This window comes from Symphalangus syndactylus, chromosome X, assembly GCF_028878055.3.
Source record: "Symphalangus syndactylus isolate Jambi chromosome X, NHGRI_mSymSyn1-v2.1_pri, whole genome shotgun sequence".
NCBI classification, from domain to species: Eukaryota; Metazoa; Chordata; class Mammalia; order Primates; family Hylobatidae; genus Symphalangus; species Symphalangus syndactylus.
Window position 1 is genome coordinate 134,998,273 of NC_072447.2, and position 144,179 is coordinate 135,142,451.

The 144,179-nt window shown below is 38.3% G+C and overlaps 2 protein-coding genes and 1 pseudogene across 8 annotated transcripts; 1 reads left to right on the forward strand and 2 right to left on the reverse strand.

The window, feature by feature from the left end:
• Positions 1–14,228: 14,228 nt before the first annotated feature.
• Positions 14,229–66,937, forward strand: STK26 (serine/threonine kinase 26). 6 transcript variants are annotated; one of them, XM_055267818.2, is made up of 12 exons: positions 14,229–14,840; positions 14,939–15,089; positions 45,288–45,518; positions 54,424–54,480; positions 59,214–59,322; positions 59,413–59,570; positions 60,464–60,649; positions 62,073–62,221; positions 63,272–63,365; positions 63,812–63,874; positions 63,956–64,092; positions 65,134–66,937. In XM_055267818.2, the coding sequence occupies exons 2-12, from the start codon at positions 15,048–15,050 to the stop codon at positions 65,156–65,158; spliced, it is 1,251 nt and encodes a 416-aa protein (XP_055123793.1). In that variant the 5' UTR covers positions 14,229–14,840; positions 14,939–15,047; the 3' UTR covers positions 65,159–66,937. The 6 variants fall into 6 exon arrangements, with proteins under 6 accessions (XP_055123793.1, XP_063491342.1, XP_063491341.1 ...); XM_063635272.1 differs by lacking the exon at positions 63,812–63,874 and having other exon boundaries at positions 14,653–14,840; positions 63,965–64,092; XM_063635271.1 differs by lacking the exon at positions 54,424–54,480 and having other exon boundaries at positions 14,653–14,840.
• A 1,052-nt stretch (positions 66,938–67,989) lies between these two features.
• On the reverse strand, positions 67,990–118,591 carry FRMD7 (FERM domain containing 7). Of its 2 annotated transcripts, none has more exons than XM_055268819.2 (12): positions 118,359–118,591; positions 91,242–91,346; positions 90,094–90,136; positions 88,106–88,139; positions 84,888–84,985; positions 76,724–76,838; positions 76,385–76,532; positions 75,312–75,407; positions 73,174–73,337; positions 71,185–71,253; positions 70,993–71,068; positions 67,990–69,957 (listed from the first exon to the last, which is right to left on the reverse strand). In XM_055268819.2, the coding sequence occupies exons 1-12, from the start codon at positions 118,413–118,415 to the stop codon at positions 68,863–68,865; spliced, it is 2,100 nt and encodes a 699-aa protein (XP_055124794.1). In that variant the 5' UTR covers positions 118,416–118,591; the 3' UTR covers positions 67,990–68,862. The 2 variants fall into 2 exon arrangements, with proteins under 2 accessions (XP_055124794.1, XP_055124793.1); XM_055268818.2 differs by having other exon boundaries at positions 88,106–88,184.
• A 1,958-nt stretch (positions 118,592–120,549) lies between these two features.
• LOC129475409 (acylglycerol kinase, mitochondrial-like) lies at positions 120,550–121,840 on the reverse strand (annotated as a pseudogene).
• Between the last annotated feature and the right edge of the window lie 22,339 nt (positions 121,841–144,179).

Here is a 144,179-nt window from a genome sequence, read left to right on the forward strand (position 1 = left end):
CTTTGAGCAACACCAGATGAGTCTACCCTTGGGTTTCTTGAGGACTGAAGCCACTATGTGAGTTTTACATGGGGATTCTCTTTTAAGCTAATCTCCTATTTTCCTGACATGAAATGTATTTTCTCTGAAATGTAATTTCTTAAAGAAATATAGCCATGAAGTAACCCCAGATAAATGCCAACTAGATGATAGATGCCAAAGGGAAAATCCTCTACCTGCTTTCTTTGTGGCAATTCATTCTTCAGCAAATCATTTTTCTGAAAGATCCCATTTCTACAGAGTACAAAGCTTGCTTTAAATAGGCTTCTGTGGAATTTAGGCTATCAATTAAAACAGATTCAAGCAGAGCATAAATTACAACCATCTTGAGATACCCACAAAGAATTCATGTACCATTCCCCAACTTATGTCAGAATTAAAAAGAAAAAACCACACTTGGCCAAATTTCTGGTCCACCCAGCCCAGAATTTTTATAGGGGGACACAGAAACATGTTGGCAATAGGAGTGGAGAGGGTGTGGTTGTCCTCCTTAATGACAACCTCAAAGGGTAAAGACATTTTGGTAAGATAGCTTGATTGTATCTTCTACAAATCTAGTCTGACTCCTTTTTGAATATCTTTACAGATTGACTTCTACTGTTGCTTGAGTTGGTGAGTTCTGTAGCTTTTACTGCCTACTGTATAAATCTCACTTCCTTTTGTTTGTCTTGAATTGGACTCTTTTGAGTTTAAAGGTCTGTGCTGAGCTCTAGCCAGTAAATAGCTTTGATCACTATTTACTCCATACATACCCTTCACGATGCTTTTATAATGAGGAAAATAGTGGGACTTACCTCGTAGGGTTGATAGGTACTGAAGGAGGCAATGCATGTAAAGTGCTCAGACCTGTGCTGGGCTCAGAGGGAGTTCTACATAAGTGATCATTATTTTCAGCCCTAGCATCAGTATTCACTTTGGCCATTGCCTCTATCTTCATCTCTTTGGTTTAATGAATGCTAATACTTTGAGTCTGTTTCTGTACAGCTCCTTCTCATTCTTTCATTTTTGCTGCCCATCTCTATGCCTGCTTGAGCTCCACTTTGTCTTTCTTGATTTGTGACCCCTTGAATTAAACACTATGTTCCAGATTTTAATCTTTTTTTCAAACATAGGACATGTCATATTATTTCTAGCCTACTTTCTACTTACGCACAGAGTTTTGTAGGTCTTTCTGGCCAAAATGGCACAGTAAGGTGAAATTGTTCCAGAAATAACCTACAACTCCTAGATTCACTTTCTGGAGCCATAAGTAACAACAGATCTAATGATTTGTATTGTGCAGCTACTTTACTTAGTCTGCAAATGTTTTATCTTACTAAGATAACTCATTATTTCTTTTTCCTCACTTCCCCTATTTTGAGAGATTGTCTTGCCACTTATCCTATGTCAGCTTGGCATCTCACTACTGAGAAGACCTTACTTAGTGCCAGGTACAAACACAGAAATGCCATTGTGTATTCCTTAGTGTACACCACTTCAACAAGCCTGGGCCCATGGTAATCTTAGTGCTGACACTGCTCCATCCGGAGAAGCACCCACTTTTTCCTATCTTCCAATTCATTCCGTGAGTTAGCTTGCTTTCCATGAAAAAATGTTTCCCCCAATCCACAGGGAGTCATTGAATGACAACAAAAAAGTCAACAATATGAAAGCTTGTCAAGGGCTTTTTAAAAAGTCTTTGTAGAACTTAAACAAATTTACAAGAAAAAATCAAACAACCCCATCAAAAAGTGGGCAAAGGATATGAACAGACACTTTTCAAAAGAAGACATTTATGCAGCCAAAAGACACATGAAAAAAGGCTCATCATTACTGGCCATCAGAGAAATGCAAATCAAAACCACAGTGAGATACCATCTCATACCAGTTAGAATGGCAATCATTAAAAAGTTAGGAAAAAACAGGTGCTGGAGAGGAGGTGGAGAAATAGGAACACTTTTACACTGTTGGTGGGACTGTAAACTAGTTCAACCATTGTGGAAGACAGTGTGGCGATTCCTCAAGGATCTAGAACTAGAAATACCATTTGACCCAGCCATCCTATTACTGGGTATATACCCAAAGGATTATAAATCATGCTGCTACAAAGACACATGCACACGTATGTTTATTGCAGCACTATTCACAATAGCAAAGACTTGGAACCAACCCAAATGTCCATCAATGATAGAGTGGATTAAGAAAATGTGGCACATATACACCATGGAATACTATGCAGCCATAAAAAAGGATGAGTTCATGTCCTTTGTAGGGACATGGATGAAGCTGAAACCATCATTCTGAGCAAACCATCACAAGGAAAGAAAACCAAACACCGCATGTTCTCACTCATAGGTGGCAATTGAACAATGAGAACACTTGGACACAGGGTGGGGAATGTCACACACCGGGGCCTGTCATGGGGTGGGGGTAGTGAGGAGGGATAGCATTAGGAGATATACCTAATGTAAATGACGAGTTAATGGGTGCAGCACACCAACATGACACATGTATACATATGTAACAAACCTGCATGTTGTGCACATGTACCCTAGAACTCGAAGTATAATAAAAAAAAGAGACCACGGTGAAACCCCAACTCTACTAAAAATACAAAAAAAAAATTAGCCGGGCATGGTGGTGGGCGCCAGTAGTCCCAGCTACTGGCAGAGGCTGAGGCAGGAGAATGGCGTGAACCCGTGAGGCGGAGCTTACAGTGAGCAAACATTGTGCCACTGCACTCCAGCCTGGGCGACAGAGTGAGGCTCCGTCTCAAAGAAAAAAAAAAAGAAAAAAAAAAAGAAAAAAAGTATTTGTAAATTGTATTCTTTGGTTCCTCCCTGTCCATATGTTATTTACACTCTTGAGAAGTGCTAATAGATTAGTCAGACATGATTTTCCCTCATGGAAACCCTCCTGCCTTCCTTCCAAAAGGTCATGTTTGACTGTGACTCTAGATTTATTATTTGGCTATAAAGCAGTGGTTCCAACATTCCCAGATTTTGCTTTTTAAGAATTGTTTTTTCATGGAAACACTAAATGTCAGTGCTGGCCCAATTCCCTTCATTTTACAATAAGAAAACTGAGGCCCAGAAAGGCATCTGCCAAATTTGTTTTTCTTACTAGTTTTTTAACAATTTGAGTAAAATTCTCATTCTGCATCATGCTGAAATGTTTGGGCATATGTTTTCTTGGATGTCTCAAATGGAGTGTATTTTTCTTAGCATGGAATACACAATAGATATCATTTATGGAAGGAAAAATGATTCCAAGAACCTAGTTTTTGAATAAAAAATAGGCTTGTTACATTTAGCTTTATTGTCATAGGCTTTACCTCAGATATTTGCTTTTGTTTTTATTACTCTTAACAATTCTACCCCCAAAACATACCTACTTTCTTGTTATTGTTAAAATCACATTGCCAAGCTTATATAGTGTTTACAATATGCCAAGCATTGTTTAAGCACTCTATGTAGATCCTCATTTAAAGTTCAAAAGTAGGCAATATGATGACTGAAGATAAGGAAGTGGATAACTTTGGGCTGGGGGAAGTAGTGACTGAATGGGAGCATCAAGATGACTTCTGGGGTACAAGTTTCTTTTTCTTGATCTAGGTGATAAATACATGAATGTGTTCACTGTGAAAATTCATTGGGCTCTTGGACACTTATGATTTGTACATTTTCTACAGGTATCTCATGCTTTGATCAAAGTTTAAAGAGAAAAATAAAGCTCATTTAAGCCCTTAAATCAATTTGATTAGGTAGTTCCTTTTATTATTCTCTTTGACAGGTAAGGAAAGGGAGGTATAGAGAAGTTAAGCACCTTGCTGATGATCACAGAGCTAGTATGTGGACAAAACTAGGATTTGAACCTAAGTAGTCTGGATCCAGAGTCCATGTTTTTCACATGTACACTATAGATCACCTCTCAGAATTGATTTTTTTCTGTAGCAAAGTTATTTGCCTGCTAATCTTATGATGACTTTGTATTTGGTCCTAACTGCATTTACTTCTGTATCTCCCCTCATTATACATCACCACCCCTTGCTTCAATGAACTTGCACACACATACGTACTTAGAAAAGTAAGCAAAATGCCTTAATTACATAATTTGCTTGCCCTTGGCATCTATTTTTATGTCTCTCTGTGTCCCTCAAAGATGTCTATGGTGAATTTCCCCATGAAACTAAATTATATAAATATCAACCTGAAAGTCTAAGAACATTCTCAGTGTTTTTTTAAAGGCACCATGAAAAATGTGTCCTACTAATCTCTAAGAGCACAAACAACACTGTAGTCTTCTGTTCTAACCCAAACATTTTAGGGATTCAGAAAATCACAGGAGGAAAACATTTTAGGCTCTCTGGATTCCAATTGACTTTACCCCTGATTGTTGTGTAACTTTTGGACAAGCCAGAATGCTTTAGTAAATAATGGTTAGATTTTCGGAGACTCATGAGTGTTGCTCATGAATTGTGAGTAGTGGAGGCTCAGGGGAAGGAGCAAATAGACAGAGGAAAGGAACTACCACTATTTGTGAAGTGTCAAGTTTGTACCAGACATCATATTAGAGTGGTTTATATTCATTAACTCATTTAATCCTTACCATCACCATTTGGAGTAGGTAATAATAATTCCCATTTTGCACATGAAGAAAATGAGCCTCAAACATCAAGGTTACACAGCTCGTAAGGTCTGTCTGGCTCTGAAACCCATGTTTTTCCCCATTAAATTGCAGTATCTTTCAAAAAGTAGATGTCATGTTGCCTGTTTTAGAGAAAAACGAAAAGAGAAGACAGCATGAGGAAAACTATGTTCTTCTTTTAAAAAGCTCTTATTGAATGAAAGCTTTATAAACAACATGTAGCTCTTTATAAACAACATGTAGCTGCTTTGCAATAATAGGAAAAGGTGTTTTGAAAGACAGCACTGATCAGTTAATTCCACTCATGACAATGGGTCATTACAGTGAATCATACTTTTTCTTTAATCTCTCTCCTTGGAAAGCACTGAAGGCAAAGTTGATTCAAAACTATTATAGATCTCATCACTTTTAGAACAAACAATTCACTACAAATATTGTGACCAAATGATATTGACAATTAGAGTAAATTAAAATAAATTCAAAGTTATTATAGACCTATGATCCTGCCATGAGGCTTAACTGTTAGTTGTGATTTAAAAATAAAAAATACTCCAAATATAGATAATGAAGCACTCAACTCTACATTCCTTTTTTTTTTTTTTTTTTTTTTTGAGACAGAGTCTCGCCCTATCACCCAGGCTGGAGTGCAGTGGTGTGATCTCAGCTCAATGCAAATGCTGCCTCTTGGGTTCAAGCAATTCTCCTGCCTCAGCCTCCCAAGTAGCTGGGATTACAAATGTGCACTGCGATGCCCAAATAATTTTTGTATTTTTAGTAGAGATGTGGTTTCACCATGTTGCCCAGGCTGGTCTTGAACTCCTGACCTAAAGTGATCCGCCCTCCTTGGCCTCTCAAAGTGCTAGGTTAACAGGCATGAGCCACTGCCCTTGGCCTCTGCCCTCCATTTCTTATAATCAATATAGGCATAGGGGTTAGAGGCCACACTCTCTGGGTTCATATTCTGGCTTCACCCCTGAATAACTTTGTTACTTTGGCCTGTAGGATTGTCACATTTAGCAAATAAAAATACAGGGCGGCCACTTATATCTGAATTTTAGATATAATTTTAAAGTATAAATATGTCTCCTGCTGAATCATTCATTTATCTAAAATTCAAATTTAACTGGCATTCTGTATTTTATCTGGCAACTCTACCTTGGACGAGTTATTTAATCTTTCTGTGCGTCAGTTTCCTCATCTCTAAAATGGAAATGATAGGATGATAGTGGTACCTAGCTCATGAAGTTGTAGTGAGAATTAAATGGGAATATATGTAAATTGCAACCATGCCTGACCCACAGTAATAACTATATACACGATACCTATTATAATTAACTAATTCCTCTATTTGAATTAATTCAAGTTTGGCTTGGGCTTCTGCTTTGAAAAAGAATTACTTTATATCTCATATGCTACGTGCAGAACCAAAGTAGAGAAGTGATACTGAAGCATTTTGCTAGGTATACTCACTTTCCATACCTTACAATTTTACTAGGAAACATATTCAATAACCCTGCATTTTACAACCCAGACACAGTTTCTCCTGCTATTGTTCATATAAATGACCTTTCCATACAGCAATAACCTTTTAATGCTTTTAGAGTCTGGAAAAAATAGGAAAATGTATATTTTTAAAATCTATATTTCATGAACTAAATCCATCCTTCACAACATAGTAAGCACCCATTTCTCTATATTTGCATAGCAAGAATCTGTATATTGTCAGATGCTAAAGTTACATTAAAATTTAAGAGCTGGTACATTTCAGTTTCTTGTAACACTTGAGAAAAACCCAAACACATAATAAAATGCAGTGAACAAAACATTTAAAATATAATTTATTTGTATCTGCTTTCATGATCTCATACTGTAAATGTCTACCACTATTTTCACAATTTATATGGAAAGCATGATTTATCTATGTTAATTTCAAGTTGGCATTTAGCCATTTGAATGCTTACCTTCACACATGGTAAACTATAAGAATGTGTGAAGTTTCATAAAAGGTCAATAGCACAGAAAGAATGGAAGAACCAGAACAGTATGAATGATTTCAAAAAATTGGAGGAATATTAACTAAAGTTGCTATGCACTTTCACAGCAGGCAAATATCATGGTTTTGCCAGTAATCTGTGCTTTAGATTGCAATAAATTGTTCCTGTTTTTCTTTCCATTGTAGAAGACACTAACTTGGCTTCGTGAAACCAGGCATGCATGTCATCTCCCACCTCATTTTCTTTTGAGTGTAGGAAGGGAAATATAATACAAACTGTTCTGGTGCACAATAATCTATTTTACAGTTGCAAGCAAGAAAACCATACCAGAAAAGCTGGCAACGTAATATTCAGATTTCTTCACATCATTTCTGTTCTTTACTCCATTCTTTTCTTTACTGTCATTATCGTGCATTCAAAGGGAAATCTATGTATGCAGGAACACAGCGGAAATATTTAGTAACACGATCTCACAGACATAAGGTTAACAATCATTACTTTGAAGGAAACAGTAGGCTTTCTGCAGATAGATGTGATGCCAGTAAACACAGGACACATTTCACTGGCCCAAAACATAGGACAATTATTTAAGAAGTGGTTTTCTAAATGGGAAGTGAACAGTTCCAACTTGGTTTCTATTTTTTATGTCCTTTATTGACACCTTGACATGAGGTTACAAAGGATTTCTCTCTGCAGTCCTCAAATCTATATTTGCAATCTGACCTCTTGCTATTTTCAACTGCCTTTTGGATATCTTCACTTAGAGGCTGTACAGGCACTGCGGACTCGGTGTACCCAAACTGAATTCCTTATCTTTTCCCCAATCCTGGTTCCCCTTCTACATTCTCTGGTGAAGTTCCAGGCATTAACATTTATCCAGTTCCCTAAGCTAGATGTCGCTGCTGTTTTAAACCTCTCCCTCTGGTGCTGTCCACATCCAATCAATTGGATGCTGTTGAGTCCAACCATAATTTGTTTCTGGAATCTATTCCTTCCTCTTCATTCTCACAGCCATTAATTTAGTTCAGTCCCTCTTCTGTACTTTTACAATGGCCTCCTAATGGTCTCTTAATAGGTCCCTCTGCTTCCAGTCTCTCCCATATCCAATCTATCCTTTATGTGCTAAGCAGAGCTTTATTTTGAAAAAACAAATCTGGATCAAATTCCTTTCTTCCTTAAAAACCCCAAAAGACTACTAAGAGCCTCAGGGATCAAGTATAAACTCTTCAGAATGCCATACAAGGCTTGTAGTCTGCCCCTAATGGATCCTTCCAGCCTCACTGTTAGGACAACTCATGTACTCTGTGTTTCTGCCTGTAAAATCAAATCAAACTATCAGCTAGTTCTAGAGGTTCTTAACCAAGAGTACACAACATAATCACCTGGGGAGTTTTTTAAAAATAAAATACAAGTTCCTTTTGTCTACCTTGGATGGACAAATTCAGAACTGGATAAACGAATTGCAATAACTGTATTTTAACCAGGTCATCAGGTGATGGGGAAATACACAGGCCTGGTTTAGGCATTTGTTTATGCTGTTCCTTCTGCCTAGAATGGCTTCTTTTCTCCATCCCCTATCCTCAATTCTCTACTTGGCTATCTCCTACTCATTTTTCAAGGTTTAGCTCAATATCACCTCCTCTAGGAAGCCTTCCAGGATCTACAGAGGTAAAATGAATTGCTCTCTGGTGCCTGTTGCTGTAGTAATAGACTGCTATTATTATCATTTATTGCTGTGAATGCTCCTCGTTTTTTTGTGGCATTCTCCTCTGGGAAAGCAAACTCCTTGCATTTCTTTATATTCCAAGCACTTAGCACAGAGCAAGAAATATGTGAGAAAAAAAAAGAAGAAGAAGGGAGGAGAAAGTAAGGGAAGAGAAAGTAAGGGAAATAAGGAAAGGTGGTGTGGCCTAGGTTGGACCTGGGGCCAAAGTGAAAGTATAAAAAACATTCTATTTGTCAGCAAAAAATCCTATTATAGTTTACAGTTGGACCCTTGTGGTGAGCCTCATGATATAACATACTGAATGTTAACTAATCTTAAAATATTGATGTGGCCCAGGAAAAAAAAAGAGGATGGCAGCTTTGCTTGTTTACAATGTTGAGTTTCTGCCCCCATTAGAAACTTCTGGCAGTCCCTGATAACATTCCTGCAAGGGGTGCCTGTTATTCCCTTACTCTGTTCACGTTCTGTCAAGTACTGCAGTAACAAAACCATGGAAGTTTTTACCACAGGGTGACAGAGCCTCAGCTAAGCAAGTTGAAGAGTGGTAATTTTACAAAACTGCCTTTCTTAGAGGTCCTAGCAACTTCCTTTTCCTCGGTGTGAGCTGATGGCAAAGTCACTTCCTATTTGGTCTCAACTGCCAGTTTTTTCCTGTTTTTAACTGCCACCTTTGACTAGAACTGTTTTCTTGAGAAGTCTACAAATGAAAGAACAAGTGGTCAATTCAATACATTTTAAAAGGTCAACTCAGAGGGGAAAATATCACTCAAATGGGTTGTTTAGCATCATGACACATGAAAGGCTCTCCTGTGACTAAAAACTGCACCTTGGAGAGCACAAGAGAACTTACCTGACCTCATTACAAAGGGCCCAGGCTTCCAAAGAATCTCTCCCAAGAAACTCCCCAGTCTCCTCAGGTACCCATATGGCAAAATAAACTACCATTATAGGATGGCTAGTACAGTGGTTCTTTCAGCATTGAAGAGACTGTGAGTGAGCCCATGCATGTTTCTGAGGGCCTTCACCTTAGGTCCAAGGCATCTAAAGGTCAACAGTCTGATTCTGTAAGTGAGAGTTTAGGCAGGGGAGCAAAACTGGAATCAGGAAGGGAGCTCCTCCATCTTTTGACTCCTGCCTCTGCATGCAAATGAATGTACAGGCCATCTTACCTCTCTTAGGTCTGTAACCAATTGGTAAAGGCCAGAAGTTATGAGCTTGATGCTTTTGGTACCTAAATGCAAACATTTCAAGCAAGTAAGCATATATGTAAAGAAATGTTATAAGCAGGAAATTGCTTAAATGGCATCTGCTTCCACCCACCTCCTCTGTTGTTCTATTCCCCTCAGCAGCATCAGGAGGTAAAGCTAGAGAGAATATTCAGCAGAGATGTCTTGTATAGTATAGTTTCCATTATATATAATACTATGATAGTATATTGTGCAAGCCACAAAAGGTGGAAGGTTATTCAGGAGAATTCGGAAGTCACACAGTTTTAATGTTTAAGGTTTAATGTTCCTTGACCAAGGTCTGATTCAATAGGTTTCTCCTTGGGATGCTATGCTGGAACAATAGCAACGATACATACGACATCTGCAAGAACTATCATAACATGGTTTCCAACTTGATGCCCAATGAGAGTAAACAGTAAATTTGAGGTATCATCTATGCTTTTATTAAAATAAAAAATGGCCCTTGAATGTTGTACTTCCAAGTATCAGTAGACTCCACAGCCTGAATCAAAATATTCCCATCACTGGATGGTGAGCTTCTAGAATTACCCAGATAATTTTCTTTAGTTTCAAATACTCAGGTAAGTATATCAATTTGCCATTATATTTCATACATATATACATTTTATCCATTTCATCATAGTCACTAGGCTCAAAATGTGTAAGTCCAAAATGTGAAATCCTACCTTTAAATTCTGTAAAGTAGAATAAGAGGTCAAATTTATCATGATGAGTTAACATATTTGAAGGCTAGGTAATGCCTGGTATATTAGAACATGCTCAGTAATTAATTTTTTAAAAAAATCATTAATTTTTACTTAAAGTTATTTTCTGTTCAACATTATTTTTCATTAAGTTGTATTCACTTTTAGGGGACAGATGATCTATGGTTCATTACAGAGGTAAAATAAGAATACTGCTTTGTTTCTATTACCCACTTGATGTGGCCCAATATCTTATGAGTATTTTCTTTATTTGGTCCCAGCCACAACACTGAGCTAAAATCTTCAGAGAACAATGATTTTCAAGGCTGTTTCTCGGTTAGTAGCTCCTAATGCAAAAAGTGTGGAGCATGGTTTCTCAAACCTTATCATTATTGACATTGTTGACTGAATAGTTCTTTCTTGTGGGGACTGCCCTGTGCGTTGTAAGATGTTTAACAGCATCCCTGGCCTCCACTCTCTAGATGCCAGTAGCACCTACCTGCCTATTTGTGATACCCAGAAATGTTCTCCAGGAGGCATAATTGCTCCTAGTTGAAAAACATGCCCTTATTTCACTGTCGCCTATATTAAAGTTTGGCCATTTCCATCTACCTACACTTTAGCTAAGAACCAGTCAATTCAGTAAATATTTGTAAACACGGGTAAAGTTAAATATTTAATACAGGTTGAGCATCCCTAATGTGAAAATCTGAAATCTAAAATGCTCCAAAATCGGAAACTTTTTGAGTGCTGACATGATGTCACAACTAGAAAATTCCACACCTGACACCTTTGCTTTCTGATGGTTCAATGTATACCAACTTTGTTTCATGTACAAATTTAAAATATTATATAAAACTATCATCAGGCTATGTATATAAAGTGTATCTGAAGCATAAATGAATTTAATGTTCAGACTTGTGTCCCATACCCAAGATATTATGTACATGCAATTATTCCAAACTCCAAAAACATCAAAAATCTGAAGCACTTCTCGTCCTAAGCATTTTGGATAAGGGATACTCAACCTGAATGGAGGGTATGACAAATGTCAGGAAATTGAAACCAGGTGCCAAATTTAAATTATTAAGTTTTGAGGCCTCAAGAACACTGTCTAACTTGAAATTCACTAACCTTACCTAATCTGTGTATAATGTTACTCAAAACCTTACCTAATCTGTGTATAATCTTATTTTATTTATATGGTTATTAAGTATTCACAGCCATTCAGGTCACATCAATCAAGCAGGTACCAAATCCTATCTGAGGTGCTATGTTACACTCTACATGTGACCAAAAAGCATAAGTTGCGTCTCTCCTCAAGAAACGTTTTCCATTAAACTATGGGAATACACTGTAATGTATTATCAGACTCTGGGCTTTTTTTTTTTTTTTTTTTTTTTTTTTTTTTGAGATAGAGTCTTGCTCTGTGGCCCAGGGTGGAGTACAGTGGCGTGATCTCAGCTCACTGCAACTTCTGCCTCCCAGGTTCAAGCAATTCTCCTGCCTCAGCTTCCAGAGTAGCTGGGATTACAGGCACACACCACCATGCCCAGCTAATTTTTGTATTTTTAGTAGAGATGGGGTTTCACCATGTTGGCCAGGCTGGTCTCAAACTCCTGACCTCAGGTAACCTGCCCGCCTCGGCCTCCCAAAGTGCTGGGAACAGGGGTGAGCCACCATGCCTGGCCTGGGCTGACAATTTGAAGCAAAATATTTAAGTTTCCTTTGTGTGTGTGTGTAACAAAAGCATACTTGAATTTCTTATTTTATTTAAGAATTTGAGAAATAATGCAGTTCAAAGTGGAAAAAAAGTTTCTAATGCTCATAAAATTTGTATTGTTTTCAAATGTTGACAACTTCACGAGATTTAATTTATAGATACACACACACACACAGGAAAAATCATTTAAAAGCCCACAAGCAATCCCATGTAAAAACTCAAGTGATCTCTATCAATTATAACAACAACTGATGCTTTATTTAATAGCAGTAAACCTAAATAAAGGCTAAAAAGCTCACTAAGATCTCAAATGCAATGTCTTTCAGGAAATGTCTCAATATTCCAGGTCTCAGCATTAAGCTTTTATTCTTCCACATAGTTACATAACTCTGGCCCAGAATGATGTCAGAGAAAGTCATTTCTCTGATATGCTTAATTTACTTATCTATCAAAATTATACAACTGGCTCATAAGTAGTTGTGAAATTAAACTAGCAGGAAAGAATTTTGGAGACTAAATAATGAAAGATGTAACACATGATAAACTGAACAATTTAAATGTTCAGTAAGGGCAATGCCTAGGGGTTTAACCTGACATCAACAAAATATATAGTGTATACATTATGCACCTAGTAACCTCAGTGGAGAATTCAAAAGAAGTTCATTCATTCGTTCAACAATTATTTATTGAGGGCCTACTATGTGCCATGAACCTAGTCTCTGGGGATACAGCAATGGACAAAATGTATAAAAAGCTTGCCCTCAGAGTCCTGCCATCCTACCTGAATCATTCTCATGTAAGAGAGGCTGGATCTCTGGCCTCAAGGACCTAATATGGGCAGACAAAACAAATGAAATATATGAAATAAGAAGAAAGAACTACAGCGTGAGCGCTGCTGACATTGGAGGAGTTTGAAGGAGGGCTTGGAGCAACTAGGAAGGGTCAATGGAGGTGAGATTTGAGACAGGTCTTAAATGATGGAGCTTGATTCAGACCCTTGCAACTTAAAAGTGTGATCTAAACATCATCACCATGTGAGAGCTTGTTAGCATTGCAGAATCTTGGGCCCAGTCCAGACTTGGGAGATCAAAATCTGCGCTTTTGAGGGAGCAAAAGAACCCTCGGATTTCTATGGTCATTAAAAGTTTAGGTGGCACTGCAGGTTTCCGGTCAGGCTGGCAATGTTGTGAGTTGGGTTGGTGGGAAATCGAGACTAGATTGGAGCCTACTATTGGGTTAGAAATAGTGAAGGGCTGGACTTGGGGAACTAGGAGTAAGGAAAACGCAATTGTATCCTTTATCATCATTAAACACAAACAGAAACCATAGAGAAAGTAGTAAGTTTATCACCAGCCAGGGGGACCTGCGTCTGAATTCCCAGCTGTACCACTTCTTAATTGCGTGACATTTGGGTCAAATTATTTAACCTGGTTGAGCCTTTTTCATCTGTAAAATAAGGGGAAATCAATAAGACTCCAGAAGGCCCTTGTACAGGTTCAGTAAGGTATTAATAACACATAGAAAGCACTTAGCAGTCCCTGGCACAATGAAAATGACATCCATTAATAATAACGATATTGATAAGAATCATATACTATTCTCTGAAAAAGATTTAAAAGGAAGAAGAGAAACTACCTTTTACCACTAGAGGCCCCCCACCGTGTGATGCGTAGAGACCCACAACAAATTTCAAGGTAAGGAACTTCATCTTCATTTTAAACTGGCACTCGACTATTACGTTTTTGAAGTAATTAACCCCTTACGTGTTCCCAAAGGTGCCTTCATAATGAAATTCCTGTTGCTATTATTACCAGTGTTACTGTCGCTACTGTTAGAGTACTCTCAAAAGAGCCTGTCTCCCTCCTGGAGTGGAACTTAAAATGGGGCGGAGGCAGGGAGTTACCAAAACCACTGCAGTGTATGCTGAATTCAATAACCTGTACTGCTAACGATCCAATCTCATTTCCCAAGCCTCTACTATCCTCATTAATTTTTCTGCCGATATACCATCTGTTTTCCAATTTCCCTCTGCCTTACACGTGCAGAACTTGTGGTAGAGAGAAGCCCTAGTTTGGCCGTTCTGCAAGTGATAGTCCAAGAGGTAGGGGGAACCTTAAGTTGAAGTCACCTGAAGCATGTTTGGGGTCAGGGAACTCGGAAAGCAAGAGTGTGGCCACAGACCTGCACAGGGGCGCAGCCTCCAGCTGAGGAGACCAGATGGCGGGAAAAAGCGGGGGTCCACCGACTCCGCGGCTATCTCTGATCCTATCCTTAGCCAGGCCAGGGAGCCAAGAAAGACTTCCAACACTCCCCAAGTTTCAGCTCAAGTCGTCTCCGAGGCTGCATGTGCCCCAGCCTCGCACGCCTCCCTGCAACGTGGCCGCATCTGGGACGCCCTCATACCCTCAGGGTTTCCCAAACTCTTTCCAGGCCCAGCCGTGTCCCAGGTCTCCGGGTCCCTGGGTTCTCCTCTCCGCGTGCCGGGAGAGTCTCCAGCTTCTCAGACTCCAGTAACCCCAGCCAAACCCCTTCGCTGCCTGGAGCCTTGGCTCCCGCGACACCGCCCGGCTGCGGGGCGGGGGCAGGGCCAACGGCGGAACCGCCCCCAACCGCCTCCCAGGCCAGGCGAGCAGGCGGGTAGCTGGGGCGCCTCCACCTCCTCTTCCTAAAGCGGCGAGGCGCAGAGGAGCGGCATCACTCTAGCCCAGGTCCCAGCCACCACCACTCACAGCGCTCGGCGTTCAGGAAGAGGAGCAGCAGCGGAGGCGGCTGCTTCAGCGGCGGGCGGGCGCCAGAAAGGTAGACTGAGTCCCAGGGAGCTGCGCCGCTAACAGCCCACCTCCTAGCCCCGGGCTACGCGCCGCCAGCCCAGTAACCCCACTTTTGTGTCCTTCCAGGCCCCTATCGAAAAGCCTGGGAGGGCCGCCGAACTACCCCCGGAGGAGGAGCCAGTCCGAACCCAAGGCGCCACCGCCGCAGAAGCGGAGCGAGGCAGCATTCGCCTCCATGGCCCACTCGCCGGTGGCTGTCCAAGTGCCTGGGATGCAGGTGAGGAAGCGCAGGCCGACCCCGCCGCCCACGTGACTGCTTGGGAGCCCGGTGCGCCCTCGGTGCTGGGCACCGGCGACAAGGGACGGCCCCAGGGCTCCCCTGAGGGCAGGGCCGGTCACTATGGCCAGGTGACCTGGGAGTAGGGCTCGAGGTGTTTCCTGGTGTGTAGGCTAGGTAGTGCTCTTCGCTGGGAAGGCGAGGCGGGACTGGAGCGCGCAACTAGGTGGAGATTGAGGGCGGTTGGGGGGTGTAAAAATAGGCCAGAGCCACAGACACCTGCGCCTGCTGAGCTTGGCACGGTTGGGGATGGGGGGGGGCGGAACTTAACCTGGGAGAGATGGAAGTGCCTTGGAATTTGTGGGGTATAACACGAGTAGTGAGTGCCCTGCACCCCCCACCCCAAACACACACTCAAGTTGGGGCGGGGCAACACCAGGGGTGGCGGCGGCGGCGGCTTGAATTGGGCTCTTCCTGTGTGCGTAGGGCTAAGAGAGAGGTGACCTCTTTCTCCCTTTCGGTACTGCTGCTTAAGGGCAAAATTGTAGCTTGCTCCCCGACCTAGCCCAGCCCATAGTGTGGCGTGAGAAATGCTGGTTCTGTTCAGAGTCGCTGAGGTGATGACTTCTCAGCCCCCTCCGTGCCTTTCCCACAAGATGACTGTTACATGTGGTTAAAGGAAGCTTTTTGTCTTGGACAAGGGACTACTGCATGGGACCCAACTTGTTACTCGAAGTCTACCCAGCCCAACCCCCTCCCATTATATTTTCATTTTATTAAAGGTAAGCTATGTCAGAAAACTTTTTATGCTGTTATGTTTTTAAATCGGTGCACTTTACGCTATCTGCTAAATGTTATCCAAATCTACTAACTTTTTAAAGCATTCATGTTCTATTTTTTTTTCCTTTGCTAAATGGCCCAAACAACCCATTTAGAGGCTAAAACCACTGAAGCCTCAGTCCCTCATGATCTAAAATGTAAAAACAAACTTTTTTGAAGTTCAAAAATAAAATGTTTAGTAGTAAATAGCTTATATTTCTAGTAGAAATCAGAGAGCTGTAGACTGGGGCCTCGATTTACTTATTGATGCATGGAGTTCTTTCTTTTTTTTTTTTTTCAGTGTTCTCATTTTATGAATGGCCACAAAAGTGATTTTTAAATTCTTTCCCAAAATGGGATTATTTGTGCACCTAGAACTCTTGGTGTGTCCTAAACACCAGACATTTCAGCTGCATTTAGGGCAAGTCTGGGTTGAGTCTCAGGAAGTTAGTGTATGTTAAATAAAGAGAGAGAGAGAAAGGGAAATAGGAAATAGTAGGGCTTAAAAAAAAAGATTAATCCACTCAAGCCTTGCAAAATGCCTTAAACTTTCTTCCTTTCAGGCGGCCTCCCCCCTCTTTCCCTCCCTCTTTTCCCCACGCACCCTGCCCCACACCCCATTCATTCAGTTCTGCCTTTGATTGTATCAAGGGAATTCATAGTTCGCAATACTAAGTACAGTTTTGCTGTTTGATCTGGGAAAAAGTGACATTTTCTCACTGTGCTCTTCTTTCCATTCTGTGGAGAGTAAAACGATGCACATGTGAAGTTTGTCTCTGAGGGTCTCCATGCTTCTCGCTCCATTGTGTGCGCGAGCCTGCGTGCGTGCGTCAGCAGAGTGAGTGCCTCCCGTTCAAGTTTGTGATTCTGGGGAACTCTGTGTGCTGAGAGGAAAATGGTTTCTGATCTTTATTTTATTTGTCTTGACCTTATTGAATGTATATGGTTTAGGAACTGCTTGCTGTTTAGTATTTCTGATTGTTCCCTGCTTTGTTTAATTATCTGAGTTGCCTATCTCTTGAATTTTTAAATCTTAATTAATGTGGATTCAAATGTGAATCACATACTTGAAGTTACAAATTCTGCCTTTCACTGTGCCCTCTGAGTTGTGATTACTTTGTCCCACCTAATTTGAATAGGGCAAACATCTCAACGTTAGCAAAGAAGAGAGGAATCTTTTTTTTTTTTTTTTGGTCATTCTCTTCATCTTAATGAAATGATAAATTCTTAACTTCTTATTTCCATTTTATTTCTAATATAGTTCTTAAGCACTTTGTGCAGCACACAGTTTTTTCCATAGTTGAAATTGTACAATACCTTAATAATAAATTTGATAGCATGCAGTGTGACTCTTGAACCTAGACTATTTTTATTATTGTTATGTAGCAAAATATTGCAGATGAGATGCAGAAATCTATCGTGAGCTTGTAAAATTCTCCTAGAGTTTTATGAAGGTGTTAGGAGCAACTTTTAGGCCTTTAGAAAACTTGAGTTAGCCATGTGTTCTTGAAATTACTGTATAGCGTTTCCACAAATCAGGGTGAGGTAGCCGACCAGCCTATAACTTTTTAACAGTTTATTTTAGAGAATTATGAAGATTGATGGGAAAAATGATTTTTCCAGAAATACAAACAAAATTACTTTATCCACAATTATTTTCTCCCTCTGAGGAGAGACGTGAAGTAGAAGCCCAGCTACCTGTTCTATCACTTAAGATTTCCAGCATTCCTGACTTTCAAACAAAGAAATTGCTGTTGCCACTAGTTTAAAATAGAAAGGAAACTTGGAGTGAAGAAAGAAAACCCAGAATTTTGTCCAGTTCAAACTCTTCCTTATGAATTAGTTATTTAAACTCATATTGTTGATATTTCTTAATATTGTGGTAATGAACATTTTTTGCCATATTACACCAAATGTTGAGGGTATGAATATTTTTGTACTTAATTTGTGCTTACTTCTTTAGTGTGTAACTAGAGGAATTTTCCATACTAGTAGCTGAACTCTTGAAAATATTTAAAGTACAACTTAAAAAAAAACCAATAAACCTGTTTCTTTCCGCTCAAATATTTACTCTTTAATGATTCAAACCCTGTTTTCTTTGAAGTTTTCAGTTATAAATAATACTTAAGTTTAAGATATTTCCCCTTAGAACCTACAATAGTATTTTTGAGGACAAGTTTTCATTTAGAATATTGTTGATTGTTAAATCTTTCGTAAGATGTAGGTGGAAGAATAAGATTCTTTATACTGTGCCTCTTGTTAAAGAACTTTTAAAGCTTCCGCCAAAGAACTTTAAAATTAGCCTTCATGTATCTTTAAATATGACCAAGGTGGTACAGTTTAAATCTAGTTGTCATTTGAGATGAGAAGTAGAAATGAAGTTTAACGATGAATGACCACTTTATTGAAGACTTTTATCTAAGTGGTGGGAAACACTGCCCGACATTGGTGAACATAATCGCTGGGTTCTGGGAAGCATACTGACGTATATTACATGTTCTACCCTTAAAGATCTTAAAATCTGGTTGAGTTGTTAAAACTAGCACATGAAATATCAAATAATGCAAAATTTGTGAACTCACTGTAAGTATAATAGAAGTTTCTGACTGGAAGTGTTGAAGGCTTCCAGAAAGTAAGCTGACCCCAAAGTCTTATTAGGATGCACACTGAGCAGGGCATTTCCAAGCAAGGAAAAATCTCCAGCAGAGGTAGACAGACTAGGATTTTTCGACTTTACAATGGTACTCACACAACCATTCTGTTTTTCACTTTCCATACAGTATTCAGTAAATAACATGAGATAGTCAACACTTTGTTATAAATAGGCTTTGCGTTAGATGATTTTGCTTAACTGTAGGCTACTGTAAATGTTGTGAACACGTTTAAGGTAGGCTAAGCTATGATGTTCGGTAGGTTAGGTGTACTGTATTAAATGCCTTTTCAACTTACAATATTTTCAACTTATGATAGGTTTATTGGGACATAACCACATTTTAAGTCAAGGAGCATATGTATACAATATAGATAAGGAAAAGTGCACTGCATTTGTGAGCGCATGCACACACACACACAATCTTTGAGAACAGGATAAAGTCGTTTGGACTGTCATAGAGAATTCCTCTAGAAAAATGATACACGATAAGGTCGGAAGACTGGATTGAGTACAGATCATGATTGTCCTTAAATGCCAGGGAAGGATTTTGGCCTTTGAACTAGCCATTAAACATTTCTGAGTAACGGAGACTCAATGTACCAAGTTATATATCTGAAGAGAAATCTCAAAATTGGATGAATGAATCAACTGGAGGATTGAGAGAGGGAAGGCAGTTTGATCTACAGAGGCTATTTCTTCTTCTTTTTTTTTTTGTGAGACAGGGTCTCACTCTGTCACCAAGACTGTAGTGCAGTGGCGCTATCACAGCTGACCGCAGCCGCCACCTCCTGGGTTCAAGCAATCCACCCATCTCAGCCTCCAGAGTAGCTAGAACCACAGGTGCACGCCACCATGCCTGGCTAATTTTTATTTTTTTGTTTGTTTGTTTGTTTGTTTGTTTTGTGGAGACAATGTTTAGCAGTTGTCCAGGCTGGTTTCCAACTCCTGGACTCAAGCAATCCATCCACACTGGCCTCCCAAGGTGCTAGGATTACAGACGTGAGCTACTGCGCCTGGCTACAGAGGCTATTTCAATGGGTCAGTCATAGTTATACAGATGCAATGGGCCTTCCATGGACAGGTTCCCTTCCATATGTTTAGTACTATGAAGAAAAAATTAATTACCAGGCTTAATAATTAGCTAGTTTCAGAAGGAAAAGTTAAAGACTGTGGTGTTGAATATGAGGGAACTGGGAGACTTATGACACATCTGAAAGAAATTGGAATGTAATGGGGAAGAGCCAGATCTGGTAGGAAGTTAAGGATTTCTGTTCTAGACTTGTGAATTTTGTGGTAACAATGGGATGACAAAGTACATATGTCCAATAAGTATTGAAGATGTAGAACTGAAGCTTTGGTCATTCATCAGATATTTACTGAGCATCTACTCTATGCCGGGCACTTCACTTGAAAATGAAGGACTAGAGACATCAAGGAGGGAGAGGTTCATAATGCCAGAAAGAATATGTGGAAGTGAGGGCCCTCATGAGACAGGACACATAGGTTATAAGAAAAGTAAGGGTGACTTTAAGGTATATGAAAGGATGAGAACATGTGTCAAGTTAGAGAGAGAGTTAACTGGGGTGGGGGATGGGGGGATTCTTTATTTAACAGTCATTGAGAAACCTACATTGGAGAAAGGATTCAGGTTGGTACCAGAGTCCAGTATGTGGAGTTCTTACCTCCCTTACACCTCCCTAAGGGGATAATCAGATTTGCAATTTGAGGTTGAAAGCATTGCTTTGCGTTGGTGAACCCGAATTATTGTCCTTGTTATTGAGTAGTTAATGCAAAGGTGTTGAATGTGCTAATGATAATGGCAGAAGACCAGCTGGAACAAAATTATCAAAGACTGTTAGCTGAGAGAAGGCGGGGGTAGTTAGAACTTTTGACACTAGGGGAGTAGGGACTGTAGGGAGAATAAACAGGAATTGGGTATGATAGGACATGTGCCTTCAACAGTAATCAGAGTTTAGAAATGGCACTTGAGTACAAAGGTCCATCATCATGTACTTCTCTTGCTGGAGTCACAGCAAATGAGAGAATATAATTTAGCTGGTACTTAGGAACCATTGAACATTGTGATACGGTATTTTTTATTCTGCTTTTCATATTCAGTGACCTTGAGCAAATCATCTACAAAATGGGGAATAATAAAAGCTGCATTTCCTTTGCCTCAATGAGAGGTTATTAGGATGAATTAACTATCATCGGTGGAGTTGGAGCGCCTTTGTAAAAGGTATTATGATGTATGGGGGCAGTTCATCCTGCAAAACAATGCTTGGCTAATCACATGAAAACACTGTCATTATCTCATCTCTCTCCTGCTTGATAACCCACATTTTTCTTTTGAAACCCAATCACCACCCCACACCACCCCAATGAGACCCAAAGCCCTCTGCTCAGCTTTCCATACTTTCTGTTATATGGCTCCTCTCTGTAGATCTATACTTAGTTCTCACTACATCCCAACAAGAAATCCCTTTAATTCTACCATGCCAGTCACAGTTCAATAATCAGTGATTGGCCAAATTCTACCTGATTTTCAAGGTCCTCTATCTTACCTTCTTCGTGAACTCTTTCTGAATGCCCCAGGCTGTAGAAATCTCTTCTATTTCCAAGCACCTATTCTGTCTATTGTCAGTAATAAACAGTCTTGTCCTTAATATATATACTGCCTTAGATTTTCTCTAATTATATATGTTATACTTGCTTCCCAAATGAGGTTGTACATTTCTTGCAGGCAGGGACCATGTATTTCACTTTTCTTTATACCATTAGGTATGAATTATATGTAAAATCTTGGCTAATCACTATACTTTACAGTGGACGTTTCTAGCTGTTTAAAATTCTGTTTCTTTAAAAATATTGTACAATGCTTGAACTCTGTACACCTTAAAGACTAATTTATATGTGTACAATGTAGACTCTCTATACTTATTTAAATGATTTTCATGTATTATGTGTAATATGCCTAACAAAACATTCTTGTAACTAATCATCTGCCCACACACACTGAAGCCCTCATTCTCTTGTCTTCCACAGACTTTGAGAGAAAAATGAGCTTCATTGCTTTCTTGGTAACCATGGCTGATTTCAGACAAATTTGTTTCTCCCCTCATCTCTTCTCCTTTTCTCCTTCCTTCTACTTGTACTTTCCCATGACTCTTCAGGGTCCTCTCACTGGTGATTTGGACCTATCTACCTCTTGTTTCTTCCCTCTGCCCTCCTACTCCCCAAAAAACAAACATAAATAAAAAACTGTTTTACTTTCTTGTCTGAACTGTCACATTAGAAAGAATCTGATAATTTCACTCACACTAAGATGTTTTTTATTAATGGCTCAGTGCTTTACTTCTCCATGGATATTCACATTTTACAGAGAATTATGCCTTAAGAAATGGAAATCTAATAGTAGAATTTCAGACATCTTGAAAGCAGTTTTTGACTGAGTTCTGTGTTCTGAAAGAGTGGTGGTTTTACTGGTTTTATTTGTTGCTAGAAAAATGGTGTTAGGTGAACAAAAAATAATAGTATTATTAGCTATAGTACAACAAACTCCTTTTCATTTCTTGTAATTAAGACTCGAAGAATTTCCACCACGGGTACATGTAAAACAATGTCTCTGAAGGAATGGCAGAATGTAACTCATTTAAAAAAAATCAATTAAATACACAGAACTAAAATTTTGACCCCTTCTTTTTTCCTTTTATTTTAGTTGACATGTAATAATTATACATATCTATGGGATACAGAGTAATATTTTTTTTTTGAGACAGGGTGTCACTCTGTCACCTAGGCTGGAGTGCAGTGGCACAATCACAGTTTACTGCAGCCTCAACCTCCCAGGCTCAGGTGATCCTCCCACCTCATCCTCCTGAGTATCTGGGACTACAGGCGGTCGCCACCATGCCTGGCTAATTTTTGTATTTTTTTGTAAATTTGGGGTTTTACCATGTTGCCTAGGCTGGTCTTGAACTCCTGGGCCCAAGCAATCCACCATGCTTGGTCTCCCAAAGTGCTGGATTACAGGCATGAGCCATTGTGCCCGACCGAGAGTAATATTTCAATATACGTATATGATGTGTAATGATCAAATCAGGGTAATTAACATATCTATCACCTCAAACATTTATCATTTTTTTGTGCTGTGAACATTCCAAATCCTCCCTTCTAGCTTTCTGAAAATATACAATAAATTATGGTTAACCATATTCACCCTACAGTACTGCAGATAGAATTTGCTCCTATCTAGCTGTAGTTTTGTGTTAGTTCACCAATCTGTGCACATTTTCCCCTCCTGCTTCCCTTCTCAGCCTCTAATACTCACAATTCTACTATCTATTTTCTCATATGAGTGAGAACATGCAGTATTTGTCTTTCTGTGCCTGGCTTAATATAATGTCCTCCAGTTCCGTTCATGTTGCTGTGAATAACAGGATCTCATCCCTTTTTACAGCTGAATAGTACTGTCTTGTGTATACATACTACATTTTCTTTATCTGTTCTTAACCCTATCTTCTGTGCATTTCTCACTTGGTCATTCGCCATTTTAGACTAAAGTGTTAGATGGCAGGAAGCACATCTTTGAATTAATGTTTGTAGAAATCAAGTATTTATTGAAGATATTAACTAATTTCTCTCAATACTCCTATAACATAGAGTGATTCTGTAGGAAAATGCCTTCAAATTTGGATTTAAACATAAAACTAAGGGCACATTGACAGCCAACTCTACCCATGATCCCCTTTGTTGTCACTCCCTAAAACCACATATGACTTAGGAAAATCACCTGACGTGAACATTCAGAGAAACCAGAAAACCTATATATGGAACATATCCTGTCCTCCATTCCTGCCTGCCTCTCCCCACCACCCCTCACTAGTATATACCTTGCTGGGGATAGAGCTACAGGATGCATCTAAAAACTCCCCCTCAGGCTTTTCTGGACTTGTTCCAGCCTTCCCCTGACGGCAGCTTGCTGGCCTTTCTTTTCCTCCATTTATCATAGCATCGTGGATGAGAATGATTTGTGTCTCAAAATATCAGGTTAACCGTTGGTATGTCTTACCTTTGGATAGTCTGGCAAAATTAGAACAAAACTGTGGTTCATACTTCCTCGGCCCCAGAGTAAACAAAATTGTAGATTGCTTAGATGAAAGAGTTGAAAATAGTCTATCTTTTTTATATGTTCACTTTCTCTTTTTTGGTCAAGCATCTTAAAAAATGTGCCATTGAGGAAATCGAAGCCATTGTGTTTTTGTATTTTTCTCATGAAAAATGTTTACAGAAAAAGTTTTCAACCTTTCTTTGTGATCCTTGTAACAGAGATTGTGTGTTGTCAGCAGTGTTTTAAATTTTTCCCTCTCCTTCTATTAGCTCTTAAAGAAAAAGTGGGGAAAAGAAATCTGTACAAGTACAACCCTATTAACTTAAAATACAAAGGACTGAAATGCATTGAGTTCAAATCAACCATCAATGGGGTTTTTTTTTCAATTTGTTTATTATGAAACAATAGGGTGTCTAGCCAAAGAATTAACAGTTGCTTTGAATTATGGAAAAAGCTTCCCAGTATCAACTTAATGAAGTTTTACTGAATTTGAAATCCATAGCACACTAGATGTGTTAGGAAATTTCTAAGCATGCTAGTGAATTACTCTACCAGGTTTCAATAGTGCCTGGTAACACAATCCTAGGAGTGAATTTTTGGCAGGTGGAGGAAATACTTCAAGAACATCTAGAAGCATCCAGATTTTTCTTTGAAAATGCATTTTGGAGTTGCTCTGTTAGTCCCTTTTTAACCCTTCTTCCCACCCCCAGCTTTCCACTAAACCATTTGCTTTGGGACGTATCACTTTACAATATGTTATATTAAGCTAGGTTTGACTGCTTGATGCACTATAGTATAAATAACAGAGCAGTGGGTGGTGGGGGTGGGATGGGCAATACAGATAATCAGGTGGAGCATAAGCTGTTATTAATGCAAGACAATTTAGGGGAGCTGAGCCAATAGAAACCATAAAGTCAGAATTTCTTCCCAAAGCCTCTGCCTCATCATTATCGTTGCCCAGTAGAGCTGGGAAAGTTTCTAAACTCCCTGATCTCAATTTCCTGCTGCCTGCCTTAACTTTTAGCAGAAGCACAAAAGAAACCAATCAGCAAAGCATGCACACATACTACTAAGTATGGTGACAGAAAATAGAACTTTGACCTGTTGTGGTTAAAGAGACTAAAGTCAATGTATCTGACAGCCTCAGGGAAATACGCATATTTCAAATTTATGCTTTTTAAATGCTACTGACTCCATGGGAAGAACACTTGGCAAACTCATTAATTAGGATCCTGTTTGAGTTTCTAGTTTTAGTTCAAATCCTTTGTTTGAACTTAGTGGTGAGCCTTCTTATGTGCTTGTCAGTAAATGGTAATACATTGGACTTTACCAGCTTGGACAGTGGTGACCCAGGTTTTATGTTTTTACACACAGAATCTACGTGGTTTGATTTAAGCCAGAAAATTATTAGCAGCAAAGTTTGGAAGGCCTGCTTTGGGTAGGACAGAGTGCTTGCTGTCTATCTTTGAAATACAAAAAATATTAGAGAGTCCTTGAGCTCAAGAAGTTTATACTCTAACCAGAGTGACTAGACACCTACAAATTTCGAAATCCAACAATGCAGAACAGTAGTAATGAATCCCAAATAAGATAGAATCTGATGTAGAAGCATCCATCCCCACGAAGACTGGAGTAAGAAAGGAAACTATCATTTATAGAATACCTTTCTGCTAGGCATTCGTGTTTTGCTACTCCACTACATTGCTTCTCAGCAGGATGGCCTTCAACAGACTTTTAAAAGAGAGTAGGAGGCAAGCAGGAGAAAGGGCCCGAGGGGACACACACAGGCTCCTTGTATAAGAGAGATTTGGTGTAGGTACCTATTGGTATGAATTGTGTTAGGGCTAGACTGTAAAGGGCCTTGAATGCCAGATTGAGACATTTATTCTTTACTCAGTCCATAACAAGGAGGTTTGGGTTTTTAGTTTTTATTTTTTTAGCAATATAGTGAAATGATGAAATAACATTGTTTGTTTTGGAAGATTGCATTAGGCTGTTGGAAACCTAACTGGCTAGGCTGGGGATAAGGGAAGGCTTAATTGATAAGGGTTTAATCTAGGGCAGTGATGGTTAAACTGGAGCATGCATGGGAAGCACCTGGAGGGCTTGCGAAAACGCAGACTACTACACCTTAGCCCCAGAGTTTCTGATTGAATAGATCTGAGGTGAAGCCTGTGAATTTGCATTTCTCATGAGTTCTCAGCTGCTCTGCCAATTTGGGGAGCACTTTGAGCACCACTCAAGGATGACTTTAACAGATATTGGCGACCCCTTAAATATGAGAAGAAAGGAAACATGATGAGAGAGTAGAGTCAGAGATAAGGCTGCGTTTGGAAGAAAATTGGTACATTTTGGGGAATGTTGAATTTGAAGTGCTGGTCACATATCCAAGCAGAGGCAATCAGTAACACGTTTGTTGAAGAGAGGAGATGGATATTGGCGAATCTTATGTGAAGATAGTAGAGGAAATTGTGAGAGATGAAAACAACGAGATTTCCAGTTATCTTTCCAAGAAGCTGAACTCAATTTTGTGTTAAGTTCTTCAGCTTCCAAAATCTCATGGTCACCCATGACTTCTGTTTTCCTTAATCTAGGCAGGTTTGCAACTTAGCAAACACCCATCCTCATCATTATATAGTTATCGTTGGCCCATGTGTGCTGTTAAGTAACCTACTTCAGTTTTTATTGATTGATTTAATTTTATTATTGTTATATAATTTTACTATAATAAATTTTACAATAATTTTATTGTTTATCTTGTTATATTTATTTTTATTGTTTTGGTCTGGATAAGCCCCTTAGATGACAAATTCTTACAAATAGAACCTTTCTGTGGAATTATGTTACCATGCTCAGTATGGTTAGGTGTTTACTGTAGTAAACAGCTCATTAATGCTTTTATCTTCAAATGCAGACCCTTATTAAGAACATGAAATCTGTTTATGCTTATAGTTGCTAAAATGCAACTTGGCTAAAGTGATATAAATGGCAGTGTCTTAAATGCCAGTAAGTGGCAATATTTCCCCCACAGGTAGAGATTTTTAGACCTATTATTATGTCCCCCCCTCAAAAAAAAAAAACCAGACTTAATAGCTCTGGCTGCATACACACACACACACACACACACACACACACACACTCATTCACAATCCTGACATTTCAAAGCCAATTTGTATTTATATATGTAAATTCCTGGAAGGGAGAGGAAGTTACTTCTGAATCATTAAAGAAATATCAAACCACTTCCTAAATGGCCTTTCTGCTCTCTGAAATATTCTCTATACCTGTCAGATTCATATATTATCGTTTGCCAACAGGTACCCCGTAGGAAAGCTCTGAGTTTAGTTCAAACAAAGGATTAGAACTGAAAATAAGAGAAGCAAGTAGGGCAACACCAAACAATGTGAGCAAACTTGATTTACCTACCTCATTCACCAACTTTGGACCTAAATCACTTTTCAATTTCTAAAATGAACACGCAACCAACAAAAATGAATCCATCCTTCAGAATCAAAGATTTGCCACCAATGAGGATGTGCAAAAGCATGTGAAGAAATATTCTCTTAAAAATTTTTGGCTGGGCTCCGTGGCTCACGCCTGTAATCCCAGCAATTTGGGAGGCCAAGGTAGATGGATCACTTGAGGTCAGGAGCTCGAGACCAGTCTGGCCAACATGGTGAAACCCTGTCTCCACTGAAAATACAAAAATTAGCTGGGTGTGGTGGTGCACGCCTATAATCCCAGCTGCTCATGAGGCTGAGGGAGGAGAATCGCTTGAACCCGGGAGGCGGAGGTTGCAGTGAGCTGAGATCACACCATTGCACTCCAGTCTGGGCGACAGGGTGAGATGCTATCTCAAAATAATAATAATAATTTAAGCCATGTTTAATTATCACTAGAATCCCTAAGTGACTTGCTTCCTCTTCAGGGAGTTAAATTTATTTGGATGTAAAAATGCTGATATGTTTACCTTATACCTTACACTTCATTGTGAAGATTTGCTGGGGAAAATGATAGATAGATAAATGGATAGATGAATGAATGTATATATGCACCCTCAATGTGTATTGCACATGAAGTATATTTTACATTTGAAAATACTTTTAATCTATCTTTTAAAAATAAGGCTCAACATTTGCCTATAAAGTTTTTAATAAACTATACTAATGGTAGATACAACTATTTTTTAAAAGTAGAAAAGTGCATTGTCAAAATAAAAATGAGTAACAGGGTAGTCACTATGTTCAAGGAGCAGAAAAATATCATTTGAAAATGTCATTTAAGAAGGTCGGTGAATTAAGGGAAATCAGTGTAATTTATGTAAAAAATATGTATTCAGTAAAAATTGTGGTGTCCATGGACTTGCTAAATATTTTTATTATATGAAAATATATGGAAAATATGTAGAATTCTTTACCTCATTTAAAACCTCATTTACTGAAAGGTAAAAACGTGTGAGTATGTACCTATGTCTAAATATATAATAGTATTGTCAGGATTTTACACATGATGCACTTTTATTGTAACACATGTTGCACGTTTATTGTGGCTAGTTCTTTCTACCTTTGATATTTAAACTCTTAGTATTCCTGAAGAAATTGAACTCACAGCAGTCTATAACATACAGAGTACAGATCATGGGAAATGGCTTTTAATGAAATTCAATACCAATATTAAGCAGTTTTAGCGAATTAGGATTGAATTGAACATTATCTAGGATTATATTTATCAAGATTTTCAATTCTTTGCTCATTTTTTCCTGTAGAATAGTTTTACAGAAAATCATTGCATTAACGGAACTGCTTTTGATATATATTAATTTGTTTACCTGTTAGTAAAATCAGAGATATGTGGGCAGTAAACGAGTGACTTCTACTTCACAGAAACTTGTCATCATTGTCTAAGCTCCTATTTTGAAGCTCAAATTGTTATAAGTACTTAACACTATAGATTCTAAGGGATAGAGAATGGAAGGGACCAGGCATTGAATTCTGTTTCCGTGACAAACAAAGTCTTGTACCCGGAGAGCTGCTTTTTTTTTTTTTTTTTTGACTATTTATCTCTTCATGAAAAATGGTGACTGTCACTGAAAGATCTTTTTTACTCTGTCACAGGCTTCTCAAAGGGCACACAAAATGAAAATGTGGGATTCAACTAGTTAAATAACGAATCAATTTCGAGGTTTTAGCATAGGTGACACCTCCATGGTCGTCTTTTTGGACTGTGATTTCTGGTAATAGCAAGTGAAAAAAAACTTACCGCTGTTGCTATGGATCTTCTATCTGCTGAGGTTCAGGCATCGTTTTTGGAGGCTGCGATGTAAACCCTGCTTAGGGAAGGTAGAATTTCATAATAACAGAGGATTACTGCTGCCTCATGAGCAAACAGAAAATGTAGGTGAGGGAAAAGGTGTTGGACTCTGGAAGAACAGAAAAACAGTATTTCCAAGGAAGGGGAAATCCTTTGCTTTAAAGATTGAGAATTCTTTCTGTATTTTTTTAGAATGGGAAATTTCTCTACTTTCTGCAGAGAGGAGAAAAAGCTAACAGAAAAGGAAATTGGGGAGGTAATAGTAATTTGTTTTTTCTTGTTGCGTGTGACTTTTGTGATAAAAATGACATTTACATAATTAATTTGTTACGGCAAGAAAATGTCTAAAGAGTCTTTTTCGTTGGTAGAAAGCTTGTGAAAGATCAGGGAAAAGATCTAACGTAATGGGAATGGTGATTACAGCTGCTTTTCTATTTAAGATGTGCAATTTTGGTAGCATGTGTATTGGGCCAATACATTGTTTTTAGACTCTTGGAGTCATTTTGGGTGGCCTTTTTTTTTCCCTTGGTAGCCAGAATAAATACTTTTCATTAATAAAAAAAGATGCCAGAATATCTATCACTTGATTTTACTTGGCTAATTTGAACTGCTTTTTTGTGGGGAGCGGGGGGCTAAAGAGGAGGCTCACTTTAAAATGACTGGACTTAATATCATTGTTATTTTTCCAGTAGGTTCTGGCATTAAAGGTCTCCCTTGGGGATTGATTAAAACAGTTCTGTGGAGCATTTAAAGGCTGAGTAGCATCTCATATATACTCTAAAATAAGTTTGCCTAATGACTTTTTAGCACCACTTGATTTATGTTTTGGCTAAGAGTTCTAAATAGTAGTAGTCCAATTACTTTTTTCTAGGAATATTTACAGATACTACATACTGTATTGTTTACATTATTGACTTTTAACTTTACAGTAGTTTAAAAGGATAAATGTCTTTATGCTTAAAACAAACAAACAAACAAACAAACAAGAAAACACTGTTTTCTGCCACTGTTTTCTCTATCCTGTTCCGGGATAGAGACAGTTCTCTCCCTTTGTCCACCCACATGCCTGGGTTCTGGGTCAATCTGTATAACTAGACGTATCTTAATTTGATTACTCTGGGGTGTATTTTTGATGGTAGTACATCCTGAAATTACAATATAGGTGTGATCTTGGTTGAAAGATAAAGCACATTTTAGATATTTTTAAAAAATTTCTTTAATTGAAAAGACTATCTGTTAATTGTGAAAGAATACTCTTATTTAATATGGCCAAGTGGTTCCAGAGCTTTATACTTTATTTTTCTTTTCCTGATAGGACACTAAATCATTTCCTCCTAACTACTAGAATGAATGAAGAATGTAGTGTATGCTGTTCCACTATACTGTGAAATTGCCTGTGTGCCTTTCTGCAAATGTAAAGTAAAGGGATTGCATAGGTAATCCTTAAGCTCTAAAACTGAGTTTTGGAGTTTCTACTCAGGAGTTGGGACTAGGTTATTATTTGTAAAAGACAGCGTACACACAACATTTTATATATTGGAGGGATCAGGTACTCATTCCAGGCAAATTTTGAATTTGATGTAAATAATTTTTAACTGAAGCAATGAATGTGTAATTATGCTTTTACTGTGTGTATTTAATTTTCTGCTAAGAGGTAGTAAGGCTATAATGTTTGGCTTATGCTTTGGACAAAAGGAAAGTTCTTTGAAATTTTGAATTTTTAGGTTCTCTCTGGCAAATATTTTGATTCCCTGTATTTTTGGAAAATAATAATCATCTACCATCTTCCAGTAGTGCTTTTGGAGCTTTTTAAATTGAATGCAGCCTTTCTCAACCAGAACTCCTCATCTGAACCATAAAACAGAAAATGATTTTGAGTTACTGTCTTCTCAATTCTCTCAAGAAGGACATATATGGAAGCCCAATTCTAGATGCACCAGAGAGCAGTTAATTTTTTCATACAAGGATTCTTTAGGGTAGCAGTGGTCAAACTACATCTAAGGGCCAAATACTGTCTGTAACCTAGTCATGTGAGGCCTGCAAGCTAAAAATAATTTTTACATTTTAAAAGAGTTATTTAAAAAAGATGTGACAGAGACTCAGAGACTGTAAAGTGTACCTGACCCACAAAGCCTGAAATATTTAGTATCCGGCCCTTTACAGGAAAGGTTTGCCGATCCCTGCCTTGGGGCATTAAGCCCGACTGAGAATTGCTGATGTAAAGAAAGGAAGCATTTTATAGTACTTTCACTGAGGTTGTGGATATAGTATGACAATAGAAAAGATTTTCACTTTACTAAGGTAACTGACTTGCCTATTGGTTCCATTATTGTGATGCTTAATTCAAGAAAAGACCTCAGATCAGAGTAAATAGGCAGATATGTTTCTGTTTGCTTTTTAGAGATACACTTTAACCACGGAATTACATAGAATGTTGTATTGGTAATGACAATGAATGATAAATTACATTTATATGTTTGTGTGCAGATACATTTTAATATTTTTCTCAGTTTCTAGAGAAAGAAAATAAAAATGGGAGCATTTTATAAAGCAATATAAGGGAGGACAGGGGAGAGGCTTAATTGCTTTTATCAGTATCTAAAATTAGATGGCCACATCTATTAGAGAAGGAAAGTGAATAGGGAGTGTTAAGTGTCAGATATAATCACATTTGTTTCGTCCTTGTACTGAGTAAGTGTCTTCACCCTACAATTAACATCTCGGGTACCTTGTCTGAAGTAAGGAGAATAATACTTAATCAAAAATGCATTAAAATTATTAGATCATAGCATATGAAATAATCAGGCTTTACCAATGCCACTTGACTACTTGATTTAGTGGGGGAGGTACCATCCACCATAAAACACGTATTGGTATGTCACAATTATCAAAGGAATGAAAATGACCATCAGGCATTATTTGTAATTTGCTGCTGATTTCCTTTATCTCCATATTCAGTTAATCATGAAGTTCTTTCAGTATTTTTTTCCTGCAAAATATCAGACATCATCTCTTCTTTTGTCACACTATTCTTTTGTCATTAAGTAGACTCAAGGCTGCGTGTACACATGATGCAGTTACCTAAAACACAACCTTTATTTTTTCACTCATCTGCTGAAAGCTTTCAGCGGCTCCCTACTAGCCTGACCAGAAATTCCGAGGAAAGATGAGTCAAGCCAGGCTTCCTGAGGTGGTCAGGAAAGGCTGTACTATATAGCTGAGCTGGCTTTCAGACTGGGTGTAAATAAGGGAAAGAAAGAGGAGAAATGAAATTAACCAAGGCAAGAAATAACAAAGGGAATTCTAAGGTTGCGTTTTCCAAAATGTTTTATAAGTCCTTTTGGGGTAGGCAGTGAGGATTTGTTTGATGAATAGTACTTTCTCTCTGGTTAGGGTTGTAAAATGATAGGGTACAAATGAACTCAAGTTGTAGATCACTGATCTTTTTGGGTAGAGACTGTTGAAATCCTTTTAATTACTTAGAATTGCTCATCAAGCAATTTAAGAACTCATTAAGGAACTTTGTCATTTATCTCCATCCTGAGGTTACTTATTTGTCATTACTCCCCCAACTCCACCCCCAGCTAGAAATCACTCAGTATAAAATTAAAAAAAAAAAAAAAGCCAAGTATTTCATAAGAGTCACTTCCGGTTCTAAAATCTTACTGCTTTTTAAAGTTCCTAAACAGACTATATAGCATTTTTTTTGAGAACATGGAAATAGCTTTATGTTTGAAGTGATATTTGTTAAAAGAGTCAACTCATTAGTAGATATCTCATAATTTCAGTAGCATTTTCTCCTCTATTTGAACATTTAATTTGTGCTTTGGTAATTTCAGCAATGTCAGCACAGATCAATGGGTGTAAAAACAGGTGAATTTGTACCTCTAGAGATAGGGATTAAGATATTTACAAGTGCTATTTACAATGGGGACAATGGGGTAGGAGGGAGATAGGTTTCAGAAATCTTAGTTCGAATATTTGGGGACCTTCAAGAGGAGATTAACTCACCACAAAAAGTAGAAGAGTCTTCTAAGCTGGAATTATTTGGGAAAGTGAAAATATGACAATATTTAGTGCTTTTTCCCCAAAATGAGTGGTATTCCCTATGCAAAGGAAAGGGAATAGCAATAATAAAATTGTCAGTGAGATTGCTGAAATCTCAACCCTGTATTGTTAATGTAAGCTACTTTCTCATATATATTAACTGTATCATGGTGCACAGTATGGAGCTTTTATGCTCATTTGTAATAGTTTTTCTTAGGTTAGGTTTTCAGGTACAACTGTTTCACACATACACACACACATACTTACCATTTTACTTGGTTTTTAAGTGTATTCTTATTTATTAATGCACTGTTCCAAATCTTTTAAAGAATTAGAGTAGTAAAAACTAACAATAAGCATTTGTTTAGCCTTGCACACTTACACACACACGTAAACACAGACTTTGATGATATTTTTCACTTTGGGAAAATGAAAAGGTGATTATTGAAAAATTAGAGACCATTCTTTTGTTCAATAACCTCCTCTCTTTTTGACAAGATTAAAATCATTTGCTATTGAGGCCATCATGCCATCAGTATCATTTTCTTTTGATCATAAAATGTTAAAGCCAGCAGGACCCAAGAGATAATTTTCCCTAGTGCTACGATTCCATTGGGTAACTCTTAATAAATACTATTTGATTAAATTCATTCAGAATATATATTTGATTAAGGAGGAAAATGTTGGAGGGAAATTATTCTGCAGCCACTTTCTCATTAAGAATGAAAAGGTAAGTCTATGTAAAATTCCGCTTTTTCAATCAGTGTTAATTTTCTAAAAGAACTCATGGTGTTAATAATTTAGTGCTGTGCTTACAAGCTTCAAACCTATTGATTTTAATTGGAGTTCCACATCTAGAAGAAAGATAGGCAGTGAGCAAATCAATTTTGTTTTAATCCAATGCATTTTAATAAGTGTGCTAAAGATTCACCATAACATTACCCATGATAGTTCGATATTTGCAATAAGGGGCTGATGCCTTAGATTCTAACCAAAGGCATTTATTTCTGAAAGTACTAGAATGACATCCTTTTATTTTCCCTCTAATATGGATAGCGTAAAATGAGGCTCTCAGCATCTGTCACTTCAAAGTGCCCTGTGTGGGTTTGATTAAATAATGGCCTGAATAAATTAGGATACCTGTTTTATCATTCATATATTAACAGAGTCTTTGTCTTTCTTTCATTGTATGGCCTTTTCCCCCTTTCCAAATGAATATTTTATAGTTAGGGCTTGTTATCAATCCCAGGCCATATTTATGTAACCTCCTGTTTAGTCAGTAATAATCCCTGTAATTTTAACATTAATGCTCCTGGTTAAACCTGATACCTGGTTGAATTGTGTATTTCTATATGTGTTTAGCACAATGAAATTAAAAGAAATTTACAGCAGAGTGGTATGCAAACTGTGGCTCTTCAAGGCCTCTAATCTTTGCATTAGAGTATGAAATCATCCTGGATGCTCCAGGACATATAGTAGTCATGTGGTTCTGGTTAATAGTGATTGCAGATGTGCTTCTAGAATCAGATTTATATATACCACTGATATGCATCCTTGTGTGTGTGGCTACTACCAACTCTTCTTTGAGTATAGCTCCATATTCTTTCGAGAATTGCTGTTTTGCAACCCGAATAACTGTCTCCAGTTGAAAGAAAAAAATCTCAAAGTTGTGACTTCGCAAAGTTTTTATTATGTTAATCACATGAAAATAGGGATTGACTTAAAATTTCATACCTTTGTTAACATCCGTCAGTTTACTGAATATAGTCTCCCTTTCGCCAAAAGTCAGAAGTCAAGTTGCAAATGAAAAGATAATCACATGCCAAAGATTTCATTTTAGGAGGGTCCCCAGGTAAATACCCTGCAAACATCCAACTGCCATGGTGTATAAAGGGCCGTACTGGATACTGTGAGGATAGCTGCCACTGAGTAAGGCAGAGCCCTATCCTTAATAAGCCTGCTATTGAAAATAGAAAGTCATGGCAATGAAAGAGAATGCAAACATAGTAAAATGTGTGCTCTAATGGAGGCACAAGTAAACTCCTGTGGGAGGGCAGAAGATGAAGCAGTGGATTGGTTAATCAGGTTCCCTTAGGGGGATGAGAAGGCTTGTTTTGTTTTTAATTAAAGATGCTGCGATTTTCAGAGATGGAGAAGGAGAGCAAGGTATTGTAGACTGAGAAAATGGCATGAGTCAAAGCCTCAAAAATTTAAAAATAGAGTCATTTCCTAATGGATCACTGTATTTAAGTTTGTATGTCTAAGGTATTACCTACTGAAGCATTGGGCTTGAAATATGTTAAGATATCCCTGGAATTTTCCCTTTGGAAACTTAGTTTCACTGGATGTTCAAATTCTCTCTCTCTCTCTCTCTCTCTCTCTCTCTCTATGTGTGTGTGTGTGGAGACATATATATGTATGTTACACACATAGAGAGAGATCTATATATATATATAGAGAGAGAGAGAAACATGTATAGATCTATATAACGTCTATCTATGTAGAGAAACATATATATATGTTACTTTCTGAGTACTGCTTTATGTTCTGAGTGAATTTACTTCACAACTAGGAGAGAAAGACAAATAGAACTTTAGGTCCTGTGTGAGCTGAACTTATTAGGTCCTTATTTAGGTCCTGTATGAGCTGTATGAACCCCTTGACTTCCTCCGTGATAGTCACGTGTATATAGTGGGACATGGCCAGTGTGAAGGATGAGAAATCAGTCTGGACAATGACTCATTCTGCTGCTCTTTATCTATTCTTGGTGTCTAGGCCCACTTCATTACAGTATTAGAGTGCTGGGGCTTGAATACGGTCTACTAGTGATTTTGAATTTCTTACTGGAACAATGGCGTGGTATATAATTTTCATTTGAACTATTGTGTGCTGTTATAGGCTTGGCCACATGACCAGTACCAATGAATCCATTACCTTGTTTCAAAACTAGGGTTGGTGATTGCTAGTGATGAAGGAAGGGGAACAAAGGGACTTGGCTTCTAATACTTCACAGATTCACACAGCTTCAGAGCAGTAAGGGATTTAAAGATTGAATACACCTCTCTCCCTCATACAGATGGTGAAATCACTGATTTCTTGTAATTTTCAAGATAAGCGAAATTAAGTCAATTTTTTCCTGACCTCTCTGCTCTCTTTACCTCTGTAGTACTTATGAGAAACCAGACCTCCTTTTTCCTTTGGAATGGCTGTAAGGTCAGAGAGGAATTAGCTAAATGATGCAATGGAATTTGCATCCAGCATTTATTGTGATGATAGCCTTGACTTTTGGTTTATTGAGAGAAGAATGTGATTGTTTGCAGGATGTTTCCTTCCCTTTACCCATGGATATAATTAAAGGTTTAAGGGAACTTCAGATCCCAGAGAGTCAGTAAAAAACAAAAAACAAAAAACACAAAATTGGTTATTTCTTTTCACTTAAAAGGGCTTATATCCAAAGATGATTTACCTGGTTGAATGAAATAATCTGACGTTTCTACTTTTAATTAAAATAACAGGAATGTGAAGACCTCCATATTTGTGAAATGGAGCTAATGAAAGTGCTGCCTATTATGACTTTGGTTCTTGCTTGAGGATTTTTAAGATAAGGAAAGTTATTAAATTTATTCTCGTTCTTTCCATATTTCATTTTTCTTTGGAAAAATGTGACGTGTGGTTAAGTGACAATAGAATCAAAGAAATGTCTCATTCTTCTTTACTCCATTGTAAAATGAACTGTCTTACAAACATGTAAAGAACAGCATTCTTCGCATCCCAGAATGTATCCTGCTTGCTTGCTTGTTCTTTTCCTCTGATCTGAGCTGAGGTAAAAAGAGGAATGCAAGTTAGGAGGCAGAGGAAGCTCTTCTCCTATCCGATCCTGAGTAGGAGGAATTAAGATGAAGGAATATTATCAATTATTCTTTTGTTCTTAAAGATTAAGTAGACTCAAAATTATTAGTCAGGAGAAACTCCTCAAACTGCTGTTATTCATACGCTATGTCAAAATCTTTTGTAATAATTTTAATGAAGTTATCCTTTACTAAAATATCTCAAAGTATTTTTGCTAATGAGATGCATTTAAATATAAGAGTAATAAAATAAAGAGAAGATGAAAAAGTACTTATACATTTAATTTTATTTCTGCCTTATGAACACATTTTTCTTGCTGCTATGCACAAAATTGCTGAAAGTTTAAAGAGTTGCCTTAATAGTATGAAATAATACTGTGTGAGACCTTTGACTTTGTGCTTCACCACTGAGACCAGGGTTGGAGTGCTGTTGCCTCATTCATCTCAAAACTGCCTTTTAAGTAGGTGGGTAAAGATAAGGAGTCAACTGTGAGTTGATAAAATGCTGTCTGATGACCACAAGGAAGCCCAGGGTTGATGTAACGACATATCCCTACTACATTTCATTTATCTCATTTCATGCATGTAAAATCTGGGAATTTGACTGCTACTTTATGTTGCAAAGGCAAGTTATGATAAACTTTGAGAAAGATGTAAAAATGTGAGTATACCACAAAAATAGGTAAGCTAATAACATTTTCATTGTACACTTAGTTAAAATATTTTGAGCCCTTATAAATATGGAAATACAAATTTAAATGACTGTCCACATAAAGAAATTTAACCTCAAGCCAAATTCTTCATGTTTAATTTGAAACATATATAGACATACTTAATTTTTATCTTAGTTCTTATTCTGTCATATGCAAAATATAGTGGAGCTAAGTATTTTACTTTAGAAATATAAATCACAGGGATCTCTTAAGAATTCCATAAAATTTTATCTGATAACTTGCAGTATGAACCTGAAGTTGTGCAAAGTAAAAAATTACTCTGATAACATCACATTCTTCAAAGGTTGGAGAAAATTTTGTGGGGAGTTTATTTTATTCTTCTGATTATTAAAGTAATCTGAGCATGCATGGTCATTTGAACAATTCTAGGCCTGCATAAACCTAGCACAAAATTAACAATTGATGCTAAATGTTGGTTTTTATTCCTGGACAATTTCATCAATTTGTGGGGGTTTTTAAATGAACAGAACTGGAAACCTTAGTATTAAGAGTTACTGAAGTCTACAACAAATCACTGACAAAGCTGGAATTGGAGCTGTTGGATTCTTGACACTGGATCCTATGGGAATCATGATATGGAATGGCATCACTACTTTATCTCCTACACTCTAGAGGCTAGCCCATTCCAGTCTAGTTATTGACATGGAAAAAAAAATAGTCTGAGAAATGCCAGAAAGTCAAGATTACTTACGAATCATTTTTCTTTAAAATTGTAATATGAAATATTTGGTAGTTGTGCATACATATGGGGGCCAATCAATTGCATAGTGGTTCAACAATTATTAAAAATTATTTTTAATTTTAATAAATTTTAATAAATTTTAATAAAATTATTAAAAAATTGTATAATTTTCACCAACATCTTTCCCACCAACCCCCAACCACCAGTCTGGTTACCATTCTACTCTAGTTCTATGAGGTCAATTTTTTAGATTACACATGTGAGTGAGATAATGCAGTATTTGTCTTTCTGTGCCTAGCTTTCTTCACTTAGCATACTGTCTTGCAGGATCATCCATGTTGTTGCAAATGATTGGTAAAAGGATAGAAAATTTTAGTTAGGAGGAATAGGTTCAGAAGATATACTACACAACATGGTGATATAATTAATAATAATACGTTGTATTCTTGAAAAATACTAACAGAGTGGATGTTAAGTGTTCTCACCACAAAGATAAGAAATATAGCATGTAATGCATGTTAATTAGCTAGATTTAGTCATTTCACAATGTATATACTGTATATTTCAAAACATCTTGTTGTATATGATAAATACATACAATTTTGTCAATTTAAAAAATTAATAAAAATTATATCAGTTGAAATATAGAAAAGTCCTATTTTAAATTTTTTCAATTCTCTTAAGTTTAAATTTTTCAAATTCTTTAAGCATTGGAATAGTAGAGTAGACATTAGACAATTGTGTGATCTCTTTACGATGGAAAATAATTTTGCTTTTATAGAAAAAGGGGTTATAGTTTAAATTACAAATAAATCCTAGCTGTAGTGAAGGAACCTTAGACATAACAGTCAAGAGATCTGCGTTCAGATTTAAGCTTTGCTACTAGTTAACTACCTTTTATCTTTGAACAATTTGTAACCTCTCCAGGGTATAGTTTCCTCCCTGTAAAAATAGATTTTGGACAAGTTTGCTAAGTTCCTGTTCATCTCAAAGATTATCTAATTCTTTTAATTTCAAGAGTCTGTATCTCTTCTTAACTTCTTTAAGACTTACCATCATTTTAACATAAATGGCCTTAAATTACATAGCTTCCATTTAGTGATCCTAGCCTAGGACAAAACGGGTATACAATAAATGCTTGTTGCTGATGGTGATGATAAAGAGTTGGATTGAATGACCTATGTACATTTCCTTCCATTTCTAAAAGCCTGTGATTGAGAGAGCAGTCAATTGTATTTGGATTATATCTGGCACTTAAAAAAGATAGTGTCCCGTTTTCTCGAACTCAGCACTGGTAAGAGTTATACGGCTGTTGACATTAAAATTCTGTTTTTGTTTGTTTGTTTGTTTTGTTTTGTTTTGTTTTGAGAAAGGCTCTCACTGTGTTGCCCAGGCTGGAGTGCAGTGGTGTGATCATGGCTCACTGTAGCCTCGCCCTTCTAGGCTCAGATGGTCCTCCCACCTCAGCCTCCTGAGTAGCTGGGATCACAGGCACGTGCCACCATGCCCGGCTAATTTTTTGTATTTCTTTTTTAGTAGAGATAGGGTTTCACCCTGTTGCCCAGCCTTGTCTCGGACTCAGCTGAGCTCAAATGATCCACCTGTCTCAGCCTCCCAAAGTGCTGGGATTATAGGCATGAGCCACTGCACCTGGCCTAAATCTCCTTTTTTTTTTTTTAATGATATCTTGATTAGGAAACATTCAGCAAACATTTTAGGCAATGTTCATAAGGGCAAGTGAAAAATCTTAACACAGGCGATCATAATAGAATAGTAATTTAATTTGAGGCCCATAAACCAACTAGAGAATGACTTTTATTTATATGCTTTCTGCTTCTTAGATGACAGGAAACTGTATATACATGGAAGTAATCCAGAAAAGCATTTCATCTCTAGCCTGGGAGAACTGATTTGATTAATTTAAACAGGTAGCTAACTAGGTGTATCTCTAGTTTAGTACATTGTTAGCCTGAAGTTTTTAGTTGCTCTCTGTGATTGTCAGGGCACTTTGTATTCACTGCAAGTCACTCCTGGTGTTCCCACTTGAGGACTTCAAGGAAGTAAGAAATCTTCTTTTAAGCCTTGACATCATTAGCACATTATTTGCTCATTATTTCCTGTAACACTCCTCCTCATCAATGAGTCACTGATAGGCCTACATATAGGCCAGTCTTTGTAAATGCTGTAGCAAAAAGTTATTTTATAGCTACAGCATTCGTAGTATGGGCTTTATTAAGGTAGGAAGGCAGGTGCAAAACAATTCAACCTTACTCAGCTTGGTTCTTAGTTCTGAAAGATTCTTTTAGGACACCTGAGTTGAACCCTTCCAGGTCAAATCCTGTGAGAAATCTGCCTCCTCTTCCTTACATATATTATGTTTTCACTCTCAGTCCCAGAGTCTTACTGGGGGTCTTAGTTAGCTCGCTCAAATTCAAAGAACTAGATTCTTTACCTTGATTCTTTCCCACATTTTGCTCTCCAGGTCCCCATTCTGCGAGAACTCCAAGACTAATTCTAAATCTGTCTTCAATGTTCTTGTTTCTCCTGGCCACCAATTCCTAATGCCCCCCTCCACAAGTTGACCCATTTCCTACTACCTAGATCTAAACTTTTATCCTTCATCAATGTTGGCTGTTATCCTCAAAACTCTGTCATCAGTCACATCTTAACCTATTATAGGCCCTATCGACGATACATAGACTATATTGGGTATAAACAGTGTTTAAGAATATGTATACAAAGAGTATGGGATATGTTGCTTGTGTTTTGACAAACATTATGTTTCTAATCTTGAGTCATCCCTCGGGGTTCCAGGATACCTTCTTCTCCTGTGTATACCAAAATTGGTGCATACTCAAGTCATGCAGTCAACCCTGCGGAACCCACATATATGAAAAGTCAGCCTTCCCTATACATGGGTTTCACATTCTGGAAATATTGTATCTTTGATCTGTGTTTGGTTGAAAACAAATTCGTGTGTAAGTGAACCTATACAGTTCAAGCCCATGTAGTTCAAGGGTCACCAGTGCTAATTTTAGAGACATATCCTTAGAAGAAGTATTGTAGAATTCATTTTTAAAAATATAGGTATGTATAGTAAATGCCAAATTCCTCTTAGTTTTACTTTAATCTCCAAGTTGTCCACTTTTAATGTACAGAATTAGATGAGACCCATATGCTTGCCTGGGAAAAATAAGGATAATGGGTTTCCTGTAATCAAGGACACAAATTTCACATCCATCTGCTTAGTGGTTCCCAAGTGCTGATGTCGAGACTAGTATTCAAATGAGTACACAGGAATCATCTGGGGTGCTTTTTCAGAAGTATTGGTTGCAAAGCCCCAATCTCAGATAGGCTGAATCAGTAGTTTTGGGGTAAAGCCTAGGTATCCACATTTTAAAAGTGATATAGGTGGTAATGTATAGCCAGGATTGGAGAGCACCTAGAGAACTTGTAAGAGTTCTTTCAGCTCTCTGTTTCTGTGGTTTAAGTATCCGAGAAGCCTTCTTCTATCTGCTCCTGACTTTGCACAGGAGACAAGCAAGATATTCACCTAACATTGTTTCCTTTTGGACTTCTTCAGAGTATTTCCATACTAAATAGTTGTTGTTGTTATTGTTGTTTTAGTGGTAATGATACCTTCTGAATAAGACTTAAATTTCTAACAGTGTACTTATAGTTGAAGAGTGCAAATTCAAGTTAAATAACAGATAAAACAGGGCCAAGGAATAATCTGATTGCCCTGAGGAGGTGGATCTTTGAGGTTTTCATTTTCGTAGCCCTGTTTTGGTATGGCATGTGGAAATCGTCTGCCATTAATAAGTCAATATGAGCTTAATTTAGCAGTTCCTCCTATTTGACACTACAGAACATAGAGCTCTTTTTTTTGGGCAGCTTTGAGAAGGCAACACAAACGCAGATAGAGTAATAAATTGTGATTTTTGCAGTAGAGGTAAGGAATATTTAGAAATTTCAGTATTTTTTATTATTATACTTTAAGTTCTGGGGTACATGTGCACAACGTGCAGGTTTGTTACATAGGTATACATGTGCCATGTTGGTTTGCTGCACCCATCAACTCATCATTTATATTAGGTATTTCTGCTAATACTATCCCTCCCCAAGGTCCCACCCCCTGACAGGTCCTGGTGTATGATGTTGCCCTCCCTATTTCCATGTGTTCTCATTTTTCAACTCCCACTTATGAGTGAGAACATGCAGTGTTTGGTTTTCTCTTCTTGTGTTACTTTGCTGAGAATGATGGTTTCCAGTTTCATCCATGTCCTTGAAAAGGACATGAACTCATCCTTTTTTATGGCTGCATAGTATTCCATGGTGTATATGTGACACATTTTCTTTATCCAGTCTGTCATTGATGGGCATTTGGGTTAGAATTTCAGTATTCTTAAAAGAATATTTGATTTGGATGGAGAGGGAGCTGACTTTTCTTAGAGGTTCCAAAGAATGATGGGAATGATTAGGCAAACTAGATTCTTTATTTAGGTGGCTTTTAATTGCATTCCTTGGGATGTTTTCTATTTATTTACTTGATCTTTGCCCTTGTGATAAAAGCAGGAAGGAAACCTGTCTTAATAAAGCCTTAGGATACTTTGGTTTAAAATGATGAAGGGGGAGTTATAACTTTTGTATTATCTATCAGGGATTCAGGATTAGTAAATGGGGCAGGGGTCTCTATCCCTTAGCTAGGTAGGGAAGTGAGGTTATATTAGTGAAATCTTGTTTTCATGATTCCCTCCACTCTGAAAGTTGGTGTTTTGTAGGAGCATTGTTAGACCCAAAATAAAAGAGTAGGAAGTGCAAACATTGTGTAAATGATGGATCTTTCTCTTTTTCTGTGTCTAACTTGCTATTCCTCAATTTAAAATCTCAAACTATATCCATGGATTAGAGTTTACTTCAGTGCTTCTTTAAAATGCAAAATGTGACCTCGTTTTAAAATTTTTGATTTACATATTTGCAAGAACCCATTTATTGTAGGAAGCAAGGAATAGCCATATCCTCCCTGAGGTTGATTGTTTCAATCAAATCCTTTTAAAACACTAATTAGGAAGTTTAAGAGTTCATTTTTTTCCTTAACAACAGAAGATTCTTGTTATAAAGTTAATGAATACATACACTTCCCAGAGTGTCTTATCAGAAGATATATCCTATGTATCTTCAAATAAATTATACATTTCCAAATTTTAGAATTGTTTTATAACTGTATCAGAAAAACAGAAATACTTTTTTTCCAAAGGAAGTTATAAGGAGGTGAACCCATCACCAAACTATGTAGTAAGTATTTTTTCCACAAGGTATTACAAAGCCAAGAACCATCACCAAAAGTAGGAAGAGGTAACTGCGGGTTAGCCACTATGTATTAGTAGTCACAATGAAATACAATGTCTTGGTAAAAGAGGACACCAAGGAAATCAATAATGATGGCACTCAAGTTTTTGAGAAGGTATTATAACAAAATATGGGCATTAAAAATGCATTTGCAACCTACTGGAAGCCTAAGCTATTTTTAAAAGCCCATATGGAAAGCTCAAGATGTGTTTGTTCCATGTGGGTACTGGAGGTGGGTGGGGATACACAAGTAGCTTGCAGTCTCAGAGACTTCTATATGGAAAGCACAACTTTTAGAAATGGAAAAAAATCCAATCAGAGAGAATGGGGAAGCTTATAAGGTAAACAGGTCATGTACAAACTGTATTTTAGGCTGTGTAAAAAGAGAACTTGGTGAAATTCTTTAAAAGCAGTCATGAGTTTTGGAGTTACCTCAAAAGGTAGTGGTTTACTGGAGTAGTAGTGTGTGCATTTGGTGATCATGGTGCAATGAACTTGATAAGAGAAAAACAGTATTTTCAATGGCCTCTTTGTCTAATAAAGGAAGATAAAAGGGACATGCTAACTCCATAATTGTCTTCTGAAATTGATGATGAAGTGAAACTAGGTAAAACTGTAGTAAATGAACAGATATTCTAGGTCCAGTTAACAAATTAGACATGATAGCTCACCAGAACTTTATAGAATCCTCTTATATTTTGAAGGAACTCAAAGTTTTTGATTAATAAAGCACTTAATGTGCTTTTGGCAGGGTTGGCAATCTTGAGTTTCTACTTGATCAGCAGTATATTTTCAGCAATATGAGTTTAAGTAAGTATATAAAGTTTGTCTTGGGGTAAAATTTTAATTCAAAATTGTATATTATAAGATGCAGAATATTTCTGAATCAGGAAACAACAGTGAATTTATAAATCTAAGTCATGCCTATACATTTGTTAACCTTAAAAGCCTATGTTTATTCCAGATTTTATTGTAGTGAAGTGTTGAATTATTCTGGATCTTCACTGTGACATGAGTTGTAAAAAGTTCAATGTATTACCATTTTCTCATGATTACTAGCAATTATTACAAAGGTATAGAATCTTAGTTCAGCTATTGATGATAACATTACATATAGATAAGATTCCAACTAAAGAAAAACAAAGACCTGTAAAGCCTGGAGTCTTTTGTGGTCTGTGTTATTTAGATGGCGGTTTGGAAGTGTAGCTAAGATGATTGGGATATCCGAGTTGGAGAGAGAGGAGTGTTAAAAGGTAATATTGGCAGAATGTTAGAAACTTAAACAGTTCACCTAGCTTAGGTTAGATATTCTCCCACTGTTGCTACATTTGCATTAATGTGTAAACTGTGTATAATCAGCGGCTTTATTCCAAAAAGTGCCTGATGTTTTGGCATGCACCGGATATATTTGCTGTGTGAGAATGGTTGTGGTAGCAGGATCAGCTAAGCTCAGTTAGTGTGTATGATTCACTAGAAGATGGACTAGCTGCCTGTTTGGGATTACAATTGTTCTAACAAAGCACAAAGGAGTTTGTATGCTTTTACAAAAATTTGTTACTGGCTTATGTGATTTATTTTCCTTCATTAAAAAAATTTGATTCAAGACATTTGTGTTCTTTCTTTTTCTCTTTCCCCACTCCCTTTAGAATAACATAGCTGATCCAGAAGAACTGTTCACAAAATTAGAGCGCATTGGGAAAGGCTCATTTGGGGAAGTTTTCAAAGGAATTGATAACCGTACCCAGCAAGTCGTTGCTATTAAAATCATAGACCTTGAGGAAGCCGAAGATGAAATAGAAGACATTCAGCAAGAAATAACTGTCTTGAGTCAATGTGACAGCTCATATGTAACAAAATACTATGGGTCATATTTAAAGGTAATGTGTGTGCTGTATTATTTAAGTCATAAGGTATTTTCATTAGAAGTTTTTTAATTCTATTTTTTTGAAAGGCAATGTCTTAAATTAGGATTTGGCAGTCTATGGCCTCCAGACAGAATCCAGCTCCATTTATAGTGCCAAATAAACCGTTGTTAGATTTAGCAGCTGTATCCTGAATGCATCCCAGTACTCAGCTGCACCCCTTTTCCACACGTGAACTTTTGGTTTGATGGAGAAGCAGAAATGCAGCTGGTCCTGGAGACATCCTTTGTCAGGAAAGAGCTATCCCCCTGGGTTTCCAGACACTATTCTCAATGGTCTTGACTGTCTCAACCTCAGAATTGATGGGACATGTAAGTATGTCACTTATTTCATTGAGTTATTTACACATTTCTCTTCCCCACCAGGTTGTGAGCTCCTTCATAGCAGGGGAGTTTAGCTTAAGCAGTCCTGGTACTTACATTCCTTAGCACAGGGTATGGCACATCTTAAGCACGTGGTAAATATTTGTTAAAATGGAATTAAGTGGAATAACATCTGCCTCCCCCTCCAAATAAAAGTTGGATTTGTACTGGTTCCAGGATCATGGGATTAGCAGACACCTAAAGTTCCAGCAGATGGAGATGTTACTACATAGCAGAAAACTGGTTGGTAAAACCCAGTGGTTCTTGGGTTCCAGAGTTAGAAGTCAGGATTCGTGTCTGTTGAAATGTGAATAATAAATAGTTGAAAAAAAAAAAGCCCCCACGAACTCTAGCTTAGTTTGGAATTTGAATCACTTTAAAATTGAAATTGTTTATCCTTCATTTGAAGGATTGGAAAACTGTATTGCAGTTTTTCAAATGAAGGCTGTGCTAGATCTTTGCTATTTAGGGTTTAAAAGGAGGGAAGTGTTTGTTGTTACTGGTTGATCTATAGGCCAAAAAGAGTATATGTATAACTAATTAAGCTGTTGGCCTGTGCAAAAATTAATGCTATCATTTTATGCTCTGCTGACCAAATAAAACTTCGGATATCCATCTATACCTTTACCAAATAACCTGTCTTCAAGTTCACAGATTCTTTCTTCTGTTTGATCAGTTCTGCTATTGACACTTTATTGTATTGTTTCATTTCATTCATTGTATTTTTCAGCTTTAAAATTTCTGAGTTTTTAAAATGATTTAATCTACTTGTTAAATTTATCATTTTGTTCATTTATTGTTTTCCTGATTTCACTTGTTTCTTTGTATTTTCTCGAAGTTTGCTGAGCTTCCTTGACACAATTATTTTAAATTATTTGTCAGGCAGTTTATAAATCTCCATTTATTTGGACTCAGCTACTGGGAAACTACTGTGTTCTTTTGGTGGTGAGATGTCTCCTTGGTTTTTCATGTTTATTATTGCCTTATGTTGATTTCTCTGCAGTTGGTAGAGCAATCGCCCCTTCCAGACATTACAGGTTTCAATGTGAAAAGACCTTCTTCCTCTGTAGGACAGTGTGAGAGCAATGGCTGGGTGGGTTGCAGTGGTTCTGGCTCCAATGAGGGCATAGGAGCATAGTCCCTGTGCAGCTTCGTCACTTGAGATTAGTGTTGACAAAGATTGCAGGGATCCTCAGTGGTCAATACCTTGGGTGTCTACAACAGTGGTGAGGGCTGTTTGAGGTCTTTGGTGGCAAGAGCTGCTAGGGTCCCCCGAGTCTCTTTTTCTTCCACCAGAGAAATCATAGCTGAGTAGATCCCTTTTGGCATTGGGTCTGCTTGTGGGCCCACTTGAGGTGGCACTAGTGTCTAATGAGTGATGCCCATGGAGTGGCCACAGAACTAAGGCTTCAAGCATAGGCGTATCTGGAGGGACATGCTCTGGGGCCCAAGCCAATAGTAATACCAACATCCTAGGTACAAATACCCCCTACTGCTGCACAGAGCTACAGTGGCCCTGAGGGTGGCGTGGGGCCCAGCAGTTTGTAACATCTGAGCTGATGTCTGGAGCATAGGCACGCTCAGAGGGACCTTGTCTCCAGAGCCTGGGATGTGAGCTAGCTCACTATGGCAGTGATTGGCTCAAGTATCTGAGCTGTGGGTGGGTCCAGTGTAACCACTCAGCTGGTCTGGAGTACAGAACACAGGCTAGCTTTCAGTGGTGACTGTGTGGATGTCTGGAGCATAGGCACACTCAGAGAAACCTTGACTCCGGGGCCCTGGGGTGTGAGCTAGCTCACTGTGGCAGTGGCTCCAATGTCTGAGGTATGGTTGAGCTCAGTGAAGACACAGAATCTGGGTCTGGAGTGTAGGCACTAGTAGAGCGGCCATGACTCGGAGGTCTGGAGCTGCACCAGTTTTCAGAGTGGTGGCTTCTTTCTCCATGTGGCTCAACAATGTCTTCTTCTTGAGATGAGAGAGTTTTGTAGTCATGTATCCCTCTCTGGGGTTCCCTGGCAGAAATGGCTGTTGGCTACCTCAGTAGCAAGAGATGCCAGTGTCCTCTGCAGAGCAGGCCACTGGGGACCGTGATGGCTTCTACTGTGTAGTGATACCAATAGCCTCCACCTTTCATCTTTGTTCCTAGACATTTCCTGGCCTCTCAGGTATGCTGATGTCATCAGTGATCCTTTCTGTGGAGATATTCTTTCTTTTTTGCTCCACTGTGTTGCTGCAGATTGTTAAATAGGCCCTTGAATCCTTCCAGGGTTACTTGGGTTTGTGGATAGCTGTCTATATTTGGGGGCTTTTTATGTATATGTGGAGGGAGGGGGTGATTAAAACGGTATCTCCTCTGCCGTCCTAGTGACTTTGTCATTGCTTTCCATCTATCTGTATCTATATTAGTTAATACTGATATAGAAATTTATCACAAATTTCACTGCCTGTTTACAAAACCTGACTTATTCTAATATTGGATGTATGTGGTATGAATGCATAGTAGAATGAATCATTAAGCAGCCAAACAGCCACTATATATTACACACTGTATTAGATGCTGAAGATATAAAAGTGAACAAACTCACTACTGCTGTCAAGGCACTCACAGTCCAGTTTTGCACTGAAATGATGCCAATTTTATGATTAAAGTATGTACAAGGTATAGATGATGCACAAATAAGTAAGTAGTCACTTCTGTCCTTTTCAGGAGTGGCATGAATAAAAGGCCTCCAAAAGGAGATGATAATGCTAGTAATTTCTATCCAATTTCAGCATTTACTTCTAAGTGTTAGCTATTACTCTATTTTACTACATACGTAATTATTTGCTCCTTTGTGTGATAATTTTGCTGTCATATTTGTCCCTAAAAAGCTAATTCAGCCCATCATATTCTTTTTTAAAGATCTCATGAGTGATTATGCAGTCTCAGTAGTTTTAGGTTCTCCTCCTAATTCCCATACAATTCCTTGGTGGTACATAGCCCCAGGAATTTGTTGTCGTGTGTGTGTGTGTGTGTGTGTGTGTGTGTGTATGTGTCTGTGTGTGTCTGTGTGTGTATCATTTGCTCATTCTGGTTTACTCTTTCTGGATTGAATCCCAGTATTTCCAGACTCACTCTAGGGCAAACCTGAATCCTTGCTACTTTTAGGCACCTGTGACAAATATACTATTTTTGGTTGCTGACCTAAAATATTAAAAAGCCCTGTTTAAAATGGCTATTCCATAATATATTGAAAATTGGTACTGATATGGTTTGACCATTTTATTGGTTGCTTATTTATTCATATTCAATACTCCCATGGAAAATGAGTGACAGCTCTATCTTCTTTTCCTAAGATTTCATATAGAGTGTTTTTTAAGTAGTGCAGTAGTATACATGTACTAGTCACCCAGTATTTACTTAATCTTTAAATAATTAAAAACTAGTTTTTTGTTTGTCCCAAATTTTGATTGTAAAGTGTACTCAGACCAGCCAGTGCTACAAAACCATTGTCCAAGATAGCTTCTTAAGGGATTAAATCAAATTATTTTTATCTCCTTCCCATCATTAACTAAACTCTATGATATAAAACACTACTTTGAAGAACATGTTGCTTCGTGATAAAATTGTAGAAATATGCAGCTGGCTTATGTTGATTATTTGTGTTCTGAATCTATTTAAAGTAAATAAATGTGTGTGTATATACATATGTCTCTCTACAAGACATATGTATATACACACAGAGAAAGAAATATTCTATAATCTTACAACGTTTTCATACCATTTATTTAAATCACTTTCTTAAATTGACCAACTCATTTATTTTCCATTTATATTACAACATAGTATGACTGTGTGGGTTTGTATTTTTTTCTAAACTAAAATCACGTCAAATAGAACAGGATTCTGTTTCATGTAGTCAACATAAGTCAAGGCCACATCCTCTTTGTACCATCAGGGGACTGTGTTATCAGTCAACTTACATACTTATTGTGGCCCATTGTTCCATTTCAGGTGACATGGAGGATTTTGTGAGTCAAGTTAATTGAACAAACTGGGAAATGGGTTGTTCTTACACAGGATGTCATCCATAACTAAGACCTCACTGTAAGCTGGAGGAAAAGGTTATTACATCTGAGAGAAAATTATATGCTCTTTGAAACTGTATGCAGTTGTAGTGATTTCCTTGAGACATGCAGAAAATGTACTAGGTATTCATTTTAACTAAGCTCACTGTATAACTTCATTTTTAAAAACAAGAGTTAAAAACCAGACAAACACATCAGTATGACCACAGTTCACTGGGCAGATTTTAGTTCACTGGGCAGATTTTCCTGACAAAGTTAGTCTTTATGAAGAGTGCTAAAATAAGCAAACCCTTCCCTTCTGATCTCATAATATTGGAATAATCTTTTATAATCTTTAAATATTTTTCTAGTTCAATGTAAATCTTAAAATGACACTCAGGCATTGAATAGAATTTGAATCATGCCTTTATTTGCTGCTGAAAATTGCCTTTAGATTTCTATGTATGTTAAGGAAATATTGCCTCCCACCCACCATCACCAATATTTATGAAAAAAAAAAAAAAAAGAATTGAATGAAGTAAAATATTTCAGAATCGTCTGTATGGCTTTTTGGCCTTCTCCTTATTTTTCACTGAAACCGTATGTGCTTACAGCCAGTGTATGTATGCTCAATGCCTCTGGAATATTCTTTTATTGTTAACATTTGTTTTGGAGTTCTCTTATAAAACTTAAAGAAAATGGAGGTTGGAAAGTTTGTTCCTTCTTAAAATGTTCTTTCTCAAAATAGGAATAGCTTTAAACTTAATATAATACACCTCTAAGAAGCTCCATGTTAGATTCAATTCAACAGATGCTTATTTATTAATGCCTACTATGTGTATTCCTCTTCTTTTGCATATTGTGGTTAATCTCATCTACTTTCGTCTGACAACTTCTAAATTGATGTCTCTGGTTTCATCCTCTCTGTTCAGCCCCAGATATGTGTTTATAACTTGCTTCATATTAATAGCCTGCTTATCTGTGAGTACATCAAGTGCAATAACCCTCAAACTAGGGAGGTAGCATTTGAACTAAGTCTGGAGTATGATTTTGGTAGGGGTTGGAAGGTGCGAGTGGGGTAGGGACACAGCATTCCAAACTGGAAGAAAATGACTTAGAAGTGGTAAATTTTCTAGCCATATTCTTGGCAAGATGATCTCTACTGTCATTTCTAGTTTTATAAAATCTTATGTGCTGTATGTTTTTTTTTAATCAGGCAAAATATACTTAACACTAATTTTGCCATTTTAAGTGTACAGCTCTGTGGCATTAGCTACATTCACATTGATTTTGTGTTTCTTTGTTTGTTTTTTGGGTGTTTTTTTTGTTTTTTTTTTTTTTTTTTGCTTTTTTTTGTGACAGGGTCTCATTCTGTCTCCCAAGCTGGAGTACAGTGGCGCAGTCTTGGCCCACTGCAGCCTCCACCTCCCAGGTTCAATTGATCCTCCCACCTCAGCCTCCCGAGTAGCTGGGACTACAGGCATATGCCACCACACCCGGCTAATTTTTTGCACTTTTTGTAGAGGTGAGGTCTCCCTATGTTACCTAGACTGCTCTCAGACTCCCGGACTCAAGTGATCCTCCCACCTCGGCCTCCCAAAATACCAGGATTACAGGCGTGTCGTGCAGCCCTCACCATCACTGATTTCCAGAACAAATAAGGATTCCTTATTTTCAGATCTAGAAATTGAGTAGTTGTAATTTTAATGCTTAATGGTATATACTACTTTGTAAAGTCACATTTCAAGCTTTCTATGAACACGTTTTACTGACAGACAGTTGGCAAGTTTCTGTTTTGAATTAGTACAAACAAAAAGACACACACTGTTTTTAACTTGGAAAGCAGGGGCTTTCATTCATGCAGAACTACAAAATAGGCAGGCATGTTTTATAATATCTTTTTCTTTTAAATGTCAGGCGAATGGGAAGCTCTCTGAATTCATATGATAGAGTATAGTACTTGTTAGAAACAAACTTGTGGCAAAAGAAACAATTTTTAACCTATCCACCATTGTAAGAACCACTTTTTTCTTCTCTTGGAAAAAGTATAAAGGTATGTCAGATTCACAGATCTCAGGTTGTGAGTGCCTAGGTTCTATACACAAATACAAGTTATATGAACCTTTCCTAGAACTCCTCTTCGCTCACCAGTATTGTGGGAATTTATTTCCTCTATTTCCTAATGTAGACTTCACTGCTAACCAAGACTCTCAGCTTTCTGCTCGCAGTGCTTGCTGGTCATGTATGTCAGGACAGAGTGGATGTCAAGATTAGTGGAGGTTTGTTACATATGTATACATGTGCTATGTTGGTGTGCTGCACCCATTAACTCGTCATTTAGTATTAGGTATATCTCCTAATGCTATCCCTTCCCCCTCCCTAAAACTTAAAGTATAATTTAAAAAAAAAGTTTCAACCAAAAAAAACCAAGTTTATTGTATGTGCAGCTATGTTGTTTAATTTATATTACTGATGTACAAGAGTTTCTCTTGACTATGCACAGAAATGGAATTCCTGAGTCTTGTGAATAATAAACTTAAAAAATCCAAAAAAATAAAAAGATTAGTGGAGGAAGTGGTAGGGGAATATTGTTCCTCCATTTCTCTTACAAATTCTACATAGTGTCAGCATATGGAAAGGAGAATCATTTTGTCTTAATTAACTGAGCCCTCCCTTCGTGATCCCTAACCCTAGGCCACATCCCATTCCCCACACTACAATGTCAGTTCCACTCTGATTCTTTAACCCTCTCCCATCCCCTAAGCACTCATCATCATGTCACTGGATTCCATTCTCTGCCTTGATAAAGTCACATCCTCATGGAGATGCCTAGAAATTTTAAATTGGACTCCTGAATACCTCCCAGGGATTTTTGAGTTTGAGGGCTACTGGCAGTAGCTTGAGAATCTTCACCCCGCAGCTGGGGTTGTAAAGGTGAGAAATGTGTTTCTGGCATCCCAAGTTGAAGCACCATGCTGAATATATTTTTCCACTTGAAATATTGTTAAGATACAAATAGTAGTGAGTTTCTCTGGTACTTTTCATGCTATACTATGAATGAATACATTTGTGTGAAATTGTCTTTTGGGAGGACTACCCCAGGAACTTAGGTATTATTTTTATGGGAAAATGCTTGCTTTTAAAATTCCAAACATCTTACTTAAAAATCAACTTTTGGAACACAGTCCAGTCACTACTTCGCTGCTGCCAGTATAGTAAAGCCAACCATTCTACTTCCAGTCAGCTCTTTGGTCCCACAAAAATTCAGAGAATACCACTCATGAAATGGTAAGGAGAGAGAGGTGTCCCTTGTATTTAAGCTATAGCTAAAACAAAAAGGGTTTAATGGTTTATTCCAGTGTTTAACTGATGATACTGAATGGTATGTGTGTGTGTACACCTGTTTTAGAATTTGTATACATATATTCCTCCCAGGAGCCCCATTTCCTCTTGTTCAGCTCACAGCGAAGTTAATTCCACGTGGAGAAAGCATATATTTTTAAAGCTACACTCTCCCTTTTTCTTATCCATTTACATCAGAGGTAAAATGAACAATATTCTTTCTAGGTTCCGTGTGTGCCAAAAATGCCTTTAACCATAGCTGATAAAAGTTTGAAGTACATCAAAACAAATGAAAGCCAACAACTGAAATAAGGCAAAATATCCATTGTCCTCAGACTCAAACCCAAAATTTCTACAAGCCCTCATTTACCTCCTCATTCTTTAATGTAACTATCTTTTCTTTCCAATATCATTCAAGATAATTGTTTAAAGCTTTGTTTTTTATAAAAATTACTAAAAGTTCAACAATAACAAACAGTACTTTTATTTGTTTAGCTATATCATAGGCAAAAAGGTATGGGGGTAGTCTAAGCTCAGAATTTTAATTTGGAATGTTCTATGGAAAAAATATATTCTGGGTTCCCAAGCAACCATTTTTAAACCTACATTTTAGAATCTGTTCTTTATTTTTATTTTTTTAATTTTTAATTTTTGTGGCTACAAAGAAGGTGTAAATATTTATGGGGGTACATGAGCTATTTTGATAAAGGCATATAATGTATAATGATCACATCAGGGTACATTTACTCTTTGTGTTACAAACAGTCCAGTAATACTTTTCTACTTATTTTTAAAAGTATAATTAAATTGTTATTGACTATAGTCACCCTGTTGTGCTATCAAATACTAGATCTTACTCATTTTCTCTAACTACTTTTTGTACCCATTAACCATCACCAACTCCCCCTCCCTATTATCCTTCCCAGCCTCTGGTAACCATCCTTCTATTCTCTATCTCCAAGGGTTCAATTGTTTTAATTTTTAGCGCCCACAAATAAATGAGAACATGCAAATAGAATCTGTGCTTTAGTATGTGAGATTTAACATTTTTGCTAGTATGTTATTTTGGCTCAGGTTTGTAATTATTAAATTGTTTCATGGCTTTACAGGGGTCTAAATTATGGATAATAATGGAATACCTGGGTGGTGGTTCAGCACTGGATCTTGTAAGTATTTTAAAATAATTACACACAGATGCAAATGTGTGCATAGGCACATACCTTAATTTTTTAAATTGAAGATTAATGGCTTTTGGGTACGCTAAGTGGTTGCTTTAGTTAATATGTTCAAATTAAATTATTTTTTCATGACCACTACCTTATGTAGGTACAGATGTATTGTACATTTGAACATGTTGCTGGCATTCTAAGACTATATAAGAAATGCAAATAGCTTAATAAAATAAAGTCTCCCAAATTAGAAGGGGATGTGTGTATCCATTGCTGTCAAAGTTTGACTTTTGCAAGCTTATCCCTGAAAAAAACTGAGTTTTCTTAGATTTTTAAAACATATGTAATTGAGATAACTGTCACTAAAAGTGATTTTTATGAACTGAATGTTTGTGTCCCCCCAAAATTCATGTGTGGAAATCCTAACCCCCAATGTGATGGTATTAGGAGGTGGGGACCTTGGGACCTAATTAAGTCATGAAGGTGAGTTCTCATGAATGAAATTAGTACCCTTATAAAAGAGGCCCCAGAGAGCTCTCTGACTTTCTTTCCACCACGAGAGGGTGCAGTGAGAAGAAGGCTTTCTGGAAACCAGGAAGAGTGCCTTTACCAGACTCGAATCTGCCAGCCCCTTGATCTTGGACTTCTTTCCCAGTCTCCAGAACTGTGAGAAATAAATATTATTTAAGCCACCCAGTCTGTGGTATCCTGTTATAGCACCTGAATTGACTAAGATAGTGGTACTAGGGTTCTAAACAAGGTAGGCCTACAGATCCAGTTCTTCACAGAGTTCTCTCTGCCCCTCTATAGATTATTTGGAAATGTGATGGCATTTTGGGTTGTCACAATGACTTAGAAGTGCTCCTGCCATTTTAGTGGTCATGGATCAGAATGCTAAAATCCTGCAGTGTGCAGGAAAATTCAACCCAATGAAGATGCATTCACACACAGAATGCCTTTGAGAAACACTGGTTGTTCCCCAATTTAGTGTGATCCTATCAGTGTTGAGTTTCTTTCCCTTCCTTAAAAATCTTTATTAATATGATACTATGTTTAAAATTCAGTATGACTTATGAGAGGCAACTTAGTGTAATAGAATGACCACTGGGCTGGCCTAGGGTGTTTGAGGTTATAGGTCTGGCTCTGTGCCTGTGAACCAGGCACAAACTTCCTGGACGTAGGTGTTCTATAAAACAAAGAAGTTGCACTAAGTTATTTCTAAGTTCCCTTCCATCTTTTATATGATTTTTTTATTTGCATGTTTCTGCCTTAGAAATTATAGAGTATTCTGTTTCTAAGAAAGTGTTTTGATTAAAATAATCAAGTAATATTTTAATTCTTATTTTTTTAGGTGCAGATGAGTTTTTCTAACTGAAAGTGATTAAATATTTTTAAAAGGCTTTAACCTTGACTGCCAGTAACTCAAAGTTTCAAATAATTTTATGAACAGCAATGACTATAAGAGATTTTCTTTCCTTTAGGCAGAACCATATTTAAACCATTCTAAAGAAATGGTAATTAAACTTGATGGAGAGCCTCATCTACTACTAGGAATTCATGTCAGTTTAATCAGTTGCTGAATTTGGTAATCTTTCCTTGTGTCTAATCTAATTCTTATATCTTAAAGCCTGAGTTCGTTTTTTTTTTCTCTCCTCTCTAGTGAGAGAACACCACTGATGTTTCTTTGTGTAATAATCCTTCATGCATATGGAGTCAGGCTTCATTCTCCTCTTGAAGTTAAATGATCTCATTTCTATTTGTCTTGTCACAGAGTCGTATTATTCAATAGTTTTTTCATTAGCTCTACAAGAAGCCTCTCAATTGTTTCATGATCCTCCTTCCATTTTTCGAATATTAAGAGCCCTTTCCAAATTTATCAGTTGTCTTATCTGGTCCCTCAGGGTGCTCACCATGTCTCTTCCCCGTTTTGGAAGCACTGGCAAAGCTAGGCCACTCTGTTCAACAGGATCACTGATAGCAATGTTAAGCAGTGAACACTGGCCTAACCCCAATCAACGACCCAAATCTGTGTCCCCTAGTAGTAGTTTGGTCAGTTTTATGAAATCTCCAAGTTAAATGATTGTGAGATCTTAATCTCATCCTGCTATTCTGAACTCTACTTAATAAAACAAATAGCCATTAATAACAGTTTCAATGAATGAAAAATGTTGTTAGTACTGTATTGGTTAAGAATCAAAAGCCCTAGGTCATAAACCCAGCGCTAACAATGACTGCCTGGCAAATATTGGGCAGCCCTTTAGCCTCTTTGTGTCTTAATTTATTCACATGTTAAATGAAGAAATTGAATCAGTAATCTCTAATTTTGTGTTCTTAGCTCTAAAATTCAATAATATTGTGATTTAATTAGAAAACTCATTTAACTAGACTTTACAGGGAGAGCAGATAATGAGAAAAGGTGCTATTCCTTTTTCATGTATATTCCTGTACAAATAAATGCTATCATTTGGGGGAATCTAAGACAGGATTAGGTGTAGAGGAAGGCTCTGCTACTAAGAACAAGAGGAAATAAGAGGGATGTTTAGCGGAAAGTGTTTCTCAAATTAAACTGGTGCCTGGTACCTAACTAATGGAATAACATAAGATTACAACTTGTCATTTATGTCAACATTATACAGTGTCTACCTTGAGTCACTCCCATTCTTGAAAAACAATTTATTGTATGTGAGCAGACTTTGAGTATATTGCACATCATTTTATTGAGTTTATTATGCTCCACTTCTTTCCAAAAAGAATCGTGGTGGCTTGCAACAAAAACACATGTAATAAGATGACTAGAATAAAACATGAGCCCCAAGAAAAAAGAAACAATATGCTAACCATAAGAGAAGGCATAAAATAGCAGACTGCATTAGGGACTGGCTGGAAGTTAAAGTGTGATGAAGATCCATGAGCTCACAAATGTACAGTCTTCGAAAGAGTCAAGGTCCCTCTCCTGCATATTCTCACTTGACAACAGAGGCAAATTACACAAGGCAAGTACACTGCCCTGGGACAGAGATATTATCTGTTAGAGACATGGCAAGGTCTTCAGTTATTGGAGAAAAGTTCAAATGGAGAAGTCTCCTTGCCACAGAGTCTTTCTTCCCATCCTCCTCTAGCACCCAGTTAATTGAGATTTCACTTTTATTGAATTTTAACATGAACCTAAAATATAGCAGGTAAGCTCATGAATCTTTAGGATCCCCTTTTTGTTGTTTTTACTTAAATATTTTTAAAAACTTCTGTATTAGGCAATATACTGGCTTATTTATGTTACTTTTAGATGTCCTTCAGAATGATAGCTAGTAGGCATTACATTAATCTTGCCCAATCACTTAAAATAACCAAGGATATACCTCCTCTGGCCTTGCCAATGTCCTATGATCAGATGATACTAATTACTGATCTTAAGTAGTGTGACGTTTGTCCTTCAGTTATTTTGTAGTACCTCAGAAGTTCATTGCCAGCCATTAATAAAATAGTATGCCATTTTCACCCTTTCTGGAAGACTTTAGAAACTATTTTAATCACTACTGTTTGAATAGAAACTTTGGGGTGGAAGTTGATAGATTTGAAAGTAAATAGATAATGTTACCTGGGAAAGGGACCTATTGAATTACAGACATCCCTGGAGTATACTATATACCCAGACCACAGTTAATATTAGATGGTGAGACCAAAGTATGAGTTCTATTTTAAGCTGTTAAATTTCAACATGAAAGTGCCCTTTATTCAGCATAAATATGGCATTCATGAAAGATGAAATACACAAGGTGCCAAAGAGCTGTGGATCCCTCCCAGTGTGAGGCAGAGTGGGCAGTGTTTGATTTTCACCACCTCTTCCCTCCTTCCAGAAGCAAACAGAACTCTACCTCGGCTCTGACTTTAGATTCCCACCCTTTCCTGTAATAATATTGTACAGTCCACTGTTTGTGCTTTATGAGGTACCAGAATTTTAAAATAACCATTTATTTTAAAGAGGGATTTTCAGATATTCCATTACAAGTTCTCCTGAAACCTAATCATTGCTTTCCTTGTATTCCAGTTGGAACTATTGGCTTTGGTACAGGGATGGGGAAATAAAGGGATATGTGTTACATTTATTTGAAAAACATTATCCCTCCATGATTTAATTTTTTTACCATCATAGTCTGAATAGTTTAATTATTATATTCTTGGCTAAATTTACAATTTGAGTTTAAAAAAGGCTATTCTTTACCATATTATTAAAATACATAAATGCTGATTGATATGATCAAATAGTTGCTGTGGAAATCTTATGGATTCTCTGACCTAAAAATCAGTTTCGTGTCAATATGTAGCAACTTTTTCACAGCAATTGCCTGAATTTAAGTAGCTGATTTCTCTTTTTTTTCCATCTAAAGAAAAGATAGTTGGTTCTGTCATTATGTTAGCATATTTGTTCCATCTTTGATGTAAATATTCAGGAACCTCAGAATTTGAAGCCTAGTATATAGGTAAAAGGGCTCGTATTATCTTTCATTAAATTGAATCATTAAAAAACCTGTCCAGCCCTTTGACTGAACTCTTTTGCTTTCTTCCTTCACATTTTACATTTTTCCTTCCTTGTTTAGATATTGGTTTGATAAACAGAGCGGCATCATGTGTCTAAGTGATTTCTTCATTTCAAAGATACCAATTTTGAATTTTATGTTTCCAAACTTTTACACATGTGTGTATGTGTGTGTGTGTGTGTTTTTCCCCTTAAGCTTCGAGCTGGTCCATTTGATGAGTTCCAGATTGCTACCATGCTAAAGGAAATTTTAAAAGGTCTGGACTATCTGCATTCAGAAAAGAAAATTCACCGAGACATAAAAGGTATACAAAAGTCTAATATGAACCTGAGAAAAATAGAAGCATTCTGAGCAAGCTGAGTTTTTTTTTTTTCTTTTCTTTTTTTCCTCCTAGCTGCCAATGTCTTGCTCTCAGAACAAGGAGATGTTAAACTTGCTGATTTTGGAGTTGCTGGTCAGCTGACGGATACACAGATTAAAAGAAATACCTTTGTGGGAACTCCATTTTGGATGGCTCCTGAAGTTATTCAACAGTCAGCTTATGACTCAAAAGTAAAGTATTACCTGTACAAACTGTTTTGAGCTTGTTAATAAATTAATATATGGCACACTATCCTAGTTAATACACTGCCTTATTTTTCCTTGTTTCACAAGTGTTTCTTAAGCTAGAGTTATGTCATATTTTGCTGCTTAATCATAAATTCCCTCGCAGCTAACTAATATTTGGACCCTATTCACTTCAATGGCTTTTCATCCCACGTGGAATATAATCCTAAGTCCTTTCTGTGACATATAAAGCTCTACACAATCTGGCCATTATCTGCCTCTCCAGTCTTATCTCCTACCACTCTCTTCTAGATTATTCATCCACAGTGGCCTCGTGGTTGTTCCTCAAACATAGCAAGTACACCCTGGCCTCAGGACCTTTGCACCTGCCCTTTCCTCTGTCTGAAAAAACCTTCTTCCCACAATCAGGTCTTTGCTTAAACATCACCTACACAGGGAAGTCTTCCCTGGGCATCTTATGTAAATTTGCAACACCCTTGTCCCCATGATTCATTATTTTCTTACTATGCTTTGTTATTTTCTTCACAGAAGTTAGCACCATCTGGCACCATATTATTTATTTATTTATTGTCCTTCTTAATAGAATGTAAGCCCCTTAAGAGCAGGGATTTTTGTCTGGCTTATACACCACTGAAATCCTCCATTCCGAGAAGGGTACCTGGCAGAAAGTATAGAATTCATTATGTTTTACATAAATGAATTCTATTAATAAAAATTTATTAACACCACATTTTCTTGAGAGACAAGTACTGTATAGCCATTAGGTTCTGCAGACTATTTTGTGGTAGTATATTGGAATGGAGTTTCAAGGTGATATACATATATATGCATATATATATATATATATATATATTTTTTTTTTTTTCCTTTTACCTTAGGCTGACATTTGGTCATTGGGAATTACTGCTATTGAACTAGCCAAGGGAGAGCCACCTAACTCCGATATGCATCCAATGAGAGTTCTGTTTCTTATTCCCAAAAACAATCCTCCAACTCTTGTTGGAGACTTTACTAAGTCTTTTAAGGAGTTTATTGATGCTTGCCTGAACAAAGATCCATCATTTGTGAGTATATATTGCTATTATTACTATTTGTTTTCTATTATTAGATCTACTTATAGCAAAGACAGCTTTTCCTGCAATAGGGAATACAGTGCATGTGAGAATTGTCTAAGATCCATCCAGGAACCTGGTTCGTCCTTCTGTATTGCTATTTCTATTGAGTTCTTAACCAGATTCTTCATTCTTTTTCTCTTTAACCTTCATTTTTTTTCTTGATCCTCATCTTCCTCCTTATTCTATTCATTATTTCCTCTTTCAGGGGGAAATAAATTTGAGAAATAAAGTTAACTTCGTATTATGTCATTATTAAAGTGTATGTATAAATACAATGATTTTTATTCAACTGTTTTCATTTTTCATGAAAAGTTATATTTGGGTTTAACTATTTTTTTTTTTTTTTTTGAGACGGAGCCTTGCTCTGTTGCCCAGGTTGGAGTGCAGTGGTGCGATTTCGGCTCACTGCAACCTCCATCTCCCATATTCAAGCGATTCTCCTGCCTCAGCCTCCCAAGTAGCTGGGATTACAGGCACCCGCCACCATGCCTGGCTAATTTTTGTATTTTTAGTAGAGATGGGGTTTCACCATGTAGGCAAGGCTGGTCTCAAACTCCTGACCTCTAGTGATCCGCCCTCCTCAGCCTCCCAAAGTGCTGGGATTACAGGCATGAGCCACCGCGCCTGGCCAGGTTTAACTATTTTTATTTGGTGTTTTGAAACTTCAATGTGAAGTTGTATACTTTTCCTAGGCTAGTGAGCTCCATTCATTTACTTGGTGGATTCAATTACAGTTGTTTTACTGTTGTTGAAATAAAGCTGCCTTGTGACTTTTCAAGATGGGAAATACACAAGAGCAGTCCAAACTTGATATAACTATTTTTAAGTTGACGATAAACATTCTCATATTAATAAAATGAAGGCGGAACATCCTCCACAGCACCTGGTGTTTGCATTTAGATGCAATAGACATTGATTTCTGATGGAGAAGGGATTATAAGATATGTGTAGATAATAACAAAATTACAGCCTTGCAAGTTTTCATCAGGTTTTTTCAAATTTACAGTAAATGTGATTAAAGTATTTTAGAACACTACTTTGAAATGTTTTTAAATGTTTACTTTCTAAATACTGTCATGTGTCTCTCTGCTTTTGAGAAGGCCCTGCCTGCCAGTTTGCTGGTGGGTAAGCCACCTGCTGCCCATTGGGCTTTAACAAATTGGGACACCAAAGTAGTAGATTCAATGTGGTTGCCTTGAGCCACTTCAGTAGTAGAATTAGCTATTTTCCTACAGCATTTTAGTTGTTCTTATGTCTACAGACATACCTTTATACCTTTCAGCTTAGTAATTCAAATGATATTTTTAACCATTCCTTGTAATCATAAGAGTTCAACAATTGTCATATGCAGCCTTGATCTTTTTATCCTTAGCGTCCTACAGCAAAAGAACTTCTGAAACACAAATTCATTGTAAAAAATTCAAAGAAGACTTCTTATCTGACTGAACTGATAGATCGTTTTAAGAGATGGAAGGCAGAAGGACACAGTGATGATGAATCTGATTCCGAGGGCTCTGATTCGTATGTACAAATTATTTAATTTTTATCTAGGCAGCCTATTTAAATATTGTATATCTTTTAGCTATGCTCCAGTGTGCTTGTTCTAGCATAAAATATAAACCATATTTTGAAATTTCACCTTAGAAACTGCAAAAATCTTTTTCAATCACAGTCTGTGGAATACAATGAAGTTGGAAACATGTTTTTCTTGGAAGTGAATAGCTCTAGTTTTAAATGGTCTTGGTCTAACCCCTAGTGGATACTTGAGTATATTACAAAATTTTGGAACAGGATTCAGTTAAAGGTGTTATATTAGTTTGCTCAAAGTAATAAGGAGCTGTGTTTTCTCATACTTTGATGGCAACCTGCAAAATCCCTCTAAAGAACTGACCTCCAGGCCTTTCCCACCTCTTGGCCATGTACCAAACCAAGATCAGACTGATACATTTAAATATTCATTTAGGTATGATTTTTATTTCTTGAAAAAGTTGTAGGGTTTTATAACAGCAGCGTTTACATTAAAAATTCAGCCTCTAAGTCCGTCAATTAATTTAGACTAGGAAAGTCTGTATGCTGTGCCAGAATTTAGTCCTCCACCAGCTGAACTGGCACAAAGGCAACACCAAATTTCTTTAGATACTACTCTGAGATTCTTCCATTTATGAGAAATTGCCTAATGTTGGAAAGGGATAAAAAATATCAGAATAATTTGTGCCCTATTCTAATGGGTGTTAGCCTTAGCTTCCCATAAGAGTCACTCATGGAACCTTAAAGCAATCACAAGCCACACCACTGGAGACCCTGATTCAATAAGTGGGGAGTAGTGAGGGACAGGTATTTATTTATGGTAGGAGGTCTCAATGAAGCACACATAGAGTTGAGAACCACTCCACTACTACTCTGTAGTAAAATGTAGTATTCACCTGAAGCTGAGATCAGATGCTTTTTTGCATCATGAGTTTTTAAACATTGGGACAATGATCCCTTTAGATTCTACCTGCATTGATTTGGTATTTTTGCCAAGCTGAATCATTTGGGCACTTATAAAGGTATCTTTGGCAATCTCTTTAGGGAATCTACCAGCAGGGAAAACAATACTCATCCTGAATGGAGCTTTACCACCGTACGAAAGAAGCCTGATCCAAAGAAAGTACAGAATGGGGCAGTATGTATATGGAGACAATTACTTACTCTTCATACAGTTTTTCAAACTATGTAGTGAGATTATAATGGCCGAAAATTATTACCATTGAATACTCCTAAATGCCTGTCTGCCTCACTGTGTTTGTAGTATGCTTCATTTGTCATTAGTTTTGAGCTAATTAAGAAAAGTTAATAGAAGTTATTTAAGTGGCCATATTGGTATTTTTAAAGTGCATTTCACCTGGAGATACATAAGCCCAGGGAATCACAGGTATCTATTGTACTCCCAGAAGTTAGAGGACTCCTGGATGATAAATGGGAATGAATGATAGGAAGAAAGCTTAGAGACTTGCCTTGCATACAATCTTTTGTTTTCAGTGGGGGATTCAAATTAGTTCGTATTTGTTAAAGAATAAGAAAATCATGACACTTAATTTCACGTGTATAATCTATATTATTTGTTCAAAGGAGCAAGATCTTGTGCAAACCCTGAGTTGCTTGTCTATGATAATCACACCTGCATTTGCTGAAGTAAGTACAGATTAATTAGCCTTGGATATCTGTTTTAAGTAGTATAATATTTTAAATGTTTTAACTATTACTCTTTCTCAGCTTAAACAGCAGGACGAGAATAACGCTAGCAGGAATCAGGCGATTGAAGAACTCGAGAAAAGTATTGCTGTGGCTGAAGCCACCTGTCCTGGCATCACAGATAAAATGGTGAAGAAACTAATTGAAAAATTTCAAAAGTAAGTTGGAAATGTCATTTTAAAAATTATTTTGCATTTTCTGTTGTATGTTAATTTATGATGCAATGTAATTCCTTTGATTCAACCATTCCAATTATTCCTAACAAAGTCACCTTTTAATACATAGTTGTATACTTAAAAATAGTTTTTGTTTGTTGTCTATCTTAAACATTAGCTTTTGGAATGATTATCTTTAGGCATGACAAGGTAGTTTTCCACTGCATGAAATGACCTATTTTTCTTTCTCCACTAGTAAGAGTATAGACAAAAGGTCACTGAGCATATTCTCATTTGAGCTCTTATTAATATAATTGTGGAATGCTTTCTTTCTTGCCACTACCCTCAGAACTGAACAAAACACCACTAGTTGCATAGTTTCCAGTGCTAAAGTGCCTACGTTTGACCTCCATATGAAAAGTTAAGGAAAAGGTAGAGGGACTCAATCCAGACCAAAAAAGGGCTCTTATGTTCAACTTCAGTTTCTATGTTGTCTCTTGAAATATTCATTTGATTTTTTTTGCATTCAAAAAAGTTCTTACATTTAATTTTTAAAAAAATTTTCAACAAGACTTTTGTATGCATGCACACATATACACTCCTTAGCTCAAGCAAGCTATAAGGTGATACTGATTTTAGCCTTGACCCTGCTATATCTCTTCTCAGTGCATCTTTATATTTCTTTGTGTTTGTGATGCCACTGGGATCGAGATGGAACAAACTCTGTGACCTGTGAAATCACACACTCTCAAAGATCTTTCTATCTGATAAGGCTCACTTGTGCTCGCAAACCTAACCCCCTCTTAAAATCCTTATATTTTAATGAAAACCTCCCATTTGAAAACAAATCAATCGGAAGTTGTGAAATCAGATGCAGAAGGGATTTTTTTAACTTGTTTATATTTTAACATCTACATGATGAGATTCAATAGAAACAATGTATCCCTTTTGTGGAATCAGTTTCTTCATTGCAGAGTTCATACAAAAGAGAAATATAAACATGCATAGTTGTACATTGGTTTAAATTTTTAAAAAATTTTATAGGTGTTCAGCAGACGAATCCCCCTAAGAAACTTATTATTGGCTTCTGTTTCATATGGACCCAGAGAGCCCCACCAAACCTACGTCAAGACTAACAATGCTTAACCCATGAGCTCCATGTGCCTTTTGGATCTTTGCAACACTGAAGATTTGGAAGAAGCTATTAAACTATTTTGTGATGGTGTTTATCATTTTATATTTTGAAAGGATTATTTTGTAAGGAATAACTTTTAATACTGTAGTTTCACCTGTATTCTAGTAAATGTCGAGACACCGTTTTGCTTTTAAGTATCCCTATTTCTTAAGTTACTAGGATGAATACCTTTCACATTTTGATCTTTAATTGACTCTACAGTCATGAAACATACAGGTCTTTCAAAGTCATTCTCAATATTCAGCTTTTGTAAATTATCAAGCTTCAAAAAGCTTTTTTTTTTTTTAAAAAAACATGCATATTCTAGAAATGACTATTGGTGGGGAGGTGTAAATAAGTCATACCTTCTTAAAACAGAAAATTTTAGTAAAGTCTTTTAAATGAAACCTGTAAAAGTATTGACTCTTCTACCAAGTTGGTATGATATTCCAGGCAGCTCAATGATTATCACATTTGAGACCCTGTGTTTGAAGCATTTACAATGTACAGCAACAGAGGTACCTCTTGGTGTATAGTATTTACATTCTCTTTCAGGTAGAAAAGGCAATTTTACCCTTATTTAACATGGTTAGAAATTTAAAGCAAGATCATTTACCCAAGGATAGGTGTTTGGTAATGTTGGAGGAGTTAGTCTGGCTTCATGTTTTACATCTTCAACTAAAATCCCATACTATCTGCTTGGATTTGGAGAGCCAAAAAATAAAGCTGATTGTCATGTGATTAAATACCTGATCAACAGGTATGAATATAACTTAAACCAGCATATTTTTGCCTTGGTAATGAATTGTCCTATAAACTATTTATATATTTTTGTTCTTCATAATTATCACTAATAAGCATCAGTTTGTTGTTTTTAAAAGGATATTTAAGTGAGCATTTTCTAGTTCATATGAAAATAACCATAGTACAGGATGATTTCTGTCCACACAAAGGTTAAGTTAGATTGCACAGTTAATTTTCACTTATATTTATGGTACTATTATGTGGGTGATGCCTTTTTCTTTTAAGCCCAGTACATATATTATGCCTGCCTAAGTTCTGAACTGGGGCTATATTTCAGTAGTTGTAGAATTATTGATATTTAGTTTTGGTAGTTAATGTTTAATTGTTTGGATCTGCACAGTTTGGTTTTTGCACAGAAGTCATTTAAAAAAAATCTGAGTAATTGTCAAATATTAAAAGAAAGATATTCTTCCTGTAGGGAATACAGTTTTTAGTCAAAGTGGCCATTACATCCTCTTTTTAATTTACGTAATATAGATACTTGAGAAAGTTGTTGTGGTGTTGTATGCCAAGAAAATTCTTTTCATTGGTGCCTATATTGTAACAATTATTTTTAATGCATTGTATTTTGAAGTAATGGTTCAGTTAAATTTTTCACCTGCTGTGTAACTGAAACGCAATTACAGTGTATAATCTGTAGAAGTCTGGAGATAATTTTGCAACTCATGTTATGGGTTAAATGAATATTTTTGTAAAAGTAAAAGCAACAAATTTATAAATTGATTATTTGAAACTTTACAACACAATTGCATCCCAAATACAAATTGTATTGCTTATTCATTATAGCTATTCGTCCTGTAATCTGTTTCTAGGTGAAGCATACTCCAGTGTCTTGGGGGTTTTGAAAATAAATATTTAAATTTCACAGTCCTCAATGTTTGTTTTCCTTGAGATGGGGGTGTGGTATGGGACTTCAAGGACTCCTTTGTCCTTTATTGTTCAAACACTAAAATCGAAATTTCTGTTGGAAACCAGAAGATACTTTTCACGTTTCATTAAGCATTAATTATAGCTACAGTGAACATCTGTCCTGATTTCCAGGCCTCCTGTCTTGACCAAATTATTAATAAAGTCCCCTTTCACTTGAAAGTGTCCTGGGTTGAACAATAAATTATATGGTCACCCTAATTATTATATTATTAAAAGATCATATACAGATATAAACTTAGTAAAGATTTTTAGAAATTGATATGAGAAATAGCATTAACCTAAAGGAGTTTAAGTTTTTCCTAGAGAAGAGATTGAGGGTGAACATAACATAGCATTAAGGATCTATGGTATTAATATGTATTAATATATTAGTATATTAATTATATAATATTCTAATATTATACTGTTATATTATTAAGCCCAGGTGATTGGGTTTCAATATATTCTTATTATTAGATAGCTATTCTAGACTTGTGAGTTACTGGATATGAGTCCAGAAGCAGACAAGAAAGTGCTAGGATGGAGGAAAGGGGTGGGATAAGGTATATTAAGAGGGATTTTTCTGATGTAAAGTTTAGGAGAGTGAGGAAGCTATTCCATTAGTTTTTTCTCCTTTAAGTTATATATAAAAAATAGCTTGCCTATAGAATTGCCTCCTTTCTTTGAAGTTAGTAGTAACATTATCTTGTAAATATGTTGGACTTTAAAATCAAACAAAATAAACTTCTCAAATAGAATGCTATACCTTCTAGGAGGACCATTAGAGAAATTCTGAATGGGTCAAAAATGGAATTTTGGTTCATTAACTCACCCTGGTATTAGTACCATCCTTTTTTGTTTCAGCTACCCTTCAATTCTACTACTTTTCCTCTCCCTGGCCATACATTTTCACTTGCCTCCTTCCTTTTCCTTGTTCCGTAACTGTCCCTTTCCTCAGTAATAGGCCAGAACCAATCACTTCTGAAATTGATTAAAACAAAAGGAAGAACATAGTTATAATTTATTTTTTAATTACCTGGATTTTCCATCACACTTTATTACAATAACATTCATTTCCTGGCCTGCATACATGCAAGAAACTATGACAAAAAATAAATTCTGGCAGGAAATATTAGATAAACAAACTGACCTGATGATGTTTCTCTTTTACTAGATATAGTAGATAGTTAAGAATATAGAAGTTATAAGTAAAACAACATGATATTTTTATCAGGTTTATGTCTGGCTCTAGAAATTGATTTAATTCATGAATTTCCTAGGTTTAGAATTCTGCCAAGTCCTAGATTAATTCTAAACCTGTATTCTCTTGAGAGGATCTATGCCACCACCTCCTTCCTGAGGCTGTAGGAGGGCCATGCTCCGCTTTTATATGTTATAAAAATGGAAGTCTTTAGCATATTACAAGACCATTTCTACTGGGCCCCACACAAATAGTAAAGACTGAAATATTTGTTCAGTGTTGTTTAAGAGCACAAAGATCAACACAGTCACAATCTACTAAATCACTAAATGCCATTAGAAGCCAATTCCATGTGCCAACCCATACTGTCACCATTCTTCAGCATTGAAGAGCCTGACCTTCACTCACAATGTCCCTATGAGGAAGTATGCAGTGGAGATGACAAATACCTACCTCGCCTTGCCACAGTGCTGGTGAGGAGAGGGCATGTTCTAAAGTCCCTTCAGAGGTAATGGAAGAGTGAAACTCAATAGCTGGATCTTTCGTAAGTTAGGCATCCAAAATGAGATTTCCTTAATACCAATGAATATGTAGTAACCAAGAAAATGGTTTCTACAACTTTCATTATTTTCTGCCTAAGTCGGTAACATGGAACTGGCTTAGAAATGTCCATAGGTTCACACTTTTAAGCTAAAAAGTAATTAAATGATTTTAGTGAAGTCCTGTCTTCAGCAGTTGGTGTGTTGAAATAAGCATCTTCATCTTCTTCATCTAACTGTAGACTACCAGAAGACAGGCGGATTCTGGCCATGGGTGACCTTATTTCTTTGCCATACAAAGCATAGTACTCTGGTTTAAGAATCTCTGATTCAGAATCACTGGATTCACTAGCTACATACCTTTCTGCTGTACTTTGATCCATTAGAACTGCTGGCAACTCCTGCTCTGCAAACATATCCGTAAACAGGTCTGCTTTATGACTGAGAGCAGGACAAGGCCCTAAAGGTCTAAATTCTGACCCAAAAGGAAAACGAATAGTTTTCATGTCTGATTGGCTCTGGGACCTTTTAGGGGTTGGCTCTTGAATGTTATATACAAATGCATCTTCCAAATTTGGGTCTTCCTCTTCTAGACCTACATTGATGTTGCTGCTACCGCTAGTCCTGGCTATAGCTTCTTGGAGTCCTTGCAGGTCTTGCTGAAAGCTCTTCATTCTGATATGCCTTGGGCTTCTTTTGGCTGGCTCCATTGCAGTGGGCTCTACATAGCTATCTGGACTTGTCCGTTCCTCTGCTCTGATTGGGGACCGTCTGGGCACCTGGGGTGGCTTGTCCACATAAAAAAAGACCTGGGGAGGCATAATACCAACCCGCTGATCTGTACAAGGAATATAGGGCACATCCGTGTAAGTTAGCTGCTTTGCTGGACTCACTTTGCTTGTGAGGCCAGAAGATATGCTCATGTGATTACCAGCAAACTTACAGCTTGTTTGGAAGGAGCTTAGAGGACTCCTCTCCGAAAACATGTCTCTGGGATCAGGGTTAGGATTGGGCTCAGTGTTAAAGACAGGGTCCATATAAATGTAAGGGAAAGAGGAACTGCTTTGGGACTGATGTAGCAATGTGGGATCCGCCTCTGGTTTGGAATGCGCCAGCTCAGTTGCAAATGTCACCTCCACTGCAGAGTTCCTCCTCCTACTCTCTAGCACCGGCTCAGATGCGTGCACTCCATTCACATTTTGGTAGTAGCCACCACCATATGCTAGTCTCAAATCTTCCACCTTGAGAGAAAAGACACATTGGTGAAAGAAGGAAAAGGCCATTTGGTTAGGGCTGGGGGAGGGATCTAAAATAGCCTCAAAGTTTGAAAGGTAGTTTTTCATAAAGTCATTTAACAAGATCCATGTTCCATTCTAGAGTAGATAAATATATAAAGGGTAATAACTTCTACTACATCCCAGTGCATGTGTTAAAAAGTACATGTGACACTATTCTTTCTCAATGCCATCCTACTTCCAGACTCTGAGTGTATATACTACAAGCAGTTTGGTTTAATAGCTATATTAGTGAACCAGGAGTCCTGCCTGTTAGTCCTGGCTCTGTCTCTGATTTGCTGTGTGACCTTAGACAAGTCTCCTAACCTTGCTGCTCCAGCCTCCTCCCTATTTTCTGTAAAATGGTGGGAGGAGGGCTATGAATGCTATGAGAGGTTCATATACTAAATGGCTCCTTTCATCATTATGCTTCTGATGCCTTTTGGATAAAAACTGCCAGTGACTTGAAGCCATGAGGGTTTATGAGACCTATAATTATTTTTTTAGGGAGAGTAAAAGAAAAATAATTCACAATTTTCATACTAAAAATGTCAAAGGAAGCCATTGTCTCACAGTTCCAAGGGAACAACACTTTGTCCTTAAGTTACAAAATTACACAGGAAAAATATTCTAAAACTTTAACCCAAGACCTTATACCTTCCTCTACACTTTAAGATTTTCATAGGTAAAAAGATAGAGCTTCCAGTTTTGAAAATTCAAAGCCATTTGGATCTGCATTTTGCAAGATGTTAGCAACACAGGTTGCAATCTGAAGATGTGCCAGTTCTCTCCAGTCTATAAGGTACACACCAGTGGTAGTTTACTAAATGGTCTTCTATTGGCAGGAAAGACCGAGCTGACAGACCTCCCCAGGAAGCTAACCTACTCGAACAGAGTAACCTTTTTACACACCGGGATTCTGGCAGAATCAATTCTTGGAAGCATTTGAAATTTGCACAAATTACATTTATCTAAAGAAGTAGAAATTTTCAGAAACCTTACTTGTTTTGACACATCAGAGAGGAGGTCTGGTGAGGACCTGCACTGTCGTTCATGGTACTGAGATGGGTAATGTTTCCTGAAATCCCCAAGCAGAGAAGTCATTGAAATGACCTTCATGTGAATACCAGGATACATAGAAATCTCCAAATTCAACATAAAATCAACACGAGCAAGAGAAACAAAATCATGTACCTTTCAAATGGCAAGCTCTTCAGCCTCCCTTTTCTCCCATATTCCAAAAGTTGCCTTTGGGTTCGTCCACTATCATAAGGAACAATAAAAATCCTTAGTTCTAGCCATAAACCAATAGGCTACTAAAACTTGAAAGCCTCGTTTATTGTTGAAATCAAAAGACTAGATGAATGACATATGTCATGAGTCTTTGACCATCACAATGATAATACTCACTTATTCAAGGACCAGGCAGAGAACAACCTCAACTACTCAGAACGCAAGTATTTTTTAAAGGCCTCTGAACAGGGTTATATAACAGCTAAAAACTGTGGGCTTTAAAAATAATATACCTGGTCTGGGCACGGTGGCTCACACCTTAATCCCAGCCCTTTGGGAGGCTGAGGCAGGAGGATGACTCGAGCCCAGGAGTTTGAGACCAGCCTGGGCAACATAGTGAGACCTCATCTCTACAAAAATAATAAAAATTACCCGGGCATGGTAGTGCATGCCTGTAGTCCCAATCACTTGGGAGGCTGAGGTGGGAGGATTGCTTGAGCCCGGGAGGCAAGGCTGCAGTGAGCAGAGATCATGCCACTGCACTCCAGCCTGGGCAACACAGCGAGATCCTGTCTCAAATAATAATAACAACAATATATTTTCCTTTAAAGCCTTTTCCTCTACCTCCAAATCGGAGTCAACTGACTGATTTTCCATACTACTTTGAATGAGGTTACTTATCTGGTTTCCCAGTCCACAGCAGAAGAAAAGCAGCTAAATGAACAGTAGAAGAGGATTGTTCTAGTCAGGCATACACTAGCAAAGAAAGTCAGATCACGACCGGGAGAAACATAAAAATCAAAAAGATCACAAGAATTAGCCAGGCACCATGACTCACGCCTGTAATTCGAGCACTATGGGAGGCCGAGGCAGGTGGATTACGAGGTCAGGGGTTCAAGACCAGCCTGGCCAAGATGGTGAAACCTCGTCTCTACCAAAAATACAAAAATTAGCCAGGTGTGGTGGCCCGCCCCTGTAATTCCAGCTACTTGGGAGGCTAAGGCAGAGAATTGCTTGAACCTGGGAGGCGGAGGTTGCAGTGAGCCGAGATTGCGCCACTGCACTCCAGCCTGGGGGACAGAGCAAGACTCCATCTCAAAAACAAAACAAAACAAAGAAACACAAGAATAATAAAGTCTAAAAAGTCTGGACCATTTATCACCTAAGTACAGGGCCTTAACATGCGTCCCCTGCCCTGAGGCCATTATTGCACTACAGCTGCCTGCAAAAGATCATATGTGATGTTTATAATAACTCAGGTCATTAAGAAAAGGGCAAAATATGCTCAGTATCATCTACTGAGAAAGATTCAATCAGAAATATGTAAGTTTTAACAGATCTTAATTTTTACTGGGGTAGGATACCACTCTGAAAAAAATCCTTTATGGGGAAGCTTTTAATCAGAATTTTGTACCTAGCTAAAAGTTTTGAAAACTTCCTCCAACTAATTCCTAGGCCGACGTATTCAAGTAAAGACAAGATCTTAACCCAACCTTGCTTCGATTCCTCCAAAGTGTGACCTGTAGTGAGGATTCTCTAGTGGCATATTGTTCAATCTTCTAAATCTCTTATCCCCTCCAGTGCTTTCTCATGCTAGCTTTTACAACCCAAAGGAGGCTGTTGAGCTTTTTCTTTCCATGGTTTGCATATAAGTTAAATATAAGAGAAACAATGGGTTTATAGAACATGTATTCTCAAACTGCACACATTCACCCATCCTTGCTGAGACTCTGATCCTACCCCTTAGGTAAGGTGCCCCACTCTTCCTCCTTCCTAGTTAGGAAACATTGACTTAATGTGTCATACAGAGAATGAGCAGGAAAGGGTGCAATCTTTGATGTAATTAAAATGGATTCTTTGTTGCTTCTAGAATGTGAACTCCTCCTAAGCCTCCTGTGTTATTGAAAAGAAGCAGTGTTAGCAGTTTGCCTATGTGCATTGTTTAATTACCTATAGCGGAAACTGGAACCCTTGCTGCAGAGTAGGGTTTTGGGCTTTGATTTGGGCTCTTCCGAAAGCCTAAAGAAAGCATGGTACTCCACACAAGTCTTCCAGAAAGCTTTGCAGGCATCTCGGCTGGCCATGGTGAACTCTAAGGTATCCTTGCACAACACCTGTATAAACCAATTTCCATCAAGTAAAAACATCCTTCAAGAATATCAAAGACCTTCAAATCCCAGTGCCTTCCAAACTATTGCTCCATTGGCCCATGCAGCTTCTGATTTTCCACTTGGCTCCCTGTAGGTTTCACACCTACTGAAACCTAATGATTGGCAACCTTGCGAGGAATAGACAGGGCCACTGTTCACAAACAGAGCCTTCTCTAAGAAGCAAATATTGCTTTGCACACTCCCCCCACCTTAAATACCTTTTTTACTCACTCTTCTCTGCTAGAAACATTTTTATGAAGTTGTAAATTTGATTAAAATCATGTCAAAGGGCATCTTTTCAAGGTGAGGAGAAGTTATAAATGACCAACAGGAAACAGGAGGGAGAAGATTTCCTTATAGATGGAAGAGTTTATAAGATGATTACATGTACATAAGTCTGTTGTTTTCTTGAGACAAGGTGTCACTCTGTTGCCCAGGCTGAAGTGCAGTGGCATGATCATCACTCACTATAACCTCGAACTCCTGGGCTCAAGCAATCTTCCTGACTCAGCCTCCTGAATAGCTAGAACTACAGGCATGTGCCACCATACCTGCCTAATTTCTTTGTATTTTTTTTTTTTTGAGATGGGATCTTGCTATGTTGCCCAGGTTGGTCTCAAACTCCTGAACTCAAGTGATCCTTCCACCTCAACCTCTTAAAGCACTGGGATTATGAATGCGAGCCACCACACTCAGCCCATGAGTCTTTTTAGTGTAACAGTTAGAAACACTTTTTCCTCTACAGGTTGTCTTGTTGTACAATGCTCTATATTGCTTATCTAGCATATTCTAATCTTGGATTTCTAGACCTAAAGTTCGAGTTTTCCCCATCTCCTGACACTATATGTACCCCTCACATGGCATGTTTGCAGCCCTGTTTTCAGCAGCCCCATCAACCCACTGCACTGACCCCACTTCTCTCATTCCTTTCCGGGTTCCTGCATGTAACCTCTGGGGCTCTCCATGAGTTTTACACTGAATCCAGTTTCTTGAACTGCTCAGTGAACACTTTTCTATAAGGTCAAGATGCAGAGAATAAAATCCAAACTGCTGGATCTTCAGTAGGTCAAAAATTAGTTGATACACACTTTTTATTTTCTTCATGGTCATAAGAAAATTCCTTTCTAGACTAAGTGGCTCATGCCTGGTAACGTCAGCACTTTGGGAGGCCAAGGTAAGAGGATCACTTGAGGCCAGGAGTTCGAGACCAGCCTGGGCAACATAGTGAGACCTTGTCTCTACAAAATATGTTTTAAAAATTAGCGAAGTGTGGTGGCGCATGCCTGTAGTCCTAGCTACTCAAAAGGCTGAGGGGGGAGGATCACTTGAGCCCAGGTCCTTGAGGCTGCTCTGAGCTATATGTCACCACTTCAATTCAGTGTGGGCAACAGTGTGACTCTGTCTCTAGAACAGAAAAAGAAGAAGATCATTTCTAGTACCTTTGTCTCACCCTTTACTATGCAACCTTGCCCAATAATTGTCTATTTTGCTTACGTGTATACCTGACTCCCACATCCTGCTTGTTTTTGGCATATACTAGGTGTTTAATAATTTTTGCTTAAGGAAAGTAATTGAAGATACTTTATAAAATGGAACAGATAACATCAAATGAATGTGTTCTTAGTCCTAGATCTGGTCACTCCCATTTGACTTATCAAATCCCTAAAAAACAGTTTCCAGGGAGACTTGCCTTTCAGCCCAGTTGCTCCATTTTCCTATTACTTTGTTAATTCTAAACTGCCAATCAGATTTCTTAGTGTTTTGCCTTTAGTAAAAAATGATGAAAACTCTGGTTGATTTCTTTAAAGGCAAAAGAAAAGGCACACCATCACTCAGGGCCAGCCGACTTTTACCATTTATATTCAAACGATTTGCAGAAACAACCAAAAACTTTCCCAGTGAACAAAAAGTAAAGGAATTTATTAGAAAGCTACTTACCAAGATATTGGCATGAAGTTTGATGAGAAAATGCTTTCTCTTAAAACTCAACTTGCGGATTTTAGCCCAGTTAAAAGTATTGATCTTTGTATTTCCCTATAATGAAAAATGTGGCAGATTTCAGAATGTATTAACAAGAGTTGGTTTGTAAGACAGTGCAAACCTGACAGAAAATGCACTTAACGAGAGGGACCACCCTTGACCCATCTCTTGCACAGCTTGATCCTGCTGCACTGGGTAGGAGCTGTGGTCAAAGAAGGCATTTCAGGTGGGATAAAAGGATGCTCTGGAATGCAAGCAAGAAGGGGTATGCCTAGGGAAGTTTTCTAGCCAGCACAGGGAGATCACAAGAGGAAAGGATTACTACAATAGCTTTTCTAATCTCGCCCCTTTCCCATGTTTCCCGATTCATCTGCTAAAAACAATGTCCTCTTTCTCCTGACACCCCAATAGCTCAAACACCTTCAATAGCTCCTCACTGCCCACATCACATCATGGCCATATCTCACTGCCTCATCTATATTGAATATACAACCTTTGTTCCCACTAATTCCAAAACACCCTTTCATCTAACTCTATACCTCTCTCCTGCAGTCTCCTCGTTTTCCTTGCCCACAATGCCTTCCACATAGTCAAGCTTTCTTGCCAGCTCTGACAGACCCTTCTCTAGGCTATTCTGTTTAATTACTGCAGCCTACACCCATTTCCAACTCCTCTAAACTCCCTTGGCTTTCCTGGTCGTCCCAACCAGCTTTGCTTTTTTGCTAGTTTGTTGTTTGTTCAACAGGTAATCTATTCACGTGGTCTGAAAATCAGAGGTATACAAAAAGATATATATATATAGAAAGAAGTCTCACTCCCACCACTGTCACCCCTATTTCTGTCCCCATCTATCCATTCCCTACAGTTAACTATGTTTATTAGTTTGTCATGTATACTTTTCATGCAACTACAAGTAAATACGATTGACCATTTCCCTTTCTGGCTGGTGGTAACACAGGGGTGAGATCACCTTGGGAAAGGACACCCAAGTTTGAGCCAAGCTGAAGGGCTTGAAAGGAAAGAGATTTTACCCGTAACACCAGTACTCCCATGTGAGCAACAGCCAGGTGAATCTGCATCCCTTCACCATCACTGGCGGGGTGAGGCCTGATGCCATACATATCCAGCTTCCTTGCTATGTCCAGTAGCAGAATGTCAGATTCAGCTGGGCTCCTGCCACTGAAAGGGGAAAGAATTTATGAGCCTAATAAATGCCTCAAGAATGACATTTCCACCCTCAGAGCTCCACGAGGAGCTCAGCATTTCATGGAGCCTGAAACTTCTCAGGTTTAAGGACTTGCTCTTAAGAGTCTGTCCCCAACTTTAGTGTTCTCTACTGGGGGAAGCAGGTGCCAGTTGAAAGTACTTACATGTGTTTCTGATGAAAGTGCATGATCTTGCCCTCTAAACAGTCTTGGTTTGGTAAGTACCGAGTTTGTGCCAGATGCTTCCTATCTGTTTCTTCATGAAAGTCTCCCAGTTCTGCTGCATGACAGGAAAAAGACATTTTTCACATTACCTGTGAGGAACTTAGCAATGGATCATCCAGCATACCTTTGTCCTCCATCAAACAGCCCTTTCTTTGCAGCCAATGCAGTCCAAAGCCTCCAACCCCATGCTTTATGTATATTTATGTTTCTATAGGGGTGTGTGTGTTTGGGGGGGAGGCAATTGGCTCTTTTTCAATTCGGAAGCATTTCAGCCTTAGTATAGGAAGTCACAGACCAAGTATAGATCTTAAGGGCTCCAAGATCACAGTTGAACATTTTGTTAGATTTTTCTTGTACCATATTGTATATATGATCTCTCTTACTTTCAATCAGCCACTGGTATCGGTGGAACTATGTCCCCATCCTCTGCCAAGTTCATATGTTGGAGTCCTAATTCCAGTAGCAGAGAATGTGACTATATTTGGAGATAGAGCTTTTAGGAGGTGATTGAGGTGAAACGACTCCATTAAGGCAAGCCTTAAACCAATCTGACTGGTATCCTTATAAGAAGAAGAAATTTGGACACACAGAGAGACACCAGGGATGTGAGTACACAGAAAAAAAGACCAAGTGATAACACAACAAGAAGGCAGCCATCTGCTAGCCAAGGAGAAAGGCCTCAGGAAAAAAAAAAAAAAAAAAAACCTGCTGACAGCTTATCTTGGACGTGAAGCCTCCAGAATTGTGGAACATACATTTCTGGCATTTAAGCCATCCAGTCTCTGGTATTTTGTTATGGCAGCCCTAGCAAACTAATACAGCCATCCAACACCACTCCATTCTGATCATATATTATCAAGAGAGAGGAATATAAATGCCAACTACATTGCAAGCCAATTCATCACTCTGTACATTGGGAGTCTAGTAAATCCCCAGCTATCTGAAATCCCCAATAGGTGAATCATTCTGAAAATCATTCTGGCTTTTCCAAATAGCTAGCAGTTTATCCATGATCATAATTTGCTCTTTTCTAGATGCCTCCAGTTTATTTTTATAAAACATCTATTACAGCACTATGTCTACAAAGGCATTTAGGACTATGTGCCCTTAACCTAAATTGCCTCAGATTGTTTTGATTTTTGGATTCTTTTTTCTTCTTTATAATTTGTATGCCTTTTTCCTCTCTGTCAGATTTATATGAATCACTTCCTGGTCACTGACTTCCCCTGCAGTCAAACTTTAGAATACTTGGTTCTAAAGTGAGACTTCTAATCTAACATAAAATGAGAAAGCAAATATCCAAACCTGTTAGCATTCTATATACTGTAAGAGTAAATAGACTCTCCACGGAATTCTATAGTGCTCTTCTATTGGATAAGATACATGGACAATAGGATACCTATTTTGAGTGCTGGAGGGCTGTTTTTTTTTCTCTTCTTTCTTGGTTTTCCATTTGTGTTTTAGACAGGTGGGTGTATATCTGTATTTCAAAAATCACAATATAATGAAAATCTCCATATAATAAACATTTTTTAAAAGACCAAAGAAATGGCTCATTCATTTATTAATTTTTTTTTACCAATACTGATAAATGTGCAAATCACATTAAAACCTAATAAGGCCCTGATAGTTTCACTGACTAATTCTATCAAATATTCAAAGAAGAAATAAATACCAATTCTTCACAAACTCTCCCAGAAAATAAAGGAGTAGATACTTAGCAACATATTCTATGAGGTCAATATTACCCTGATACCAAAACAGGACAAAAACATCATAAGAAATGAAGACTACAGGTCAACATTCCTCATGAATACAGAGGCAAAAATTCTGAACAAAACACTAGTAACCTGAATTCAGCAGCATATGAAAAGGATTTTACACAATGAGTTGAATTTATCTCAGGATTGCAAGGTCAGTTTGACATATGAAAACCAATGACTATAATACACTATGATAATAGAATAAAGGACAAAAAAACCCCGCACATTATCTTCTCAAGAGATGGAGAAAAAGCATTGCACAAAGTCTAATACCCACTCACAATCAACAAAACAAAACAAAACACTTAACAAACAAGGAATATACCAAATGGTGAGAAACTAAGTGCTTTCACTTAAGATCAGAAATAAGGTAAAGATATCAAGCGCCCGCCACATCTATTCAACATTGTACGGACGGTTCTAGTCAGTGCAATCAGGCAAGAAGAAGAAACATAAAGAATTTGCACTGAAAAGAACGTGGTAGAACTGTCTTTACTTGCAGTCGACATGATCCTGCATGTAGAAAATCCCAAGGCTGAGCATGGTGGCTCACGCCTGTAATCCTAGCACTCAGGGAGGCCAAGGCAGGAGGATTGCTTGAGCCCAGGAGTTCGAGACCAGCTTGGGCAACATGGCAAGACCCCATCTCTACCAAAAAATGTAAAAATTAGCTGGCTGTGGTGGCACGTGCCTGTGGTCCCAGGTCCCAGCTACTTTGGAGGCTGAGGTGGGAGCATTGCTTGAGGCCAGGAATTCAAGGCTACAGTGAGCCATGGCCATGCCACTGCACTCCAGGCTGGGTGAATGAGTGAGGCCTTGTCTCAAAAAAAAAAAAAAAAAGGAAAGAAAAAAAATCCCAAGGAACCTGTGAAAAACTACTAGAACTAATAAATGAGTTCAGCAAGGTAGCATGATAGAAGATCAATACAGAAAAAGCAACTGTATTTATATATACTAGCAATGAATAATCTAAAAATGATATTTTTAAAAGTTTCATTTACAATAGCATCAAAAAAGAATAAAATACTGAGGAATGAATTTAATAAAAGAAGTGTAAGACTTACACACTGAAAACTACAAAATACTGCCAAGGGAAATTTTTAAAAGATCTATATAAATGAAGAGATAGTTCGTGTTCACAGACAAGAAGATTCAATATTGTTATGGTGGCAATTTTTCAAAAAAAAATCTATAAATTCAATGCAATCCCCATCAGAATCCCAGTAGGCTTTTAAAAATAGAAATTGACAAATGACCTTAAAATTTACATGGAAATGCACAGATCTCAGAATAATCAAACTATTTTGAAAAAGAATAAATTTGGGCAATGTGTACACCTCCTTATTTCAAAGCTTACCTCAAAGCTACAGTAATTAAGACAGTGTGGTAATGGCATAAGAATAGAAATATAGATCAATGGAACATAACTGAGAGTACAGAAGTAACTCCCTACATTTATGGTCAATTGGTTTTTGACAAATGTGCCAAGACAATTCAATGAAGAAAAATAATATTCTTTTCAACAAATGTTGCTAGGACAAATGGACATCCACACACAAAAATATGAAGTTGGATCCCTACCTCACACTATACTCCATGCAAGCGTACAAAAAATTAACTCAAAATGGATCATAGATCTAACTATAAGAGGTAAATTTATAAAAGTTCTAGGAGAAAATCTTTTTGACCTTAAGTTAGGCAAAGAGTTCTTAGATACAACACCAAAAGAATGATCCACTAAAACTATACAGAAAGTGAAATTCCATCAAATTTTAAAACTGTTGTACTTCAAAAGATATCCTTACAAAATGAAAAGACAAGCCACAGATTAGAAGAGAAAATTGCAAATTGTATATCTTATAGACTTTTAATCAGAATTTATAAAACCCTCTTAAAACTCAATAATAATACAAAAACTCATTTAAAAATGGGCAAAAGATTTGACTAGGCATTTTACCAAAGAAAACATTGGAATAAGCACATGAAACTGTGCTCAACATCATTAGTCATTAGGAAAATGCTAATTAAAATTGCAGTGAGATACTTCATACCCATTAAAATGGTCATAATCAAAACGATATACAATACCAAGTATTAGTGAAGGTATGAAGAAATCAAAAACCTTGTACATTTCTAATGTTATTGTAACAATTTGAATTGGCAGTTTCTGAAAATGTTCAATGTAAATATATCATAAGACCCAGCAATTATACTCCCTGGAATGTACCCAAAAGAAATGAAGACTTGTATCCACAAGAACACTTGTGTGCCAATGCTTATAGCGTTATTCATAATAGCTAAACTGGAAGAAAATCCAAATGTGCATGACCAGGTGAATAGATAAACAAAATGTGGCTGGGTGCAGTGGCTCACTCCTATAATCCCAGCACTTTGGGAGGCCAAAGTGGGTGGATCATGAGGTCAGGAGTTCGAGACCAGCCTGACCAACATGGTGAAACCCTGTCTCTACTAAAAATACAAAAATTAGCCAGGCGTGGTGGTGCCTGCCTGTAATCCCAGCTACTCAGGAGGCTGAGGCAGGAGAATTGCTTGAACCTGGGAGGCGGAGGTTGCAGTGAGTGTCTCAAAAAACAAAAAAAGGTAAATCCATAAATGGAATACTGCTCAGCAAAAGAAAGGAACAAACTGTTGCAGCTCATGTTAGAGCATGCATTAATTTAAAAATCATTATTTTGAGTGAAAAAAGTAAGATGCAAAATACCCCATGTTTTATCATTTCATTTACATGAAATGTTCAGGAAAGGCAAATCTACAGAAACAGAAAGCAAATTAGTGGTTGCTTGGGGCTGAGCGTGGGAACAGGGCGTGACTGCAAGTAGGGATGAGAGATGTCTTTTGGTGTGATGGAAATGTTTTAAAACTGGATTGCGGTAATGCTTGCACAACTCTGTAAATTTGCTAAAAATTATTGAGCTGTGCATTTAAAATGGGTGAATTTCATGATGTGTAAATTATACCTCAATAGAGCTGTTTTTTTAAATAAATCACACGCACAAACACACACACCCCAATTTTCCAGTTTATTAACCACAAATCCCACGTTGACCCTAAGAAAAACAAAAGCACATAAGACTGTGCTTTTTTTCTCTCTGTGAAAGACTATAGCAACCTAAGAATACAATTATGACATACGAATGAGTAAATATCTCCAGTAACAGAAGGTGACAAATGTTATAAGCACCTTCACTGCGCTGGTCCAAACTACCATGGTCTCTCTCTCTCCTGTAATATCCTTTTATCTAGTCTCCCCACTTCCACCATTTCCTCTTGAGGTCTGTTTTCACCACAGCAGCCAACAGGACCCTGACAAAACCTAATTCAGATTATTTCACTCCTCTGCTTAAACTGCTTCGATGGCTTATCTGCTCATTTAGAGTTATGCTATAGGTCTTTCATATCCTTTTTTAAAAAAGAGATGGCCAGTTGGATGTGCATTCCTGGCCTCAAGCGATCCTCCCACCTCAGTCTCCCAAAGTGCTGGGATTACAGGCATGAACCAACACACCTGGCCCTTTAATATGCTTTATTTTATTTTATTTTATTTTATTTTTTTATTATTATACTTTAGGTTTTAGAGTACATGTGCACAATGTGCAGGCTTGTTACATATGTATCCATGTGCCATGTTGGTTTGCTGCACCCATTAACTCGTCATTTAGCATTAGGTATATCTCCTAATGCTGTTAATATGCTTTTAAGGCCTTCATATTTATTCTCTTCCTCTCTTACTGAGCTCCAGCCAGCCACAAAAGCCTTTCTGATGTTTCTTGAACACCCCAGGCGTGCTCTCACCTCAGGCCCTTTGCACTGGATGTTCTCTTTGCCAGGATTCTCTTTCACATGATTTTGTTGCATAGCTTACCCTCCCACCTCCAAGTCTTTGTTTAGCTGTCATCTTCCCAGCAAACCTACCCCGTCCACCTTATTTAAATATTTATGCTGGCTGGGCACTGTGGCTTACACCTGTAATCCCAGCACTTTGGGAAGCCAAAGCGGGAGGATCACTTGAGGCCAGGAGTTCAAGACCGGCCTGGCCAACATGGTGAAACCCTGTCTCTACTAAAAATACAAAAATTAGCCAGGTGTGGTGGCATGTGCCTGTAATCCCAGCTACTCAGGAGGTTAAGGCAGGAGAATCACTTGAACCTGGGAGGTGGAGGTTGCAGTGAGCCGAGATCGCCCCACTGCACTCCAGCCTGGCCGATAGCGTGAGACCCCATCTCAAAAAATAATATTTATGCCGATGTTAACTCTTATCCATAAAAGAAGAAAAGAATAAAATTTAAAAATATAAATATTCAGTATCTGCTGCCAGAATTCCTCCATCTCCCTCCTACGCTTCATTTTTCTCCATTGCTCTTATCACCTGCTACCATGTATTATATAATTTATTTACTTATTTTGGTCATTGATTTTCCGCCGCTGCCAAAATGTGAGCTCCACAAGGGCAAGGATTTTTGTCTGTTTATTGCTGTGTTCCCAGTGCCTAGAATAGTATCTGGCATGTGGTAGGTACATGATACAATTTTCTTGAATTAACGACCAAGAAGAGTTACTGAGGGAGTTCATAAAAGAGGGACGCTTCATTTGAAATGTTCAGCTTGTGTTTGGGAGGGAGTGTCTGGCTAGAGTAGAGAGGTGTGTAAGTGAAACCAAAGGAGACGAGAAGGTTGGAATGTGGAGGTTCTTGAACACTTAAAATATAGCAGGTATCCAACAAATATTAGATGAATGGAAAATTAGACAAATAAATGAGCAATCTAGTTGCGTTCTGCATACTACGTTAGAGTTTAGTGAAATAGTCTCACTGGGATCAATTGTGAAGAACTACCTAGTTGGAACTTTAGCTTTTTTCCATGGAAAGAGTTTCTACTGACAAACAATATCCTCTAGAAAAGCTCAAGTGCTCTGTGCTATGCCTGAAATGGCCACTAGGGAATGCTCAAATCCATAAGGCAGAACTGTTAAGAATGAAATTGGGCTCCCCCGTCAGAGACTGCCTGGGAGCCCCAATCCTCTGACTGCTGCCTCAACAGGCAGCTAGTGGAGAAGGATGTCTTCTAGCACTGTTTCCTCTATCTGCTCTACCCTATGCTCCCACCCCAGTGCCAAAGTACAATACTGGACATGACGGTTAGTGTCCTCGGCATTCAAGACCCTTAAAAATGGTGCATTTTCCATCACCTCTTCTAAACAGACCCTATGTTTGGGCTATACTGGGTCTTTTTTCATCCTCTATATACGCCACTTCTTGTCCAACCATTTTTGTTTTCATGCTATTTCCTTTACTGACCAGTACTTATCCAATTCCTATATGTCCCTTTAAGGCCCAGCACAAAAGCCACCTTCTCCAACAGCCTTCCATGATTACCATTTCTCTTACTGCCTCCTGCCTTTCTGAGATCCTAGGGCTCTCAATGCTTGTCCCTGTCAGGAGTCACTTGGTAAACACTTATTCAGACACTGTCCCTATCTAAGCACTGCATTCTGGGGCTCCCGGTGAAATTAGAAATCTGCCATTTCTGGACTATCAGAAAGGTAAGGTACAGAGGTCAAAAATGAACTTAAGATACAGAAAATGAAGTTATGATCCTGCAGGACTAGTAAGAAACAGCCTATTCTTTGGAGGCCTCTCTAGAAGGGAGAAAACGTCCAGCTGGCTTTAGAAGAGACACTATCTCCAGCTGCCTATACCCTGCCCTTGGGGCTGTAGGAGATCACCCCCTCCCTGGAAGGCCCCTGCTGTTCCCCCAGACCACCTTCTACCTACCGTCGTTATGCAGCCTAGTCCAGCTACTTGTTGATTGTTAGGGTATAGGGAACGCTAATAGATGCCTGGGGCTTTTTTCCCTTTTAACCTCTCTCTACCTGCTGTACTCTGTGCTTTGTTCTCTGAAATCATGATAAAGAGCAACAGGGAAATCACAACAAACGTGACAACTTGCTACAGAGAGCATGTATCAGAGAATTATCCTGGGGTAAGCAGAGGGAGTGGGGACCTGTCTGGCAAAGCCCATGCCCAGGTTAGCCCAAACCAGCTCCTGGACAGCTTTCCCAGAGGCGGTAGGAGGGGAAGGTTGGACTGGGGTAGAAGAAAATCAGCATTTACATTTAACCCACAGAACCAAAGGTATTCTTGTCACTATTTTAAAGACAAGGAAACTCAGGCTCAGGCCATGCTGTTTCTCTCTATCTTATCCAGGCTTTCTCTCCCCTGTAAACCCTAACACAGTGATGGGCATGTGTGGGGAGCTCAGCTCCTGTGCTTGGTTCTCTACCTGGCTGACAGGTCCCAAAGCAGACAGACATTTGCTACTTACATTGTAAGATGTGAGATACCATCAACGCTGTACAGTTGTCACTGCATGGAAGCCTTCCTAGAGCCAAATCCTTCTTTATTTGAAGAGTAAAAAGATACCTGCAAAGAAATTGGGGAGAATCTCTTGAGAAAGAAACAGAAATAAGAAAGAAGCATTTTCCTTCTCCCAGATCCAAGATGATTCAAGAAAGGAATGGTGCCCCTAGTCAGTCAGATGCCTTTTTTGGGGTGGTGAGTAATGCATAGGCTTTGCTTCAGCCCCAAACCAGACCTGGACCACAACTCGGCTGATCGAACACTTTGGCAGGCCTCACAGCCATTAGGAATCACCCTGGCCAAATCCTCCCGCCAACTTGAGAAAGTTGGCTAATCATCCTCTGGTGGTTTCTGCCACGTAGCAAAGCCACATTCCCAGCTAGAGAGAATAGGAGATCAAGCAAGAATAAATGCACTCAGGAGGCCAGTAGCGTACTGTTTACAAAACGCTATCAAGTACTCACTACCATAACAACTTAGGAGCTTGGTGGAGCAAGAAATGATCACTCCAGTTTACAATTATAGAAAGAGAGGGGCTAGGTGATTTTGACAAGGTCATACCACTCAAGGATAGTGAATCTGTGGCTAGAACTTTGGTCTGACCCTGAATTCAGGCTGCCTCCTATCCAAAAGACTGTGTTTTAGAAATGAAGAACTTGGGGCCCTGCTTCTGCCTGTTATTCCCTTGGCCTGGACCATCTTCTCTGTATCACCAGTGCCCAACACATTATTTTACACAGTCAGTATAATTAATGTTTGCTGAAAAGAACTAAACCAAACTGCCCCTTTTCCCACCAAAAGCTCATCAGGGACCTATGAAATGCAGCTTGGTATCTAGGGCTCTGCTAAACAGATAACATTTACCCCACACTTATGAAAAAGTCATTTTCAAAGGAGAAGCAAATTTTGGAAAGAAATGTGTATAATAAAGACTACCTACCACTAATTACCTTCTTCCATGGTCCAAGATTGGTTCCAATATTTTATTTAGTTGTTTATTTATTTATTTGTTTGTTTATTTATTTATTTAGATAGAGTCTCACTCTGTTACCCAGGCTAGAGTGCAGTGGTGCAGTCTCAGCTCACTGCAACCTCTGCCTCTGGGGTTCAAGCGATCCTCCTGCCTCAGCCTCCCTAGCAGCTGGGACTACAGGCATGCACCACGATGCCCAGGTAATTTTTGTATTTTTAGTAGATATGGGGTTTCACCATGTTGGCTAGGCTTGTCTTGAACTCCTGACCTCAGGTGATCTCCCCACCTTGGCCTCTCAAAGTGCTAGGAATACAAGCGTGAGCTACAGTGTCTGGCCCCAATATTTTGTTTTATAAATTAAAACACTGAGTACTATGGGCATTTCCCTATAAAAATGTGATTTTCTAAATAAAGGTGTATGTGGACTTTTTTTTTTAAACCAATTAAGCCTTGAAAGCAATGTGGTGAATCAAAATTAATCACAAGTGATACGTGAAAATCTAGATTGAAAAAGCAGGTAAATTAGTAGGTGATTATTCAGTTTACAAAAGCATTCATCATTATAATCCTTCAAATTATGAGCTCCCCTTATACATTAGAAACGATTCAATTAGAAAAATTACATTTGCACACCACTCTCAGAAACCCACGTATTAGCCTAGACAAGGCATCCTTGTAAACTCAACTAAAGTTAAGTATTATTTAAATGGACCAATGGGAAACAAATAAATGAAGCCTAACCTTTGCCATTGCCTGTTTTCAAATATAGTTGTAAATGAGAATAATCAGCTTTAGTTGCTAAAGGAAAGGTGAATTTCGTTTTGCTCCTAGCATGAAAGAAAGGGAACTTCTTGTCATTTGACACGTTCCTTGCTGTTAAGAAGGCAGCTGCCTGCTACAAATACCAAATCCTTGCTCTGAACAGCTGATGAATTATTTATCATCACATTGATTTTCCCATTCTGTTTTTTTTTTTGGAGGTGGGGGGAGTTTATCTCCACCAAAATTGGTCACAATTTAAAACTCAACTGAAATGGGTTAGCAAATGCAAATGCATACATATACCAAGGTATCAAGTTATTTGGGAAAGTGGCCTGTAGCTCACAAATGTGGAGAGAGAATTAGGAGAAAGAGGGAAAGAGAGGCTTGTAAAAAGCGACTTTTGCAAAGGCCACTCAGAAAAGTCTTTATAAAAGGGGCAAAGATTGAACTGGCCATGAACTCTTTTGGGGGGAAGACATCAGGGGGAATAACTGGCAGCCTCCTGTGATCTTGGACAAGTCATTTTAGCTCCCATGACCTAGCTCTTCCTCTGTAAACTAAGAGGGCTCAATTAGATTATCTCTCAGACCTCTTTCATGTATAAGAGTCTAAATCTAAACCAGGTGTGGTGGCTCATGCCTGTAATCCCAGCACTTTGGGGGCCAAGGTGGGGAAATCATTTGAGCTCAGGAGCTCAAGACCAGTCTGGGCAACATAGCAAAGCCCCATCTCTAAAAAACAAACAAACAAAAAAACCCTTAAAAATTAGCCGGGCGTGGCGGCAAGTTCCTGTAGTCCTGGTGGGAAGCAGGGCACAAGGACTGAGGTGGGAGGGTTGCTTGAGCCAGGGAGGTTGCCACTGCACTTCAGCCTATCCAACCTAAGGCAGAGCGAGACCCTGTCTCAGAAAAAAAAAAAGTGTAAGTCTAGGAAGTAGAGTAAGGTTTTGAGGAATATTTTGTTGACAACATATTTTTGCAGAAATAGGTTTACTTTGTAATTCTGAAGGACATTTTTTCATAAGTATTTATCATCATTACAGAATATTTTGTCTTCTGTGAGATACATTCACAACCCCCACATTTTCAATTTCCATGGAAATCCGCTGGTATTATACCTATGCTGTTAAGCTGCCCTCTCTGACTGAAACACAGATGTCATGAAGGAGAGCACACTCATTGTTGTAGTAGTTAATGGCATAACCCCCAAGTGGATACCCAGGCTTGAACTTCTAGAACACCCCTCTTTCTTCCTGTAGTCTCCGCCCTTTGGAAGATGAACACCTAGGGAACGAGCTAGGCCCACCCTCTCTCCAGATCCTCACCATCTCCCAGACAGTGACTTAAAGCCAAGTTTTGTGAGAATGGCCAGAAGCACTTGCCCCCAATAAATGGAGAATAATGATTCTTAAGTAACATCATGCAGAGACACACAAGTAATCACTATACCTTGTAAGTTCTTCCCGCAGATGTCCAGGGTCCACTGGGAAAAATTTCACGATAAATTTGAAAACAATCTCCTTAGGATCTTAAAACACAATATCTCCGTAAGTTTTATTTAAATGTCCATCACAACAGTTATAGATCCACACACACACACACACACACACACACACCCCTCTCCTCTTCCCTCCCCTCCCCATGACTCCCTCCTACAGACTTCTGTGTTTCCATTTATCACATGTATAAAGTGTCACAATTTCTGGTTTGTGACTCTATGTGTATAGCGATTGGGAAAGTTCTCCCACTCCTCTTTCTACCGTCTCTCCCTTCAAGTTTATTTGTGTAAATGTGCCCCTTTGGGGCCTACTGTGTCCTCTCCTAAGTATCCCATTCAGAAAAATACAGCACTTGCTAGTTGAGATTCTGCATTCCTGACTGAGAGAAGGGCTCAACTTCAGCTGAGGCAGGTGTACATTACCGGGCCAAAGTATCTCATAAAGAGAATTCGAAGCACGATGGACTGATGCCTCCATCTATCTTATACATTAAGAAAACACATATACTTATCTTCACACCTGCTTGCATTTGAAAATTAACTTTTACACAAAACATAAATGCACACATGCAGCATTAACACCATTGATTCAGTAAATATTTGTTGGTGCCCATTATCTGCAAAGAAGGTATTGGGAGTAAAAAGACAACTAAGAGCTCACTGTCTAGTAGAAGAGACAGACATCTAGACGGTTATAACACCCTAAAATGCTATAAGCACTGTGTACTGGGGAAGCACAGAAGGGAGGAAAGAGTTTGGAGGAGGTCAAGGATGTTCTACTAGAGGACTTGAGACCTGAGTAGAGTGGCCAGATTTAGTGAATAAGAAGCACCGGACTCCCAGTTCAATTTGAATTTCAGATAAACAACAATTGCATGAGACGTGCTTATATAAGAAAATTATTCTTTGTTTATCTAAAATTACAATTTAATAGGGCATTCTGTATTTTATCTGCTAAGCCTCCATCTGAGATTAGTTTTGTCAAAGTCAGCAGAGGTAGGAATACGAGGTAGCTAGTAGGAAGGACAAGGCTAGGAAGGTAGCCAGAGTTCAATGCTTTGTGTACCATCCTAAGGAACTGGGACTTTATTCCTCGAAGCGTAGGTAGTAGGGAGCCATGGAAGCATTTTAAGAAGAAGAGTGATGTGATCAGGTTGGTATTTTCAATAGATTTCTTTGGGAGTAATGTAGATGATGGATGAGGGGAATAGATTTGGAAGCTGTTGGAATAATGTGACAGGTGATCTTTATGCAGTGGGAACAGACAGAACTTTGGGAAGCACTAACAAGTAAAGAGCAGGTAGAGGAAGAGGAACGACTAAAAGAGACATTAAAACAGTGCAAAGTCCTGATAGAAATCCGCCTGCCTCAGAAACATCTGTGGAATTTTGTAAACATGCAGGTTATTGGCAACCCAGGAATAAGGCCCAGGAATCGGCATTTAACAAGAAACTCAGGCGATCCTAATGCACACTGAAATTTGAGAACCATCACACTAGATTGTAAAATATAGGGAGAAAATATTTCATACATATTAGGCACTTAAATATGAACTAAAGCGAATGAATAATGCTTGTGACAGGATATAACTAAGGAATCTTCAGGCAGACAGTGAATGGCATTGCAGATTGACATCAAGGATGCTCGAAGATTTGCAGTGCCAGAAAATGAGATATATTCCTCAAACCAGTCCAGAGTACTGTAATTACCAGAGTTCTTCACATTTACTCAAAGATCCAGTAGCATGATTTCTTTCATCTCAGGCAAAATTAAAACAATTTTCTAAATTGCTGAATTTACTGGATGTGTGAAGGGTTGAAATAATATCTCAAAGCCCTTTTCTCCCCTTATATTAAAATGAGAAATTGTGTGAGGTTGCTGAAACCTTTTTCAAGCTCTAACTGTGAACCCTACTCCTTAAATGATTTTCCATACTTACTTTTTACCTGCTTTGTTATGGGCTTCAAAAGTTCCAACCAAACCTGTAATAACATTAAGGAGAAAATTGGTAGAGCATGGCACTGAGCAGAGCTTTTTTTTCTTTTCGGTGATAGATAAAGATTAACATGAAATAAACGAGTACCAGGACTATTTAGACTTCTAAAGGTAGAAACAAACAGCAATGTCAAATAGGTGGCATACCACGTCTAATCTGCCCCCTTATATTTTCCCGATGACAGTGAACATTGTTGATCTATAAACTCTTTCTTGTTGACATTTGAATCACTGCTCCACTGCCTTAGTAGGATGACAGAGTTGTCACATACATGGCTCATTAGTTGCTACAAAGACTAATGAAGGCATTTGGCTCCACATTTGAACCCTCCAGTCCCCAAATGCCAGTCTAATAGACATAATGAGCATTTCTGGGAAGATGCCAGATCACAGATATGCCAAGGCAGGACACAACAGAAGAATATCTGAATGTTAGGGTCTGAGAAAGGAGAAATGAGATTCCTCTGAATATTCACTGGTGCGGTTAAAAGTCTTAATTCTGCAGGTTGAGGTCCAGGCTCTGGAAAGGCGAAATTGATAAAGCATGCATAGCTGCTCACAGAGTGACAAAACAGGAACGTGGGGTAAAAGAGTTTGTGTTTGGCAAATTGAGGTGACTTGTTGTTGTTTTGAAACAGAGTCTCACTCTGTTGCTCAGGCTGGGATGCGGTGGTGCGATGTTGGCTCACAGCAACCTCTGCCTCCCAGGTTCAAGCAATTCTCCTGCCTCAGCCTCCCAAGTAGCTGAGATTACAGGCATACACCACCACACCTAGCTAATTTTTGTATTTTTAGTAGAGGTGGAGTTTCACTATGTTGGCCAGGCTGGTTCTGAACTCCTGACCTCAGGTGATCTACCTGCCTTGGCTTCCCAAAGTGTTGGGATTACAGGCATGAGCCACCGCACCTGGCCAAGGTGACGTTAATAAACAAAGACGGAGGAGGAAAACTAGTTATTAAATCTAATCATGTTGCAAGGGTGCACATAGTTTTTCATTTTTCAATCAGGGAATTGAACCCTACATACCTAGCTGCAAACTGCATTTAGAAGCAATGCTAGACACAAAGAACCCTATAATGAAACCAACTTACATTATTTCCAGAATGGCTGCAGAATTCTAATCCAAAATATTCCTTTTCAGCAAGATTTAGATGGCTGCAACTCAGGTTAAACAATGCCTTCCCAGATGACTTTTGCTAAACAAAACAAAAAGATGATAGCACAATTTGCATTCCTAACCTGATACTGTTACTGCAGCACAGAATAAAGGGTAGAAGCCACAAGACTCTCTGCGAGCCCTGTTTGCTTTAAGCACTGTTTAGAGGACATGCATCCTTCTCAAAGATGTTGACCTTTACAGATAAATCCACTTATCTGTCTGTATGTTGTTTTAGCGACATCACTAAAAAAGCCTCATGACAAACCACCTTGGAAAAAGAGAGCCTTGCACTTAACTATGGCTACATCTGCAAATTTACCCTTTCAATGGAATTCTTTAATCAGTTCATCCCATGGGCAATTTGAATGATTTCTTCCAAATTGACAGATAGTTTAGTCAAGATGTAAATCCGACCCTATTACTCCCCTGCTTGAAATCCTTCAGTGGCTCCCCCTCAGGATAAAGCCTGTACTCCTCAGCACAGGATACCCAGTTCTCTCTCCCTCCTGTGGCCATGCCTGCCCCTGCAGCCTCTTGCCCACCTCCTCCTGACACTTTCCTCTCTAATAACTGCAGCCTGCTCTTAGTTCCCCATACCTGTCCGGTCATTGCGTGCCTACATGCCTCTGCTCATGTCATCCTTCTCCACCTATTGCTCTTTCCACATTTCTTTGGTTTGGCTTACTCCTACTCAGCTCAGATGTCATCTCCCCAGGGAAGCCTTCTTCAAACCCTATCAGCCACAGGCTGAGCCAAGGGCAAGCTCCCCTATGCCTCCAAACACCCTCACTTACCTCAAGCATAGCACTTCTTGCCCTGGATGTCTATCTTCCCCATTAGACTGAATTCCTCCATAGCAGGGACTTTTGCTTTATTTTTCTTGTTACTCACCAGTTCTAATTCAGAGCCTGGCACATAGTACTGAGCTCCTGAATGTTTGTTGATCCAACGTGAAATTGACCATATGATTATATGAGCCCCTTGAGTAGATTTCATTTTGTAGCTTTGCCCACCAAATCTGCATACAGCATACTCTGTTCACATAAGGCCACAGATTTTTTTTCTTCATAAAGCCCACACACACTGTGAGCACAAAACAGTCCCCTTCTTATGCTTCTCTGAGAACAGGAGCTTTGAAGAGCTCTCTGTGAAAAATTTCTTTGAGCTGAGTATGGCTGGGGCTGATTTTCAGCCTCCACTATTGCTGAACCCAGGGGTTGCTGTTGCAGGGAGGACCGTGGTGGGAAAATTGAGCCCTGGCTGATAGGCACAAAGACTGGCTGCTGAAAACCCCTAGTTAAAGGCGAGTCACGCGGTGCCTACAGTGCTGCAAAGGAAGCCAGGCGCGGGGAAATGTAGCTGGAAATCACCGACCCATAGAATTAACAGCAACCTTGAGAGGTCAGAGAGTCCATCCACCACCACTTCCCCCCTCCCTCAAGGCAGCACCAAACTGAACAGAGCCCACATCTGGGATTTAATAGCTTTCAGGAAGGCGGCCTACCTCACCCCCTTCCCCCACCGACCAAAAATACGCCCCTCTCCCCATGGACTTCTCTCTACTTGGTTTTACTGCCCAGAGCTCCACCAACTCAAGATTCATTTGGGTTAACCCCAGTCCGATTTTTAAATGAAAATAGGCTGCAAAGGGTGAAACTTATTTCATCCCTTGCACCTGGAGACAGAGCTGCTCTACCAAGGGAAAGGGGATTTGATTTGATGCGGGAGATCACAATGGAGGTGTAGTCCAAGAAAAGGGGGTCAGTTCCGCTGGGGGGGGCACCAAGGGAATGGGGTTGCCAGGGAGGGCCTGTTTATAGGGGAGAGGGGTACATTTTTGCCTGTGTGGCAACCTTGCCTAGGGCAAGTGCTGACACAGACCATTGCAGACACACGAAATTGCTCCTATTTTTAAAATCCTTCATGGACAAGGAGCTGCCACGGGATTTTTAATCATGAAAAAAAAGGAATTTATAAAAGAGATGACAGCAGTACTTTTTCCAACACCAAAGAAACATTTCAGTCATGAGGACCAAATTCCGTCATACACTCCAGTTTTTTTTTGCAAGCAATTTAAGAAGCTCAAGATTTTCCTTTCTCCTTTTCATATTTTATTCTTATTTTCCATCAGGGCACTTAATCCTCCCTATCAACACTGCCATGTTCCATGTGTTTGTATATTTACATGTTTCTGCAATTACAAAGCATATGTAGCCATTCTTTTAAGATTTCTAATTAAGGCCTTCTTTTTGCTTCCTTCCGTAAGATCCCATACTATGTTTATAAGAATAATTCCCTGATTCTTCCATCCTTGTAAGTGTTTCCAACTGGCTCTAAAAGCCTTTGGCATTTATGCTTTTGGAGGTCAGACACTCATGTGGCTCAAGCTTTCCACCCCCATCTCCACGAGAGGCATTTTCCTTCAGTCCTCCATAGTGTACGTTGAAATTGGCCAGCTTCGTGGAATGTGTTATGTAATAGGTAAGGTCTTGGTTCTGTCTCAACATGCAGCCTTTAATTTTTTCTACCATTATGATCAAATTTCTCAATTTTGATGTTATGATTCTCTTTCTTATAATACTGCCTTATACACAACTTTCCTGTTTTCTCTTTCTCTTTTCTGTTTTCTCTGGACTTCTGATTCTCTGTACAATTGCTTGCTCTTTTTTAAGCTGGTACTTTTCAATATCCTAATCAAGCTCCTTAGCAGATCTAAATTCTTTACCACCCGTCAGTCCTCCCACTTAAGGAATTGGAACTGCAATCCTGAATCCTGTCTCATCCTAATATCTGCCTTTAAATGTCTGTCTATCTATCTATCTATCTATCTATCATCTATCTATCTATCATCTATCATCTATCTATCTATCATCTATCATCTCTATAATTTAAACAAATCATTCATAACTCGGATTTATAATCTTTAATTTATTGGGTCATAACAATTGAACACTGATTCCTGGGGGCTTCAAACTCATCTTCTCATGAAAACAATAATATTCGAAGTGGCTAGCTCTAAAAACAAATCTACCAAATTTTCTGTGCACCAACAACTGTTATATACCAATTCGTTAAAATAAATCGGGATTGTAATCTTGCTCTCTTCACTTACTAGCTGGACGAATTGGGGCAAATCATTTAGCTCACAGATTGATCTACCTCTTCTAGATATCTGAAGATAAAAACCACGTGTTTGAATTCTTGGAATTAAATACAGTGCCTGGCAGAGTGGACATTCAATAAATGTTTACTGAATAAGTGGATAAATGGACCCAGACATTTAACTTGATTCATATACATTAGTATAATAGTCCTCTTAAGAGGGAGACAAACTAGTCATTATGTGACCTTGAGCAAATTACTGAACCTTTCTGAGCCTCAGTTTACTAATCTGTAAAATAAAGACAATAGTGATATTATCTCATAGGGTTGTTGTGAGGATTAAATAAAATAATTCACATCAAGGTCTTAGTACAGTGCCTGGCACATCATATGCACATGCACATATGCATATGCACTTCAGCAATGCACATGTATAGATATATGCATAGTAATAAATCTGGAAGAATATACACCAAATTGGTAACAGCAATATTCCTGGAGAGGAGACAGAATAAGGGGACTTTAACTTTTTACTCTGTACATGTCTGAAATTTTTTTTTTAAGAAGCAAGGATGGTAGAAACTTTCTTAACCAACTTCCACTTAATAATGTGCATATAATGCATGCCATTCCCTCTTTAAAACATTGGCAGATGCGGGCTGGGCGCTGTGGCTCATGCCTGTAATCCTAGCACTTTGGGAGGCCGAGGTGGTGGGATCACGAGGTCAGGAGATTGAGACCATCCTGGCTAACACGGTGAAACCCCGTCTCTACTAAAAAATACAAAAAATTATCCGGGCATGGTGGTGGGCGCCTGTAGTCCCAGCTACTTGGGAGGCTGAGGCAGGAAAATGGCATGAACCTGGGAAGCGGAGCTTGCAGTGAGCTGAGATCGTGCCACTGCACTCCAGCAGCCTGGGCGACAGAGCAAGACTCCTTCTCAAAAAACCAAAAAAAACAAAAAACAAACAAACAAACAAAAAAACATTGGCAGATGCCCACATTGTGATGAAAACTCATGGCTAGTAGGTGACTCAAATACAATTGTACACTTTGACAGTGACCAATTGAGTCCCATGCTTACTAATGATTATGTTCTTGAAAATATTTTTGACAAGCTCTACTTATTATTATAATTACACCATTTAATTAAATGGTATATATATCAAAAATTATTATGAGCACTAATAGCAAGAGTTGATTCTATGAAACTTAAATTGATATTTTTGCAAAGACTCAATAAGGGGGAGTCCCCAAAAATGTGCTGTCAAATTAGTTTTGGATATGACAGCAACAAAAGATTGAGGGAGGAAAGACATCAAAATCTGGAAAGATTCTGTACTCGCTGCTTTGAAATCATTATATTCTTGCTCCACGTTAAATAAACCAAGACTGGAAATCATCGATGACAGATTATGGATGTGGTTTATGGAAGAAAGACAAAAGGGAATACAATCAGAAGTCCATACTAAAGAAAAGGTCTTGGCCCTATATCAAACGGTTAGAATATGAATAAAATGTATACATTTTATGTTAAAATAAAAAATTTGAGATGTCTGTATGTATATGTATATGATTTGTTATTAGTGTTTGCTTTAGCAAATTTTGTCAATTAACTGATCAACAACCACCTTCAACAACATTTGAAATAAGACATTCTCAGTATCATTAAAATGGCCATACTGCCCAAAGCAATTTACAGATTCAATGCAATTCCCATCAAACTACCAATGACATTCTTCACAGAACTAGAAAAAAAATTTTTTTAATTCACATTGAACAAAAAAAGAGCCCGAATAGCCAAGGAAATCCTAAGCAAAAGAACAAAGTTGGAGGCATCACGTTACCTGACTTCAAACTATACTACAGGGCTACAGTAACCAAAATAGCAGGGTACTGGTACAAAAGCAGGCACATAGGCCAATGGAGCAGAATAGAGAGTCCAGAAATAAGGATGCACACCTACAGCCATCTAATCTTTGACAAGGCTGACAAAAACTAGCAATGGGGAAAAGACTCCATATTCAATAAATGGTGCCTGAATCACTGGCTAGCTATATGCAGAAGATTGAAGCTGGACCTCTTCCTTACATAATATACAAGAATTAACTCAAGATGGATTAAAGACTTAAATGTAAAACCCAGAGCTATAAAAACCCTGGAAGACAACCTAGATAACACCATCCTGGACATAGGAATGGGCAAAGATTTCATGACAAAGACACCAAAAACAATCGCAACAAAAGCAAAAATTGACAAGTGAGATCTAATTAAACTTAAGAGCTTCTGTACAACAGAAGAAACTATCAACAGAGTAAACAGACAACCTACAGAATAGGAGATAATATTTGCAAGCTATGCATCTGACAAAAGTCTAGTATCCAGAATCTATAAGAAACTTACACAAATTTACAAGAGAAAAACAAACAACCCCATTAAAAAGTGGGCAAAGAATATGAACAGACATTTTTCAAAAGAAGACATACATGCAGCCAACAAGCATATAAAAAAGCTCAGTATCACTGATCATTAGAGAAATGCAAACCAAAACCACAATAAGATACCATTTCACGCAAGTCAAATGGTATTAAAAATAATGACTATCATTAAAAAGTCAAAAAATAATAGATGCTGGCAAGGTTGCGGAGAAAAGGGAACACTTATACACTGTTGGTGGGAGTGTAAATTAGTTCAACCATTGTGGAAAGCAGTATGGCAATTCCTCAACGAGCTAAAAGCAGAGCTACCATTGAACCCAGCAATCCCATTACTGTATATACTCGGAAGAATATAAATTATTCTACCATAAAGACACATGCACGCAAATGTTCATTGCAGCATTATTCACAATAGCAAAGGCATGGAATCAACCTAAATGCCCATCAATGACAGATTGGATAAAGAAAAGGTGGTACATATAGACCATGAAATACTGTGCAGCCATAAAAAAGAACAGGATCATGTCTTCTGCAGGAACATGGATGGAGCCAGAGGCCATTATCCTTAGGGAGCTAACATGGGAACAAAAAATCAAATAATGCATGTTCTCAGTTATAAGTGGGAGCTAAATGATGAGAAATTATGAACACAAAGAAGGAAACAACAGACACTGAGGTCTACTTGAGGGTGGAGTGTGGCAGGAGGGAGGGGAGCAGAAAAGATAACTATTGGGTACTGGGCTTAATACCTGGGTGATGAAATAATCTGTACAAGAAAATCCCTTGACATGAATTTACCTATGTAACAAACCTTCACATGTACACCCAAACCTAAAATTAAAAGATTTTTAAAAAGAGAGAAATTTTAATGTATCTTACATATTAATTGTGTGCTTTAAAAAAATACAGGCTATACAATTAAGGTTTCAAGAAAAGACAGATTGGAAGGAAATATAGCATATCATTAATAGTAGCATAATGGGTTATTTTTACTTTTTTCTTATACTTGTTATATTTTCCAGAGAAATACAATAGATATTCTAAAAGTTAAAAGCATAGTGTCATACAAAATATCTTATAGATAGATGCTTCCCCTGTTTCCAATGCTGACTCTGGCATTCAAAATATTTCTTATGCCCCCTTCAGGAAATTATTCTCAAAGTCACAGATGATAATCATTCATTCTCCTGACTTTATGGTTATGCCTCATTTTTTATCCCTAAATATGACTGTCTTAGCCAGTTCAGGCTACCATAACAAAATACCATAGAGTGGATGGCTCAAAGAATAGAAATTTATTTTCTCACATTTCTAGAGGCTGGAGACCTGGGATGAGGGTGCCAGTATGGTTGGACTGTGGTAAAGGCTCTCTTCTTGGTTTGTAAATGGCTGCCTTTTCACTACATTTCTACATGGTGGAGAGAGAAAGAGAGAGAGAGGGAGAGAGAGAATCTTCCTTTTCTTATAAAGCTACCAAACTTATTGGATAAGGACCCCATATTTATATTATTTAACCTTAATTACATCCTAAAAGTCCTATCTAAATAAAGTCACACTGAGGGTTAGCGCTTCAACATATAAATTTTGGGAGAATACAAGTCAGTCTATAGCAATGACCCTGCTTGATGGTCCACTTTTGTTACCATATTTGCTTTTTATGACTTTTGGCTCTTCCCAAACACTAAATTCCCTCTCAAATAATGAAGATTTGTGAGGCATTTTGGAAAGAATGTGCCCAGCTACAAAGGGCCAAAGAGGAGTTCCAAGAATGTGCTGAGCCCTTGCAATAAATATGAGGTGGCAGCACAGCATGGTGGCTAAGAATGTTTGCTTTGGAGCCAGACACACCTGGGTCTAGTTCCAACTCCTCTACCCACTAGAAGAGTGATCGTGGGTAGGCTACTTAATCTCTCTGAGCCTCAGTTTCCTCAGTTGTAAAATGGAATTGTCAGAAGCCAGAAAGAAAAAGTCACATATTATATGATTCAATTCCTATGAACTATCCAGAATAGGCAAATCCCTAGAGACTGAAAGTAAATTAGTGGTTTCCAGCAGCTGGGTGGGAGTGACTAATAATGAGCATAGAGCTTCTTTTGGAGGTGATGAAAATATTCTGGGATTAGACGGTTGGGATAGTTGTACAACATAATGAAGATACAAAAAACCACTGAATTGTACACTTTAAAAGGATGAATTTGATTAATTTACTGTTATGTGAACTGTATGTCTATTTCAAAAGGGATCATAGTGAGCTTCCAGTGAGAATATTCATGTAAAGTACTTTACACAGTGTCTGACACATAGGAAGAACTCAATAAGTGTTGACTACTTCTAGGTGACCATATAATTTATGAACCTAACCTAGACACTTTAGAGGATAACAAGGGGCACTTGTAATAAGGATATTATCACAACAGGCATAAACCAGGCCTGTCTTGGACAAATCCTGGTGTGTGGTCACCTGGTGATATGGTTTGGTTCTGTGTCCCCACCCAAATCTCATCTTGAATTATAATAATCCCCATGTGTCAAGGGTGGGACCAGATGAAGGTAATTGGATCATGGGCGAGGTTTCCCCCATACTGTTCTCATGATAGTGAGCGAGTCTCACAAGATCTGATGGTTTTATAAGTGTCTGGCATTTCCCCTGCTTGCACTCATTCTCTCTCCTGTAGCCCTGTGAAGAGGTGCCCGTCTGCCATGATTGTAAGTTTCCTGAGGCCTTCCCAGCCATGCGGAACTGTGAATCAATTAAAGAACTGTGAATCAATTAAAGCTCTTTAAACAAAAATAAATTGCCCAGCCTCGGGTATTTCCAGGCTACACCCAGCTATTAGCATTTGCATCATCTGAGGGGTCTATTTTGACAAGGGCAATATTTATTTGAATATTCAAGATCTGAAATATTTAGAATCACACACATAACTATTGGTTTTCTCTCAGATAAACCAGTATCAGCTGATCATCTCTCCAGGTGGCAAGTAAATGAATTTCCTTTTGGTCATTTTAACCCTCTGATTTCACATTTTCATAGGTAAGTCTCAGCCATAACAGCCACACACAAAAACAGAGACAGAGAACTGTTTCATCAGTCTTAACCTTCTCCTTAATAAACACTTCAAAAGTCAACGCCTCATCTCTCCTTTAGCGTGCTTTTTACTCTATTATTTATTGTCTTTTTCGAGCTCTTTTGTTTTCCTGTTTGTAATTTTTATCTGCCCAAACTCTGGGCTTCATTTTCATGTGCCTGCCCTTTCCTTTTTGTGTATGCCATTACCCTTTTGTGATCCTTTCTACTGTCCCTTCAATTCAACACAGATTACTGAGCACCTGTTCTGTGCCACATACTCTCCTCGGCTCCAGGGACACTGAGATGAACAAGACACAGGCATTACCACCAAGGAACACATAGGCTGGCAGACAAGACAGGCACATCCATGGTTAATCACAGCAGTTTGAGCTAAGTGATGTATGCAGGGGGTAATGTGAGATCACCTAACCCATAAAGATGGGTGAGGACGTAGTAGAAAGGATTCCTAACAGATGGGACATCTAAGCTGAGGTGTGAAGCAAGAATTGGAGTTAGCCAGCGGAAAGAAGAAGAGTGTTAGAGGCAGAAGAGATTAGAAAACCTGGTTTAAACAATGAAACTGCAAGCAGTTTGGTGTTGCTAAAGGAGAAATGAGACCCTGGGCTAGAAAAGTGGGCAGAAGTCATACCAAGGGGAGCTGTTTGTGGCATGTGAAGCCATGTGCCTTGAAGGTGAGGTACAGGGTGGGGTTAGGAGTAGCTGGATGATATTCAGCAGGGACTTGACATGGTCAGAGTTGTGTCTTAGAGACACCAGCCTAAAAGTAGTTAGGGCACTGCTGCCCAAGCTGTAAAGTGCATATGAATCACCTGGGGGTCTTGTTAAAATGCAGGTTTAGATTCTATAGATATATGGTGAGGCCTGAGAATATACTTTTCTAACAAGCTCCCAGGTGAGACCGATGCTGCTGGTCTGTAGACTATACTTTGAGGAATGATGGTTTAAGGGATAGGTGGAGGAGGGGGTAAAACAGGTGACAGGTAGCCAGGTTGGGGCTGCTATAGTTCAGGTGAGAGAAGATGGTAGCCTGGATTAAGACAGTGGTAGTGAGAATAGAAAGAGGTAAAGATAGGAGAGGTGGCTCTGCAGTAGGTGCAGTTGGACTTGGGGAGGTTAAGAGAGAGGGAGTGTCCTAGAGATTCCTGGTATTCTCTTTGCAGGTCTTACAGGCTTGCTCCCCTTTTGCCTTCTGCTGGGATAACGGTTTGCGTGCATCATCGCTGAGTTTAGGCTTCATTTTACCATCTTTCATTCACCTTTATGCATCACTTTGCTCATCCTTGACATTTGTTTCTTTACCAATTGGCCCACAGACCACATGCACAACAAGGGGCTACCCAAGCAGCTTGCCTCACGTACTCTCCATCCCTTGTTACTGAATTTTCCCCACACCAACCTATCTGAGAGTGGGGATGCTCAGAACATTCCTCACCAATATGTGCACATATTTGAACCCCTCCTTCAACACTCCCTAGCCTTTGCACAGGTCTGAAAAGAAAATCATGGCTTCTCATATCAAAAGCTTTCTGCTGGCATTGACTTATAAAATCTCCTTCTGACAACCTATTTTGTTCACCAATTCCTTTTAAAGTCACCCACCTGGGCCAGGCACAGTGGCTCATGCCTGTGATCTTAGAGCTTTGGAAGGCCAAGGCAAGAGAATTGCTTGAGGCCTGGAGTTCAAGAGCAGCCTGGGCAACATACGGAGACCCTGTCTCTATAAAAATTAAACAATTAGCTGGACATGGTGGTGCATGCCTGTAGGCCCAGTGACTCAGGAGGCTGAGGTGGGAGCCCAGGAGTTCAACTGCAGTGAAATATGATCACATCACTGCACTCCAGCCTGGCCGACAAAGCAAGATTCTGTCTCAAATAAAAAGAAAAATAAATATAAAAATTTAAGTCCACCACCTGGCATTTTCTTTTTCTAATTTTTAAATTTTGTTTTTAATTTTTTTATCTATTTACTTATTTTGAGACTGGGCTATAAGACTGGCTAATTTTTGTATTTTTGGTAGAGATGGACTTTCGCCATGTTGCCCAGGCTGGTCTCGAACTCCTGAGTTCAAGCAATCCACCTGCCTCAGCTTCCCAAAGTGCTGGGACTACAGGCATGAGCCAGTGTGTCTGGCCAACCACCTGGTATTTTTCTTCTGGTCTTTTGGTGAACCTCAGAGCTTCTCCATGTATTATCCCTTTTGTAACTTACCCCAATCACCCACTCTGGCACTGGCCCAGAACCAGTTCCATCTATAATAGTATAAGCACATTGTCATTCAGCATATTTGTGGGGACAACTGTGAACTAGTTCCTCCTGGCTAATTTCCATCAGTCCTTTACTCTTCAAATCCTGAACTCCGAATAGCATTTTGGAAGCCAGAACCAAGCAGAACACTCCAGTGAGAGGATTGGACTTGTGTTAATTAGAACAGTAAGTATGGAGATAGTTCTGCATTTTGACACCATTTAGTGCAATTCTAGGCTAAGCATGTTTTCAGTGATGCTGATTTAATTTTAGCCATCTGGTGAAATCTTGGTCTGCACTCCTTCACCTCGACTGAGCTCTGTTTATAAACATCAGTAGGTGTGCACCTTATTTACAGAGAGCTTAAACCCCTCTGAAGGTAAGCCTTTTTCTGCAGGCTACATCCAGGAATCTCAGAACTTCTTGAGGAATAAGCCCGAGGAGGGATTCTTTTTAAAGACTGTTTTACTTTTCGGTAAAAATGCAAATATTCTGACATTTTAAAAAAAGGCTCATATTTTACACATTTACCAATATAGGCAGCTGCAACAAGTTTTCTAGGAAATAAGCTGAACATAATTTGAAAGTTTGCACTCAGTAAATCACCTGGGGAACTAGGAAAGGGAGCTCCTTCAGGGCAGAGGCAGAAGAAATTCATTGACCAAATTGTAACCCTTCATGGGGTTTTAACTCCTGGTAAAAGGAAAACTGCTAAGAGTGGTGAGAGGCTAATTACCAGGTAGCAGCGGTTCCTTCTAAAATGGAGCCCTCTCTGCAGGCAGTCTAATCTTTTAGCATCTGGTGGAGAGCAAGGTGCAGTTAGACACATCAAAGAACAAAGAATAAGTAGGAAGGAACCAAGACCCTTTCCCTAGAGCCCACAGGACTCAGCAATAAACCTTGGAGGGAAGCACAGTTTGACTGGGTACTTAAGGTTTCCTGGTGGGGGTAAGTAGAAGGAACAAGGCTTTTAGATGCTTGTGCACGTGTGAAATTTGCACCAAATTACAACTGGTTTTTATTTTATTTCTGAAAACATAAAGCAGTGCTGCATGTGTGAAAGATGGAAGGCTTAACGTTGCTTAGGATTAACTGCCCAGAAAGATTTCCAGCCCACGTGACTATCCTGGGGGGTCCTGGAGAATCAAGCTGAACAACTGCCTGACCACCACCCCCTATACACACAGCCATATTGACGCCGACGAAACCAAGCAAGGAAGAGAACTCTGGAATCAGATAGCTAGTCCGGTACCTGATAGACGATACCTTCTGTCAGACACCTTTTCAAAGCTACAAGGAAGTGATTATATATAATTGCCTGAGGCCTTATGCAGGCCTGACAATAACCTGGACAGGTTGCATCCGATTCACATTCTTTGGTGGAGTAACTGGATGGAGTCTAAGAGACTCTCACTGCTCAGCGTTAACCTTCATACTAACGGGGCAGGGGTGAAGAAAAAGATTACCAGCAAGATTATCAGCCTAATAGCAATCTTGTCCCCACTCCTGGGACATTGAAATTATCATGCCTAAATGGGAAAGACTGTTGAAAAGTGACAGTGTAATAATAGCATTCTTAAGACAGTGCTCCCAAGTCTTATAGAAATTACTAGCTACTCTAGGTAATTAAAACAATTATAATTGTTTGTCTCCACATAACACTTTAGCATTAAATCCATGTGGTGGGCATGATGCACAACCAAATTCTAAATGGTACTTGGAATTATATTTTAACGTGAAATTGATTCTGTATATACCTAGCAATATGAGACACCCAGGACAAAACAGACCATTAGATATCATGTACTCCAAGCCCATCATTTTACAAGTGGGGAGATTTAGATCCAGAGCAGGTAAGAGACTTGCCTAGGATCTTTCAGCAGGTTAATGGCAGACCTGGGAGTGGGACCCAGGTCTTCTGGCCTCCAGCAATGGGCTCATTTCATTATGCCAGGCTCTCCTTAAATGTAAAGAGAAAACTAATATCTAGGTGTATGAACGATAAGAGAGAGATAAACAGCTAAAAACTTGTTTTTTTCATTCATTTCTTCCTGTCATAGTCACACTGTTTACCTCATTTTACATTTTTTAATTTATGTGGGTACATAGTAGTCGTATACATTTATGGAGTACAGGAGATGTTTTGATACAAGCATGCAATGTGAAATAAGCACATCACGGACAATAAGGTATCCATCCCCTCAAGCATTTATCCTTTGAGTTACAAACAATCCAATTACACTCTTTATTTTAAAATGTACAATTAAGTTATTATTGACTATAGTCACCTTGTTGTGCTATCAAATAGCAGGTCTTATTCATTCTTCTATTTTTTTTCTACTGATTAAACATCCCCACCTCCCCCCAAGTCTCCAACCCCCCACTACTCTTCCCAGCCTCTGGTAACCATGTTACCTGACTTTATTATCTTTTCTCACCTTTGGACTGTGTCCTTGACTCACTTTTCCCGCCTTCTGCTTATGACTTCAATGTTTCACCTTCTCCTTTAGCCTCCCTTTTCTCACTTGCTCCCCGAGTCGGTCTCTTTTTTCCTAGAATCAGCTTTACTCCATTTAGAAAGAGTGCTCACTATGTTGGCCAGCAGGGCTGTGAGCAGTTTGGAAGCCATGCTGTTCTGACAGGTTGTGAATTTCACAGAAACCCTATAAAGAAGTCATCAAGGAATAATGCCTTATAAAACATCTACTTACTAAGAGGCCACGAAAGCCAGCATATTAGGGTTACTGTGGAAAATCTGCGTTGACTGAACAGAAAACCTTTTAAAATATATTCAGGAAACTATTCCAAACTAAATGGAATGGGGAGGCACATGTGGAATTTAGGGGTCCATTAAGGAAGTAGAATTTCAGTGTATAAAATGCACACCAAAATGTTAAAATCTTGGTGGTAGGATTATACTTGAAATTTATTTTCTTCATTTGCTTATCAGAATTTTCTCATCTATTTATAATGAACTTAGGTTCTATTGTTTTTGAAGCTGGATATAAAATTTTAAATTAAAAATATACAACCTCTACAGGATTCAAACTGATTAGCAAAAATCTGATCTCCCTGTCCAGGAGTGTCTCATTTCCCATCCTTTCCACATCTCCACGTTAGCCAGGTGTGCTTGCTTGTTGACATCTGTGGACTACACTAAGGAACCAGTTCTGCCCTAGAGCAGGAAACCTACAAGAGGCCCCTGCCTCAGTCTTGACTTGGCTTCTTGCCAAGCTCCACCTTTGCAGCAGTCACTTACGACCTGTTATTTCACTCTTCTTTTTCTACCCACACATCTATCCAAGTTCCTAACCCTGATGTTCACCTAGTCTCTTCACATGGGTTCCTGCTGTTTGATACTAACTTGGACATACAATGGCAACCAGCTAGATTCCACTTAGGTCTGCTCTCCCCTTGACCGATCGCCACATATGTCGTGCACACCGTAGGTGATTCTCAAAGATTTGTTGAACTTAACTCCGGGGCCTGCTTACAGCTTTCTGCCCCTTTTCTTTTAGCCTACACCAGCCTGTAGTCATCTCAGTCCTAAGTGCTAACTCACACTTGTGAGCCTTGGAGTGACTTGAACTTGTAAGCCTAGTAATTACAGATTCTTCTCAGTCTGGATTAGTCTGGGGCTGGCCCCAGATTTAAGGACCTCTGCCATCCTTTCTCCTCAAGGCTATTTAAATATGGTGGCTCTATTTTTAGGGTATGCAGCATAACTCAAAACAGTTGTCTGGAATTCTCTAATTGTACCCAGGTACGAGTACAGCCAAACCCAGGACATTTTTAATGTCATGCATTTCTTTTTAAGTACTACACATCTAAAAGACTGATGTACAAGAGAGAAAGAGAAAGCACGGTTTAACTTTCTAAATGTAAAATTGTGGGAAACCTGAGAAGGGAGTAGTGGTAGGATTTGTAACTTATTAGCAATCTTTAATGGGAAACTACATCCCAAGGGATACTAACCTTTGTGTCTTAAAATTAGTTGTACACTTCCAATGCAAGATCTTCTAATATTTTTCTCCTTTAATTGCTTAGGTGGAATTATTTGTACAGAAGGATCTGGTTAAGCTGACTCATTGCTATTTAAAAATCAAAACCAAAGATATTCTTCCCTTCTGAATGTTGAATTTGACATTTGCTTTTCTCAACTTAGGAGTCTCTAGTCCACATTCCTCCAAATGCAGAAATGAATAAACAGGTTCACAGTGGCTTCCACAGAGAAACCTGAGGAGTCTTTGTAGATTCCTAGGAGTAGAGATGACCTCTCGTTTGTTATACTTTGGGGAAGTCTGAGGCAGGGCGTTTCTCATTTCTTCTGGCAACCGCATTTCGAATAGTCAGTGAGGGCATACTGTGACCACACAGTTTCACATGTGTGCAGGGCTGGTCCAGGAAAAAAATTATTACTCTAACACATGAAATGTTTGCACCACACCCCTCCCGACTTAACACTTAACTTCCTAGAATGTTTTATCGACTGACATTCTATCAGCTAACTCATTGGAGCAAGGATTAGCTGCCTAGCAGCTGAGAGCAAGAACAGAATCCACCCTTACGTTGATTTAACAGATATTTACTAAGCATATATTATGTTTCAGAGTAAGCAGTAACTATTCAACAACTATTGCTTGCCTTCTCAAAATTAAAGGAACTTACTGCATCCTTTTGGCCTCATAACCCCACCCACTGAGCTCCAAAGAATGACCTTTCTTTCTGGCCTCATATGATTCTCAGATGCCATGTATTTTTCTAACCTTGTCCATTTCTCTGAACCGTTTCCATTTTCCATTTGTACATGAAAGCTCTCTCAGAGCTCTTACAGGGCCCACTTCACCAGCAACTGCTGACCCTGTTTTTTACACAACCATTCCCAACACAAATAAGAGTCGTTTAAGATACAACAGGCGGAGATACAGCAAACTAACACAGGAACAGAAAACCAAACACCGCATGTTCTCACTCATAAGTGGGAGCTGAACAACGAGAACACATGGACACAAGGAGAGGAACAACACACACTGGGGCCCGTCAGGGTTGGGGCCGGGGGAGGGAGAGCATCAGGATGAATAGTTAATGCATGTGGGGCTTAATACCTAGGTGATGGGTTGATGGGTGCAGTAAACCACCATGGCACACGTTTACCTATGTCACAAACCTGTCCTTTCTGCACATGTATCCCAGAACTTAAAATAAAATAAAATTTAAAAATACAATAAAATAAATAAAATAAAATGCTGAGATAATTGCAACATGGTGGTTCTTGAAGGGCTAGCTTCAAAGAGTGGATGGAGTGGTCAAGTGCATGGGCTCTTAATCCAGCTTGCCCCTGTTCAAATCCTGTTTGCACCGCTTACTATTCTGTGACTTTGGGAAAGTTACTTCACCTCTTTCCAGTTAACACATCTGTCAAATGGGAATATTGGTAGCACCTACTTCATTGAGGATTTCAATGAGCTGATACATGTAAAATATTTAGACTAGTGTCTGGCACATAATAAACATTCTGTTGATCTATATTAGCTATTACCATTACTATTTAGGTTGGAAAAGAGTAATAATTGTAGGCTAGTGGGGAATGGGGTTGATATTTTGGAGCAAGTTCCTAGAACCTATACATATCACAAAATGTGGCTACGAGCAGCTGGGAAAGTGTGGCCCTGCCGTTATGAGAGGAATCCCCTCTTTTGATTGCTTATGCAGGTAGTGGATCATATACAGCAACTGTTTTTATTTATTATTTTTAATGGATGAATAAAAATTATATGTATTTATCATGTACAACATGATGTTTTAAAATATGTAGATTATGGAATGGCTAAATCGAGGTAACATATGCTTTACCTCACATACTTATCATTGGAACTGTGTTTTCAATGAAGATTCTTTTATTGTTTTCTCTTTTTTTGTTTGTTTTTTTGGCCTCATTCCAAAAGCAATATATGCTTATTTAAAAAGCAGGGAACAAAAGAAACAGAAAAGCAAGAAGAAATAAGGTACTCCTAATCCCACCTATCAAGAGACAGCCAATCTAAGGATCACAGAGTAAAGCTCAATGCATGTGATGTAATAACACCTTTTGGTGACCAACTTTTTAAAAAAATGTAGTATTATATTGTGAATATCATCATTAGTTACTGTTATATGAAACTACCTTGTTGGACATGTAAGTTGTTTTCTCCCTTGAGCTATTGCAAACACTAAGATAAACATCTTAGTACACAAAGATGTACATGTATCTTTACATACAATTTTATTTCCTTAGGATACATTTTTCCAGAAACTGAACTTTCCCAGCTTATTTGGGGTACATTTTTGGTTGTCTTATTTTTGCTTGAGACTTTGAATTAAATACTAAAATGTTAAATTAATTTTTTGTGTAAAATTTTAATCAAATACGGAAATATGAAAACAAATTATGGGCAGGAATCGTGGCAGTGGTAGTTCTTCCTTGGTAAAGCAGTGAAAGAATTATATGAACCCGAACTGTGCATCAGAATTCCGGAGGCAGCAAACCATAGGGGAGAGAGTTGGGGATTGCAATTAACGCATCTACTTTTAATTCCTGACTCAAGTACTTACTTGCAGTTGTATGACCTTGAGCTCATATTTAACCTTGCTGAACCTTGATTTCTTTATTTGAAAGATCTTTTTTATGACTTTGTGTTGCAGAATTTTGCTCCTTAGTTCAGCTAAAACCAGGTTCTTGTCACACAACCAGGAAAATTTAGGCACGCGGACACATTGAAGAATGAGTAGGGCAGGATTTTATTGGGCGAAAAGGGAAAAAAAGAAAAAAAAAACTCAGCAAAGGGAGATGGAGCTCCTGCTAATATGTCCCCGACCTCACAGATTGAATCCCAGGCCACCACATAAGAACTGGAGGCCAAGCTCCTCCCCCTGCCCATGGCTCCACCCTGTTCTCCCAGTGCGCATGTGGGCATGCTCAGACAAGGCCCTGGGCAGGCTCCCCCATCTGCACAAAAGCATCTGATGTAAACACTTGTGGGGTGGGTCAGAGATTCTCTGGGGACCCCTTTTTATGCCTAGGCATTTAGCTGTCTCATCAATGCCTGCTTGTCTCTCCTGTCTCAGCCCTCAGTCTCTCACCACTCTCTCTCAGCCCCCTCTGCCCTCAAGTTTAAGATTCAACCAGATTAACCTACTCCACAGGCCTTTTCCTGCTTCTCCCTTTGTCTGGACTAACTTTCATCTCTGCTCTCCCACAGCCCCCCAACTCCCCAACACATACCTAAATAATTAGTACTGGCTATCTGGAGTTCAGGTTAGACATCACCTTCCTTAGAAAACCCTGCCTGTCCGTCCCCTCCACATATACACTTCAGTCTAGGTTAGATGCCCTTCTTTTGCTGTGCTAGAAAAAAAATTATCCTTTCCACTGTCATTTGTACACATCACACCATAATATACATACCTGCTTATATCTCTGATTCTTCCCCTAGCCCATGAGCTCTTTGAGATTAGGTACTATTTCTCATTCATCTCTGCATCCTCAATAGCCAACACAGTGTGTGGATTCAGTGAGGGCTCGTGAGGACTTGTTAAGTGAGTGATGAATGAATGAAGGAGCATAATCATACCTATTTCACAGGTGTATTAAGTAATGATTGTATGAAATAATGTAAGTGGAAATTCCTGGCATGCAGCTAGGTCAGGAAATGATATCTCATAGCATTAAAGGCAATTGACAGTAACTTTGTCACAGATCTCTTACAATCACTTAAAATGTTCTGAGTGTGAAGTTCTGGAGAATCTTTGTCTTTTTAAAAGTCTGTTGAAAGGTGAATTTCGTCATCATAGAAGGAATCTCAGCGGACAAAGGACCTCTTGTTTAAGACAACTAAGCCCAGCGATTAGTGGTGAGGCGCCATGCCTAAGTGCTTCCAGGGCCTGGGGTCAGCTCACCCAGACAAACCTCCCCCCTCTGGCCCCACACCTTGGACCCAGAAGAGGAGGAAGTGGGTAAAGAGGCTGAGAAGGAATAAAGAAAAAGGGGCTGGAATTAGATGATGTGGGGGTAGTAATTGTAGCTTTTGCACAGCAGCTGTGTTTAGAACCAGACAAGCTATATACATCAGAGAGTTCCGCAGCCCCCAGAAAAATGTTCCTCGGAACGCCTGCCACCTTTCATTCTTCCTGAGCTTTGTAGCCTTCAGCAGATCTTCTCAGTGGTGCCTTGCCCTAGCACCTCACTGGCCAGCTCGGCACTACCTCCTGGGGTGTAAATGAACTGTTAAGGGTGGTTCTCTCAGCAGTAGAACTGGTCTCACGGAATGTTTTTCCAGTTCTGACAGTCTGGCACAAAGCTGCTAAGAGGCACCTGGTATCACAAAAGCTAGGCACTGCGCTCTGCTGCTGGGCTGGCAGTCTCCAGGCTCTTTTAGGAAATGACTGGGCCAGTCCAGCCGCCTCCCAGATGATTTTCCCCCCCAGGCCATGCCCTTTTGACCCCAAGACAATTTGGACTCAGCTCAGTCAATTTGAAGAATTTCTCCAAGTTGCAACTGACAGCTTCATTGTCTTAAGGCACAAATTAAAGTTAAGCCTTTATTAGAGTAATACATTTGTGTTTGTGACAGGTCAAAACAATGATGCAAATGCAGGGTATTTAAAAGAGAGAGAGAGAAACTCCTATAGAATTCAGAGGAATCTTCTCCTCTAATTCAGAGGGAAGATCTGCAGATCGTTCTGGCTGCAGGGCAGTGAACCAACTTCTGCTACTCCTCCCCAGCACCAGGCAGCAGGCAGGCCTGCCCTGCGATGAAAGGTGAAGAGGCGGCAAGGCCCCAACTAACTGAAATTTTCCACAGAGATTCCCAAGAGTGCAGACGTGAACAAACACCCAACCGCCACCCACCTATAGCTCCAAAGCCAGTTCCCCAATCTCCTCCGCCATGGCCTCAAATGTTCTTGCGTTCGGGTTCCCTCCTCCTTTCAGCTGTGGGGATGGGAAGCCAAGGGGCAGGTAGGAGTGGGAGTGGGAAGGCTGGAGGCCCTGCCTTTGCTCTGAGCTGGAGCAGGAAAGCAGCCTGGAAGCCATGTGACAGCAGGAGATGTGGGGCTCGCAGAGGGTGGGGCAGGCAGCACCCACACCATGCTTTACCCACTGCTCAGCCTGGCCTGGGGCCAGAGGAAGCACAAGCACTTTTTTTCAGTTCAATTTATTCTCCGAAGCAACAAACCTCAGGATATGAACGACAGAGGAAGCTCAGTTTAAACAAAGACATTCACCAGGCAGTATGGGTCCCCTGCAATGACAAATGAATCCCTGGCAAAGGGACAGCCAACATTGGCTAGGTTGGAACGTTATGATTCCAGGATGATCTTTCTGACCTGGGTTTAGAAGCTCCTTCACTTGGCTTTCTTTGTACAGGCACGGGGTGGTGGTGAGCTGATCTGCTAAGTCTGTTGGTCAGTCTATCAACAAACATCGATTGATCCCACCTAGCATGGGGCAGGCTGTTTAGGCAGGCTGCTTGTGATGTATCTGCTAGAGGATACATCACAAAGTTCTGGAAAACCAGGAAGTTTCACTGCATATGCAGAAATCACACTTGAGTCAGAAGCCTACCATCTAATCAATGTCTAGACAGGATTTTGAAGCCAGACAAAGTGGGGCTTGAATCCCAGCTCACCTGCTAACTTAAATAGCCATATGACTTTGGGTAAGCCAACCTCTCTGTGCCTCAGTTCACATACTCATAAAATAGAGATAAACATAATATTTTAGGCCTAGTCAGCTTGGAATATTACTGCTTGGACATAAGAAGCAGGACATGTGTTCACCATCTAAAATTGGAGCCAATTCCATGAGGCATGAGTGTAGCAAACACTTATATAGCACTTACTAGTACTAGTCTGAGTGTTTTACATATATTAATTCATTTAACCTTTGGTAGGACCCTATGGAGCAGGTACTAATATTATCCCCATTTTACAGATTAAAAAAAAAAACCCAAGGCACAGAGAAGTTATATAAAAACCCTAGTCAGTGACACTTATTTGATGTGCGTGAGACTTATGTAAGGTAGTGCATGGGAAATACATCTAGAAAATTGTTGATAAATGCTATTTGTGATTATTATTCAGTAATATTATTATTATTAACTGTATTACTCTAACTGTGAGTAATGACCATGGAACAATTTAGAATGTAGTAAAATGCAAAGAGTTTGGCTATTTCCATCTGCTTCCTTAAAGGAAGCCCTACATTATTTTAGGTAACTCTAGGGAGTTCTTATGGACCCTTCCAGGATTAATGACTCCAAAGGAAAGAGCAAATCTCTTGGGACTGCTGAGTAAACAGAGGCCAAAGCATGCAAAAAGGCAGGGTAAATTAACCCTACAGGAAGCACAGAAATAGGGGAGCACAGCTCTATTACCTGGAGGTGGGTTGCAAAATCAAGCATTATCAAAAGAAAGTCCAGTTGAAAGTGACTGTTCTTTGTTGGTTTGCAAAGTACGGAAATAAGGAGGTCTGTAAGCTAGGGAGAGGGGAATTAACAAGTTTGAGCACCCGCTTTGTGTCAGGAACCTTATCCCTGATATCTCATTTATCATGACAATGACCTCATGAGGTAGATGCTAGGATTATCTCCACTATAGTGATAAGGGCACATCCTCAGAGAGCTGAAGTGACCCACCTGAAGTCTCACACCTTCAAATTGTTGGCGTTTGGTCTAGAATTCAGGTCTGCCCTACTCCAGATGTATTTTTCCTTCCATAATCCCATCCATAAATCTCAAACAAAACCAATCATTATCCCTTCTAAACTTGCTCCTTCTATTCTGTTCTCTATCTTGGTGAGTGGGGCCATCATCCCACCAGCCACTTAAGCTAGAAACTTGGAGGTCATTTAGATCCTTTCTCACATATCTCCCATATCCAAAAGGGTGGCATCAAGTGGTTCTAGAAATTCTACCTCATTAGCATGTCTTTTATTCATCCTTCCTGTCTGTCTTCACCATTGACCAAGTTCAGAACCCTAGTAGGCTGCAATATTGATGTTTGGGCATATGTGTTTGGATATAGTTTGACCATCTAAAATTGGATCCACTAAACTTGATGGTAACATTCAGATTCTACCTGGCATCTCTAGCACTTAGAACATATTTTTATTAAATATAGGATGAATGAATAAATGCATAAATTAACGAATGATGAGCAGAGGCTAATATCCCCACTTTTAAACCCTTTAGTGGTCTCTGCCACCCTCAGGATAAAGACCACATTTCTTCACATATAGAATACATTGCCTGAATGGTCTAGCTGCCGCCAACCTCTTCTTCAACTTTGACCTCCAGTCACTCCCATTTTCCTTTCAAGATTCCATTCTCCACTCAGATTGACCCTTTTGTTCTGTGAAAGGACCATGTTCTCTTTTGCATATTGGCCTTCACTCTTTCCTTTGTGTAGATCACCATACTTACCCCCACAATCTACCTCTCGATCTTCACCTTCTTAACTCCTACTCAGCAACTTAAATGGTTTGTTCTTCTGGAAGTTTTTCCTCGCACCCCAAGTCTAGGATTTACAGTTGATAGAACTAAGGCTCAAATAGCCTAAGTGACTTACCCACGGCTCCACAGCTTGTCAGTGGCCGAGTCAAATCTATCCTGGTTTATCAGACTCCAAATATACATTACCTCATTTGTATTACTCCTTGCAACAACTCAGCAAGCTAAGGGGGTAAGTGATTAGTCTAAGATTACATAGCTAAAGTGGTGGGTTTTTTGGTAGTTTTTGTAGTCCCAAATCCAGGTACCTTCTATTACACCAAAGCAATTTCATTTCATTGAAGTTGGAAGAACTTTGCCTTATGAAGTGACAGAATCGGTTATCTATTTCACTGTTGACTAAACTACAAAACATCCTTCATCATTACAAATTTAAAAACCAACCCCTGGGTAAACATCCCAAGGGTAAATTCCACCACTGATAAATTTAAAAATCACTGTGCTTTGCTTTCCTACTTAACTTGAACAGTGTTCGGTTCTGGCACTGCCTCTCCTCTGTCTCTTTCCAAAAATGAGGCCTAGTGGCCTTTATCATGGACTCCCAAGGGAATCAGGTGAGCTAACTTACTATATTCTCTTACTGGGTACCCACTGCATGGCCAGTACAATCACTTAGCAATCAGGTAAATGTGAAAGTAGAGATGTTTTAACATCTTGTTTTGACTTCAGGCTCCAGAAACCATCAAAGTGAAACATCATTTTAGAAATTCAGAAATAACAGCTTTTACAAAGACAGAAATACAGCAGGCAAAAAGGAATATCAGATAGAACTGTGTCAAATACGGTGATGGGGTGGCCATTTTGTACAACTCTCTATGTAACCTGAGTTGAGCAAACAAGAGGTTGCTCTCCAAAGGCACTCATCACTACTACTAAATGTGTGTGAGAGTGTGTGTGCACACGTGCATGTGCATGTGTGTACATTGAAGAGATTGATAGTCAAGCTAGAAACTTGACCCTCTATTGTTTCTAATATCTCACAAAGCTTTAACTTTGGTCTTATCTTCCTTTTTTCCATCAAGAAAAGTTCTAGTCTCCATGTTGAAGAAGCAAAACTAAATATACAATAAAACCTGCAATTAATTTGTAAATCATGACCTTACTCAATTTTTAGTCCCACTCACCCACTCCCATCATCATTCTAGAAAGCCTTCCTTGACAATCTAAAGATAAGCTGTCCGTGGTAAGATCAGCCCTAAGAATAATGCTAATATTTGACAATGATCAGTTTTATGAAATAAATATGAGGGCTTGAAAAGTAAGATGACATTTTCACTAAATTCATTTTCTTCATTGGATTGTACTTTAGTAGGCACATTCTAGCAATTCTGAAGTCCCATAACCTATCCTGCACCCCTAAACACTATTGGAAGTTCATGAAAGAAAAGGTTGACTAATATTTTCAGAGAATTTGTCTATAAAATCAACACCAAGTGACTCAGAGCACAAATATGCAAAGAAACCTCAGGAAAACAAGATGTATTTGGGAGCAGCCACTCTTTCTAATAAACTAACTGAAAGTATTAACAAGTTAAAAACAGTAGGATGAACAGAAAGTGGAGTTGTCAATCATGCAATGACAGAAAAAGGAATAACCAAGGCCAAAATTGGTAGCATCCAGGCAGTATTGTCCAGACCAGAGTGTGCTCTTGCTCACAAATTTTACCTACCAATATAGCGGAGTCTACTGTTCCCAGAACAGGGCCTGGGACATATTAGGTCCTCAATAATAATTTGTTAACTAAATGAGTTAATTAATGAATACGTGACTAAAAGGTCTCAATGCCATGGCCTCTGTGGACACAGATGCATTACCAAGCCATCGAATATTAGGATCATATATCTAATTCTTCCAGATCTCGCTCTTCTGACATCATTTGGCATATAAATGATGAGAGGACCCCAGTGTCCCCAATCCCACTGTAAATGGTGACACTAGCATTCTAATTTTAAATGTCAGTCTCTGATTCCAGTTCTTGTGGAATAGTGACAAAACAGGCTTCTTAGGAAACAGTCTCAGGAGGCCTGAGTGAGACCTTGGACACTGGCAAATTCAGCAAGATAATAGTACTGGGGGTGGAGAAAGGGTTCTGGATGTCAATGAGCTTTCCCCAGGTGACATTATTTTATCTGATCATGTGTCCTTTTTATATTTCTACCACTGCACTTTCTGTAAAATCAACACCAATACCCAAGAGTCCACTATGTTCCCTTATGCAACCAATTATTTTCTTGAATCTTATCTTAAAGGACAGTTTTCCCTGGTTATGATCCATGCCTCTTGAGATTCCAGTTTAGTATCAAAAGGTCCTCCACGTGGCCTTCCTCAGCTATTAATGGGTTCTCTTCATTATGGTTCCAAGCATTTCTTCATCAAATTTCGAATGTTAGTACTAATAAAGTAGAGCATTCTTTAGGTTGCTTTTTAAGTGTTTGAATAGGTGAAAAGATTCACACCATTGTCTCCATGACCTTGAGGGAACACTGTCCCACATAATTCTTCAACCATGATTAAGAAAAGAAGGATCTACTACCTGGTTCACAATAGTCATCAAAAGCTCACTGTGTGCCAAGTTCTATGCGTTTTGAGGTCATCAGAAAATAAATAATGTGCATCGGCAATACTGAAGGCTACTGACAGATGAGTCTTCTGTTTACAATTGTATATGAAGGAGAGGGAAGAGTTCTGGATTGCAAGTCCAGCTCTGCAATTATATGCTGTGTGATCGTGCACACGTCACTTAAGTTCCCTGAGCCTCCATCTTTTAACTTACAAAATGGGAAAAGATCTTTTCCCTACCTTCACTCACAAGGCTGAATGGAAGATCAAATGAACTAATGGATGTGAAAGTACTTTGTAAATTTTAAAGTGCTATCCACAGATGACTCACTACTGCTATCATCATCATCACCACCATTATCATCATCATCACTATCATCATCATCATCATCATCATCATCGTCAATCTATTATTGTTAAGCAGAGAAGGTACTATTGGATGATTGAATGCTAACTTAAGCTTCTAACTCCTCTGGACAAAGCCCCTCACAGTACTGCAGCCAGTGCTATTGCCACTCTGGGTAACACCACAATTGCTACTTACAAAGCAGTCTTCCACAGAGCAAAAGGGATCACATGCTTTGACACCCGAATTGCTGGGTATCAAATCTCTCCCATTATCTTTCCAAGGAACACAATGTGTTGCAGCTGGAGACAGTTTGACTTGAAGCCAAATCAAGTCTTCAAGTTGCTGGAACTGGCTCTTCCGTAGGTGAATTTTGTGAAGATATGGTACTGTGTTCCCCATCCACCCTCCAACCCATTTAAATGGATCTGAATTAGACTGCACATTCAAAAAACTCATCTGTCACTTTTTGTCAAAGATTTCTCTTTGAGTTCCTTGAAATATCTATTAAAAACTCAGCCTAAAGCAATATCTTTTGAATACCCAGCTCACTAATTCAGGTACTGCAGCACTGTGAGCATACACCACCAGTCTGCAAATGGATAAACTACTCAAAAGATATTTTCCACCCCTTAAATATAGTTCCAAGAAAGAATAGGAAATGCCTCATACCTCTAATGGAAGCTATTTGCTACAAAAACAAATCATTCATGTCCGTGGAACTAGAAATGCCTTTTGCGCATAAAACTGAAAGGAAGAGACAGCAAAACAGCAGACGAAGACATGAAGTCATCACTCACAAAGCACATGATTCAAATAAAAATAAAATACTCATTGGAAAAATGGGCTACCCACACACCAAACATCATGGCTGAGCCACAGCAGTTGTCAGTTTATGTATAAAAGAAAAGAACAAACATTTTGTGTGAATTTCAAAGAAAATAAACTATTTGTCTCTTGTTAGTAGCTAATGTAAATATCAAAGCAAATAGTATTTTTGGTTCCAATAAAAACGTAGAACTTTTCAAAATGCTCATACATAAATCCCGACATCAAAATGTACATATCTTAAGATGTTGGAACATGAGCAACAAATGATGTGCTTAATACATTTGTTCTTTCTTGAAGAGATGAAGTATAATTGTATGCAATCATCTTGTAGCTAGGAATTTATTAAGAACTCTGAACTATAAGTACTAAATCAAGCTAAATAGTCTCTTATCCTAATTTTTCTCTCTCATACTTGTCATTACTTCCTGAAGTTCTCATTACAACTACATAATTCTACCCCTTATAACCCATAGGTTTTCTTCAGAAAAGGAGGATAGCTTCCCCCACTCCTTTCCCTCAGAACAACAGTTTTCTCCCCACAAATGCTCATGGGATGAGACCCACAGACATAATTTCAATGAACAATAATACCTTATTGGGTAAAAGAACTAGTTTATTGCTGCTTTACTTTTTGCAAATAGTTATCCTGCCTTTAAAATTTGCTATTGTTGTCCCTTGAGAAAAGACAACTTGTTCTAAGAGAAAGGTTAATGGAAAAATATGAACTACATTGTGATGTTAAATACAGATTATTTTTCCAAAGCTAAAAATCACAGTCCTCCTTCATTCAGTCCTAAAGAAGACATAACATTGCTGTCTAATGGGCTGTTCACAAATGACTATTATTGAATGAATAATAAAGGAATAATAGCAATGTGATTTCCACTTACATCAACCACAAAAATCTTCTGGGAATCATCCAAAAACTGCACTTTTAAATGTAGCATTCTCAGCGAGGCCGTTGGGCTGCAAGCAGGCTCAGAGTGCTGTGGGTGCTTTCTCCAGGAATTTCACTCCCAGCTGTATGTGGTGCACTCGGGTCCCCCCACCCCCAGCCAGGCATCTCCACTGTCAGCGGGGCACACTTCCGTTTGCTTGAAGTAATGCACACCCAAGGGCGTTTGTGCTGCCAAGTGCAGGGGATCAATAGCATCTGGGTAGTCTCCTGTTTGGTCCATATCAAATCCAACTGGTCTTCCTCTAGCCTTCTTAAACTCAGCTCCTTTCTTCAAAGAAAAATATAAAGAAGGAAAGCATTTGTGGTCCCCGGGGATTTTCTTTATTTCACAAGGGCACAATTTGAAAACCCTAGATGAAGCTTTAATAAACTGAGAATAGCCCTTCTCAAAAGCAAAAAGATTCGAGTTAATCTCAAATTGTACTAGAAATTTCATGGCCGAGCTAGGAAGTATCTATCTATCTATCTATCTATCATCTATCTATGCTTATATATATCTATATATAATTATATAGATATACATCCATATAATTGCATATTATATAGAAACATATATAAAATTATGTATAATTTTAATTATCCGAATTCACATGATTTAGAAATAAAAACTATATAAAAAGGTATATGGAAAACTTCACTTCCACTCCTGTTCCCTCTTTTCTGTGTTCCCAATATACCCCTATTGGTTACCAGTTATTTTCTTTCTATTCCCATAGAATTTATGTGCTTACATCTATAAAGAAATGAAACAAGGAATACAACTGAGGTTGAACCCCATCTCAGCTGTAAATAACATTCATGTATTCTTGGATAAATGAACTAATTAGGATAAAGAACGTTCTAATAAAACAATCATCAAATAATTATATTAATATCATTTTCATTATATACCAATAATTACGATAACATTTATTCTGGACTGAGATAACACTTAAGGCAAGAACTAAAAAAACTTACTTCCATTTATAGTTTTTGTTGACAAGAAGATAATGGGTGAATGACTAAAAGATGCCAAGCACAAGAGATTACATTATGATAGGATTCTTGGCTGAAAGTGGTATGAAAATATAGAAAAAGAAAAGCTAATTTAAAATGTTCAACTACTAAAGAACTAGCTCATTTATTTTTATAAATGAATAAAGGGTGTCAAATTGTTGTGATATTTAAATTGTACTGGATATGTTTAAAATAGTGATGTAACAGTTTTTATTTTAAAATACCAATATTTACATGACACCAGCAAACACATACTTTGTCAAGTATTTAACTTCCCATGAAAAATTTTAGATGTCAACTTAGATGGGTGAGGGGATACATGATTTTTCAAAATACTTTTGGGGGCCACATGAGCAGAATACTTTGTGGACCACTGCTTTAAAACACTATTTCTCTAAGTACGGTTGAGGGACCAACTTACAGAATCACCTGGGAAGGGTGGCTGACTTTTTAAAAATGCAGATACCTGAGCCCCATCTCTAAATTGGGTTGTTAGGTTTGGGGTGGACCCCAAATAGATCAATTTTCAACATGCACTCCACGTGGCTCTCATGCAAACCATTTAAGAAGCACTACTTAAAAAATAAAAACTAGCATTTTACAGGATTATGGCCATGGCTGAGGAGGGAAACAACCTCACATACATATCTGGACTGAGGATAGAATTGAAATAAAAGCTAAACAAGAGCCGGAGCTCTCAAAATAGTAGCACCCGTGGAGGAGCCTAGAAATAGGAAAAGGTCACCAGGGAAGGAAGGCACTTTTCCCAGAATTCCTAGTACAGTCAAAGAACAGAATGGGAATGGAAGGGCTTAGGCAGGCTAAGCCCACTGTGGGCTCTCCCCTGTGGTTGCACTTTGGAAGAAAACAGAAGAAAGTCCTTTTCCATCTTGAACTAGCCTGAGGAAAGTCTGTGTTTAGGAGGGTCGACCGTCACACCAAAACAAAACATGCCCTAACAGAAGCTGATTGCAAAGCAGGTGACAGAGAACACTTTGGGAAGCACTGCTGGAGCGGGACAGAGGGGTACTTGCCATGAAAATGCCCTCGAGAGCCTCTGACAACACTGTTGGGTTGGTTGAGGCACCTGTTCCCTTTTGGTCTTACTGGTGGCCTAAAATGTGGTCTCAGAGTACTTGTCTTCTGCCTGCTCGCTGGGTTGGGCTTGCCAGTATCTGTTCTCTCTTCCTAGGATCACAGAAGAACTGCAGCTTCCTGGGGAGCAGTTTCACCTCCACAGGCATCACTTCATACTCCTCACTGTCAATGCTAAAAGAGCTCCCTGCTTCCTTGGGGACAAGCGAAGTGTACTGGCTGGCTTGGAGACACTCCATGCCCTCGGTGTCCAGCTTGGCTTTTCTCACCTTTCGACTTCTTATAGTTATAAAGTCTCCTTTGCTGACGGTGTTGGCTTCAATGCAGATGTTCATAAAATCTTTGCGTGTTCGGTCAAGCTGATTTTTCCGTGTTATGATGGACAGTTCAATGGTGGACAACTGCACATCTTTCCAGACCTCTCGGCTCACCTCTTGGGAAAGGGCATCCTGTGGTTGTGCCCAGTAAGATGCAAGCCTCTGTAATATTCTTCTGTACAAAGAAGTCCTTTGTACAGGGGTCTCCTCTGGTTCATTGGCAGGTCTCTCTGTAGGTCCCGTATACGAGATAGAGGTTTCGTGAGTCTGAGGCCACTCCTTAAGAGTGCTGAAAAAGTGGGCTGCTTTGATTTTTAGAGGCCCAAGATATCAGTACCTGCTAACTTTGATGCCAGCATCTCTGAAAGATCCCCATCAAAGGCCGGTCATTGCAAACACAGGCTGTTCCTTTTCACCCTTGATCTGCAAGACATCAAATGGAACTGTCTCTCCATTCACAATGGCAAGTGTAGCATCAGTAATATGTTGGACTTTGTTTCCACTTTCAGTAAAGAGGTTATGACTCAAACTACTGGTCTCTCCCAGTGGGATAAATCCAATGGGAATCTTACTGAAGGTAGCCTCATCTGTTCATCGAAGAACTCCAGTAACAACCTCCTGCAGTGTCCCATCTCCTCCTGCAACAATGATCACCTATGTGTTTTCTATCAGTTCCAGGAATTTCTTGGCTTGTCCCTCATAATCTGTCTTAACAATAGTCACACCTATGCCAGGATAAATGTAAAATCGGGGCAGCATTTTTTTCAAATAGAATCCTGGCTTTGCCTTTGCAAGCTGCAGGATTGAGAAAAACAGATTCTTTCTTCACTTGTGCATTGGGAGGAATGAGTTGATTGCCAAACACCTGAGCTTCTTCACAGGCTGCTCTCCTTAGTAGGTTATCACAGTGTTTTCCATAGAGCCACTGGCCTCCCCAGGTCAGCAGGCAGAGCCCAGCTGTAGTTTTCTTCCAATGATTTTGAAGTGTTTAAAAGAACACCGCCATCTTCTAGAGATTTGCATGGCTGGTCCCGCTCGGTAACCACTTTTATTAGCGTTTTGTTGTAGTTGTTCAGCCTTCAGTGTTTCCTTATGCAAATTTTATACAAGCAAATACAAATGTATCTATCCTATGTAGGTAGCATACTAGTATTAAACTGTTTTGTGCATTCTTTTTCCTCATTTATCATGGAGATCTGCCCTTACCTGTGCATGGAGAACTTCCTCATTTCTTTTCACAGCTGCATAATTTTGCACTGTGTAGACTAACCAAAGTTCACTCAGCCAGTCTGAAATTAATATTTCAGCCTCAACAAGACTGAAATGAATATCTTCATACATATGTCAATTTATATGTGTGCAGATATATCTGTAGGATAGAGTTCCAGAAGTAGAGTTGCTGGTCAAGGATAATGAATTGGTAGTCACGATAGCTATATCTATATTTCCTTCCATAAGGGTTATTATAGGTTGAATTGTGACCCATAAAATTCTTATGTTGAGGTCCTGAGCCCTAGTAACTCAGAATGTGACTGCATTTGGAGAGAGGGTCTTTAAAGAAGTAATTAAGTTGAAATGAGGTCATTAGGGTGGGTCGTAATCCAATTTGACTGGTGTCCTTGTAAAAAGAGATTAGGACACAGACATGTAAAGAGGGAAGACTACATGAAGACACATAGAGGAGAAGATGTACATCTGTAAGCCATGGAGAGAGGCGTCAGAAGAAACCAGTCCTACCAACACCTTGATCTCAGACTTCTAGCCTGCAGAATGGTGAGAAAATAACCTTCTGTTGTTTAAGCCACCTGGTCTGTGATATTTCTTATGGCAGCCCTACCAAATTAATAAAGGTTGTACTAATTTGCAGTCCCATTAGTAATGTATGAGAGTGACTGTTTTCTATACAGGCTTGACAGTGGAGTATTAAACTTTTGAATATTTACCAAACTGATAGGTGAGAAAAAAAATCTTGGTGTACTTTTCATATTATGAGAGAAGTCAAGCATCTTTTCATATGTTTAAGGGCCATTACTTTTTTTTTTTTTTGAGACAGAATCTCGCTCTGTCTCCCAGGCTGGAGTGCAGTGGCGCGATCTCGGCTCCCTGCAGCCTCCACCTCCTGGGTTCAAGCGATTCTCCTGCCTCAGCCTCCCAAGTAGCTGGGAATACAGGTGTGTGCCACCGCACTCCACTAGTTTTTTTTTTTTTTTTTTTTTTGTATTTTCAGTAGAGATGGAGTTTCACCATTTTGGCCAGGCTGGTCTGGAACTCCTGACCTCAGGTGATCTGCCCGCCTCAGCCTCCCAAAGTTCTGGGATTACAGGTGTGAGCCACTGCACCCGGCCCCAGTGCCATTACATTTATATTAATTTCTTTTTTGTGTGGATTTCTTTTACTGTGAAAGGTGTGTTCATTTACTTCGACATTCTCATTTTATTTTTCTTATTTAAAAGATTTTGTATAAAGTTTAAGGAGTACAAGTGCAATTTTGTTACCTGTATATATATTGAGTACTGATGAGGTCTATGCTTTTATTGTGTCCATCACCCAAATAATGTACCCATTAAGAAATTAATTGTACTGGTTAAGTAATCTGTCACCATCTACCCCCTTCCCATCCTCTCACCTTTCTGAGTCTCCAGTATCTAACATTCCACCCTCTATGTCTGCATGTATACATTATTTAGCTTATAAGTGAGAACATGTTGTATTTGACTTTCTGTTTCTGGGTTGTTTCACTTAAGATAATGGCTTCCAGTTCCATCCATGTTGCTGCAAGAGACACATTTCATTCTATTTTGTGGCCGAATAGTACTCCACTGTGTACACATATCACATTTTCTTTATCCAATCATCTGTTGATGAACATTTAGGTTGATTCCATATCTTTGCTATTGTGAATAGTGCTGCCATAAACATATGAGTGCAGATATCTTTTTTTAATATAATGATTTCTTTTCCTTGGGGGTACTCAGTAGTGGGATTGCTGGATTGAAGGGTAGTTCTATTTTTAGTTCTTTGCAAAATTTTCATACTGTTTTCCATAGTGGTTGTACTAATTTAAATTCCCACCAAGAATGGACAAGCGCTCCCTTTTCTCTGCATCCTCACTGACAACTGTTATTTTTTGACTTTTCAATGATAGCTATTCTGATTAGTATAAGATGATATCTCATTGTGGTTTTAACTTGCATTTCTCTGATGATTAGTGATGCTGAGAATTTTTTTCATATGCTTGTTGGCCATTTATATGTTTTCTTTTGAAAAATGTCTATTCACATCCTTTCCCCACTTTTTAATGTGTTTTTTTTTGTGAAATTGTTTGAGTTCCTTGTAAATTCTAAATATTAGTCCCCTGTTGGATGCATAGTTTGCAAATATTTTCTCCCATTCTGTAGGTTGTCTGTTCGTGCTGTCGATTATTTCTTTTTAGGTCTCCCTTAAAAAATGTTTTATTGTCTTTTCTCACAGATTTCTAGAAAATCTTTAAAAATTAGGGAAATTAGTCTAGTCCTTTGTCTATGATATATGTTACAAATATTTTCCCTATTTCTCCTTTGTCTTTTGACATTGCTTATGATCTTATGGGGTGTGTGTTGTGTGTGTGCGTGTGCTCACGTGTGTTTGCCATGAGTTTTTCTTTTTTTGTGTAGCACAATTTGTCAATCATTTTTAAAAATGGCCTCTGGATTTTGAGTCATAGTTAGGAAGGCATTCACTTTAAGGCTTTTTTAAGTGCTTTTGTGGTTTTGTTTTTAAAAAAATTTAAATCTTTTATCTATTTGGGTTTTATCCTGATGTACGGCATGAGGTATAGATTCAATTTAATCTTTTTTGAAATGGCTTCCCACTTGTCCTAATGTTGATCAGAAAGCTTATTTCTACCGCCATTGATTTGAGAAGTTGCTTTTATCATATATTAAATCATCTTATGCACTTGGGTCTATTTTGGAATTTTTATTCTCTTCCAGTCATGCACAAATACCACACTGTTTTAATTTTTGAGGTGGTAGAGTATGTTTTAGTATCCAGTAAGGCTGCTCCACAGCCCATTACTCTTTTGTTTTCCAGAATTTTCCTGACTATTCTTGTTTACTTATTTTTCTGCGTACACTTATTCAGTTCCAGGAAACAAACGTTGGTGTATTTATTGAGATATGTTAAAATTATGAATTTTCTCAGGGATAATTGATATCTTCCTGATGGTGCCTATTTACGGGACATGCTATGTATGTTTATCTGTTCAGGTGTACTTTGTTGTTGTTGTTGTTGTTGCTATTGAGACTGAGTCTTGCTCTGTCACCTAGGTTGGAGTCCAGTGGCATGATCTTGGCTCACTGCAACCTCTGCCTCCTGGGTCCAAGCAATTCTTCTTCCTCAGCCTCCCAAGTAGCTGGGGCTACAGGCATGTGCCACCACGCCTGGCTAATTTTTGTATTTTTAGTTAAGATGGGATTTCACCATATTGGCCAGGCTGGTCTCGAACTCCTGACCTCATGATCCTCCTGCCTTGGCCTCCCACAGTGCTGGGATTACAGGCATGAGCCAGCAAAGGGTATAGATAGTACAATAAACTCACACTCATTATTCAAAATTTTTATGTCAAAGCCCTAACACCCACTACCTCAAAACATGACTGTATTTGGAGATAGGCTTTTTAAAAAGGCAATTATGTTAAGATGAGGCCATTAGGGTGGGCCTTAATCTAATCTGACTGGTCTTCTTGTAAGAAGAGGCTATTAGGACAGAGAAACATGTGCACAGAGGGAAGACCACTGAGGACTCAGCAAGAAGGTGGCCTTCCATAAACCAAAGAGAGAGGCTTCAGGAGAAACCAAACTTGCTGACGTCTTGATCTCACACTTCCAGTCTCCAGGACTGTGAGAAATAAATTTGTTGTTTAAGCCACGCAGTCTGTGGTATTTTGTTACAGCATCTGGCTATAGGTTAGATATGGTTTGTTTGTCCCCACGAAAACTCGTTGAAATTTGGTCCCCAATATGGCAGTATTGAGAGGTGGAGCCTAGTGGGGTGTGTTTGTGTTATAGGGGCAGATCCCTCATGAATGGCTTGGTGCTATATTCGGGGTAATGAGTGCTTGCTGTAATGATACTGGATTAGTTTTTGTGGGAATGGATTCGTTCCTGAGAGAGTGGGTTGTTATAAAGCTAGGATGCCCTTCGGTTTTCCCCTCTCTTTGTATGTGCCCACTTCCCCCTTTGACCTTCTCTGCCACCTTGTAACATACATGAAAGCCCTTGCCAGAAGCCAGAGTCATGCCCTGAACTTCTCAGCCTGCAGAACATGAACTAAGTAAATTTCTTTTCTTTATAAATTGCCCAGTCTGAGGTATTCTTTTATAGCAACACAAAATAAACTAAGACACACCCCCAGAAAGCTAATACAAATAATACTAAGATTTTTCTATTTCATTCTCTATCTTTTCCTCCCTCTCTACCTCCCACAAATGACTTTAAAGCAAATTCCAAGCATTATTTCTTTTCACTCCCTAAATATCTTTAGTATATGTTTCATTAAAATGTGGAAATTTTCTTCTATAACCCCAAAGCCATTATTCCATCTAACAAAATTATTAAACACTTTCTTATTATCATATACAGTTGACCCTTAAACATGGGTGTGAACTGCATGAGTCCACTTATACATCATTTTCTTCTGTCTCTGCCACCCCTGAGACAGCAAGAGTAGCTCCTCTCCCTCCTCCTCAGCCTACTCAATATGAAGACAATGAGGATTAAGACCTTAATGATGATCCACTTCCACTTAATCAATAGTAAATATATTTTCTCTTTCTTATGATTTTCTTATAACATTTTTCTCTAGCTTACTTAATTGTAAGAATATAATACATATAACATACAAAATATGTGTTAATCGACTGTTATGTTATTGATAAAGCTTTCAGTCAACAGTAGGCTATTAGTAGTTACGTTTTGGAGGAGTCAGTGTTATATGCTGGTTTTCAACTTGGCGAGGGTCAGCACCACTAACCCTTGCATTATTCAGGAGTCAACTGTAATACATACTAAAAGTTTCCCAATTGTCTCAAAAATCTTTTTTTTACTGTTAATTAGTTTGCATTAATTAGTTTGCAGAAATAAGCTTTCTGATCACCATTAGGACAAGTGGATCCAAACAAGGTCCACACATTACATTTGGTTGTTATATCCATTGATTCTTTTTGAATCTAAAGCAATGTCCTTTCCCCCTTTTTATCCCTTCAATAAATCAATTGAAGAACCTGGGTCAATTGTCCTGTGGAATGTTTCATGTTCTAGATTTGTCTGCTTGCTTCATTGTGTCATTTAATTTGTTCTTCTATTCCTCATATTTCTCGATGAGATTCACTTATTTGTTGAAGACACTTCATGGTTGATGCTGGGTACTTCGTATTGGATCAGAAGGCATATGTCTGGTTGTTTCATTTTTAGTGATTCTAAGATTGATCAGTGTGTTTAGGTGATGAATAGCAAAGTGAAAGTATTCCTCATAAAAGTTTGTAGATTTCTTATATATTCACTCCTATGTATGTAATATTTTTGGTTGCTTTTTAAAATGTGATCTTCTCTGCCATTATATCTTCTAATTGACAGTTGTTTGCATATGTGAAGGGAATTTATTTTTATACATTAATTTTATATTTTACTAATGTACTAAATTTTGTTAAATGTTTGTAGTAGTTGTTTACTTGATTCTTTGGTTTTTGGGTAGAAGACAATTCTATTATATGTGAATAGAAATGTTTTTATTGCTTTCTTTCCAATACTTATAATAATTATTTTATTCTATTGTATAGTTAGGGTAGCTAATACCTTCAATGCATTGTTACATAATAGTGGCAAGAGTGAGCATCCTTTTTTTCCTCTTGATTTTAGTGGGAAGGCTCCCAGTACTTCCACATTAAGTAAAACAGTGGCTTTTGAATGAAACTTTTTAAAAAGCACATTTCAACTTGATTAGGCAAAAAGCCCAAATACCACCGTTTGTCTATATTGAACCAACTTATTCTATATCAGTAAATAAATAAGCTGGTAAAATTAGACTAATTAAATGTTGTCATCTGATGGACAAGGGTGCATACCTTTGCTAATATTTTGACTGCTTACAGCACAATCTCCACAACAACTTCAGCTGGAGAGGCAACTGCAAGGCTGGTAGAAAAAGCAGTAGCTCTGGTGACCAGAGTGTATTTGGAATCTAACCAACGTTGTGACCTGGGGCAGGTCACTTCCGCTCCCTGCGCCTCAGTTCTTGACCTATAAAGTAAGGTGACAATTTTTTTTTTTGAGGTTGCTCTGTCACCTCTGTCGCCCATGCTGGAGTTCAGTGGCAAAATCATAGCTAACATCAACCTTGAACTCCTAGGCACAAGTGATCTTCCTGCTGTGACTCCCCAAAGTGCTTGGAGTACAGGCACGAGCCACCACATCTGGCTGACAATTCTACTTAATAAGGTTGTTGTGAGAAAGAAAAGAAGTACATTGGTGAAATCATATATTTCAGTGCCTGGCACACAGTAGACACTCAAAAAATGTTTGCTGAATAGGTGAATATTAAGAAAATACACATGTATAAATCACTTTTTTGTGAAAGCTTAAAATAGTAAATGAGTAAATGAAGAATGGATTATCTCTTTCCTCTCTCTTTTTCCACCTAGACTTTATTCCTTTAGATTTACTGGCAAAGTTTTTACTAAATAGACTGTGATCCAAAACAGGAAACTGTCCTAAAGGGAATTTTCATTTTCTACTTTAAAGTAAAAATCCAAAGTTGAGCTCACCCTTTGAAAAATTAGCCTGGCCAGTTTGTCTTCAATTAGTCTCTCCACACATAGGGAAGTGGAGCAGGAGAGATGGGCAGGAGGCCAGAATAGCAGCACAAGGAGATTGGGAAATGGATTTCAGGGTTTGTGAGCCGGATAGAAATAGAAGAGTGAGTCTACATAGATTTTACTGTTATCCTTTAAAAATAAATAAAACAAACTTAAATAAAAACTAAAAAGTACCACACAAGTGGTTTTACCTAAGTTTCAAAGAGTATTCTTTGACCACTGTGGTGTAACTTGGAAGACATAAATTGAAAATACTGATAAAAATTATGGCCCCAGTTCTGGCATCTCTTCATTAGTGCCTTATTCCTTTTGGGGTTAGTCTGTTCACTTATAGGGTCCCTTATTAAACTGCCAACACTCTTGGATGTTAGTCGACCTTATTAATATAATGTTAGAGCTTAAAAGGCCTTTCTTTTTTTTAATTTATTTTTTTAAGAATAATTTTTTATTTTATTATTATTATACTTTAAGTTTTAGGGTACATGTGCACAATGTGCAGGTTTATTACATACGTATACATGTGCCATGTTGGTGTGCTGCACCCATTAACTCGTCATTTAGCATTAGGTGTATCTCCTAATGCTATCCCTCCCCCCTCCCCCCACCCCACGACAGGCCCCTGTGTGTGATGTTCCCCTTCCTGTGTCCATGTGTTCTCATTGTTCAATTCCCACCTATGAGTGAGAACATGCGGTGTTTGGTTTTTTGTCCTTGTGACAGTTTATTGAGAATGATGATTTCCAGTTTCATCCATGTCCCTACAAAGGACATGAACTCATCATTTTTTATGGCTGCATAGTATTCCATGGTGTATATGTGCCACATTTTCTTAATGCAGTCTATCATTGTTGGACATTTGGGTTGGTTCCAAGTCATTGCTATTGTGAATAGCGCCGCAATGAACATACATGTGCATGTGTCTTTATAGTAGCATGATTTATAATTCTTTGGGTATATACCCAGTAATGGGATGGCTGGGTCAAATGGTATTTCTAGTTCTAGATCCCTGAGGAATCGCCACACTGACTTTCACAATGGTTGAACTAGTTTACAGTCCCACCAACAGTGTAAAAGTGTTCCTATTTCTCCACATCCTCTCCAGCATCTGTTGTTTCCTGACTTTTTAATGATGGCCATTCTAACTGGTGTGAGATGGTATCTCATTGTGGTTTTGATTTGCATTTCTCTGATGGCCAGTGATGATGAGCATTTTTTCATGTGTTTTTTGGCTGCATAAATGTCTTCTTTTTAGAAGTGTCTGTTCATATACTTCACCCACTTTTTGAAGGGGTTGTTTGTTTTTTTCTTGTAAATTTGTTTGAGTTCATTGTAGATTCTGGATATTAGCCCTTTGTCAGATGAGTAGGTTGCAAAAATTTTCTCCCATTTTGTAGGTTACCTGTTCACTCTGATGGAAATTTCTTTTGCTGTGCAGAAGCTCTTTAGTTTAATTAGATCCCACTTGTCAATTTTGACTTTTGTTGCCATTGCTTTTGATGTTTTAGACATGAAGTTCTTGCCCATGCCTATGTCCTGAATGGTAATGCCTAGGTTTTCTTCTAGGGTTTTTATGGTTTTAGGTCTAACATGTAAGTCTTTAGTCCATCTTGAATTAATTTTAGTATAAGGTGTAAGGAAGGGATCCAGTTTCAGCTTTCTACATATGGCTAGCCAGTTTTCCCAGCACCGTTTATTAAATAGGGAATCCTTTCCCCGTTGCTTGTTTTTGTCAGGTTTGTCAAAGATAAGATAGTTGTAGATATGCAGTGTTATTTCTGAGGGCTCTGTTGTGTTCCATTCATCTATATCTCTGTTTTGGTACCAGTACCATGCTGTTTTGATTACTGTAGCCTTGTAGTATAGTTTGAAGTCAGGTAGCGTGATGCCTCCAGCTTTGTTCTTTTGGCTTAGGATTGACTTGGTGATGTGGGCTGTTTTTTGGTTCCATATGAACTTTAAAGTAGTTTTTTTCCAATTCTGTGAAGAAAGTCATAGGTAGCTTGAAGGGGATGGCATTGAATCTATAAATTACCTTGGGCAGTGTGGCCATTTTCACAATATTGATTCTTGCAACACATGAGCATGGAATGTTCTTCCATTTGTTTGTATCCTTTTTTATTTCATTGAGCAGTGGTTTGTAGTTCTCCTTGAAGAGGTCCTTCACGTCCCTTGTAAGTTGGATTCCTACGTATTTTATTCTCTTTGAAGCAATTGTGAATGGGAGTTCACTCATGATTTGGCTCTCTGTTTGTCTGTTATTGGTGTATAAGAATGCTTGTGATTTTTGTACATTGATTTTGTATCCTGAGACTTTGCTGAAGTTGCATATCAGCTTAAGGAGATTTTGGGCTGAGACGATGGGGTTTTCTAGATATACAATCATGTCATCTGCAAACAGGGACAATTTGACTTCCTCTTTTCCTAATTGAATACCATTTACTTCCTTCTCCTGCCTAATTGCTCTGGCCAGAACTTCCAACACTATGTTGAATAGGAGTGGTGAGAGAGGGCATCCCTGTCTTGTGCCAGTTTTCGAAGGGAATGCTTCCAGTTTTTGCCCATTCAGTATGATATTGGCTGTGGGTTTGTAATAGATAGCTCTTATTATTTTGAGATACGTCCCATCAATACCTAATTTATTGAGAGCTTTTAGCATGAAGGGTTGTTGAATTTTGTCAAAGGCCTTTTCTGCATCTATTGAGATAATCATGTGGTTTTTGTCGTTGGTTCTGTTTATATGCTGGATTACATTTATTGATTTGCATATATTGAACCAGCCTTGCATCCCAGGGATGAAGCCCACTTGATCATGGTGGATAAGCTTTTTGATGTGCTTCTGGATTCGGTTTGCCAGTATTTTGTTGAGGATTTTTGCATCAATGTTCATCAAGGATGTTGGTCTAAAATTCTCTTTTTTTGTTGTGTCTTTGCCGGGCTTTGGTATCAGGATGATGCTGGCCTCATAAAATGAGTTAGGGAGGATTGCCTCTTTTTCTATCGATTGGAATAGTTTCAGAAGGAATGGTACCAGCTCCTCCTTGTACCTCTGGTAGAATTCGGCTGTGAATCAGTCTGGTCCTGGACTCTTTTTTGTTGGTAAGCTATTGATTATTGCCACAATTTCAGAGCCTGTTAACTGGTCTATTCAGAGATTCAACTTCTTCCTGGTTTAGTCTTGGGAGGGTGTATGTGTCGAGGAATTTATCCATTTCTTCTAGATTTTCTAGTTTATTTGCGTAGCGGTGTTTATAGTATTCTCTGATGGTAGTTTGTATTTCTGTGGGATCGGTGGTGATATCCCCTTTATCATTTTTTATTGCGTCTATTTGATTCTTCTCTCTTTTCTTCTTTATTAGTCTTGCTATCAGTCTATCAATTTTGTTGATCTTTTCAAAAAACCAGCTCCTGGTTTCATTAATTTTTTGAAGGGTTTTTTGTGTCTCTATTTCCTTCAGTTCTGCTCTGATTTTAGTTATTTCTTGCCTTCTGCTAGCTTTTGAATGTGTTTGCTCTTGCTTTTCTAGTTCTTTTAATTGTGATGTTAGGGTGGCAATTTTAGATCTTTCCTGCTTTCTCTTGGGGGCATTTAGTGCTATAAATTTCCCTCTACACACTGCTTTGAATGTGCCCCAGAGATTCTGGTATGTTGTGTCTTTGTTCTCGTTGGTTTCAAAGAACATCTTTATTTCTGCCTTCATTTCGTTATGTACCCAGTAGTCATTCAGGAACAGGTTGGTCAGTTTCCATGTAGTTGAGCGATTTTGAGTGAGTTTCTTAATCCTGAGTTCTAGTTTGATTGCTCTGTGGTCTGAGAGACAGTTTGTAGGGGCCTTTCTTATGTGTATTTTTTTAAAATTTCCTGTACCCCCATGAAAATTGCTGTTTTACTGATTATGTACAAAATAAGACAAATGCAGTGGCCCACACCTATAATCCCAGCACTTTGGAAGGCTGAAGCAGGAGAATTGCTTAAGCCCAAGAGTTTGAGAGCAGTCTGGGAAACATCGTGAGACCCCATCTCCACAAAATATAAAAAAAACTTAGCTGGGTGCGGTGGCATGTGCATGTGATCCCAGCTGCATAGTAGGCTGTGGTGATAAGGATCCCTTGAGCTTGGGAGGTCGAGGTTGCAGTGAGCTGTGATTGCACCACTGCACCCCAGCCTGGGTGACATAGCAAGACCCTGTCTCAAAAAGTAAAAATAAAGTCCATTTTTAAAAAGTTTCATAACCCCAAAAACATAAAGAATTAAGGTCACCTGAAATTAATGACATCAACCTGAGATAACCACCATTAACATCTTGGTTTTATATATATCTATATATCTATATATATATATATATATATATATATCTGTATATCTATATATATATATATCCCATTATACTCAGTCATGCACCACATAATGATGTTTTGGTCGATGACAGACCACATATACAACAATGGTCCCATAAGATTATAATATGGTATTTTTACTGTGCATTTCTATGTTTTGATATGTTTAGATGCACAAAAACTTACCATTGTGTTACAGTTACCTACAGTATCCAGTACAGTAACATGCTGTAAAGGTTTGTAGACTAGGGACAATAAGCTATACCATAGAGCCTGGGTGTGTAGTAGGTTATATGATCTAGGTTTGTGTAAGTATACTCTATGATATTTGCACAATGACAAAATCACCTAACTTTGTATTTCTCAGAGTGTATCCCCATCATTAACTGACACATGACGGTATATGTATATGTATTACATGTATACCATTGTATATATATAACTATTGGTAACCATCATATATATGTATGGATGTAATATTATATTTATATAATGTTACCCATTATATATACATATATTATGTATTATATGCTGTTTTATTATAAATACCTATCTCCTATTCCCCTTGTACCTCTCCAAGTCATATTAATAATGTTATGTGTCTCCTTTCAAACTCCATTCCATTCACAGAACCCTACTGCCTCTGTGGCAGTACCTCCCATTGTAAAAGGACAGGCAGAGAGCCTGAGTAACTTGGGATCCAGTACTACCACTCCTACTTCTACTGGACCAGATCAGATTTTATTTTATTCTTTTTAAATATTAGACTTTCATGGAAAACACTTTTAAGAAAGGATTTTTTTTAAAGTTTGAAAACCACTGATCACCTGTGGTCAATTCAACCTTCCACATTTTAGAGATGAAGAAACTGAGGTGGAGGGACTTGGTCAAGGTCATTTAGCTAGATAATAGAAGATTTTGCCTTTTGGCCACAGTTTACTATCTTCTTACAATTCATCATCTTTTCTCATTTATCCAAGGAGTATGTGTGTTTTTCAAAACATTGCTGGCCTATAAAAAATGTAAAGATAACATAATAATTAATGGTAAAAGACTGATTCTTTCTCTATAAGATCAGATAAAAAGACAGGTTGTCTGACCTCACCCCTCCAATGCAATTTAATACAGGATGTCTCAGCTCATGCAGTAAGGCAAGAAAAAAAATAAAAACATACAGAATGGAAAGGAGGAAGTAAAATTAACCAATTTGCCAATGGTATGATTGTATGGATAAAAATGCTAAGGAATATACAAAAAGCTATGAAAAGTAATAATTGAGTTTAGCAAAGCCAAAAGATAAAAGTCATTCTAAAATATCTATTATAGGACAGGAGTTCTGGCATGACAGGAGGTAGAGAAATTCTCTCCTCAAAAAGCAACTATAAAGCTATACAAGATAGTGAAAAACAACCATTTCAACATTCTGGAATTCAAACAAAGGTACAAAACAAACTGAGAAGTATTTATTTGTGAAAACTACTGAACTTTGTACAAGAGCAGCATGTTTCTGGTAGTTTTGTCTGGGGATAGTTCTAGACACCATCTCCCAACTCTGTATGTGGTGTAATGAAACCAGGGTGAGGAAGGCTGTGCAAACCAGCGGTTGTGATGCCTCAGTGGGAGGGGCTCACTTGATTGGCAGCATTCACAGTTACAGTGGCAAACTAGGTACCAAGTGAATAGGAAGAGCTAATGGCTCCATTAGCCTGAGGTTGTATGCCTATTTTGGGCAAGCAAGATACAGTGGACTAGCTAGGAATGTAACAAGGTTTTTGGGGAGGTGACAGACATAGGATGCTGGTATGTTTCTCACATATCCTGGCTTAATAAGAAGATGTGCACATGTGCAGCAGAGATTGGAGTAGACTTAAGCCACCCACACATACCTGGTTGATGGAGACAGTAAACACCCCCAGAGAAATCATGAAAAAGCCTGGCAAAAAGCAAAAACTTTGGAAGACTTCAAAACAGTTTAAATGTTTTCACAGTACACACATAGATACATCAGCAGAGAGAGAAAATCTTTCTGGCATAAGATGTTTGAACGCAACTACTAACCAATATTTGGTCTATCAGAAGCTATGAAGGCCCAGCGATCACCCTTAAAAATCCAGATTTTAAAATAAAAACAAAGGGAAAAAAACTAAATAAAGACACCAGTGGCTGCACATCACTGGGGTAACAGATTGTAAAGATTTAGCCCAGTCAGCAAAGAAACAAAACAAACAAAACAAAACAGAACAACAATACCTTTGGGATGGTCAGAATTCAAAAGTGCTATATTATATTACCCAAAATATCCAATATTCAACAACAAAACTATAAGACATGCATAAAAAGAAGAAAGTGTGACCTATACTTGACAGGGGAGGAATCAGTTAATAAAACTGTTTATGAATATTCCCAGATGGTAAAGTTAGCAGAGAATACTTAAAAGCAGCCATCATGAATATGTTTAAAGAACTGAAGCAAATAACTTATGTTTAAAAAATTAAAGGAAAGTATGATGGCAATGACACAGAAAATAGAGAATCTCAATAAGGACATATAATTTATACAAAAGTACCACATGCAAATTTGGGAAATGAAAAGTAAAATAACTGTAATGAAAAGTTCACTTTAGGGGCTTATTGTAGATTTGAGCTGGCAGAAGAAAGAATCAGTGAACCTGAAGATAGAACAATAGAGAAGATGCAATCTGAAGAACAGAAAGAAAAAAAGGAATAAAGAAAAATGAACAGAGCCTTAGAGACTTGTGAAAACCATAAAATCTACTGACATATGTGTAATGGAAGTCCTAGAGGAGAGGAGAAAGGAATAGAAAACATTTTAAGAAATAATGGCTGCAATTTTCCCAAATTTGATTTAAAAATTAATCTATACATCCAAGAAACTCATTGACCCCTCCAACCCCCAACAGGATAAACACAAAGAGATCCATACCTAAAAATATCCTGAGCAAGCTATAAAAAACCAGAAAAATATAAAATATTGAAATGAAAGCAGCAAGAAAAACATCAGGTACATAAGAACAACAATAAGATTAATGGTTGACTTCATATCAGAAATGATACAGACCAGAAGGTAATGAGATGACATATTCAAAATGGGTGAATAGAGGAGAGAGAGAGAGAGAGAGAGAGACTCTCAACCAACTATTCTGTGTCTAAGAAAACTATCCTCAGAAAAATGAAGGTAGAACAAAGGCATTCTCAAATAAACAAAGACCGGGAGAATTTGTTGGTCACTAGCCTGCCTGAAACAAAATTCTAATGGAAATCTTCAGGCTGAAAGAAAATGACAGCAGATGATAACTTGAATTTCCAGGAAGAAATAAAGAGTTATGGAAATGGTGTACCCGTTGGTAAATACAAAAGTTTCTATAAATATATTACTTCTAATTTCCTCTCAAGTTTTAAAGAAGACATGCAATTGTATAAACTAATAAATATAACACTATATCATTGCGTTTATAACATATATTGATATACTATATGGCAGTAGTGGCAAAAGGCAGGAGGAAGAAAAAGAGACATATTGAGTAAAATTTTATACTTTACTAAGATTGAATTAGCATTATTCTCAGTCAGCTGTAATAAGCTAAGATGCATATTGTAAATTCAAGAGCATTAAGAAAATAATTGAAAATAATATAGTAAATAACAAAGCAATAGATAAATTAAAATTATACACTAAAAATCTTTATTTCACCTAGAAAAGCAAATGAAGAGCAACATACGCATAAACAAAATGAAACAGATGAAAAACGTGACAAAATTGCAGACATAAATCTAACCATATCAATGTGTATTAAATGTGCATGAAATAAACATCCCTTTCAAGAGTCAAAGATTATCAGCCAAGACAAACAAAAGCAAGCTCCAACTATATCCTGTCTAGAACAGATACCACTTAGAGTCAAATAAATACATAGGTTGAATGTTTATAAAATGATGGAAAAAATTTCCCACCTAGAAACCATAAAAATGATATTGGCTTTATTAATGTCGTAAAAGACTTTAAGACAAGAAATGTTACTGGAAGCAAAGAAAGACCATTTATATGATTAAAAGGTAGATCCATCAGGAAGATGTAAGGAGTATAAACATATATGCACTTAGCAACAGGACCTCAAAATACATGAGGCAAAACCTGACAGAATTAAAAGGAGGAATAGGTAAACAGCAATAATAGTTAGATATTTCAATATCCCACTGCCCATAACTTATAGAAAATAAGCAAAGATACACAGACTTGTACATCACTATTAACCAACTTGCCCTAATTACCATTTTTAGAATGCTCCACCCAATGACTATGGAATACACGTTCTTTTAAAGCATATAGAACATATTCTAGGATATACCATGCAGTGGGCCAGAAAACAAGTCTCAATAAAGTGGAAAAGATTGCAATTATTTAAATATGTTCTTTGAGTGCAAAAGAATTTATTTAGAGATCCACATCAGAAAGGAACCTGGGAAAAGCCCGTATGTTTGAAAATTAAATAAAACACTTCTATGGATCAAAGGGAAAAATTAAGTCTCAATAAAAGAAGTCTCAATAAAATTGGAAAGATGTAATTATTTAAAGATGTCCTATGAGCACAACATAATTAATTTAGTGATCTACATCAGAAAGTACACTGGGAAAAGTGCAAATACTTGAAAATTAATAAAACACTTCTATGGACCAAAGGGAAAAATCAGAAGAGCAATTAAAATATTTTGATTTTGGAGACAACAGCAGGAGTTGATTGAAGTTAAAAGACTGACAAGGCAGGACTAGAAAAGGGGACCACTGAGAGGAGGAGTCAGAGGACCTGACCACTGATTGCTAATCCAAGGCTGCATGCCCAGGGAAGAGGAAGGGTGTGAAAGAGTCAGTGAAAACCCCAGCCAGACATACTGAATCATTGAGAAACAAAGAAGAGGGAGGTGTCCATCCCTCCTTGGTGATCAGAGAGCTGGAGGGCAATGACTTCATCAACTTTTCTTCTTTCCATCACAGTCCCAGGGTCAGACATAGAATAAAAAGTCGTGTGTCATGTATAATTGCTCTTCATTATGGATATAGGTGCCCATAAGAGGAAGAGAAGGTTTGGCGACTAGAGCTCCTGAAATGTCACCCAATACTCCTGCATTTTAACAGTCTCTATGTCTCTCTCTAGAATGCTGAGGTTTTCACAAACTTTATAAGCATGATTTTCCAGGATCATCACCCTATGGACATATGTAGACAGAAGGAGAGGCGAGATGGATGAACTAAAAGCTCATCTCTGGATTCTCAACATCTTGCACAGTGCCTTGAATACAATTAGCATGTGTTGGATAATTGATTAATAAAAATAACTAGGATTCTAAAAATATATTTTGATTTGAATAAAAATTATTTAATATATTCAAATATTAATATATGAGATGCAGTTAAAACAGTGCTTCGAAGGAAATTAATGGTTTTAAACATTTGTATCAGAAAAGAAGAAATATCTCAAATCGATAACCTAAGCTTCAACCTTAAGAAACTGAAAAATGCCGAGCAAACTAAAAACCAAAGCAATCAAGAGAACACAAATAATAACGATTATAGTGGGAATAAATGAAATAGAAAAAGAAAACAGAAAAAACAACAGGGAAAATCTAGGAAACTGAAAGTTGGTTCTTTGACAAGATTGGCAAAATTGGCAAATCCTTGCTAAACTGATGAAGAAAAAAGAGAAGATCAGGAATAACAGAGGCTATCACTACTGATTTTACAGAAATTAAAAAGATTATAGGTAGTATTGTAAGCCAATTTATGTCAATGAATTGGACAATTTAGATGAAATGAGAAAATTCTGAAAAGAGACGTAAATTACCAACACTGACTTAAGAAGAAATTTAAAATTTGAATAGACCCTTAACTACTGGAAAATTGAATTAGAAACTAAATACTTCTCCATGAAGAAAAGCCCAGGCTAGGCAAATTAACTCAAGATAAAAAATCAATCCTTCATAAATGCCTTCAGAAAATTGAGATGAGAATATATTCTAATTCTAAGAAGCCAGTATAACCCTGATACAAAAAGCAAAGACACCACAAGAAAAGAAACCCTAGAGCAGTATCCTTTTGAAGAACATCAAACTCCATTCAACAATATAAAAAATGAATTATATGACATGACCAAGTGATATTTATCTTAATAATGAAAAGCTGGTTTAACAACTAGAAAATAGATTAATGTAACACAGGTGGTAGGCAGAATAATGGTTCCCCAAAGCTATCCATGTCTTAATCCCCAGAACTTGTGAATATGTTATACTACATGCCAAGGGGAAATTAGGTTGCAGATGGAATTAATGTTGTTAATCTGCTGATCATAAAATAGGAAATTATGCTAGATTATCCAGGTACGCCCAATGTAATCATAAGAATCCTTAGAAGTGGGAGAAGGAGGGCAGAGAGGACATAGAATGATGGCCACATGAGAAGAACTGGACCTGTCACTGCTGACATTGAATATAGAGGAAGAGGGTCATGAACTAAGAAACATGGATGGCCTCTGGAAGGTGTAAAAGGCAATGAAATGGATTATTCCATAAAGCCTACAGAAAGGAACACAGCTCTGCTGACATCTTGATTTCAGCCTAGTGAGATCCTTATTAAACTTCTAATGTACCACACTGTAAGATAGTAAATTCGTGCTGTTTCAAGCCACTAAGTTTGTTGTTAGTTGTTACATCAGCAGTAGAAAACTAATATAGATTTTGATACTTAGAAGTGGGATGCTGTCGTAACAAATACCTTAAAATGTATTTTTGGATACAAATCCAAAGCGGCTTTGGAATTGAACAGTGGGCAGAGACTGAAAGAATTTGAGAAGCTTGATTTTAAAAACTTAGATTCCCTTGACCATACTGTTAATAGAGATATGACATCAAAGATTCTGCTGATGAAGGTTCAGAAAAAAGTGAGGATTGTGGTAAAGAAAACATATATCACCTTAGTGACTACATAAATCATTGTAAATACACTTTTATTAGAAATATAGATATTTCATGGGCACATAGAGGGGACTAATACACACTGGGGGCTATTGGAGGGTGGAGGGTGGGAGGAGGGAGAGGGTCAGGAAAAATAACTAATGGGTACTAGGCTTAGTACCCGGGTAATGAAACAATCTGTACAACAAACCCCCATGACACAAGTTTACCTATAAAACAAACCTATACGTGTACCTGTGAACTTAAAATAAAAGTTTAAAAAATGAAAAAGAAAAGAAATATGGATGTTTAAGGTGACACTAGTGAGGACTCAAAATGAAATGAGGAAAATGTTCCTGGAAACTGGGAGAAACAGGGTCTTGTTATACAGTGGAAGAAAACTCAGCAGAATTCTGCGAATTTGGACATTGCGCTGAGGTTTCCAAACCCAGTGTCGAAGGTACAGCCTGTCTTCTTGCTCCTTATAACAAAATATGAGAGGAAAAAGATAAACTGAGGGGGAAATTGTTACAATAGAACCAGGACTTGGTGATTTGGGAAATTTCCAGCCTATCCAAATTGCAAAAGATAATACAATTAAGAGATTTACTTATAGGAAAGTGTGTTCTAGAACAAAAGCTTAGGCTGTGGCTGGACAAATTTTTGCTCATACCACAAAAAGATCAACAGATCAGTGTGTTCCACCACAATGAAGGCTCTTTGAGGAAATTAGAGTGTGACTCATAGATACCCTCAGCCATTTCTGCAAAAGCCAAAAATAGAGATAAGATAAATTAGAAAAGATCTGTGAAGGAGCCTCTTGCTTAGTGGAGTAAATCCCCATGACAAACATAGGAGACACACAAGGTTTTTGAGAATTTTATACAAGCAAAAACGCTGCCAGCTTGTACTGAAAAGGACAGAGTATGAAATGAAAAAAAGGGCTGTCAGAGCCCCAAAATTCTACATGCAAGAAACAGGCTAATGAAAGTAACCACCTGCAAACGTGCTGCACTTCATGAAAAAGAAAAGATGACTCAGAGCGTGGATGCGTGAATCCAGAACTGCTTGCCCACTGAGTGAAGCCACTGGCTACAGAGGATTATTTGCAGGTCTTTAAAGCAAATCACGTTTGCCTTCATTGATTTTGAAAATGCTTGAGACCAGTGACTCCTTTTTTAACTTAATTTTTTCCCTTTTTGAACGGGAATGTATATGACAGTTATTCCATACCATCATAATATTTTGGGAGCCAGTGTTTCACAGGTCCATAGATTGAAGAGGAATTGTGTCCTAGGATGGATTATACCCAGAACCTCATCTATACTTGATGTAGATTGTTAAGGTGATGAGTTTGGGACTTTTGAGCTGATAAGATTTAGATGTTCTTTAACTCTGAGTTAATAGTGCAATGGGATGAGACATTTGAAGACTTTGGGATGGGGTGAATGTATTTTACATATAAGATAAGCATTTACCTTTCAGGGGGTCAGATGGCATGCTGTGGTAGGCAGAATAATGGTTCCCCCCAAAAATTCATATTTTTATTTCCAAAACCTGTGAATTTTTTACGTCACATGTCAAAGGGAAATTGAGGTTGCAGATGTAATTAAGATTGCTACTCAGATGACCATAAAATCAAGAGATTTTGCTGGACTATCAAGTAAGGCCCAATGTAATCACAAGCATCCTTAAAAATGGAAGAGGGAGACAAAAGAGAAAGGAGTCAGAATGATGCCATGTCAGACGGATTGGACCTACCTTTGTTGGCTTTGAAAGATGGAGGGTGAAGAACATGGACCAGGAAATGCAGGCAGCCTCTGGAAGGCATAAAAGGCAAGGAAATAGATTCTCCCATAGAGCCTTGAGAAAGGAATCCAGCTTTGCTAACATCTTAATTTTAGTCCAGTGAAACCTATGTTGAGCTTCTAATATACAGAACTGTAAAACAATAAATTTGTGCTGTTTCAAGCTACACGTTTGTAGTTAGTTGTTACAGCAGCAATATAAAATTTATATGCCATAAAAATAGGATAAAAGACTAGTAAACCACATGATTATCCTAATAGATGCAGAAAAATCCAATGCTCATTCATGATTAAAACTTAAAAATACTAGGAATAGAAAGGAAAGGTGGTTTTTCAACCTGATAAGAGGCATTTATGAAATACATACAACTAATAACAGTCTTAATTGTGAAATAGTGAATTCTTTCCTCCCTAAAGTCAGGAAGAAGGAAAGAATGTCTACTCTCACCATTTCTATTCTACATTGTACTTCAGGTTCTAGCCAGCACTATAAGGCAAAAAGAAAATATAAATAATAAATGAAAGGAATTAAAGGAATCTAGACAGGAAAGAAAGAAATACAATTGTCTTTGTGCATAGATGACATAATTATTTATTAGAAAATCCTTAGGAATTAACAATAAAAGTACTAGAGCTAATAAATTTATCAAATTTATAGGATATAAGAACATTATACAAAAATAAATTTGGTTTCTATATACTAACAGTGAAAAATCTGAAAATGAAATTAAAAAAAATTTCATTAAAAATATCATTGGAGCATGGAGTCTCATGCCTGTAACCCCAGAGCTTTGGGAAGCTGAGGCAAGAGGATTGCTTGAGGCCAGGAGTTCAAGACCCAGACCAGCCTGGGAAATGTAGCAAGACTCTGTCTCTACAAAAAATAAAAAATTAGCTGGGCATGGTTGTGCACACCTGTAGTCCTAGCTATTTGGGAGGTTAAGGTGGGAGGATCACTTGAGCTCAGGAGGTTGACGTTGCAGTAGCTATGACAGCACCATTGCACTCCAGCCTGGATGACAGAGAAAGACCCTATCTCAAGAAAAAAAAATGCATCAAAACTTAGAAATATATATATATTTTTAAGACAGAGTCTTGCTCTATTGCCCAGGTTGGAGGGCAGTGGCATGATCTTGGCTCACTGCAACCTCTTCCTCCTGGGTTCAAGCAATTCTCCTACCTCAGCCTCCAGAGCAGCTGGGATTACAGGCATGCACCACCATGCCCAGCTAATTTTTGTATTTTTAGTAGAGACAGGGTTTTGCTATGTTGGTCAGGCTGGTCTCGAACTCCTGACCTCAAGTGATCTGCCTGCCTCAGCCTCCCAAAGTGCTGGGATTACAGATGTGAGCCACCATGCCTGGCTAATTTAGGAATAAATTTAACAAATGAAGTATATTATTTCTACAGTTAAAACTACAGGATAGCACAAAATAAGTTGAAATCAGATCTCAATAAATGGATAGACATTCTATGTTCATGGCTTGGAAGACTCAGTATTGCCAGATGGCAATTCTCCACAAATGGATCTATGGATCCATGGGATCAATGAAATCCCAGCAGACCTTTCCTAAAAATTGACAAGTTGATCCTTACATTTTTATGGAAATGCAAAGGATCTAGAATAGGCAAAATAATTTTGAAAAAGAAGAACAAATTTGCAGAACTTACATTACCTGATTTCAAAATTTACTATAAAGATACAGTAGTCAAGACAGTATAGTACAGTATTCATCTATGGGTAGACATAGATTAAGGGAACAGAATGGATAATTCCAAAATAAACCCTTACAAATGTGGTCAATTGATTTTTTTGACAAGGTACCAAAAGAATTCACTGGGGAAAGGATAATCTTTTCAATAAATAGTGCTGAAATAACTGACTATCCATATAGAAAACAAATTAACTTTGAACCTTACCTCACGTTGTATGTAAAATGTAATAAACACTAATACCATAAAACTTATGTCATGCAAAAATTAATAAAAACTAATATGAGGAGAATCTTCCTGAATTTTCTACAGTCAAAAAATGTTAGGTAAGTCTGATATGGTTTGGCTCTGTGTTCCCACCCAAATCTCATCTTGAATTGTACTCCCATAATTCCCACGTGTTGTGGGAGGGACCTGGTGGGAGATAATTGAATCATGGGGTTGGTTCCCTCATACCGTTCTTGTGGTAGTGAATAAGTCTCATGAGATCTGAGGGTTTTACCAGGGGTTTCTGCTTTTGCATGTTCGTCATTCTCTCTTTGCCTGCTGCCATCCACATAAGACGTGACTTTCTCCTCCTTGCCTTCCACCATGATTGTGAGGCTTCCCCAGCCATGTGAAACTGTAAGTCCAACTATACCGCTTTGTTTTGTAAATTGCCCACTCTTGGGTATG

Coding starts and splice junctions, on each gene's coding strand:
- STK26 (XM_055267818.2), top strand. CDS start 15,048: ATGGCCCACTCGCCGGTGGCTGTCCAAGTGCCTGGGATGCAG. Junction 60,650..62,072: donor TGAACAAAGATCCATCATTT/GTGAGTATATAT, acceptor TTTTATCCTTAG/CGTCCTACAGCAAAAGAACT. Junction 63,875..63,955: donor TCACACCTGCATTTGCTGAA/GTAAGTACAGAT, acceptor ACTCTTTCTCAG/CTTAAACAGCAGGACGAGAA.
- FRMD7 (XM_055268818.2), bottom strand. CDS start 118,415: ATGCTACATTTAAAAGTGCAGTTTTTGGATGATTCCCAGAAGATTTTT. Junction 76,533..76,723: donor CACTTTCATCAGAAACACAT/GTAAGTACTTTC, acceptor TTCCCCTTTCAG/TGGCAGGAGCCCAGCTGAAT. Junction 75,408..76,384: donor TGGGAGTACTGGTGTTACGG/GTAAAATCTCTT, acceptor TTTTCATTATAG/GGAAATACAAAGATCAATAC.